The sequence below is a fragment of the Bubalus bubalis genome, chromosome 10 (genome assembly GCF_019923935.1).
Source record: "Bubalus bubalis isolate 160015118507 breed Murrah chromosome 10, NDDB_SH_1, whole genome shotgun sequence".
Taxonomy (NCBI): Eukaryota; Metazoa; Chordata; class Mammalia; order Artiodactyla; family Bovidae; genus Bubalus; species Bubalus bubalis.
The window spans coordinates 20850193-20986052 of NC_059166.1; the positions used below are offsets into that span (position 1 = coordinate 20850193).

The 135860-nt window shown below is 38.4% G+C and overlaps 1 protein-coding gene across 5 annotated transcripts; it reads left to right on the forward strand.

Moving 5' to 3' along the window:
* The first annotated feature begins 21819 nt into the window (after positions 1-21819).
* SHPRH (SNF2 histone linker PHD RING helicase) lies at positions 21820-110872 on the forward strand. 5 transcript variants are annotated; one of them, XM_025294432.3, is made up of 30 exons: positions 21821-22065; positions 29611-30277; positions 32751-32880; positions 34735-34953; positions 37684-37762; positions 38403-38553; positions 40978-41086; positions 41539-41795; positions 43666-44325; positions 45538-45789; positions 46570-46648; positions 50922-51085; positions 51199-51455; positions 53475-53596; positions 57721-57809; positions 59482-59574; positions 65191-65298; positions 67947-68089; positions 76005-76178; positions 76499-76561; positions 77553-77778; positions 80193-80336; positions 81729-81830; positions 84918-84989; positions 86935-87123; positions 99823-99915; positions 100829-100915; positions 101618-101796; positions 108776-108856; positions 110538-110872. In XM_025294432.3, exons 2-30 carry the CDS (start codon positions 29639-29641, stop codon positions 110632-110634), a joined length of 5058 nt encoding a protein of 1685 aa, XP_025150217.2. In that variant the 5' UTR covers positions 21821-22065; positions 29611-29638; the 3' UTR covers positions 110635-110872. The 5 variants fall into 5 exon arrangements, 4 of the variants coding, with proteins under 4 accessions (XP_025150217.2, XP_044780064.1, XP_044780066.1 ...); XM_044924129.2 differs by lacking the exon at positions 21821-22065 and adding an exon at positions 22097-22472; XR_006542294.2 differs by lacking the exon at positions 110538-110872 and having other exon boundaries at positions 21820-22065; positions 101682-101796; positions 108776-108809.
* Positions 110873-135860: the final 24988 nt, after the last annotated feature.

A 135860-nucleotide genomic window follows, 5' to 3' on the forward strand; every position in this document is an offset into this window, starting at 1 on the left:
GCTGAAATAGCATCAGAGTAGTACCAAAATAGATCACCATTAACCTCTAAAAACTATGCCTCACAAAACTATTCAGAATCTTTGGGCACTTGAGTCAACAAAACCACTTTACATGATAAGCATCTATACGAAGAGAGCAGAGAAAAGTAGCTAATGTCACAAGTAGTTTTACAAGTTCTCTTGGTTACTTGTGTCTATGCAACCAAATGATTTGAGAATTCACAGGCAGATGTGAGTGGATATTAGGAAACAAAATGCCAATTCCCTTCTTGCAGTCATCACAATCTTCTTGGGAGTTTAAGCTGAGGAGAGAGACAGAACAGCTTCTCTCTGTAAACAAAGCCCACTTACAATAACTTCCCTTATCATGACTACAAGTGACAGGATAGGTGGTGTCCGAGTCTCTTCTTGGAACTGGCAAATCTCAGCAGCTTCTAAAGGATGATGGTCAGCTCCAACTGCTGGTAGGTATAGACTGCAACTGGAGAAGGAAATGGAGACCCACTTCAGCATTTTGCCTGGAAAATTCCATGGACAGAGGAGCCTAGTGAGCTATAGTCCACAGAGTTGCAAAAGAGTCAGACACGACTTAGCAACTAAACAGTAACACAGGCTGTAACAAGTGTAATACTTTTTGCTTTTAATACTAGCTTTGGGTGTTAGCCGTAATTCCAGAACATCAGAAAAAATCCTATTTTATCTCTTGTCAAGACTTTCATAACAGAATCTTAGTTATATTCAGCTAGCTGGCTAAGATTCCTTGATCTCAGGGAAGGTAAGTCTTTTGCCTAGAAATGACTCATGGTTAATAAAAACTAGTGGTAGAAATCCCACTGTCCCACTTTCCTTCATTAAATATTTTCCCCAAATTTCTTGGAGATAGAGGTGCCCATATGACAAATTATACTCAATGAGACATAAGAGAAAGTCTGCTAGGAGGCTCTGGGGAAAATTTGTGTTCCTATATAAAAAGATAGACTTTGCAAGAAGAAACTTTTATGTCCCAGCCCTTCCTATTCAGGATACTGGTTGTGTGGTTTTGGTGGCCGCAAATGCTGCAACTATCTTGAGACAATGTCTAGAGGGCCACTGAGAGCATGGAGATGCTAACAAAGTGAAATGTTATCCTTGAGGTGCTATACGCAACCTGCAATCGCCCTCTTTCAGATTTCTTGCTTTTGTTATATAAGCCAAAATCCATAAGGAATTCTTCTAACTGCATATAGATTTCTTCTCAACCGATGATGTTTTAAAAATACACAGTTAAATTATCAACAATCACGCATTTTTCATTAAAAAATTATATTTACATCCAGATAATTTCCTCCCAGATATCAGGACATGCAAGCACACTCTATCTTGATGACAATCTCTGTATCGGTATGAAAGGCTAAATACTGCTTTCAGGAACAATTACTCATTGGTCTCATTATCTTCAATAACTGTGATTTTGAGGGATTGGAAATAAAGAACAATTTTTATTTAAAAATAACTAAACATTTCCTTGGACTTCCTTGGTAGCTCAGATGGTAAAGAATCTGCCTGCAATGCAGGAGACCCAGGTTCCATCCCTGGGTCCAGAAGATCCCCTGGAGAAGGGAATGGCAACCCACTCCAGTATTCTTGCCAGGAGAATCCCATGCACAGAGGAGCCTGACGGGCTACAGTGCATGGGGTCGCAAAGAGTTGTACATAACTGAGCGACTAACACTTTCTTTCACTTTAAACAGTCCTATCAAGTTAATGAGCCTCTAATTCCTGCAGTTGGAGCTAGAGAATCAATAAAAAATGAAATAAAGTTCTAAAGAGTGTCACCAATGGAAAAATTAGAGATAGATTAACTTTTAAAGTAAATACGACACAAAAGAATCCCTATAATTTAAACATCTGTCTTGGCAGAGATATAGATAGTTAAACTTGGGAGAAACCCCTATGTGAGTTTAATTTCTACTATTATCTGATGAACAGGTAATTTCAATAAAGTCTTTTAGAATAACTTACAAGAACCATTTTATATCATACATTTTTGCAAAGAAAGCTTTTTAAAAATTAAATTTAGTCTATCATGTATATGACCAGAACAATAGAGTTGGTAATTCATTATATTAATACTTCAGCTTATTTAAATACATAGTTAATATCTTTCTAGACAACTATACAACTTTTCATTCCAGATTTACTTTAGAAAGGGAGTTGCATATTCTTATATCCTGAAATCTATTTTTTATATATAAACTTCCTTTCACAACATATGTTCCAGTTACAAAATCACGCTTATTTAATTTTAATAACTGACTAAATGTGATAGATAACTGGAAGAAGATTTACAAACACAGGCCTCCCTCTCTTTCTGCCCAAGAGAGTGATACCATCGCTCTTTTAGCTGTTTTAGTGTCTAGTTACTGTAGCTAAAAGTAAGTGGCTATCTTCTGGTTAGAGATTTGATATTTCAGGGAGAAACAAAATATTCGCGTGCTTATGCCAGTTAAAGCAGCTTTGCTTCCCACAAGTTATGTAAGACAGATTATTTTTCATGCTACTATTCTCAAGCTAAATTTGCTTATATTTCAACAACAAAACTCATTTGGAATTTTCTTATGCTACCACTAAAGAATCATTAAGTTGTATATCACAAGCTAAATGTGCACATTTCAAAAAAAAAAAAGGGCCCTAGTCTTCCAGTATATCTATTCTCACTGCTCACATGGCATTAATCCCTATTGTACTCTCAATGCATAAACCACATACACACAAATCTGGGCATAATTTGAAAAGTAAATAATATTTTCTGTTTCTTAACTGGTGTGTTAACCAACCAAACACACTATTCTCTGATTACAATATTCTAAAAGAGACAGATACAGATGGAATTGTGACTTAGGCAGTGCTCATTCTCTAATGGCTTTTTAACCTCATGTCTGGAACAGTTCTTCCTATTTTCTGTAGCCCTAACCAACAAATCATTAATTCAGCTGGCCACTCTCACAAAAGCAGTTGAGCACGACAGACTCAGCTGGGTTACTGCTTATCTTAAGTGTTGTATACACCTTCTTTCCCAGTCCCTGAAGGCTCTACTTTTCCTAGCAAATGTAATACTAATCTAGTTGACTAGGTTTTATTAGGAGAGTCCCCATTCCATTTTCATATTTATTATAATCTGTGAAAATAAATATATTTTTAAAACTCTAACTTGCTATGTAAATATAAGTGGCCATTGTCTTATTCAGGCTGCTATAATAAAACACAAGAGAATGGGTGATTTATAAACGACAGGAATTTATTTCTCAAAGTTCTGGAGGCTGGAAGTCTGAAGTCAGGGAATCAGCACTGGCAGGTGAGGACCCTCTCCTAGCTTACAAGCTTGTTCTTGTATCCTTACATGCCATGAGCAGCAAGAGATCTAAGAGCAGTCTCTTTCATAAGAAAAATAATTCCATTCACAAAGTCTCTGCCCTTATGACACAATCATGTCCCAAAGACCCCGTCTCCCAATACCATCACCTTAGGGGGTAGGTTTCAACATATAAATTTGGGGGACACATGAACATTTGGACTTCGCGGTGGCTCAGTGGTAAAGAATCCACCTACCAATGCAAGAGACGTGGATTTGATCCCTGGGTCAGGAAGATCCACTGGAGAAGGCAATGGCAACCCACTCCAGTATTTTTGCTTGGGAAGTCACATGGACAGAGAAGCCTGGTGGGCTACAGTCCATGGGGTCGCAAACAGGTTGGACATGACTTTGCCACCAAAACACCATAAACATTTAGACCAAAACAGCAACCTACATCCAACATCCTGCAATTTCTTCAAATAATCCAGTCTGTATTATACCTCTTGGCTTTCATATTCAAGAGGCTCTATTTACTGAGGATACCTTATCTCTTTGTCTGCCTGGTTTGGTTCAGTTCAATCACTCAGTCGTGTCTGACTCTTTACGACCCCATGACAAGCAGCAAGCCAGGCCTCCCTGTTCATCACCAACTCCCGGAGTTCACCCAAACCCATGTCCATTGAGTCGGTGATGCATCCAACCATCTCATCCTCTATCGTATCCTTCTCCTCCTGCTCTCAATCTTTCCCAGCATCAGGGTCTTTTCAAATGAGTCAGCTCTTCACATCAGGTGGCCAAAATATTGGAGTTTCAGCTTCAAAATCAGCCCTACCAATGAACACCCGGGACTGATATCCTTTAGGATGGGCTGGTTGGATCTCCTTGCAGTCCAAGGGACTCTCAATAGTTTTCTCCAACACCACAGTTCAAAAGCATCAATTTTTCGGCACTCAGCTCTCTTTATAGTCCAACTCTCACATCCATATATGACCACAGGAAAAACCATAGCCTTGACTAGATGGACCTTAGTTGCAAAGTAATGTCTCTGCTTTTTAATATGCTGTCTAGGTTGGTCATAACTCTTGCTCCTTCCAAGGAGCAAGAGTCTTTTAATTTCATGGCTTCAATCACCATCTGCAGTGATTTTGGAGCCCCCCAAAATAAAATCTGACACTGTTTCCCCATCTATTTCTCATGAAGTGATGGGACCAGATGCCATGATCTTTGTTTTCTGAATGTTGAGCTTTAAGCCAACTTTTTCACTCTCCTCTTTCACTTTCATCAAAAGGTTCTTTAGTTCTTCTTCACTTTCTGCCATAAGGGTGGTGTCATCTGCATATCTGACGTTATTGATATTTCTCCGGGCAATCTTGATTCCAGCTTGTGCTTCTTCCAGCCCAGCATTTCTCATGATGTACTCTGCATATAAGTTAAATAAGCAGGGTGACAATGTACAGCCTTGACGTACTGCTTTTCCTATTTGGAATCAGTCTGTTGTTCCATGTCCAGTTCTAACTGTTGCTTCCTGACCTGCATACAGGTTTCTCAAGAGGCAGTTCAGGTGGTCTGGTATACCCATATCTTTCAGAATTTTCCACAGTTTATTGTGATCCACACAGTCAAAGGCTTTGGCATAGTCCGTAAAGCAGAAATAGATGTTTTTCTGGAACTTTCTTGCTTTTTCAATGATCCAGCGGATATTGGCAATTTGATCTCTGGTTCCTCTGCCTTTTCTAAAACCAGCTTGAACATCTGGAAGTTCACGGTTCACATATTGCTGAAGCCTGGCTTGGAGAATTTTGAACATTACTTTACTAGCGTGTGAGATGAGTGCAATTGTGTGGTAGTTTGAGCATTCTTTGGCATTGCCTTTCTTTGGGATTGGAATGAAAACTGACTTTTTCCAGTCCTGTGGCCACTGTCGAGTTTTCCAAATTTGCTGGCATATTGAGTGCAGCACTTTCACAGCATCATCTTTCAGGATTTAAAATAGCTCAACTGGAATTCCATCAGCTCCACTAGCTTTGTTCATAGTGATGCTTCCTAAGGCACACTTGACTACCTGGTACATACCTATTAATCCTTCAGCACTCAACTATCCTCAGAAAATTCTAACCATTCCAATAGTTTTTCATTTGTATATTTATGCCCTCACAATAATCAGCACTCTACCACAGCACATACTAAAGTTCATTACACTAATTTTAACACAGCTATCTTTTCTTAATAGGCAGGAATAAAAATTGACAAGGATTCTATCTCATTCAACTTTATATTCCCACAACTTGTAAAGAACTTGGCATCTAATTCTGCAAAATATTTACTGAACAGAATATATCATATGTAAAGTCAAAAAAAATTGCTGCATGTGATATCTTCATCCAAAGAAATAAATATCTCGTGGCTCAAAGGGTAAAGCATCTGCCTGCAATGCAGAAGACCTGGGTTTGATTCCTGGGTCAGGAAGATCCCCTGGAGAAGGAAATGGCAACCCACTCCAGTACTCTTGCTTGGAAAATCCCATGGATGGGGAAGCCTGGTAGGCTATGATCCATGGGGTTGCAAAGAGTCAGACACAGTTGAGTGACTCCACTTTCTTTCACTTATATATTATCAAGTACCAAAGCAGCTGTGAGGGGGATATTTTACTGATAGAGGAGTGGGAAGTTGGTTTTTATATCCTTTAGTGTTAGTCACTCACTCATGTCCGACTCTTTGCCCACCATGCTCCTCTGTCCGTGGGATTTTCCAGGCAAGAATACTGGAGTGGGTTGCCATTCCCTTCTCCAGGGGATCTTTCCAACCCAGGGATCGAAGCCAGGTCTTCTGTATTGCAGGCAGATTCTTTACCGCCTGAGCCAGGAAAGCTCTCCTTTAACTATATTCATATTGCTAGTGCTTCTATAATGTCTGCCTAGGGTATATCTGCCTCATGGACTTCATAAATTTTCCTTTGTATTATATAGTAATAATGTAGCAGAGAAGTCAGCTCTACAGAATTGAGCCTGTGTTTTTACCTTGTCTGTGCACTATTTGAAACTTTATTTAAACTAGTAGAGCTTCCTATAATTTTCAGGCAGTTTCTCTACCAAGTCATAGCATTTTCCTTCAAAAGGTGGGTGATGATCATTTTCCTAAAATTTGGTCCTACGTAGAAAAACTCTCATGTTTCCCCAAGAAATTAAAAGATATTAAATTATAAAGAGAAATTCAGACTAAGGAAATCTGCTTAAACTGATATTTTGATGCTTTCCACAAATGAGTTTAACATACCAGGTTAAAAAAAAAAACTTCCCTGAAATAGCAGAGACCCATATGACATAACATTAATGAAACAATTTTTGTGACTTCCACATAATCATCAGATCATATCAGATCAGATCAGTCGCTCAGTCATGTCCGACTCTTTGCGACCCCATGAATCGCAGCACACCAGGCCTCCCTGTCCATCACCAACTCCTGGAGTTCACTGAGACTCACATCCATCGAGTCAGTGATGCCATCCAGCCATCTCATCCTCTGTCATCCCCTTCTCCTCCTGCCCCCAATCCCTCCCAGCATTAGAGTCTTTTCCAATGAGTCAACTCTTCGCATGAGGTGGCCAAAGTACTGGAGTTTCAGCTTTAGCATCATTCCTTCCAAAGAAATCCCAGGGCTGATCTCCTTCAGAATGGACTGATTGGATCTCCTTGCAGTCCAAGGGACTCTCAAGAGTCTTCCCCAACACCACAGTTCAAAAGCATCAATTCTTCGGCGCTATTTATCTCTAATTAAAAAATAAAGCATATGATACAAGGAACCTAAATTTATTTATATCTACAAACACATTTTTCCATCATTCATTTCACTATTTCGAATTTTCTAATGACTATACAGTCAGCAGTCACTATAAAAATAGTATACCTCTTTTAAGCTCCACTGTAAAGTGGATAAGGATGATGAAAAACTTAACTAAAACTGCTTCTAATATAGGGCAGAGGAACTTTAATAAACCTGAAGAGTTTTCCAAATACATACCTGTATTCTAGATGACTGAAAATACACAATCATAAATATTCTATTTTACATAAGAAGATGCTTTTTTTGTAATCAGGGTAATAATCACTGATAATTTGGGGGTTTTTTAGTGTTTGATTAAATATTCCATTTCTGCCAGTATATCCACTATGAATTACCCTCCTTAATGACACAAATTTATGCATTTCAATTTGATTTTCATATACTACATTTGTCTGGAACAAAATTGAACAAATATTCTGCACAGGAGAAATAGTCATTAAAGCAACAAGACTCCTTTATTGGTTTTTGGTAGAATAGGTGAAATTCCTCCCACATCTTATCAAACAAAATATAGAAAACCCACATTTGTTAAAAATATTTGGTACAGGCAAAGCACTCTAGCTACTGTAATATCGTTTGGCTAAGAATTTCTTCTACATGGATAATTACCTTTCAAAGGATCAAAATACAATGAGATATATAATACCTATTTGATTACAAATGAATCATTTTATGATGAGGGCACTTCAAACTGTTGAAATTTCTCAGTTACCATTTTTTCAGCTTCATTGAGATATTGACAAATATAATGTATATATTTAAAGTGTACAACTTGATGGTTTAATATATATGTACACTGTGACACGATTACTACAATAAAGTTAATCAGCATATCCATAACCACACATTGCTATCACAGTTTTTGTAGTGAGAACACTCAAGATCAAGTCTTGCAGCAAATTGCAGGTATACCATACAATATTATTAAGTATAGTCACAGAGAACTGTTGTAGCTCAACCAGTAAAGAGTCTGCCTGTGGTGTAGGAGACCTAGATTCAATCCCTGGGTTGGGAAGATACCCTGGAGAAGGAAACAGCAACCCACTCCAGTATGCTTCCTGGAAAATTCCATGAACAGAGGCACCTGGTGGGCTACAGTCCATGAGGTCGCAAGAGTCAGACATGACTTAGTGACTAAACCACCATAGTCACACGCTGTTCATTAAATCTCCAGAAGTGATTCATCCTGCATAACTGAATGTGTATACTCTTTGAACAACATCTCCCCGTTTCTCCCATCCCCAAGTCCCTGGAAAACACCTTTTTATTTTCTGCTTTTATGAGTTCAAATGCTTTAGAATCCATATATAAATTACATCATGTAGTAATTTGTTTTTCTGTGTCTGGCTTATTTCACTTGTCCTCCAGGTTTGTCCATTGATGCTTTCAAATTGTGGTGCTGGCAAAGACTCTTGAGAGTCTCTTGGACAGCCAGGAGATCAAACCAGTCAATCCTAAACAAAATCAAGTCTTAACATTCATTGGAAGTATTGATGCTGAAGTTGAAGCTCCAATATTTTGGCCACCTGATGTGAAGAGCTGGCTCATTGGAAAAGATCTTGATACTGGAAAAGACTGAAGGCAAAAGGAGAAGGGGAAAACAGAGGATGGTTAAATAGCATCACCAACTAAATGGACCTGAGTTTGAGCAAACCCCAGGAGATAGTGAAAGACAGGGAAGCCTGGCAGGCTTCAGTCCATGGAGTCGCATAGTGTCAAACATGACTTAGTGACTGGACAACAATAACATATATGTACTCACATCATCTTTATCCATTAATCCATTGATGAACACTTTAGATTGTTTCTATATATTGAATATTGTGCATAGTGCTTCAGTGAACACAGGGGTACAGATTTCTTCAAGATATTGATTTTATTTCCTTTGGTTACCTACCTAGATATGAGATTGCTAAATCATACGGCAGCTGTTTTGAGGAAAACCTATGCCGTTTTCCATAATGGTTGTACTAGTTTACATTCCCATCAACAGTGTACTGGAGTTTATTTTTCCCTAGATCCTTGTCAGCATCTCTTTTGCCTTTTTGTAATAGCTGTTCTAACAAGTTTAAGGTAATAGCTCATTGTAGGTTTGATTTCCACTTCTCTGATGATTAGGGATGTTGTGCACCCTTACATTCATATACCTGTTGGCCATTTGAATGTGCTCTTTTGACAAGTGTGTATTCAGGCCCTTAGTCCATTTTTTAACCAGGTTTGTTTTGTTTTTATTGTTTGTCTTTGCTGTTTGACTGGCCCAATTATTTATATATTTCATATTAAACTACATACCAATTATATGGTTTGCAAATATTTTATCCCATTCTGTAGGTTGCTTTTCCTTGCAATCTCATTGAAAAATAGACAAAATTCATTGCCTGTTTTTGCTTTTGCTCCTGTGATTTTGGCATCATATCCAACAAATTATTGCCCAGATTAATGTCAAGAAGCTTTTCCCCTATATTTTAGTCTGGTAGTTTTACAGTTTCAGGAATTATGTTTATTCCTTTAATCTGCTTTGAGGTGATTTTTGTAGATGATGGAAGAGAAGGGTCAAATTTCATTCTTCTCCATGGGGATATCCAGTTTTCCCAATATTGAGAAGAGATTAACTTTTCCTTATTATGGGTAATTAGCATTCTTGTCAAAGATCAGTTGACTGCAGTTGTGTGGATTTATTTCTGGGCTCTCTATTCTGTTACACTGGCCTATATGTCTTTTTTTGCAAGGATACTGTTTTGATATAGCTTTGTAATATAATTTGAAATCAGGAAGTATGATACCTCCAACTTTGTTTCCCTTTCTCAAGATTCTTTTGGGGTTCCATATGAATACTAGAATTGTTATACTACTTCTGTAAAGAATGTCATTGGGACTTTGATAGGGCTTACATTGAACCTATGCACTGAATCTATGCAATCTTCCATTGAATCTTTGGATAATATGGATATTTTATGAATTCTTCCAATCCACAAACAAAAGATGTCTTTCCATTTATCTGTGTCTCTTGATCTCTTTTACCAATGTTTTGTAATTTTCAGTGTATGTCTTTTGTGTATTATGTCAAGTTACATCTAATATTTTATTCTTTTTGTTGCTACTGTGAATTAAATTGTTTCCTTAATTTCCTTTACAGCCAGTTTCTGTATTTTGTGTTGTTTGTGTATAGAAACATGACTGATTTTTGTATGTTGATTTTGTACCCTTCAACTTTACTGAATTCATTTATTAATTCTAACAGGTTTTGTTACTTGAGTCTTTAGAGATTTCTACATATATAATTATGTCATCTGCAAATAGAGAAAAATTTACTTCTCCCTTTCCAATTTGGATCCTTTTTATTTCTCTTTTCTTAACTCATTGCCTTGGCTAAGATTTCCAGTACTATACTGAATAGAAGTGGTAAGAGTGAGCATTACTGCCTTGCACCAGTTATTGAAGGGAATGTTTTCATTTTTTCCTCACTAAATATGTTAGCTGTGAGCTTTTCATAAATGGCCTTTGTTGTGAACTTTGGAAGAATGTATTCTGTTGCTTTTGGATGGAATGTTCTGTGTATATTTGTTACATAAAACATATGATCTGATGTTTCCTTAATGATATTCTGTCTAGACGATCTACCCATTGATATAAATTATTACATTTCTATTTCTCACTTTAGTTTGTTAATACATGCTTTATGTATTTAGGTTCCCCTATGTTGGGTGTATAAAAATTTACAAATGTTAGATCCCTGATGTTGGATTGACCCCTTTATGATTATAGAATGCCCTTTTTTGTCTCTTATTATAGTCTTTGTTTTAAAATCTATTTTGTCTGATATGAGTATAGCTACCCCTTCTTTCTTTTGGTTTCCATTTGCATAGAACAGCTTTTTCCATCCTTTCATTTTCAGTCTGTGCATTTCTGAAGTGAGTCTCTGGTAGAAGGGTAAAGATGAGTCTTATTTTTTACCCATTAAGCCACTCTATGTCTTTTGATTGAGGAATTTAGTACATTTACATTTAAAGTAATTATTGATAAGTATTTATTTACAGCTATGTTATTAATTATTTTCTAGTTGTTTCATAGCTCCTCTCTGTTTCTTTCTTCTCTTTCTCTCCTCCTTTGTAATTTGCTAACTTTGCTTATTGGTTTTTTAATTCCTTTCTCTTTAACTTTTGTACATCTGCTTTTTGCTTTGAGGTTACCATTAGGCTTACATATAACAACTTATAAGAACTTAAGTTTGATAACATTCTAAGGCTCTATATTTCTGCTCTCTACCTCCACCAGGTTTTATATTTTAGAAGCCGCATCGTATATCTTTTTATCTTGTATGAAAGTATTAGTCCTTCAGTAGTGTCCAACTCTCTGTGATCTCATGGACCATAGCCTCTGTCCATGGAATTCTCCAGGCAAGAATACTGGAGTGGGTAGCCATTCTGTTATCCACAGGATCTTCCCAGACCAGTGATTGAATGTGGGTCTCCCACATTGCAGGCAGATTCTTTACTATCTGAGCCACCAGGGAAGTCTTATGTATCCCTTAACTAATGATTGCAGTTATAGTCCTTTATCATATGATTCTTTTGCATTATTCTCTAGTACTCTGTATCTCATCTTCTAATTCTCGTGAGATTGTCTTTGTAGAGCAGATTATTTCAATTTTAAATAACTAAATCTAATAAATTTAATAAATAATTTATTGTTTTTTTGAAAAAATTTAATAAAATAATAACTGCCCAGCTTATCAGTTATTTTTTTCCACAGATTATGCTTTTGGTATACTATCTAAAAGTACCCCCATCATCACCATACCCAAAGTCTTCTAGGTTTTCTTCCATGCTATCTTTTAAGAGTTTTATACTTTTACATTTTATATTTATAGGGTTGACCAAAAAGTTTGTTCTGGTTTTTTCATAAGATGTTATTGAAAGACCCAAACAAACTTTTTGGCTAACCCAATATCTGTCATCTAATTTTAGTTAATTCTTGTGAAGGTGATTTTGGCATTTTTGAAGTCTGAAAAGATTTCCGGGATTGGTATCCCAGTTTATAACATTATAGCTATGGAAAATAAGGATTTGGTTTACATGAGCTTGTTTTTTAACCATCAAAGAATCAATTAGTTTTTAAGTTGGAAATCATTTGCTCAAGCGGTTTCTAAATATCTGTCTTTACGTTGGTTTCACTAGAGTTACCTGGATGGTTGGATGGATTTGGTTTATTTTTTTAAAGTTAATTCTTAGGATCTAATAATCAAGAAGGGACTTTAATGAACATGAACATAATTGACGATTATATGCTACTACTGTGTGTAAGTGCCCAATATGCTACTGGAGATCAGTGGAGAAATAACTCCAGAAAGAATGAAGGGATGGAGCCAACGCAAAAACAATACCCAGTTGTGGATGTGACTGGTGATAGAAGCAAGGTCCGATGCTGTAAAGAGCAATATTGCATAGGAACCTGGAATGTTAGGTCCATGAATCAAGGCAAATTGGAAGTGGTCAAACAGGAGATAGCAAGAGTGAATGTCAACATTCTAGGAATCAGTTAACTAAAATGGACTGGAATGGGTGAATTTAACTCAGATGACCATTATATCTACTACTGTGGGCATGAATCCCTTAGAAGAAATGGAGTAGCCATCGTGGTCAACAAAAGAGCCCAAAATGCAGTACTTGGATGCAATCTCAAAAACAACAGAATGATCTCTGTTCGTTTCCAAGGCAAACCATTCAACATCATGGTAATCCAAGCCTAGGCCTCAACCAGTAATGCTGAAGAAGCTGAAGTTGAACGGTTCTATGAAGACCTACAAGACCTTTTAGAACTAACACTGCCCCCCCCCAAAAAAAAAAAAAAGATGTCCTTTTCATTATAGGGGACTGGAAAGCAAAAGTAGCAAGTCAAGAAACACCTGGAGTAACACGCAAATTTGGCCTTGGAGTACGGAATGAAGCAGGGCAAAGGCTAATAGAGTTTTGCCAAGAGAATGCACTGGTCATAGCAAACACCCTCTTCCAACAACACTAGAGAGGACTCTACACATGGACATCACCAGATGGTGAACACTGAAATCAGACTGATTATATTCTTTGCAGCCAAAGATGGAGAAGCTCTATACAGTCAGCAAAAACAAGACTGGGAGCTGACTGTGGCTCAGATCATGAACTCCTTATTGCCAAATTCAGACTGAAATTGAAGAAAGTGGAGAAAACCACTAGACCATTCAGGTATGACCTAAATCAAATCCCTTATGATTATACAGTGGAAGTGAGAAATAGATTTAAGGGACTAGATCTTATAGAGTACCTGATGAACTATGGACGGAGGTTAGTGACATTGTACAGGAGACAGGGATCAAGACCATCCCCAAGGAAAAGAAATGCAAGAAAGCAAAATGGCTTCCTGAGGAGGCCTTACAAATAGCTGTGAAAAGCAAAGGAGAAAAGGAAAGATATAAGTATCTGAGTGTAGAGTTCCAAAGAATAGCAAGGAGAAAGTGCTGCACTCAATATGCCAGTAAATATGGAAGACAGCAGTGGCCACAGGACTGGAAAAGGTCAGTTTTCATTGCCATCCCAAAGAAAGGCAATGCCAAAGAATGCTCAAACTACCACACAATTGCACTCATCTCACATGCTAGTAAAGTAATGCTCAAAATTCTCCAAGCCAGGCTTCAGCAATATGTGAACCGTGAACTTCCAGATGTTCAAGCTGGTTTTAGAAAAGGCAGAGGAACCAGAGATCAAATTGCCAACATCCACTGAATCATCGAAAAAGCAAGAGAGTTCCAGAAAAACATCTATTTCTGCTTTATTGACTATGCCAAAGCCTTTGACTGTGTGGATCACAACAAACTGTGGAAAATTCTGAAAGAGATGGGAATACCAGACCACCTGATCTGCCTTTTGAGAAATTTGTATGCAGGTCAGGAAGCAACAGTTAGAACCGGACATGGAACAACAGACTGGTTCCAAATAGGAAAAGGAGTCCGTCAAGGCTGTATATTGTCACCCTGCTTATTTAACATATATTCAGAGTACACCATGAGAAATGCTGGGCTGGAAGAAGCACAAGCCGGAAGAAAGATTGCTGGGAGAAATAGCAATAACCTCAGATATGCAAATGACACCACCCTTATGGCAGAAAGTGGAGAGGAACTGAAAAGCTCTTGATGAAAGTGAAAGTGGAGAGTGAAAAAGTTGGCTTAAAGCTCAACATTCAGAATACTAAGATCATGGCATCTGGTCCCATCACTTCTTGGGAAATAGATGGGGAAACAGTGGAAACAGTGTCAGACTTTATTTTTCTGGGCTCCAAAATCACTGCAGATGGTGATTGCAGCCATGAAATTAAAAGACGTTTACTCCTTGGAAGGAAAGTTACAACCAACCTAGATAGCATATTAGAAAGCAGGGACATTACTTTGCCAACAAAGGTCCGTCTAGTGAAGGCTATGGTTTTTCCAGTGGTCATGTATGGATGTGAGAGTTGGACTTTGAAGAAAGCTGAGTGCTGAGGAATTGATGCTTTTGAACTGTGGTGTTGGAAAAGACTCTTGAGAGTCCCTTGGACTGCAAGGAGATCCAACCAGTCCATCCTAAAGAGATCAGTCCTGGGTATTCATTGGAAGGACTGGTGCTGAAGCTGAAACTCCAATACTTTGGCCATCTCATGCAAAGAGTTGACTCATTGGAGAAGACCCTGATGCTGGGAGGGTGCAGGAGGAAAAGGGGACGACAGAGGATGAGATGGCTGGATGGCATCATCGACTCGATGCACATGAGTTTGGGTGAACTCCGGGAGTTGGTAATGGACAGGGAGGACTGGCGTGCTGTGATTCATGGGGTCGCAAAGAGTCGGACACGACTGAGCAACTGAACTGAACTGAATGCTACTACTGTGCAGTAGGTAAGGTATTTAAGTTTATTTAAGGAGGATGGCTCAGCTGGTAGAGAATCCACCTGCAATGTGGGATATCTAGGTTTGATCCCTGGGTTGGGAAATCCCCTGGAGAAGGAAATTGCTTACCATTTCAGTATTCTGGCCTGGAGAATTCCTTGGACTATATAGTCCATGGGTCACAAACAGTCAGACACGGCTGACTGAATTTCACTTCACAAGGGCCCGAAGGGCCAAAGAATGTTCAAACAACTGTACAAGTGCACTCATTTCACATGCTGGCAAAGTAATGCTCAAAATCCTTCGAGCTAGGCTTTAGCAGTACCTGAACTAAGAACCTTTAGATTACAAGCTGGGTTTAGAAAAGGCAGAGGTCCCAGAGTACATTGTCACCCTGCTTATTTAATTTATATGCAGAATACCTCATGCAAAATACTGGGCTGGATGGATCACAAGCTAGAATCAAGATTGCTGGGAGAAATATCCACAACCTCAGATATGCAGATGATACCACCCTAATGGCAGAAAGTGAAGAGGAACTAAAGAGACTCTTGATGACCATGAAAGAGGAAAGTGAAAAAGCTGGCTTAAAACTCAATATTCAAAAAACTAAGGTCATAGCATCCAATCCCACCACTTCATGGAAAATAGAAAGGAAAATGTGCAGACAGTGAAAGATTTTTATTTTCTTGGTGATTTTTTCCAAAATCACTGCAGATGGTGACTACAGCCATGAAGTTAAAAGACATTTGCTCCTTGGAAAGGTTATGAAAAACCTAGACAGCATATTAAAAGGCAGAAACTTTGCTGACAAAGGTTCATATATTCAAAGCTATGGTTTTTCCAGTTGTCTTGTACACATATGAGCGTTGGACCATAAAGAAGACTGAGTGCCAACAAATTTATGCTTTTGAATTACAGTGCTGAATAAGACTCTTGAGAGTTTCTTGGACTGAAGAAAATCAAAACCAGTCAATCCTAAAGGAAATCAACCCTGAATATTCATTGGAAGGACTGATGCTGAAGCTCCAATCCTTTGGCCACCGGATGCGAAGAGCTGACCCATTGGAGAAGACCCTGAAGCTTGGAAAGATTGAGGGCAGGAGGAGAAGAGGACAACAGAGGATCAGATGATTGGATAGCATCACTGACTCAATGGAGATAAGTCTGAGGAAATTCCAGTTGATAGTGAAGGACAAAGAAGCCTGGCATGGTAGAAAAGAAGCCATAGCAGGCCATGGAGTCACAAAGGGTCGGACATGACTTAGTGACTAAACAACAACAAAAGCAAAAAAGGAATTTAATACGATTTAAAGAAAGTGGAAACTCAAACCTAATTTTACCATTGTCACCAATATTCACCTAAACAATACACCAGTGGTCAAACCTGAGCACAGTGCTGACCTTCTAGTGGATGGAAGCTTTAGAAAGGTGCTTTATCCTTTGACAAGCATCATTTTATGCTAACACTACTATGACTAAGTTTCCGTGAGACTGTAGACTCTTTCTGAAAGTGCCACATCATGTGTATATTTTAAAATGACACGATAGTGGCCCTTGAAATATTCAAAAATATTTCAGTTCTGTATTTCTCAAAATTGCATAGTAAATACTACTTAAGTCTAAGCATCAAGAGATTTATCTACAATGTCCCTATTCCTTAATGCTGAGAGGCCATATGGACAGAACCAGTTGGGGGAAACAATATGCCACTGGAAAAAGTAACAACAGGGAATGGAGGTGAGGAGTGACTGAGATGGGTATCAAGGATACAGATTATGTTATCTTCATTGATAAAAACTGTATATAATCTCACATCTTTCCTTACCCATCAGACCCAACTTCAGCTTTCTCCTTGAGTTTACCTAATTTACAAGCATTGCTTTATTAACATCCAAAATAAGTACTTACAAAGAAATGGTGAATTCCATTCTCCTTAAGTCATAAATCCATGTCCTGTGCAGCATTTGGGGTATAGATTACACGTTTTGCTTTATAAATTATGAGAGGTACAGTTTTCAGTTTACAGGTTGAGCTTGCAGCAGTGGAGACAGAACAAACCTTGGACTTTGAAATAAATTTGACCTGCAAATTATCAAGGAAAAATTAAATTGAAAGTTAACAGTTAAACCTATCCATGGTTAGCCAAACAAAATCTTTGAAGTTCTAAATAGGAAGATTTGTGTTCAAGTCACATACCTCCTGTCTCCTAATGTACCAGTCATGCTACAGCAAAGCATGCCCAATCTAATATTGTTTCTTATTTGTTTGACCTGGCACACACTCACTTCAACACAGCTGATCACCTCTACCAGCACCAGTTTCCCAAAACAATGCTTCTTCCCTCCACTGTCTGTTAATACTGCTGCTAAGTCACTTCAGTCGTGTCCAACTCTGTGCGACCCCATAGACGGCAGCCCCCCAGGCTCCCCTATCCCTGGGATTTTCCAGGCAAGAACACTGGAGTGGGTTGCCATTTCCTTCTCCAACGCATGAAAGGGAAAAGTGAAAGTGAAGTCGCTCAGTCGTGTCCAACTCTCAGCGACTCCATGGACTGCAGCCTACCAGGCTCCTCCATCCATGGGATTTTCCAGGCAAGAGTACTGGAGTGGGGTGCCATCGCCTTCTCCCTGTTAATACTAGACACATTTTAACAATAGTTTTGGACATTGAAATTCATTCTGAAATAGTGATTTTGACCCAGATATTTTCACTTTGTCAGAAAGAGGAAAACCAGTCCTAAGGCAGATAGGTAGCCAAGAAAATGGAAACAAAGAGTCCTCTTTGCCTAGCCTTAATAACACTGAGTGGCCATTGGGTTCACTTCCCCAGAGTAGGCAAATCTAAGTAGAATATGGAATAAACTTCTCAAAGAATTTTATTAATGGTCTTTCTATAAAGGAGAGCTGGGTCTGAATGATCCTTACTGTTGATACACTGTGTCATCACACCTCCTGTCTTTTTTTTTTTTTTTTTGACAATCTATAAAGTTTGGTGAAAAATTATTTCTTTTTATTTGATAGGCAACATGATTAGTAATAAAGAGGAAACAGCCTAGACAGAGGAGTCAAGAGTTCTAGATCTTCTTATTCCGTTAGAGCTAACCTGTGGCACGTCACTTTTCTAAGTCTCAGGTTCCTCTTCTCTAAAATGAAAAATTAAAATATCTCATATTATCATTACAAGAATCAAATGGGAAAATGTACATGAATGGGCTTTGCAAAAATAAGGTTCTACTCATAAAGCATCAGTTATGCTGTTTCTGCCTGCAAAGGGATTTAAATTTGCATTTACTCATTTACTCCCTCTCAATCAGTCCTCCTTGAGAAAAACTTGTAACAATCTTCCTAAAACAGAAGACCAGAGTTAGGGGCAAGATTAGAGTAAATCTAGTCCCCAAAAGGAATTGTAACTATAAATTTGGCCTAGTGAGACCACACAAGGAAGCAAGTAGTCTGACTTTGACCACATTTACAGTTTCAAGAAGAGGCAGTTGAACTCTATGAACACTGAGTGATAGCCTGATCGGCTGATGTCCAATCAATTGATTTCCACTTGAGAATGCTATTACATCTTTAGCATCTAGATGGGTGGATGAATTGAATTCTTCCAGGAGTGAACCACACAAATGCACTCATCTCACACGCTAGCAAAGTAATGCTCAAAATTCTCCAAGCCAGGCTTCAATAGTACGTGCACCATGAATTTCCAGATGTTCAAGCTGGATTTAGAAAATGCAGAGGAACCAGAGATCAAAATGCCAGTATCCACTGAATCATTGTAAAAGCAAGAGAGTTCTGGAATATCGTCTACTTCTGCTTTATTGACTACGCCAAAGCCTTTGACTGTGTGGATCACAATAAACTGTGGAAAATTCTTCAAGAGATGGGAATACCAGACTGCCTGACCTGCCTCTTGAGAAATCTGTATGCAGGTCAAGAAGCAACAGTTCGAACTGGACATGGAACAACAGACTGGTTCTAAATCAGGAAAGGAGTACGTCAAGGCTGTATATTGTCACCCTGCTTATTTAATTTATATGCAGAGTACATCATGCAAAATGCTGGGCTGGATGAAGCACAAGCTGGAATCAAAACTGTAGGGAAAAATATTAATAACCTCAGATATGCAAATGACACCACCCTTATGGCAAAAAGTGAAGAGGAACTAAAAAGCCTCTTGATGAAAGTGAAAGAGGAGAGTGAAAAAGTTGGCTTAAAGCTCAACATTCAGAAAACGAAGATCATGGCATCTGGTCCCATCACTTCATGGCAAATAGATGGGGGAACAGTAGAAACAGTGGCAGACTTTATTTTGGGGGGCTCCAAAATTACTGCAGATGGTGATTGCAGCCATTAAATTAAAAGACACTTGTTCCTTGGAAGAAAAGCTATGACCAACCTAGACAGCATATTAAAAACCAGAGACATTACTTTACCAACAAAGGTCCATCTAGCCAAGGCTATGGTCTTTCCACTAGTCAGCTATGGATGTAAGAGTTAGACTATAAAGAGGGCTGAGCACCAAAGAATTGATGTTTTTGAACTGTGGTGTTGGAGAAGACATTTGAGAGTCCCTTGGACTGCAAGGAGATCCAACCAGTCCATCCTCAAGGAGATGAGTCCTGAGTTTTCACTGGAAGAACTGTTGCTGAAGCTGAAACTCCAATACTTTGGCCACCTGATGTGAAGAACTGACTCATTTGAAAGAACCCCGATGCTGGGAAAGATTGAAGGCAGGAGAAGGGGATAGCAGAGGATGAAATGGTTGGATGGCATCACTGACTCAATGGACATGAGTTTGGGTAAACTCCTGGAGTTGGTAATGGACAGGAAGGCCTGGTGTGCTGCAGTCCATGAGGTCGCAAAGAGTTGGACATGACTGAGGGACTGAACTGATGTGAAGAACTGACTCACTGGGAAAGATCCTGATGCTGGGAAAGATTGAAGGCAGGAGGAGAAGGGGATGAGATAGGATGAGATGCTTGGATGACATCACTGACTTGATGGACATGAGTTCAAGTTGGTCCGGGAGTTGGTGATGATGGACAGGGAAGCCTGGCATGCTACAGTCCATGTGGTAGCAAAGAGCCGGACATGACTGAGCGACTGAACTGAACTGAACTGAGGCGTGAATAGCTGCTTCACAGCTGGGAGCTTCCAGAATGCTAAGGTGCAAAAATGAGTCACGTTTTCTGAAATTAGCTCTGGTGATTCTATATTGAAAAACACATTACTCCATAGAGAACTACTCAAAGGCTATACTTTGAAAATACAGGACTGAACATATATACCATTGTAAAAACTGTTAAAATCTTGATTGTAAGCATATGCTACTGTATTAGAATTCTCTGTATTACATGAGAGAGTTGAAATAACATCTCTAGATATATAACTGGATCCCTAGTTTACTATTTTGTACAGGTTAACAATAATGTCTGTAGAGACTAATTACTCGATAACATTGAACAAAAATGAAATGAGGCTGGGCTTATTTTAAAATATCTCTACCTGGCACCAGCAGGACTTGGTAAAATTATGAGCCTGATTTTCTGTTCCATTGGTGAAATGTGACATAAAACTATCAAAGACCACCTGTCGCAGCGCCATATACATCTAAGTACGGAGTTTCAAATTACACTTCCAAAAGAAAAACTCCATTATATCCTGCACTTAATAAAAGGCTTAGTTCTCCAATGAAGCGGGATTCTGCTTGCCTACTCTTCCAGCACTAGGACTACTTTTTTAGCTTGCCTCCGGAAACTCTGGATAAGGTCACTGATTTCCACTGTATTCTAAGTGGTTTTGTTTACGGAAATAGCTTCTCTTAGATTTAGAGGTTTGTCGTGAAGTTCTGTACTGAGAATATCGACCACTCTGGACTGTCTCCACAGCTAACGGATCCTCCTATAGGCAAGAACTTATTTTTGTGCTTCTGTGATCACACAGGCCAAGACGCCCTTCCCCAGCATAATTCAAAGTCCTCATTAGGTACTCAGTCATCGAGTGCCCCATGTCTGAAAGTGTTAGCCGCTTAGCCGAGTCCGACTCTTTGGGATTCCATGGACTGTAGCCCACCAGGCTCCTCCGTCCGTGGGATTCTCCAGGAAAGAATACTGGAGTGGGTTACCATTTCCTTCTCCTGGGGATCTTCCCGACCCAGGGATCGAACTGGGGTCTCCCGTATTGCAGGCAGATTCTTTACTCTCTGAGCCGTTATTTTCCATGCTCTTGGTTCTGAAGCTGCTCAGTGATTTCGGAGTTTACCTAGGCATAAGCCTACCTCCAAGAGAAATGGCTACCACTCAGTGAAAAAAAGGAAAAAAAAAAAAAAAAAAGCTTAAGATATTGGAAGTCCAGCTTCGTCACAATACGTGTAGTTTTTTCCTCATTTTAAAATATTTACTCACATCTCCCTGGAGAGTCTTTTAAAATAACTTCTGAGACAAACTTCAACCGTAACTAATTAGTGGCTGCTTTCTAGAAACAATTTACAAGGTGTACCTGCAGAATTCTCCTCTTTTTATTAAAGACACAGCTCTTGACATCTGTTTCTAGTATGACCCGTAACCTTCAGCCAGCAGCCCCGCCCACTTCTAAATCCTCTTAGAGTGCCACCTCCTCCTTTGACGTTCAGCCTATCACATATTCTCTAATGGCTCAGTGTAGCTATCGCGAGACTCTAACGGTATCCTTCGAGAGTCTCTAACCGTGTGGACTTGCGCAGAAGAGACTCATGAAGCTAGGGTTGGAGAAAAGGGGCGGGGCGTCCCGACGTACGCGTTCGCCTTGACCCCACGCTCCAGCGCGCGCCCGGCATCTAGGCGCAGTGGCTTCTGGGCCCCCCGGGAACCCCAACACAAACCAGCATAAAGCGCGCGTGCCCACCTCAGGCCGATGTTCAGTGGATAGCGAATGCGTGCCCGGGACCTGCAGGGGCAACAGAGGGCCCTGGGCCTTGGTGCAGAGAGGCTCTAGGGGCTTGGAGAAACAGTCTAGGTAGGCGCTTGGGTGATAGAGGGTCAGGGGTCAGAGGTCGGGGGCGGAAGGCGTTTCTGGACGCGTACAGAGGTCTGAGAGAGGGACGACTCCGTTGTTTTGAAGCCTGGGAAACTAAAAGGCTGAGAGGGAGCCGCAGCGCGAGTCTCCCCGACCCTTCCTCATCCCAGACGTGCGGGCCTGGGGACCGCCGCGGCTTGCCCGGGACGAAGAGGAACCGCGGAAGGGAGGCTTGCTTTCCCCCCGCGGACTGGGGCCTACGGTGTCTCGTTCGAGCGTCCTAGGGCCCTTGATCTAGCTCCTCCGCCTCCAGGCAACTTGTTTGCCCGGCCTGCTGGGAGCGATCGGCGCTGACAGCCTTGCTCAGACTCCTCAAACCGCTTTTGAGTCTTTCGGAAGAAAACTGAGTGGGTATCACCATTCTCCGCAGATATGCCCCTGGAGAGTGGAACTGGGCAGCTGCCTAGCTTATTGGTGTGCCGGATTGTAAATGTAGTAAAGGGGAGGCCGGGGCCTCTGAGTTAAAGTTCTCAGGTACCGCAGGAATCAGGTTAATTACATTCGCATTCAAAACCAGCCTGCATTTTGTGCCTTTTGACTCCGTGATAGTTTCTACTTTTCTGAACCAACATATGTTTTCTGATGGTTGACGGTCACTATCAGATAAACAGGATTAGTAAACAGTGATTTTGTGCCTTTTTTCTAAGGGATTTGACCTTAGCAATGAAGTAAAAACCCTAGATGTTTGGTGTTTTCCTTTTTCCGCCTGCAGTGTGGAAGACCTGGTTCGATCCCTGGGTTGGGAAGATCCTCTGGAGAAGGGAACGGCTACCCACTCCAGTATTCTGGCTTGGAGGATTCCATGGACTATGTATATAGTCCATGCTCGCAGAGTCGTACATGACTGAGCGAGTTTCACTACTTCTGTTTGAATTAACTTGTGACTTTAATAAACAAAAATACTTTTATTAGAGCTATTTTCAATTATTCTTTTGGGTGATAGCAAGAATGATGAAACTCCCATGAATCGGAATGATCCATGATACCTGTACTGTCACCAGAAAGGATAGTTGGTTTATGATGAGAAATCATGCTGGAAACAAGATAGAAGTGAGCAGTAGTGGGATAAAGGTTCTGTATTGCAAAACAGGGCACTTCCTAGAGTTTACAGAATCCACTTAGCTAATAAGCTGGCAGTTGAGAATAAAATAGTTTGAAGGATGCTAGTTATATATATCCTCTTCTTGTCTGGCCTAAAGAACTGTACTTACAGGATTATTAAATCTGTTATTAAGAGTTCAGGCTAGAAAGATTTGGGGGAATAGAATCTGCTGGTGAAAAATCAAGGCCTTTTATAAGTATCTGTGACTAACTATATTTTAGAGTTCTGCAGAGGAAAATACTGTCAACCCGCTGGGGTTATCACTAAGAAAAAAGTTGTGGTAATGCTAGGTCATTGAGAACTTCTCAGTCATCAGTAATGATTGAGTTTCACTTGCTTAAGGCTTACCTTGCAGTGCGATATCTCAAATGTATATACTCTCTGTTTTCCTGGATAGCCTAAATCAGGACCTACCATGGGTTTGTTTTATATCATTCAGTATTGGCAATTATCTTTTAATGAAGAGATAGTAATTTGGAGGGGGGGGAATCTGAATAAGTTTAATTGATATCCATTTGTTGTATTGTCTTAGTAACTTAACATTTTATGTTTGTTTTTCCAGCAGTCTACCTTTGTTTTCTGTTAAAGACACGGATCAGTCAGTTTTCTCTGTTTCACTCTGGGCCATAAATTGTAAGGAGTGGTTTCACACTACCTGTAGTCTGTTTGAATGTGGTTGAGTGAGATTCGTCCAAAAAGAAATTTGAGTAAAAGTACTTCTGAGTCCTTGAGAAGAGAGAGAATATTCACAGAGTTAGAGATCTTTGTTTCACATTACTTTGTATATCATTTCCATCCTGGCCCTGACCCGGCATTGGGAGTACAGTGCTGAATAGGGTTCCTGCCCAGCTTTCAAGTAGTTCAGAGTCAAACAGCTGAGAACACTGCAGCAGTTGGAATCAAGAAGGAGAGGCCCTTAACTCAGCATACCTGGTCGTGGAACGTTTTGTGGGAGATTAGGATATTGATAGGCCGAAAAGCATGAAAGGGCATTTCAAGCAAAAGGTATTTAAAGGAATGAGAGTGAAAGTGTGGTTCGTGTAGGAAACTGTGATATATAATCATGTTATACCCAAACACTGATATTTAAGGAGGGGAAGAAGAAGATTCATCTGGTATGAGGAAAATAAGGAGAAGTATTTAGAATTGGAATATGATTAGAGATACATGGAATTTTACTGGGACTTGACATTAGCTTCCAGTTAACATTATGGTTTTGAGTAGCTTTGATCAAATAATTTAATCTTCTTTGGTTCAGGAATTACCCCTAGATAAAAGTCTCCTAAAAAAAAAAAAGTTAACCAAAACAGGGTAGTGGGGCAGAGAGAAGGCAGATCATGAATGTTGGCTCAGTAGAGAACTGAATGAAAGGAGAGCCTGCTAGAAACCATGGTATTTATTTTTCTTGAACTTATCATTGTAATTGATAAATACTTTGATAATACTGTGACATTGGAAGAATCAAGTTGGAAGCAAACATCTGAGTGAATGTGCAGATTATAGTGGTATATATAATTTAGAAGATACTGCATGAGGATGAGTGTTACCAGAGAAAAGAACATAGAGTAAAAGGAAAGTGTTCTGGTTCAATAATATGTCTATTACAAGACTGTCGTAATAGAAAGGGCACATATTAACCTCTGTTTGCAATTGATGGCCTCAGACTGGTCATGGGACTACTGTTGATGCACCACCAGATGAGCAGACATTTCCCATCTATGCTGTACTTTGCCAGGAAAGAAATGGGTTTCCGTAGGCAGCTAGCTATCCATAACAAGGTTTCTCAAACTTAGCTGGATGCTAGAATCACCAAGTGAGAGTGAAAGTGTTAGTCGCTCAGCTGTGTCCAACTCTTTGTGACCCCTTGGACTATAACCTGCCAGTCTCTTCTGTCCATGGAATTCTCCAGGCAAGAATACTGGAGTGGGTGGCCATCCCCTTCTCCAGGGGTTCTTCCCAGCTCAGGTATTGAACCCAGGTCTCCTGCATTGCAGGCAGACTCTACTGTCTGAGCCACCAGGGAAGAATCACCAAGGGAACCTAAAAAAATAATGGAGGTAGTGCCTGGGCCCTGCCCCAGAGATGATAATTTAATTGGCTGGGCTAGCACCAGGGCATCAGGATTTTGAAAATTTCCCCCAGGTGGTTCTAGTGTTCAGTCAAGTTTGAAACACACTGATCTATAGTTCCCCATCCTGCCACTTTAAAGTTTGGTTATTGTAAAGTGTAGTTTATAGTGTTCTCGGGTGATAATAATAGCAACTACCACTTACTGAATATATGCTAAATTTCAGTTGCTATGCTCTTGTACATACACAGAGAAGCTAGATAATTTCTAAGTGCCAAAGCTAGAATTAGAATTTAGGACCCCCAAACTCACATTCTCTCATATAAGCCACATTGCTTTGCCAGATGTGAGATTCTGTAGCCAGTTGCTTTGGGGGCCATTAGAGTTAATGATTCCATCATCACCATGTTACTAATATGATGGTGGTTAGTGAGCTAGATTGTGTAGCTGGCCCAGTTCCCTCCCCATGTCCTCACCTCTTGACTGAGTCCATCTGTGTGAACTTGCTTTGGCCCATGGAACCTTAGTGTTTTTACCCTGACCAAATGCCAAAAAGTACTTGTGTGATTGGATTTGCACTCTTACTCCTCAGTCACTGTCATAATATCATTCTTGGGTTTTCTTGCTGGTACGAGGAGAAGGATGATTATACTTAGGAGAGCCAAGCGGCTTTTCCTGAGACCTAGCCTATATCAGCCAGTCCTAAGCTCATCTGCAGATCTGTGAAAATAAATGATTGCTGTCTCCAGGCAGAGCTTTGGGTGATATGTTATACACCATATTTATGATGGTGGCTGACTGATAACGGTGTAGACTGACTCGATTCCAGTATTCCAACCTGTGCTCTGAGGAGAACTGGACACAGGCAAGCACTTAGGTTATTAGGGACTTTCTATATCATTCTGATGTCTTATCCAAGGTAATAGGGGAGATAAGATGCTTGAAAAGTAGTTAACTATAGTCAGAGGTTGATTGTAGACCGCCACCTCCATATTCATAAACCAAGCACTGATTAAGGGGATGGAATTCTCGTGATTAACTTAGAATAGCAGTTTTTGATAGACATTTTGCAGTTATGAAAAGGTTCAATTATTGTCAGTCCATTACAGTAGCTTCTGGTCACATAGTGCTTTTGAGCACTTGCACTATGGCTAGGGAGAATGAAGAGCTGAGTTTAAATCTTTTTGTTTTTAACATAAATACTACCTCTTAAAGTTAGATGCAGCTGTCGGCATCCTTATGGGACTACACAAACAACTTCTTTGGGGCTGTTGAGGAAACCACTCTCCTTTTAAATCACAAAGCTAACATGTTCCTCAGTAAGAGAAAGGTTCTGTCAACAGGAAATGAGGTAGATCTTAGGTAGATAAATAATATTTGCTTGTTTCATGGTTATTGTCCTGTTCAGATTTTTCTATTTATTGGGCCAACTGTACTCATTACAATTTGTTAGTAAATTATGTATTGTATCAATACATTTCAAGTTTATTAAAGCTATTAAGAGTTTTTAATTCCTTTCTATACGTGCTTTTTGTTTTTACCTTTTAAATCAGTTTTATTAAGATAAATTACGTACAGTAAAATTCAACAACTTTATATAAACAATTTGATGAATTTTGACAAATGTATAAAAGCATGTGATCACCTGTGGAACATTTCTGTTACCCCAAAGGTTTCCCTTCTGCTTCTTTGCTGTCAGTCACACCTCTTACCACTTCCTGACCCCTGGAAACCATAATCTGCTTTCTAACGCTAGATTCTTACTTTCTTTAGAATTTCATATAAATGGAATCAGGCACTATATAGTCTTTGACATCTGGCTTCCTTCACTTAGTATAATGTGTTAAAAATTCATCCATGTTGTATGTATCAGTAGTTAGTTTATTACGAGTAACATTCTGTTTCTTTATCCATTCATCAGGTGATGAACATTTGGGTTGTTTCCAGGTTTAGGCATTTATTAACAAAATTGGTATTAACAAATTCAAGTTTAGGTTTTTTATGATTCTGCGTTTTTTATTTCTCTTAGGTAAACACCTGTGAGTGGGATTAATAGGCTGTACAGAAAGTATATATTTAATTTGTAAGAAGTTGACAAACTTTTCTATTGGAATGTTTGAGAATTCAGTTCTAGTTATTCTGTGTTCTCGGTCTTTAACATTTTAACTATTCTACTAGATATGTAGTTTCTCATTGTGGTTTATGAGTTGAATTTGCAATGCCTGAATGACTGACACGGGACTTCCCTGGTGGCTCAGACGGTAAGGCGTCTGCCTACAACGCAGGAGACCCGAGTTCGATCCCTGGGTCAGGAAGATCCCCTGGAGAAGGAAATGGCAACCCACTCCAGTACTCTTGCCTGAAAATCCCATGGATGGAGGAGCCTGGTGGGCTATAGTCCATGGGGTTGCAAAGAGTCAGACACGACTGAGCAACTTCACTAAATGACTGACAATGGTAAGGATATTTTCATGTGTTTATTTGGCACTTAGAGATCATCTTCTGTGAAATGACAATTCAGCAATTTTGTCCATTTTTTAAATAAGGTTTTTCTTAAATATTGGTTTGCAAGAGTTATTTATATATTTCACATATAAATCTTTCATCAGATCTCTGTGCTATTTTCTCTTTTTATGAAGACCTGACAGTTTTAAGAATAGGAAGTTTGCAACTTTGTTTCAAGTTAATTATCTTTAAAAGGAGTGTAAAAACAAGAGAAAAAGAATATTAATATTTATGCAGATATTTTTCATTCATAATGCTTTTTTTCTTTGTGTAGGTCCAAATTTCCATCTAATATCATTTTCCTCTGCCTTGAGTACTTCATTTAACATTTCTTGTGCTGTGGGTCTCCACTTCAGGTTCCACTACCGGGTCCCACCACTGCCAGCCCCACCACTAAACATGGCGGCCCCCTTGGTGATGCTCTCATGTCTTGCGCTAACACATTCACGCTGTCACTTAGCTTTCCATTCTGATCCCTTCTGTGTCATTCTTTACGAAGACCTAAAAGTTTCTGGACAGCTGAAATGTCCCATCATTTTATATTATCTTAGACAGGGCTAGATTCAGGGCAGAATAATTGAGAATGGGTTGTTAGCAGGAGTAGAGGAGTGTAGACTGCTCTGTGTGCTGATTTTGTCTTCACAAAACCAAACGCAGCTTGATGTTTGTACTGAATTAAATACCATGGTTTGATCTACATTACTTTTATATCCTCTCCTCAAATACAGGATGGTGTTGAATACTTACTGGGGACTCATCCAGTACCTGGCTGGATTTTATTTAAAAAGTGAGATTACTAAGAATATTTATTAAACTGCACTTGAAGCCAAATTTTATTTATACATTCCTTTCTCTTTTTTTTTCAGCTACATGCTTGGAATACATTGGATTAGGCACCAACCATCATTGTGACTTTATGATTTAACTTCTCTGAGTTCTGTGTTACATGTAGAAATTGGCTATTCTTTTGGGAAAAGGGAAAGGCTACCCACTCCAGTATTCTTGCCTGGAGAATTCCATGGACTGTATAGTCTATGGGGTCACAAAGAGTCGGACATGACTAAGTGACTTTAAAAAAAAAAAAAAATATATATATATATATATACACACACACATATAGTTTAGGGCCTGCCTTAAATAGGCTACTTTCAACTTAATTGAAAAAGCTTTCTTTTCTTTTTTTCCTGTATTTTTAAATTCTTTTCTTTTATTGTCTCTGCCTTATTTCCCCTTGTTACTATCTATCACCGTCTTATTTCTTGTCTAGCTATCCTCTTATTCTTTTTATCGGCTAATTCACAAAAAGAAATACATTTCCATATTTTCATCTTCCTCTTTTGAAAAAGAATATATTTTTAGAGATTTTTAAGCTGTGTCGGGGTCAAGTGAAGTTTTGTTAACCCTTTGGAATTATAAAACAAAATTAAATCCTGTAGTGATTATATGGGTTTAAGTGTTACTAAAAGTTTTCAAATAAGCATTTCCAGAATATTTGAGAGATTTACCTATCATGCATTTAAAACTCATTAAATGTATTTTTAGAATTTATTTTAAACAAAAATTTGTCTATATTAAATTTCTCTAAAAAGACCGTTAAAATCATTAGGATTTGTGTGATACAAGAGATTATAGTCAATGTGTTCCATAACTATATTTGATTTATTAAAAACAATTATCCATTGCTTTATGTATCTCTTTAAAGATTTCATGTTATGTGTGGGATTATTATTCTATGTTGAATTGCTCATCTGGGACTATTTTAATACTAAAATCCTCTCTTGGAATGTCTGCTGTTGTGTTTATCTTCTAGGGTTCACATTTACCAAGAGAACTTGAGAATGAGCAGCCGACGGAAACGTGCTCCCCCAGTGAGGGTAGATGAGGAAATGCAACAGCAGCTTTGCTGGAATATGCATGAGGACAGAAGGAATGAACCTCTCATCTTAACTGATGACGAGCAGTCCTGCCCAGGTCTGGACGCCTCTCCTGCTCACCGCATCATCCTAGATGACAGTCTAAAGGAAGAAGTGACTCATAGAGAAAAGAAGAGATGTTCCAAAGCCGTGAGCATCTCAAAATCAATTGATAAAGAAGAGACTGGTGGCATTTTTTCTCCTTTGTCTGTAAAGCTGAATATTGTAATTTCTCCCTATAACTTTGATAATTCCTGGAAAGCATTTCTAGGAGAATTCACTCTTCAGCTTCTTCCTGAACAGTGTTTAATTGAAAATTTTTCTGAAAAGAGTTTTACACTGATGAGTCCCGAGTTGAGCAATCAGTTCCTGATCTATGTTCATTCAGGATGTGAAAATGTAGAGAAAAAAGAAAGAGGACTCAATGAGCCAGTCCGTATCTGTGACAAGGGAATTCAAGTGGAGTCGTCCTTCAGCAGTGAAATGTTAGAAGATTTGGGATGGCTGCAAAAGAAGAAAAGAATAAAACTTTACCAAAAACCAGAAGAAAATAACATTATCAAGGTATCAATTTATGTGGTGTCCTTTAAGGTTCTTCTGCATTGGATACCCCATTTTGAAATTAACTTAGAAGGAAGCCCTATAAAGCCAGCGATAAGCATTTCATTATTAAGTGCCAAAGTATACTTCATTGGGGGCATTCAATAACTATAAAAATATATATACCATAGCCAGTCATTTCCAGGCTGTACTTTTTTGGGATCTTCCTGATTCACCCTTTCCAGCTCTACTCTCAGCGACTTGTTTGGATCTTGATTATCTCTTTCTCTTCCAGTAGCAATTCTTAAGTCACTGCCTTTTCAGTTCTTTCTCTCCTTTGTCTCTGGGCTGGTATGGTACTAATGCAAATGGAATTCTAGTTTGTTTATGCCTACAGAATTAACTATAATCTGGCATATAAGTCTCTCCTTTGATAGGCCTTTGTCTCCTCCAGCTTTGTCTCCTTCTCAACTCTTTATCACTCTGCTTTTTATTCTGTCCCAGAAGCTACAAATTGATTTGTTTCCTGCATACACCCTGATGTCTTTCTGCATCTGTGCTTTCGCTCTCACACTTCTCTCTACCTGGGTTGTTGCTTCCTCATCCCTCAAAATTCCTCGTCATTCCTCAATGTGCAGCTCAGGGTTTACTTCATCTGGGGAGATCTTTTCTTAAACTCCATGGATGGTTTTACATGCTCTTCCCCCATAATACCTGACTCACATGCTTATTTTTGCCTTGATCGCTTGTAGTGTACTTCCATTTTAGACCTTCCCCCCCTCACTCGACTATGAAGTTTTTTTAATCTTCACAGCCCAGTGGAATACCAAATACTAAACAGATTTTCAGCAAATGGATGAATAAATTTATGATTCATTTCAGGCTCTGCTATTCACTAGCCAAGTAACTTTTTGTGACTCGTTTAAAGACTCTAATAATTTCAGCTTCTTTCCATATGAAATGTAAATAATACTCATTCCTTTTACCTCATACAACAGTGCTGAAAATCAGGGGAGGTAATGTAAGTAAATGTACTTCGAAAACTATAAAGCAAGTTAATATGTCTTCATGCTAATACTTGAAATATACTTGAATATACTTGAATTCTAAAATGTTAAATTCACTTTTGTTCAGTTGAAAACATCATACATGTGTGTTATACATTTCTCACACTAAAAAGCAGTTATATCAATAGCCCTACTTATAGCTTCAGAATTGACTGAAGGAAAGGAGAAAATTTAGAAGCATTAGGTTGTAATTAATTCTTCCCTGTACGGTCAAACTCTGCAACCTAGCATCCCCTCTCTGGTGATTGTGAGTGCCACAAATTGTGGCTCAAGTTAAAAACAGATTTAAGAATTTGTGGTTTGTATGCCTGTGTTCTATCCACTTCTCACCCACATCAAGTCTTGATCTCTTCTGTCTTCCCTAATCCCTACTTTTATAAATATTTAAACACTTACTGCTGCAATAGCAAGGCATCTCTAAGCAAACACAGAGCAGAATATAAATAATAATGAAAAGTACTCTTTGCCACTTATTCCAGTGTAATGCTGATTGAATTTTGTTCTTTACTGAAAGAATATGAGACTCTCAGTGATCATGGATCAGGCCCAGCATAATACAGGGAAATGAAGGAAACTGTGTTTGTTGATTATCTACCATTAGGAACTTTTAAAATTATACTAAGTGGGCTATCTCATATAGTTGTCTCTCCATTTTGCAAATGACAACATTTGGGTTAAAATCAATCATTTTGTTTGTTCTTTTAGCTCTTAAATATCAATGCCAGTATTCAAATTCAAGTATTTTGACTGGAAAGCTTCATAGTACATTGTTTCACCAAAGTCAAGCTGTACAACCTTCATCAGGGCCTATTTTCCTGAACATTTTAGTGTTTGATCTAGTAGTGAAGTGAAGTCACTCAGTCGTGTCTGACTCTTTGTGACCCCATGGACTGTAGCCCACCAGGCTCCTCCGTCCCTGGGATTCTCCAGGCAGGAATACTAGAGTGGGTTGCCGTTTCCTTCTCCAGGGGATCTTCCCAACCCAGGGATCAAACCTGGGTCTCCCGTATTGCAGGCAGATGCTTTACCATCTAGTAAAACCTATCTGTGCTTAAGAATCTTCTTGGGGAATCTGTATTTTTAACCAGCGTCACTGATTATTCTGATGATCATCTAGCTGGGAAATCATTGACTTGGTAGGTAGAATTGGTGTTCTCATCACAGTCTTGCAGGTTTGGTTCCAGTAGGGAAAAATTTTTTTTTCTAGCTACTTAAATGGTGCATCATACATAGTAAACACTCCATTTGCAAAATAAATTTGTTATTGAAATCAGAAATATCTGAGATTTGGTAGGTATATATTTAGAGTTTGTGGGGTAAATACTCTGAATACCTTTAAAACTGATGGTGTTAAAAATGTGTTTCTTATATGGTCATAAAAAATGGTGTAGTACAGTCAAAACTTTTTAATGTTGATTAATTATTTGTAGGTTGGAATTTATCTTTTGGAAGCTGGCCTAGCAAAACCAGATTTTCTGAGTGATGCAAGTTCAAGAATGAAAAAGTTCAATCAACTAATGAAGAGAGTGATGGAAAAACTATACAATTTTATTGTTCCAGGTAATTTTTAAAGTAAACTTAAAAACTGCTGCTACTGAAGAGCTGTGGATATCTCCCAAATCCTGTATATAACAACCAGAAAAACAGCTAATAAAACCATAATAAAGTTGAACAACCAACATAAAATTGCTATATGACAAAATTATACTTACCTTAAATGCACCCACTACTATACTTTTTGTTTTTTTTTGTTTTTTTTTGCTTAATAATATGCTTAGCTTATAGTGTGTACTCAAGAAATGTTGATGGCATCAATAGGCAGAATATAAAGGGATCTGAGCTGATTGGAATTTTTGCATTATTGCTGTGTTTTTTTGTTTTTGTTTTTTTTTTATTTTGTCATGGCCAGAGATTCTTGGCCAGCCTTTACTCCACCTCTCCTTTGCAGTCTGACAAATAATCTCAAGAGCCTGCTTCCCATAAAGACCAGTTAACTTTGCTACTGTTTCTTGGCAAGAAGTTGCATCCTTGGTCAGGACTGCAGTTTCAGAGTTGTCTGCCATTGGTTCCCAAGGGAGAGTGTGGATGGCTTGCTGCAGCCCATCAGCACGACTGGAAAAACGGCTCAGATTCTCCAAGTCCTGCTCATGGTGGGTCAGCCTTATTTCTGGTGCAAATCAGAACAGTTTTATACTGGGATATCTGGGAAATCAGTTTCTAAGCTTGGTTATTGAGTTGTTTTTCTGCAGTACATTCTTTGCAAAGCTTCATAATACTAATAATAGTAAATCATTTGCATGCTAAAGACATAAAAAAAGGAAAATCACTGGTTTCAGAATTGGAAGGAATGCTTTGAAGTACATCTAGAACTTTTTCAGAGTTATGATAAGAGTCCATTGTTCTGCCTTTTAAAAATAATAAAATTGGAACTTTTCAAAGGAAAACTTCAAATTTAATTACTAATAATATGCACCTGCACTAACAGAAATAGCCAAGCATGTAAAGTTTATTGTAAACTTTTGAAAATCTTAAAAGGACATAATTTTTATTGAAAAAAGTTAATTGTGTGTTTTGTGGTACAGTCTCTATTTTAAGGCATGTGAGGTATGTCCTACAAATGTGTGTAGGCCTGTTTGAAACCATTCAGTAATAAATCATTGGCAATAGGGGCCTTGTAAATTTTTCAAGAGTTTGAGGGTTTTGTTTAGTTTTGTTTTTTTTCACATTGTAGGCATGAATCTTTTTCCACAGGGCAATTGTGCCCAACAAATGAATCTCAAATTCTTATGAATTTGTATTGGTGGCATAAGCTCTTAGTCTCCTAATTGGCTGCTGCTGCTGTTACCAAATACCTATCCTTTTTTAGCATAAGAAATAGAATGGGAAACTTTGTCTTATTAGATGTAGGAAAATTGTCTGCCTGTGGATTTTTTTAATGTTGTAAAAGTAAAATAAATTATTCTTTTACAAACTGCAATAGATATTCACATTCAGTTCCTCAGAGGTTTATTAAACATCTGCGATGTGCATAGCACATGCTGGCTGCTCTGAGGAGCTATAAAAACAAAAGACAGCCTTTGCTTTCAAAGAGCATTACAGTTCGGTGGGGAAGGGATGAATGAGCACAAACAATTATACTGCGAGAAAGATTGCAATGTATTGTTATATCCAATGTATAAGAGTGTTGCATAATACAGAGGAGAGTATTCTGATCAGGGAAAACAAAATGTCATGAAAAAAGTATCAATTATATTATCTTGAAGGGTGGAAGCATAGATTTTTGATCAGTCAAAAGGCACACTAAGCAAAGCCCCAAAGTCAGGAGAGTACATGGTATGTTCTGGGAATAAGAATTGCCTATAGTTGTAAATGTAGATCTTGTTGTTCTGAGTACACTTGTTCTTGGATATACAGATGTATTGGAAGAGGATGAGGAAGGTTCCGATAGTGAGCCAGAGGGACAGGACATTGATGAACTCTATCACTTTGTGAAGCAGACACATCAGCAAGAAACTCCGTCCATCCAAGTGGATGTCCAGCATCCTGCGCTGACCCCTGTGTTGAGACCATACCAAAGAGAGGCTGTCAACTGGATGCTACAACAGGAGCATTTCAAAAGCAGCCCTGCTAGTGGCAAGTATAAGATACTTAAAGAAAGGCAAATTGATAAGAGGGATTAGATGAGAGAGTTAGGGTGGAGGAAATCGGTCAGTAAACAAATCATATTGAAAGCATGGGATAGAATGGGTGTGTTACTGTGAACAAAATTATTTTCTAAGACATCCTTCAAAATTGACACCTAGAGAAATTCATTTATGAGTTCCCTCATCCATAAAAGTTTGAACTGATTTTTCCAACTAGAGTAAAGGCTGCCTTGATGGAATTTTTAAAAACCAAGAAATTTTTTTTACATGCCTTTCCAACTAAGAATTGCTTTTGTAACCTGATCAGATGGGAATTGTGCTAATATATGAAAGAAACTATACAATTTAATCATGAATGTTAGGGACAGAAAGCAAGTTTATAAAAGTGGGAGGCTAACGTGTGACTAATCTCAGCTTCCTAGTTATACTTATTTTCTTTACTCCACAAAATAAATAATAAAATGAAATGTCATCTAGTAAGTGTTTTTATAAAAGTAATCAATTTATGAGAATCATTTGTGTCACTGCTTTATCATTGTCTTTAAAGGGATGGGCGCTAGATGAGATTTTTACAGGACCCTAGGAAGTGAAGTGCTAACCATTTCTCCTTTTTCCTATATAGATTTATTTTAATTAGTGACGAATAGCTCTTCCTTATTTCTCCCACTTTTTTTCCAACAAACTTTTTTAAACTTTTTATTTTGGAAATATCAGTTCATAGCCAATATTATTTCTTACTCTTGCTTCTCCCATATTCTGAATTATTTTGAAGTAGTAACGCCTCATGAAGAAGGAAATGGCAACCTACTCCAGTATTCTTGCCTGGAAAACCCCATGGACATAGGAGCCTGGTGGGTACGGTCCATGGGGTCGCAAAGAGTCGGACACAACTGAGTGACTGAACAGCAATAATAACCCCACCTATTATATCATTTCATCTGTTAATATTTCAGTTTATTTCATTAAAAGATACAGGTTCTTTTAAACAAATATATATATATATATATATATATATATATAAAATGAATTTTGAAACCCAAAAATTAACCCCCTTTCTGTTTCTCTCTCTTTAGTTTGTTCAAATCTGAAACCAAATAACATCCATATAGTATTGGAATTACTTGGTGTCTCCTAAGTTTCTTTTAGTCCATAGGTTTTATTTCCTCTCCTATTTTTTTCTTATATTTGTTGAAGAAATCTTATAGCTCTATAGAATTTCCTACGGGTTATTTTTTTCTCTAAAATAAAATAATTTTTTTTAACTAAGGAATTTGATTAAGGTGTAACATATACAGTAAATGCATAGATCTTAAGGGCACAGTTTGATAAGTTTTGATAAATCTCTGCATCTATGTAACTAGCAATTCAGTTAAGACATAGAACCAGACTTTCCCAAAAGTAGACACTGGCCCATGCCTCTTGAGACTTGAAATGTGACTGTACAGATTATGTGGTATAAGTTTAAAATACACACTGATTTCCAATAGTACAAAAAGAAAAGAATGTGAAATATCTCACTACTACTTTTTATATTGATTGCATATTGAAATGATAATATTATATTTTATTAAATTAGACAAAAAGATTAAAATTAATTTTACCTGTTTAATACAAATATTAAATTTCTTCTAATATTTGTATCATACAGTGCTGACATAAAATATTTCCCAGCACTTTCCATCATTGCCTAGTCAGTTTTCCTACTTCAATCCCTTTAGGAGGCAACCACTATCATCATAAATTAGTTTTGCCTGTTTTTGAAACAGACAATGATAAAATATGTCCACTCAGGTGGAGGGAGTTGCCTTCTTTCAACATAATGTTTTTGAGGTTCATCCATGCTGAATGTATCAGTAATTCATTGTTTTTAGTCCCCAGGCTAGATTTTGTTGATTAAATCACATGCATCATTTAGTGGTTTTTCGGTTCTCTGTGGTTCCCGTAAATTAAAACTTTCTATCTTTTAATTTTTTTCATTTTATAAAACCTATATGTCTGTATTCCTACTTCATCTATTAATCACTGAAGAAGGTAAAAAATGACTAACCATTTCACTGGAAGTAGAGACATACTTACAACTTGTTGTTTACAACTAAGTTGTTTAAACAGCTTAAAATATTGAGAAGGGATAGTGGAAGATGCTGGTTGACACACACTCAGTACTTCATTGCTGTAGTTTTAGATATTTTTTTTTCCTCAGTTAATCCTTTCCTCTCCTCAGACCCATATGAAAAGTTAGATCTGATATAAGTTAATGTATTAGCCCAGTATCATTTATCTGTGAAGTTATTTAACGATATAAGGTAACTTCTTTAAGCGTGTATAAAAGACAGGCTGCTTTCATTTGTTCGGTAAGCCTTGATATGTATTGGTTTTCTTTTCCTGTTAATCCTCTATACTAGTATAATTTGTACATTTTGCTATACTTTGCTTAATTAAAATACAATTAATAAGTTAAATTATAAAGTATCCAATAAAATATAATTGCAAGTATAATTTGCTTTAGTTTTTCTGTCTTATCACTTGCTTCTATGGAAAATATTTGTGCGCTAAACAAAGGAAGCAAAAGAATAATAACTGAAGAATGAGAGTGGGGTCCTGGCCTTTTACCCACATGTATGTGTCTTCCCAGGGTATCCTGATTGTTGACTGACTTTTATTTTAATGTGATTATCTGGCAGAATGGAAAATAAACAGAAAATGGTTTATTTTTCTTTAGAAAATGCCTTACACTTTCTATGGCGAGAAATTGTTACACCTGAGGGTTTGAAACTCTACTACAATCCATACACAGGCTGGTAAGGCAAAACTTTGCTTATGTGCTTGATATTGAAAACAAATATTATGAAAACCTCTATGAGATTGATGGCATATATCTTCAGCCTCGGCAATACCTCAGAAGGCATACTAAATTAAAGTCTCATTAGACAGTTTTATAGATAGGATAGACATGGAACTAATAGCCTTGTAATCTTTTGGTAGATAAATGCAGTAGGATAGACTTAAGATGTATAGTTATTGATATTTAAAGAGATTATAATTTTAAGTAAAAATATCACCTTATGGGCCAGTTCATTAAATTTGTTTATTATAAAAGAGTTTTAGGAATGATTAAATATGATTAGTGAATCAGTAGTTACTGCCATTTTTATTCACAGATTCATAAAGGTCACAGAAGGTAGACATGCTTCCCTTTATTTATGGGAGAAAAAAAATGATGATAGTAGCAGTTCTGTTTCTGCACGCTTAAGTTGTCAGCTCAGGCAGCTTTTTATTCTCACAGTTCTTATATTCATGCTCTAGGGACTATAATTGTTGCAACTGAAAGTAGAGTTTTAAAAAGCGTAAGACTTTTCTGCATTTCTCCCAGTTCTCTTTAGGAACAGTGTGATTTATATTTGCATTCCTATGATGTGTTTTTCTTGTATTTTCCTTTAGCATCATTCGTGAGTACCCAAATGCTGGACCACAGTTGCTTGGTGGGATCTTAGCAGATGAGATGGGTCTTGGAAAGACAGTGGAGGTTTTGGCTCTGATTCTGACACATACTCGACAAGATGTCAAACAAGATGCTCTCACTCTTCCTGAGGTAGGAGGAGTACTACAGGGCTTGGGAAAGCAGAGCATATGTTCTCCAGAAAGCATCGTATGTTGAACATTTGGTTGGCACTTAAGTCAACACTTTCAGTTTATTCTGTGGCTTATGATTTGTATTAGTTGTTAACTTCACATAGGCACAGAAAATGGGATATTTGTGACCTGGCGAAGTTTTTTAAAGTGATATTGGCCAACCAGGAAGGGGATAGATACGCTGTTAATTTATCAAGCTTCCTTCTAGTTGACAGAGAAATTCTCTTAGGAAAGTTCGATTACTTCCTCAAATGTTTTGTCACTTCTTCAGATCTCCATATTACTGCTACATATTTTTGAGAGCTATTTTTCAAAAATTGAGCACATCTCAGATACGTAAATCTTGGGGTCAAATAATTAGAACTTTATTAAAGGGTAAATAGCTTAGTAAGTCGGAGAAGGCAATGGCACCCCACTCCAGTACTCTTGCCTGGGAAATCCCATGGACGGAGGAGCCTGGTAGGCTGCGGTCCATGGGATCACGAAGACTTGGACATGACTTCACTTTCACTTTTCACTTTCATGTATTGGAGAAGGAAATGGCAGCCCACTCCAGTGTTCTTGCCTGGAGAATCCCAGAGACGGCAGAGCCTGGTGGGCTGCCGTCTATGGGGTCACACAGAGTCGGACACGACTGAAGTAACTTAGCAGCAGCAGCAGCTTAGTAAGTAGATTTCTGAATGAAACGAACAAATGAAACAAACAAAATTTCTCAATAAACATAGTCTTTATTCTAAAATGTATGTGTGTTAGTCGCTAAGTCATGTCTAACTCTTTGCAGCCTCAGGGATTGTAGCCTCCCAGGCTTCTCTGTCCATGAGATTCTCCAGGCAAGAATAGTGGAGTGGGTAGCCATTCTCTTCTCCAGAGGATCTTCCCAACCCAGGGATTGAACCTGGGTGTCCTGCATTGCAGGTGGATTTCTTTACCATCTGAACCCCTGGGGAAACCCTCTAAAATGTAGAGTTGTGTTTAAAAATATAGAGTTTATAAGAAAAAAAAAACTTCACTGAGACTCATAGCTTATAGCTTATATTTTCAGATAATGAAATTGTCAAATAGCACATTAAATCCTGCCGAAATGAGGCCACTAGTTAAAGACATAACGCTAATTACCTGGAGGGTCCATCATGCTCACAACCTTAGTGGTTATATGATCTTTTGATAGGATAAAGTTTGCAAAATTATCCTTTCAGATTTCTTTTTTTTTACTGTTTCAGGAATAAATTTTAATTAACTGTGGTACAAAAATGGAGTTAAACAGATTTATGTTTATTTTATCAGAAAATGAATATAAAATATTGACCATATATTTATATCTAAAAAAGACTATTTTTCTGTGTGATTTGTGTACATGTGTATAAATACTCTTTTTGCATTTGTAAATATTTTAATATGTACACATTTTCAGCATAACATTATTTGAATTTGTCATTATTTTCCAGTGTGACTGAAAAGTCACTTTAAAAGAAAAATACTGTTGACCTTTGTTTTTCTACTTTAGATTTTTAATTTTTCCTTGCATGATATTCAGACTTCATAAGTGATAAAGTTAAAGAATTATTAGTTTCAAACTTCCTGTATTCAATGAATTTTAAATCTAAAATATCTATTATAAAAACTCAGTCTTTAACAATGCTATGTACAAACAAAATTGTAAGATTTATAAAAAGTAACTTTACCAACTCTCAGAGTTTTCTTGCTGCTGCTGCTGCTGCTGGTAAGTCGCTTCAGTCGTGTCCGACTCTGTGCAACCCCAGAGATGGCAGCCCACGAGGCTCCCCCGTCCCTGTGATTCTCCAGGCAAGAACACTGGAGTGGGTTGCCATTTCCTTCTCCAGTGCATGAAAGGGAAAAGTGAAAGTGAAGTCGCTCAGTCGTGTCTGACTCCTAGTGACCCCATGGACTGCAGCCTACCAGGCCTCTCTGTCCATGGGATTTGCCAGGCAAGAGTGCTGGAGTGGGTTGCCATTGCCTTCTCCCCTTTCAGATTTGAGTAAGGGATAGAGTAGGGAATGTCTGTTTCCTTTGTAGAAAAATGAGTTGGCATGTACAGTTTTAACTATCAGTAACTTCCTTTTGAGGGTTTTCTTCTCATTAGCTGTGTTAATTTTAACTTATTTTGATTGCTATTACAAATTCAGTGGGTTAATACAATTTTAAACAAGCCTTAACATGTTAATTTCAGAAGTTTCACACTTTAATATGCATAATTTTTTAAAATGATGGCTAGCTTTTAACTCTGAAATAAAAAATAAGGTTTCTTTCATAATTTGTTACAACTCTTTTGTATCTCCTTAATAGAAGGAGGGTTAATTTTGTGAAGCAACTCGGAATACTGAAAGCAAAACACTGTGTAACTGCTAAACGTTGTTTATATCAGGGAGAAGTGGTAAATTATTTCATTCCATCACATTATTCTGGTGGAAATGTAAAAAAGACAGAAACCCAGAATATGGAATTTGAACCAAAAGAAAAAGTCCAGTGCCCCCGTAAGTATGAAATCTCTTAAAGATAACACCTTTTACAGTGATATTTGTTCTAATTCTTATAATCCTTAATAACAATATCTTATAATTGTTATAAATAATTGTTTTTGCAGTTGTTTATACTTTGCATCAAAGTTTGGTTACAAGGCATATTATCTTAACAAAAATAAAGATTTATTCTTTGGTTTGACTTGATCCAGATAATTTGTTGCTTAATTCATAGATTAGCAAATTAATGTAATTCTTCTTAAATAATTTTCATTGCTGTAATTTATTTCTTAATTGAGATAAGCTTAGTACATATTCTTCAAAATGATGATATACAGACAGCATGTCTTTAATAAATCTTTATTTTTTACTTAACATGGTTCTTAATGCACATTAAGATTAACTGAGTTTTATTTTCTTTTCGCTTTAATTGTTTTGACTGAGTTAGCATATCCTTTTGCATTTAGCTACACGTGTGATGATCCTGACAGCTGTTAAAGAAATGAATGGAAAAAAAGGAGTTTCTATTCTTTCCATCTACAAATATGTCAGTTCTATATATAGATATGATGTTCAGCGGAACAGGAGTCTTCTGAAACGGATGCTCAAATGTTTAATTTTTGAAGGCCTTGTGAAACAGATCAAAGGCCATGGTTTTTCTGGTACTTTTACACTGGGAAAGAATTACAAAGAAGAGGACATATATGATAAAACGAGAAAGCAGGTAACAGCATTTATCGAGTAATTGTATGTGATGCTTTACAAAGTAAGTTGACAGATCCCACCTGTCTAAAGCTCTTAGAGCCAGATGATAAAAAAGAAGCATTAGGAAAAGCACTAATGGTTATGACTTCTGTTTTCTACTTTCTGAATAAAAGTTCCAGCAGAGTAGAAACTAAAAATAAGTATTAATTGAGTGGATTATACAGTTAGTTTGTAAAGCATAATATAGGTTAAAATAAGTTTTGTTCACCCTCATGCTATTGTCAGCACTCAAAAAGCATGTTCCATACTTTAAAAATGTTAATACATTACATCTGCATAACTCTTTACATACGATTTGAATCTTTTATAAAAGTTCTCATTTTCCCTTGTCATCACCTTTTAAAATATTTACATTTTGTTATAAAACTTCTTCTTCTGGGCCAATACTACAATTTGCTTTTAAGAAAATAGTAAAAAATTTGTGAATATAAATCAAGAAAAAACTGATGACAACAATTCAAAATGTGGAGTTACTAGCTTAGCTACTGTGAAAGAAATGACAAACCAAAAAGTTCTCTTCCAAGAGTAGTGAGTCTCCAGCATTTTCTCCCCAGCCAGGTTAGAAGACTGCAGTGAACTTCTGTGCTTTTAATAATCCTTCTGCTACCAAAAAAGGAAAATCTTCTTCAGTTAATGCCAATCATTCCACGTTAATGTCATTCATTCCTCTCTTTGCCCTTGACTGTGACATCACTTCTAGGAAGGTGCAGCTGGCATCTGCCTCCCCAACACAGCCCCTGTCTGTTATATAACCCCCTTATGCAGTCCTGTAGCATCATTTTAAAGGGTTGTGCTCAGTTGTGTCCTACTCTTTTGCAACACCATGAATTGTAGCCCACCAAGCTCCTCTGTCCATAGGATTCCCCAGGCAGGAATACTGGAGTGGGTTGCCTTTTACTGTTCTCTCTTTTCCAACAGACTCCTTTGAGACCAGGAGCTAAATATACCTCATACTTATATCCCCAGCATCTAACATGTTGCCTGGCACAGAATTGGCATTCAATAAATAATTGCAAGAGGGTACACCAGTAGAAGGCAATGGCACCCTACTACAGTACCCTTGCCTGGAAAATCCCATGGACGGAGGAGCCTGGTAGGCTGCAGTCCATGGGGTCACACAGAGTCGGACACAACTGAAGTGACTTAGCAGCAGCAGCACCACCAATAGAAAGGAGAAAGAAAGAAGGAATTTATCTGTTTATTGCAGTAACTAGTAGATTAATTTTTACTTTGGTTAAAAGCTATATTTTAGTACTTGATATTTTTATAATTGCCCCTGTTGTTGTTTAGTCAGTAAGTCATGTCCAACTCTTTTGTGACCCCGTGAACTGTAGCCCATGGACAAGGCCCCTGTGTCCATGGGATTTCCCAGGCAAGAATACTGGAGTGGGTTGCCATTTCCTTCTCCAGGGGACCTTTACAGCCCGGGGATTCAACCCACATCTCCTGCACTACCAGTGGATTCTTTACCCCTGAGCCACGAGGGAAGCCTGTAATTGCCCTACTTTGTATTATAAACTACCAGTCTTTTATTGATTTAGACAAACTGTAAATTATAAGAGGTTGATAGCAAAATTAGTAGCTCCCTTTATTTCTAAGTTTTATTCCTTCCAAATATTAATAAAACAACAGGAGAGTTTTCTTTTCCTTTTGGGCCTGTGGGGAGAGGAGTTCATAGAGCAATTTGAAAACCACTGATCAGGAGTGATTCTCCTCAGGGAAAGAGTGACAAAGACTGCCTATGAGATTTTTATGTAAAGCACATGAAGTTGGGTGTTTAACTTTAGCTATGTCACTCCACTGAAATAAATAAATAATGTTTTTCATAGGCAGTGGGGAGTCCAAGGAAAACTCAGAAAGAATCCAGAAAATCAGGAAACAAGGACACAGACTCTGAATATTTGCCATCAAACACCTCTGATGATGATGATGATCCTTACTATTATTACTGCAAGCCCAGGAGAAATCGTAGTAAATGGAGGAAGAAACCTATTCCGTCCACAAAAAGGGAAAAAAGCCAGCTGAACATCAGTCTCAACCCACAGGATCACTGTCCACCTACTGGTAACTCTGAAATTACTGATGTTACTACATCTGAAAGTACATGTGTCTTTGAAGTCAATCAAGAACATTCAGCAAAGGACCAAGCTGAATCTCTAAATCCTGTTGGTGATGACATGCCACATTCTAATATCATGGGTCCCTATAATTCTTCTAGTTATCGCTTTGAGTGCATATGTGGTGAACTTGACCAGGTAGACTGTAAGCCTCGTGTTCAGTGTCTGAAATGCCACTTGTGGCAACATGCAAAATGTGTGAATTACGAAGAGAAGAATCTGAAGATTAAACCTTTCTACTGCCCCCACTGCCTTGTGGCAATGGAGCCAGTATCCACAAGAGCAACTCTGATCATCTCCCCCAGTTCCATCTGTCATCAGTGGGTGGATGAAATCAACAGGCATGTGAGGTCATCATCTCTTCGAGTTTTGGTAAGACAGTTTGGACTCTTTAAAGGGATAGGAAAATGTAAGTGTTTGCTTATGATAATTTTTATAATCTTTGTCACCTTGTTTTTCCCAAAATTAACTTAATGAGATAATAATATTCAGAACTTGAAGAGGAAATTGAGAATAAGAAAAAGTACAGTAGGCTGTTGATTCTTTTCTGACATCAGAAGTTAAAGCACTTTGAGTGGAAAGTTGTGAAAGTTTTTGAAGAAGTCCTTAATCATATAAGGGAAAACATCTTCGTATTCAGAAAGAAATGCAGTTCAAAGGCAGCATTGTTTAATAGTTATCTGCTTGTATGATCCTACATCATTTAGCTCCAGAATCTTCCTCTGAAGCCTCAGTTACCCCTTCTGTAAAATAAGAATTTACTCATTCAACAAATATTTAGTGAACACCTATTGTGTGCCAGAAATTGTGCTAAGTTCTAAAAATTGTACCCCCACACACTTTTTGTGAAGATTAAATGATTTGATAAACTGCTGGCACATGGTCAGTGTTCATTTAATGTTATTGTTCACTACTGTTAGTACTGTTTACCCTTTGTGTTCTTCTTTTCTTCTTTCCACACAAATGTTACTGGAGATTTTCTATATTTCAGCCACTATGATAGGCATGTATAATACAGTAGTTTATAAAACACCAACTTTGCCACTGAGGAGCTCTGTTCTGTAGAGGAGGCAAACCTTGGTTTGTATCTTGACTCTACTAGTTTTGAATAAGTCACTTCATGTTTTCTATGTGTGACATAGGAATAATAACAACTAACAGAATTGTTAAAGGTGGGAGATAAAACTCTGCAGTGCTAAAACATAAAAGGCATTCAGTAAATAATAGCTCTTGTTCTACTTTCTCATACCATTGTGCTTTCACACAAACTATTGATTCCATCTACCCACCTACCTTTTCCCCTTTCTTCCACCCATGAAAACTCTTGAATGTACTTCAAGATCTACTGCAAATTTGAATTCCTCTCTGAATTTACCTTCTTAGCCATAAAATTGGTCTCCACTGTGATGCTTTAGCATTTACTTCTGTTCCAGTTCCTTTCACATTGCTTATGTTTTTAGTCTTCCACAGTAAAATGCATCTTTCTCTAAATAGGTCTGGGATGTATCTTATAGGATGTTTGGTTATAAGCAAATAGAAAGTGCTCGCTAAGGGTATAAATGAATGTCTGTGATTATATCCTAGGTATATCAAGGAGTGAAGAAAGATGGTTTTTTACAGCCTCATTTTTTGGCAGAACAGGATATAGTCATCATTACTTACGATGTCCTCCGTTCAGAACTAAACTATGTAGACATCCCACACAGCAACAGTGAGGATGGGCGTCGCTTAAGGAACCAGAAGCGCTACATGGCTATTCCCAGTCCTCTTGTAGCTGTGGAGTGGTGGAGGATCTGCCTTGATGAAGCTCAGATGGTCGAATGTCCTGCTGTAAAAGTAAGAATTTATGCAGAATTGCTTAAGGGCTGGGGAAGAGACTGGAGGAAACTGTTCATAGGAAATTTAATAGTTTACATGTAGTTTAACCCACAGTATTGACATTCGCCAAAAGTTTGCCTTTGGACACTTTGCATTTGCTTTCTCTTGTGCATGAGCTGTATAATCCTTAGAAATTATTTGGTACTCGGAATCATTGTTCTGTATGAAAAGTTCATGTATATTTGAACAAGATGGTAGTTTTTATGTGATGTATATCTAAGTAAACTCTACTTAGGTACTTTAATCAGCATTTCTGCCACATGGAGTGCTCACCATACAGGCTCTGGTAACTGACAGCTTTTTATCAGAGACCAAATGGTAATGGAAAAACACTAGAGGAAAAACTTTTATTCAGACTTCATTGTATGTCTTTATTCTGTCTTCTTTGCCCAGTCTGTGACCTGAACTGAATTAATAAATCATGCCTGTTAGCCCAGTGGTTATTCTCGTCTGAAGGATGGGATGGTCTAGGGAATGTATCAGTCAGCTGGGGCATTTTCATTCTACCCATACATGAATTTCTTTTCCTCTTTGAAAGGACACATTGCAGCTTCCTGCTAATAAGAGCCCCACACTAGAAGACAGCCCACTGAATATGATGTTCAGTATTTAGTGTGATAACTATTCTGTAAGGGCAAATGCATCTGACCTGAAGCCTGGGCTTAAGAGCTGTTTTCATAAGTAAACACAATCCTTGTGCATTTTTCTTGTGTCTCCCTTTTCATTCTCTCCCATCAGGCTGCAGAAATGGCTCAGCGCTTGAGTGGGATTAACCGCTGGTGCATCAGTGGCACTCCAGTACAGAGAGGACTGGAAGGTAATGGATGGTTTCCTCACATATTGCCTTTATTTGAAAAACTTAAATTTTTTGAGCAAAAAATATTGCTTAATTTTTGCTTAAATCCTTAGGTGATTCTGCATATATTAAAATATATTTATATTTGATCCTAATAGTTTCAGACATCTACCTTTTTAAAAGGAATCAAGTGCTTTTTGTTTATATCTATATGAAGACAGATATGTAGTTGAGTAGTCCTACTGTCCTGATTTGAGCAGTTATTGTGCCTGCCTGAACACTGTAGACACAGGCCTGAATTGGACTCAAAGATCCAAAATGGTGAGTAGAAAACAGGGAGAACCTGACAAGAAAGAAAGAGGGAAAGAGAGAAGAAAAAGGAATTAGTTTCACATGGCTATGTCTATAAAGATAAGGACTTCCCCTCACACATTTTAACTGATGCTTCTACATCAGTCTCATTCATATAACTAATTTTTTCCATAGAACATAGACAACATTTTAAAAACTTTTGTCAAAGTTGGAAATATTTGAGACTAAACGTTTAAATAAGTAAATGTTGGTTTACGTAATAAATTTCTGCAAAAACTGTCACTAAAATGCAGTTTAATTATAAAAATATAAATATCCTTAGTCCTATGGCAGATGTTTATCTTCAAAACCTATCATTCTTGAAAATTCAGGTTTTCATGTATCAATTGTTCTTAGCAGGATAACTTACTATTCTGCTAAAGTAAAAATATCAACATCTATTACAATGAACTGAGAAACACTATTTTTTTATGACTATTTTTAGGGGAAAAGAGTTTTTTAGGAAGATGTTTAAATATATATTTAAATACTTGTGTAATTTTAGTAAATTACATTAAGCTACATATTTGTAGAATGCTGCTGCTAAGTCACTTCAGTCGTGTCCAACCATGTGCAACCCCATAGATGGCAGCCCACCAGAATCCCCAGTCCCTGGGGTTCTCCAAGCAAGAACACTGGAGTGGGTTGCCATTTCCTTCTCCAGTCCATGAAAGTGAAACGTCAAAGTGAAGTCGATCAGTTGTCTCCGATGCTTAGCGACCTCATGGACTGCAGCCTACCAGGCTCCTCCATCCATGGGATTTTGCAGACAAGAGTACTGGAGTGGGGTGCCATTGCCTTCTCCAATTTGTAGAATAATATCAGGCTAATTAAAAGGCCAAATTTAGTGGTCTGCTGTTACATTGGAAACTGTCCAGTACGTTAATATTTAGGTGTTAATAACATAATCACCATGGTGTGATCATTCACCTTGAGCCAGACATCCTGGATTGTGAAGTCAAGTGGGCCTTAGAAAGCATCACTACGAACAAAGCTAGTGGAGGTGATGGAATCCCAGTTGAACTATTTCACATCCTAAAAGATGATGCTGTGAAAGTGCTGCACTCAATATGCCAGCAAATTTGGAAAACTCAGCATTGGCCACAGGACTGGAAAAGGTCCGTATTCATTTCAATCCCAAAGAAAGGCAGTGCCAAAGAATGCTCAAACTACCGCACAGTTGCACTCATCTCACATGCTAGTAAAGTAATGCTCAAAATTCTCCAGGCCAGGCTTCAGCAATACATGAACCATGAACTCCCAGATGTTCAAGCTGGTTTTAGAAAAGGCAGAGGAACCAGAGATCAAATTGCCAACATCTGCTGGATCATCGAAAAAGCAAGAGAGTTCCAGAAAAACATCTATTTCTGCTTTACTGAGTATGCCAAAGCCTTTGACTGTGTGGATCACAATAAACTGTGGAAAATTCTGAAAGAGATGGGAATACCAGACCACCTGACCTGCCTCTTGAGAAAACTATATGCAGGTCAGGAAGCAACAGTTAGAACTGGACATGGAACAACAGACTGGTTCCAAATAGGAAAAGGAGTACTGTCAAGGCTGTATATTGTCACCCTGCTTACTTAACTTACATGCAGAGTACATCATGAGAAACGCTGGGCTAGAGGAAGCACAGGCTGGAATCTAGATTGCTGGGAGAAATGTCAATAACCTCAGATATGCAGATGACACCACTCTTAATGGCAGAAAGTGAAGAGGAACTAAAAAGCCTCTTGTTGAAAGTGAAAGAGGAGAGTGAAAAAGTTGGCTTAAAGCTCAACACTCAGAAAACGAAGATCATGGCATCTGGTCCCATCACTTCATGGGAAATAGATGGGGAAACAGTGGAAACAGTGTCAGACTTTATTTTTCTGGGCTCCAAAATCACTGCAGATGGTGATTGCAGCCTGAAATTAAAAGACACTCCTTGGAAGGAAAGTTAAGACCAACCAAGATAGCATATTCAAAAGCAGAGACATTACTTTGCCAACAAAGGTCCATCTAGTCAAGGCTATGGTTTTTCCAGTGGTCACATATGGATGTGAGAGTTGGACTGTGAAGAAGGCTGAGCGCCGAAGAATTGATGCTTTTGAACTGTGGTGTTGGAGAAGACTCTTGAGAGTCCCTTGGACTGCAAGGAGATGCAACCAGTCCATTCTGGAGGAGATCAGTCCTAGGTGTTCACTGGAAGGACTGATGCTAAAGCTAAAACTCCAGTACTTTGGCCACGTCATGTGAAGGGTTGACTCATTGGAAAAGACTCTGTTGCGGGGAGGGATTGGGGGCAGGAGGAGAAGGGGACGACAGAGGATGAGACAGCTGGATGGCATCACTGACTCGATGGACATGAGTCTGAGTGAACTCCTGGGAGTTGGTGATGGACAGGGAGGCCTGGCGTGCTGTGATTCATGGGGTCACAAAGAGTCGAACGTGACTGAGCGACTGAACTGAACTGAACTGAACTGAAGATCTCATTGAACTCAAGAGTTAGCTAAGAAGGTGTAGAGAAAATGCCTATCACAGTTACTTTATTCTCCTTTTAATGTTAAAGGAATATGAGCAGTAATTCTGCAGTTCCCTGGGTACTTAATTTGGGATGAATAAGATGTTGGCAGGTGTTTTGAGCATCTGGCACCCTTTAACAAATTTTTGATTAATTTTTTAAACAGCTTTATTGAGGTATGAATGACATATAATGAAACTATAAATATTTAATATATAAAATTTGTAAAACTTTTGACATATATTTACCAGGGAGTTTATTTCCACAATCAACATAATGACACCAAAAGTTTTCTCATGTCCAAGTTACCTTAAAAAATAGCATTTCCTGAATGTCTGGAAATTTAGTTTATTTTTCATCTTTGCTTCCGTGATTCTCTGATATCTTTAATGCTATCACTCTTAAAATGTATCAGGTTTTTTGGGGGGGTTTTGCGTTAATAGTAATTGCGGTGGGAATGTTAGCCTGATGTGACTTCAGTTCAGTCAATGTCACGAATCTCGGTCCATACTTCTTCAGGCACTCTATCGGATCTAGTCCCTTCAACCTATTTCTCACTTCCACTGTATAATCATAAGGGATTTGATTTAGGTCATACCTGAATGGTCTAGTGGTTTTCCACACTTTCTTCAATTTAAGTCTGAATTTGGCAATAAGGAGTTCATGATCTGAGCCACAGTCAGCTCCCGGTCTTGTTTTTGCTGACCGTAAAGAGCTTCTTCATCTTTGGCTGCAAAGAATATAATCAATCTGATTTTGGTGTTGGCTCTCTGGCGTGTAGAGTCTTTTCTTGTGTTGTTGGAAGAGGGTGTTTGCTATGACCAGTGTGTTCCCTTCGCAAAACTCTGTTAGCCTTTGCCTTGCTTCATTCAGTACTCCAAGGCCAGATTTGCCTGTTACTCCAGGTGCTTTTTGACTTCCTACTTTTGCATTCAAGTCCTGTATAATGAAAAGGACATCTTTTTTAGATGTTAGTTCTAAAAGGTCTTACAGGTCTTCATAGACCTTTTCAACTTCTTCAACTGACTTACTATGTTGTATTTGGAAGTAGAAGTCTCATTTGTTTTCTTTTTGTGTTAGACCAGGGTTTCTCTGCCTTAACCCCATTAACATTTTGAGCCAGATAATTCATTTTTATTAGGGGCTGGTTCTGGTTATTTTGTATATTGAGCTTTTACACTCCGGATGCTGGTAGTGTTCTTGCAGTTGTGACGCCCGTAATGGTCTCCAGTCACTGCCACATGTCCCTAGTGGGCAAAATCATACCCTTCCACCCCAGTTAATAGCCACTCTGCTAGACTGATAGAGAGAAATCAGGTTTGATAATTTATTAGTTAGCAACATTTGTTTTTGCTCCATGGTAAAGTCAAAAATTTCAAGTCAAACCATCCTAAGTCAGACTATCTGTATTCTCAACATGCTTTTTTTCTTTCTTTTCAGATCTATTCGGGTTAGTGGTATTTCTTGGTGTTGAACCTTACTGTGTCAGACACTGGTGGGTTCGACTTCTCTATCGTCCTTATTGCAAGAAGAATCCTCATTTCCTCTACAGCTTTATTGCCAAGATAATGTGGAGGTCTGCAAAGAAAGATGTGATTGACCAAGTCAGTAGCATAAGTATTTTTTGATTAAGTGTATTAGGAAAAAAATTTAAGAAGCAGAGTTGGGGTGAAAAGTTAAATTTCCAGGTGACATTTTTTTTTTCTCCTCTGTTTAGATCCAGATACCCCCTCAGACAGAAGAAACCCACTGGCTTCACTTTTCTCCAGTGGAAAGGCATTTCTATCACCGTCAACATGAGGTGTGCTGCCAGGATGCAGTGGTAAAACTCAGGAAGATTTCCGACTGGGCTTTGAAGCTCAGCAGCCTGGACAGAAGGACCGTCACCTCCATCCTGTATCCATTGCTGAGGCTCCGGCAGGCCTGCTGCCACCCACAGGCCGTTCGTGGCGAGTTCTTGCCACTCCAAAAAAGGTTTATTATCAGTCTTCTTATACTGTAAGAAATAATAGAGCAGTGATCGACAGTATTGGGGGAAGGAAATGGCAACCCACTCCTGTGTTCTTGCCTAGAGAATCCCGTGGACAGAAGAGCCTGGTGGGCTGCTGTCCATAGGGTCGCACAGAGTCGGTCACGACTGAAGTGACTTAGCATGCATACATACATAGGCAGTATTAAAGCAATTAGCTTCCTAGCCCACAGTTTCATTCAGGATCTTAGAACTGAGTTGTCATCTGTTTTTAGCAGTGTGGTGATTTTTCTTCAATATGGAACCCCATTTGTGAAAGAGAACCACATCAAAATTATTTTCATGGTTTTGAACATTTTTTTAGGACTGTTGAAGGGTTTTGTTGTTTTTTTTGGTTTTTGTTTATTTGTCTTCTGCTGCACTCCAGATAAGAAACACTTTTGTTCATTTTGCGTTATATTTTTTGGTTCTGGCATCAGGGAATTAGGTGAATTAGATTCCTATTAAATATTTTCTTTATAATTATAAACAAAGAGGCTAGTTCCTATCACAGTTTGATGAACAAACAAATTTTTTGGGACAACAGAGTATTGAAAGGAATAATCAAAGAATATAGTTAGGAATAATCAAAGAATATAGTTAAAAAGAATATAAAGTTATAACTTTATAAAGTTATAAAGAATATAACTATATTCTTTGATTATTCCTTTCAATACTCTGTTGTCCCCAAAAATTTATTTGTTCATCAAACTGTGATAGGAACTAGCCTCTTTGTTGTTTTTTTTTTTTCAGCACTTGATATTAAAAAGATATCCTTTCAGGTGCTATAAGAAATATAAAGAGGAATTTGACTCTTATCCTTGACTATGAGCAGTTTGTAGATAACTAAAGGCAATGGCAAAGATTAGTCAAAGTGTGAAGTGAAAGTGTTAGTTGCAAAGTCGAGTCTCACTCTGCAACCCCATGGACTGTAGCCTGATAGGCTCCTCTGTCCACGGGATCCTCCAGGCAAGAATATTGGAGTGGGTTGCCATTCTCTTCTCCAAGGGATCTTCTTGTCACAGGGATCAAACCCAGGTCTCCTGCACCGTAGGCAGATTCTTTACCATCTGAGCCATCAGACAAAATTTATAGATCTTTATAATGTAAAGAAAATATTGTGTATTTCACAAGAGGTATATATGAATTGCTGTGGGGCTTCCCTGGTAGCTCAGACAGTAAAGAATTCGCCTGCAATGCAGGAGACCTGCCTTCAATCCCTGGGTTGGGAAGATACCCTGGAGAATGGAATGAATGCCCACTCCAGTATTCTTGCCTGGAGAAGTCCATGGACAGAGGAGCCTGGCAGGCTACAGTCCTTGGGGTTGCAAGAGTCAGATATGACTGAGCGACTTCACCACCACAACCACCACTTTGCACTTTAGGAAGATTTTTCTAGTTCTGCTCTTCACTGACTGAAATGATAAAGAGTTAAAGAATGAGAGGATCAAAAGAAAGCTTCAGTTCAGTTCAGTTCAGTTCAGTCGCTCAGTCGTGTCCGATTCTTTGCGACCCCATGAATCGCAGCACACCAGGCCTCCCTGTCCATCACCATCTCCCGGAGTTCACTCAAACTCATGTCCATCGAGTTGGTGATGCCATCCAGCCATCTCATCCTCTGTCATCCCCTTCTCCTCCTGCCCCCAATCCCTCCCAGCATCAGAGTGTTTTCCAATGAGTCAACTCTTCACATGAGGTGGCCAAAGTACTGGAGTTTCAGCTTTAGCATCATTGCTTCCAAAGAACACCCAGGGCTGATCTCCTTTAGAATGGACTGGTTGGATCTCCTTGCAGTCCAAGGGACTCTCAAGGGTCTTCAAAAGCTTGCTAGAATAGTAAACTAATAATGATAGTGATGAAAATGGAGGTAAACAGATATAAAGGATCACAGAGACTCTGTAAGAGACTGGTACTCTTGATCTTATGTAATATTCTCTCACTTGGAATCTTCTTTCTAGTTCTGAACAACCTGCCTTTTCTTTTAGCACCATGACAATGGAGGAACTGCTGACATCCCTGCAGAAGAAGTGTGGCACTGAATGTGAAGAGGCGCATCGGCAGCTAGTCTGTGCCCTCAATGGCTTAGCAGGCATCCACATCATTAAAGGTAGAAGGCGATGCTTTGTTATCTTTGATTCTTCTAAATACTTAATGAGGAAGATTAGTTATAATGTAAATCAAAGTCTCCCCAGAAAGACACTGTCACACAGTATTAATCATAATTTAAATAGGTCCAACTTAATGGAGAGCAGTTATACAGAACATTTCCAAAAAAAAAGTTTCAATATGCTTTCACCAAACATTTCCACTTTTAGAAGTTTTTTGTGTAAACAGTCGAAACAACCAAGATAGTGAACAACTGAAACAACCAAAATGCCTAGAAATAGAATGGTTAAATTGTGACACATTAAAGTGAATGTTGGTCATTGACTTACAAAGTAGTATCACTTGTAAGTTCAATCTCCCAACAAATATTGGAGTATTTGCTATGTGCTGGTTATGATTTAGGTACTAAAAATAATGTAGTAAAATAAGTGTCAATCTAGCCTCATATCTGAAAAATTCATTTTTCTATAAGCATTTTATAGTATATATAATGCTATTATATATACATATTCTGTTTATCCTCATGATTGCCCAATAGTTTAGTCATTACCATCCCTTTTTTATTTGAGAAAATGGGTTCAGAAGGCTTAGTTGCTTTCTCAAGATTACAGCTAGAAAGTGACAAAGAATTTGCCCTGGATCTCTTGATTTCACATCAGATATATAATTTTTTTATTATCCTATGTCCTCTTCTTTATCAAATGGGCATTTGTAAACCTCAGTATTATACTATATAGTAGGTTGCAACTCACCATCAAAAATTTCTGATGTTGAGTGATATGTCACTTGTAAATGATCACAATAATAAATTTCAGATTTCCCAACTTGATTATGAACTGCATTTCTCATTTTATTCTGTGTTGTTATGACTCAGAAGCTTAGACAGTAAATGAATTTCTTCACTTGGCCTTTTTTCTAGTCTCCTTGTCAGACTTGTCTCTTTTCCCCTGCTGTGAAATTATGCACAATATGGGAATTGGGAGGGTTATTCATCTGATCATTGTCCAAACACTGTAGCACTCTAACAGGATCAGTGTTTGACTGGCTCCTGTGTGGCAAAATACCATGCTATGATGTAGCAAGAGGTGCATCACTGCTCTTTTCAGGTAGTTCCCACTGCTTTCTCACCGTAGTTATTTGTCTGTGGCTGGAAACTATTGCTGATTGTTAAGAAGAATTCCTATTAGAAAGTCTGTTAATAAATGGTATGTCTATTCTCATTTAATGGTAATTATAAACTTAACTGTGGGGGATTAACTACTTTCAGTTTCTAGTTTAATTCATAGTAGTATATTAAATAATATACATTTTTGAAAGTAACATTACATATTTAACTTATATAATTTAAACTCTTCTAATATTAGAGACCAGATAGTACAGATATGACTTCTAAATGAAATCTAAAATTAATATTAAACTCTAAAGGGATTCACATATTACATGCAAATATACATATATATGATATACAGTGTATATTTTAAGGTCCTCACTGATTATGGTGTTAAAAACATGATGTTATTTTAATTTTGTGTACTATATACGTGAAATATATATGTGTGTGTGTATCTACACACACACACACACACACACACATATATATATATATATAGAAGTGTTTTAGGTTCAGTTTTCTGAGAAAGAAAGCTTTTTTTCCTGATCATCACATATATTTTTCATTTCTACATGTGTTTTTTTGGAAAAAATTAGTTTGGCAGTATCGAACCAGTAGTTTGTCTAGTTGTTAATATGTTTAGTGCCATCAAGTGGCAAAGAATGGATATTTCCATATTTGGCTTATATTTGCATAGCTCATTGAATATGGATATTTTTATGTCTTGGTCTGGGAAAGACATAAAAATATTTTTTTTTTCACTATAAAAAATCTTTTTTTTTTTTCATTAAGTAGTGAAAAGAAAGCAGATATTGTAATGAATAGCTCAGTTTCATCTGCTTTTATTATAGTCTAGTCATTGTACCTTCTTTAAAAGGTATAATAATTATGAAGAGAAAATTATGAATTATTCTTTATAAATGACAGTATAAATATTAATGGAATCCATATGTCTTTTGAAGAGCTAAAGAGAGCACATTTGTGTGAAGATAATTGTGTTACTCCTACATTATAATGCAACTTTATTATTATGAAAGTAATCTGCTTTATAAAAATGAATAGAGATTAGATGACTTGGAAGGTACTGTGAAAATGTGTGCTTTAGAAAGCTTTATATTAAATAACTGGTAGAACTAGATATGGGAGAAGGCAATGGCACCCCACTCCAGTACTGTTGCCTGGAAAATCCCATGGATTTTCTGGTAGGCTGCAGTCCATGGGGTCGCTAAGAGTCAGACACGACTGAGCGACTTCACTTTCACTTTCCACTTTCATGCACTGGAGAAGGAAATGGCAACCCACTCCAGTGTTCTTGCCTGGAGAATCCCATGGACAGAGAAACCTGGTAGGCTGCAGTCCATGGGGTTGCACAGAGTCAGACACGACTGAAGCGGCTTAGCAGCAGCAGCAGAACTAGATGTAAAACAGTGGTATAAAATCAAGTGTTTTGTGCAACAATTTGAATGTACTTAATGCTGTTGGACTACACTCTTAAAAATGGTTGAATCGTAAATTTTATTTTATGTATACTTTACCACAATAAAATATACATATATGGAATCAGCTTTAACAGAGAGAAAGTGTGTGTGTTAGTCACTCAGTCATGTCCGACTCTTTGCAACCCCGTGGACTGTTCTTCTGTCCATGGAATTCTCCAGGCAAGAATACTAGAGTGGGTTGCCATTCCCTTCTCCAGGGGATCTTCCTGACTCAGGGATTGAACCCAGGTATTCCGCATTGCGGGCAGATTCTTTACTGTCTGAACCACCAGGCACATATATATGTATATAGAATGTTCATTATGGCTATGAGCAAAATTCTAAATCCATGATATTAGTAAAACTGGTTTAAAGTTTAAAATAAGCAAGTGTATGCAACAATCAGGATAAAAGCTTTTTCCTCAGCAAACTGAAATTAGAACATCTCTATCTTTTTCTCCCTTGTGTTTCATGATTTTGCCACTGTTAGATTTTCATTTTAATTGTATGTATAAATTACTGGTTTCAAGTTTTTCCCCAGGCAGGAAAAAAGATAGGTTGCATTAGTCAGAGCCATTAAAAATGTTTCAGCTCTCCTTCACTGAAGTCTAATGAAACTTTCTGAAAGAATCAGGTAGTAAATATTTTAGGCTTTGTGAGCCATAAGATTTGTGACAACTGTTCAGCTGGTGTAATACAAAAGCTGCCCCAGGCAGTACGTGAAGTCCTCGTGACTGGGTTCCACTAAAACTTGATTCATGGACCCTGAGATTTAATATCATGTAATTTTCACATGTCACAAAATAGTATTATCTTAGTTTTTATTTCAACCATTAAAATGTAAAAATAAATTCTTAGTGTGTAGACCCTAGAAAAATACAGTCCGATAAGACCCATGGGCCATAGTTTGTCAGCTTGTGCTTTTGTACTTTTTTATGACTTTATTTGTATGAGCTATTTTTTAGGTATAACAAAAAAAAGCATAAATCTCTTAGACTAACTGTGAATTATATAACCAGAAATAGAAAGAATTGTAAATTTTTGAAATGTAGTTATAAACTAAATCATTCTGGCCTAATACCAACAGAAACAATACCTATCAAGAGGAGTGCATTGTTTTTCTGAGAAGTACATGTACATTGGTCATAGTGTTTTGAATATTTGTTTATAAACACATGTAAGTACCCTAAATTTGTCCTTAATTTCAAACATCCTAATGACTACTGCTTAGAAGTCATTAACTTGAAAAAGAAGAAAACATTAGTTTAAAAGTTAGAGTTTGTTTTTTAGCATAATTTTAAAACATTGTATTTGATTGGTATTCTATTTCTGTGAAATTTTAACCCCCAAGAAAGGGTGCTATCATCAACTTTTTTTACTGGGGCAGTCATATTAATACCAACTCAAATTCCTTTTCGTAAAAAATAAATTAGGGAGTTCTAATCAATGCTGTATTATTACAGTAGGTATTTTTAGATGACTTTGAGAGCTAAATATGTGATTTTCTTATTCTTTAAACATATTTTGATTATCCAGGCGAGTATGCTTTGGCAGCAGAACTATACAGAGAAGTGTTGCGTTCATCTGAGGAACACAAGGAAAAACTCAAAACAGATTCACTGCAAGTAAGTAAAACTAAACAGTTTCAAACTGTTTGATCTTTGTAAAATAAATTTTCTGAATATTTAAGAGGACGAAAGGTAACAAGTGGAGTGAGTCACAGTCACTGGGGATAAAACTTAAAATTCATGTTGTCTTAACAAGTACCCAGGATGTCTTTTTGTATAGACCCAAAAGTTTGAGAAACACTAATATTCTGTCTACTCAGGCCAGTATTGGCTATGAGGCTGACTAGATAAGCCTAACCTACATTAGAAAAGCAGCTCAAAACATTCGTATTTCAAAGAATGGCATCAGTTTTATCACTTTTGCGTATTTACATCAGCATATTTATTTACATGATATTCAGCAAAAAAAGAAATTGAGTTTCACTCAGCAGTGGAACTAAGTAATAACAATATTTATCCAATGGTCTTCTAATTTAGTTTTTGTAGGCCTTTTAGGGATATTTGGATATTTGAATTGTAACACTTAAGTGTGAAATTTCTTCTTCTTGATTCTATCAGTGGATCATATAGACAAGACTCTAGCTAAATGGTAAATAAGATCCCTTTTATGAATCCTGGTAAGTTTAGGCTTGAGTCCCAGGTGAGGCTTCTTTTTTACTGTTCAGAACCTAGACCTTGGAACCTCATGTTCACCTGTGTCTGAGCAGGTGTTAGGAGGAGTGTATGGGGGAGGGGGAAGAGGAGAGAAAATTAAATACTAGTATCCTTATATTATGTATGCATGGATGAGGATTACAGAAGACTTTGGACCTTAAGCAAATGTGTTTACCTTATGAGAGAAGGAGCAAATACAAAGATACTGTGCTCCTGAATAAAGGAAACAGAAGTGGACAGGTGAGTCCAGTGCGCCTGAGCTCAAGAGTGAAGAGTAAACCGTCAGGCAGTCTGGTTCTTGCTTTGAGTCACAGCAACTCAGCCTGCTAACCAGGCATAACCCAAGGAATGTCTAACTCTGTCCAATCAAATTAACCACTCTGCTCTGTTGGGATAAACATGTAAGGGAACAGAGAGAGAGGTGTTCCTCCCAGTCCATTCCACCAGCTTGTGCAGAATGCAGCAGAAGCCTCAGTACAGTCACAGACCCAATATCACAGTGAGATGTCTGGCTTATAGTAATATTTAATACAGAGATTTAAGGTGAAGTTTTCTCCTTTATTCTACACCATCTTCACCTCCAGCCCCTCCTCTTTTCAGCCCTTAAATTCAACAGATCCAGGTCACAGCCCTGTTTTCTTATGTATTTCATTATCTTTGGTTTTATAATATCATAAATTGCTAGGCTCATCCAGACTTATTTTCCAGAAGAGGAATCAAGTCTATCATCAACCTTTCTACTTTACTGGACTTACTGGACATATTCATATTTCCCCATATAGACAAGTGCATGTATAAGAGAAGAAGTTACCTATATTACATACTTTGTTAAAAACATAGACATGTTTCATAAGACCATATATTTTAACTGAAAATTTACATCATTATGAATTAAGATAATTACAGTAAAACTGACTGAAGAAAGTTGGTATCCAAGTTATATTTAAAGGAAAAGAATCCAATGATTTGGCCTTAAATGCATTATTAGTGTTCTCTATGCCTTAGTGATAGTAGATTCTCCCCTTAGAGTCCACTGCATTGGCTGTCATAATTGCTGCCTTTTATATGTTTGTAGAGACTTCATGCTACCCATAACTTGATGGAATTGTTGACAGCCAAGCACCCAGGGATACCTCCTACCCTGAGAGATGGCAGACTTGAGGAAGAGGTAATTTTTTTTTTTCATTCTGCCTATAAAAGAATTTTTTCTCAGACTTCATATTCCAGCTAACTGATACATCCTAGGAAATCAAAAGGTAATCATGTTTCCTTGCTGCTTTGATGTTCCAAACTTTGCTGTGGTGATTTTGGGTGGCATAGAATAGCAACTTTCCATATTATTTTGTTTCTCTGATAATCTTCTTGCAGCTGTGTGGCAACTGCTTGTTGTAGACATGGCTGCGGGTAGCCAACAGCACAGAATGTAAATAAGCAACAAATTAAATGAAATCATGTTGATTTCATTACAGACCTGCCAAAGGTGTAGTTTAGTAAAAATAAAGTTTTCTACTTTTTACACCTTTCAGTGTATTATTTAAAGAAATAAATAAACTCAAATTTTCACTATAACTTATGTCCTCAAAGAAATTCCTTCTGCAATGAATATTGCCTCTCATTAGAAACAGTGACATAAAATAGTTTTAATACACTTATTATGCCAATTTCCCAGTGAAATTTTGCCTCATTAAAGATCAGAAAGATGGCAAACCTAAAAGCAAAAGAGCAGTAGATGTGTTTGAAAACTACTGAACCTGTAAATGGAGCCTTTATGTAAATTAAGAGGATAAAAAAATGAGATTTTGTAAGTATGTACTTACTTGTAAGTAAATATGTAAATATTTTTAAGTATGTATCTAGTTAGATGCTAGATAGTAATCTAGCATCAAGTGTATGAAATTTTCAAGTGAAAAAGTGTATGAAAATTTGCAAGTGAAATTTTATTCCCAGTGCAGGCGTCTAATCTTTATATGTAATCAGTCACTTTATTAAATGCTTTCAGTGACAGGAAGCTCTCTGGGAGACAGTCCTATCTATTAATAGACAGCTCTAATGACCAGCTAATTACAACCAAGGAATTGTAATGGATATTAATTGGAAGGTTGTGACAGGAAGAGGAAAATTGCATCATGAGGTGGAGGGTTCATACTATGTAGATGTATTTCCAAGGAAATCACTTTATCACTTTGGCCTAACTCTTACATGATATGAAGCCTTGGTATTTCAAAGCTGGATGAAATTCTAGAAATCATCCATTTCCACCACCTCTTTTTGTAGATGAAGTAACTGAAGCCTAGGAAAATGAAATGGCTAGTCAAAAGAGATGTGTCTATTCACTTGACTTCTTGAAATTGCTGTTGTTGTAAGTCAGAAGTGGTCTACTATTGGCAATTTCTTATGGCTCATCCCACTACTAAGTGGAGTATTGGGATTTCCAGTTCAATAGTCTTTCCAGTTTTTCTCCCACTGTCCACATAGCCTCTGATCATCCCCTTTCTTCATTCATAAAATAGTTTCCAGAGTCAGTTAAGTATTTCAATTAAATGGACAAAAGTGAATTTCCCTAAGTTTCCTAGTGGAAACTTACACGAATAAAATTTTTCAGTGTTTCTGTTGCTTTGCAAATAACATGATCCTTTTTGTTTTGAGAAGTTGAAAGGGCCCCAATTTTTGAATCCTTTTTGTATTAACCTTCTAGGACTGCCATAACAAAATACAGACTAGGTGACTTAAACCATAGAAGTTTCATTTCTCACACTCATGGACTGGAAGAATTACTGTTGTTAAAATGTTTATGCAGCCCAAGCCAATATACACTTCCAGTTTAATTCCTATTAAAATTCCAATGGTATTTTTCACAGAAATAGAATAAACAATCCAAAAATCTGTGTGGAACTAGAAAAGATCCTGAATAACCAAAGTCATCTTGAAAAAGAAGAACAAAGCTGCAGGCATTATGCACCCTGATTTTAAGCTATATTATAAAACTATAGTATCTAAAAGAATATGGTGTTGATATAAAAGCAGACACATAGATCAGTGGGAAAGAACAGAGAGAGCCCAGAAAGAAACCCACCCACATATGGTCAGTTAATTTATAAAAAAGAACAAAGATTCAGTTCAGTTCAGTCTCTCAGTTGTGTCCAACACTTTGCAACCCCATGGACTGCAGCACACCAGGCCTCCCTGTCCATCACCAACTCCTGGAGTCCACCCAAACCATGTCCATTGTGTCAGTGATGCCATCCAACCATCTCATCCTCTGTCGTCCCCTTCTCCTCCTGCCCCCAATCTTTCCCAGCATCAGGGTCTTTTCCGTTGAGTCAGTTCTTCACATCAAGTGGCCAAAGCTGGAGTTTCAGCTTCAGCATCAGTCCTTCCAATGAATATTGGGGACTGATTTCCTTAAGGATGGACTGGTTGGATCTCCTTGCTATCCAAGGGACTCTCAAGGGTCCAACACCACAGTTCAAAAGGATCAATTCTTCGGCACTCAGCTTTCTTTATAGTCCAACTTTCACACCCATACATGACTACTGGAAAAACTGTAGCTTTGACTAGATGGACCTTTGTTGGCAAAGTAATGTCTCTGCTTTTTAATATGCTGTCTTGCTTGGTCTTAACTTTTCTTCCAAGGAGCAAACGTCTTTTAATTTCATGGCTGCAGTCACCATCTGCAGTGGTTTTGGAACCCAGAAAAATAAAGTCTGTCACTGTTTCCCCTATTTACCCATCTGTTTTTCATGAAGTGATGGTACTGGATGCCATGATCCTAGTTTTCTGAATGTTTAGTTTTAAACCAACTTTTTTACTCTCCTCTTTCACTTTCATCGAGAGGCTCTTTAGTTCTTCACTTTCTGCCATAAGGGTGGTGTCATCTGTGTATCTGAGGTTATTGAGATTTCTCCTGGTAATCTTGATTACAGCTTGTGCTTCATCCTTGTCCAGCATTTCTCATGATGTACTCTGCATATAAGTTAAATGAGCAGAGTGACAAAATACAGCCTTGACGTACTCCTTTCCCAATTTGGGACCAGTCTGTTGTTCCATGCCCGGTTCTAACTGTTGCTTCTTGACCTGCATACACATTTCTCAGGAGGCAGGTTAGGTCGTCGGGTATTTCCATCTCTCAGAATTTTTCACAGTTTGTTGTGATGCACACAGTCAAAGGCTTTGGTATAGTCAATAAAGCAGATATTTTTCTGGAACTCTCTTGCTTTTTCAGTGATCCAGTGGACGTTGGCAATTTGATCTCTGGTTCCTCTGCCTTTTCTAAAACCAGCTTGAACATCTGGAATCTCGCGGTTCACGTATTGCTGAAGCTTGGCTTAGAGAATTTTGAGCATTACTTTAATAGCATGTGAGATGAGTGCCATTGTGCAGTAGTTTGAGCATTCTTTGGCATTGCCTTTCTTTGGGATTGGAATGAAAACTGACCTTTTCCAGTCCTGTGGCCACTGCTGAGTTTTCCAAATTTGCTGGCTTATTGAGTATAGCAATCATCTTTTAGGATTTGAGATAGCTCAACTGGAATTCCATCACCTCCACTATCTTTGTACATAGTAATGCTTCCTAAGGCCCACTTGACTTCACATTCCAGGATGTCTGGCTTGAGGTGAGTGATCACACCATTGTGATTATCTGGGTCGTGAAGATCTTTTTTATATAGTTCTTATTCAATAGGGAAAGGACAGTCTCTCCTTTTTTTTTAATTGAAGTATGGTTGATTTGATATGGGGCTTCCTTGGTGGCTCAGATGGTAATGAGTATGCCTGCAGTGCAGAAGATCCAGATTCAGTTCCTGGGTCGGGAAGATCCCCCGGAGAAGGGAATGGCTACCCACTCCAGTATTCTTGCCTGAAGAATTCCATGGGCAGAGGAACCTAGGAGGCTACAGGCCATGGGGCTGTGAAGAGTTGGACACAACTGAACAACTAACACTACTACTACTATAGTTAGTGTATGAGACAGTATACAGCATAATGATTCAGTATTTTTATAGATTATACTTTGTTATAAGCTATTGCAAGATAATGGCTATAATTCCCTGTACTATACAATATATGCTTGTTGCTCTTCTGTTTCATATGTCGTGGTAGTTTGTATCTCATCCCCGGATTTGTCCTGTCCCCTTTCATCTCCCCAGTGGCAACCAGGAGTAGTTTGTTTTCTGTATCTATGAGTCTGTTTTTGTTTTGCATATATATTCATTTTATTTTTTAGATTCCAAGTGTAAGTAATATGATAAAATATTTGTGTTTCTCTTTCTGCCTTGTTCACTGAGCATGATATTCTCTGTGTCCATCCCTGTTTCTGCAAATGGCAGAATTTCTTTCTTTGATTATAGCTGAATAGTATTCCATTATAAATATTTACAATAGCCTCTTTATCCATTCATCTCTGTTGATGGGCACTTGGGTTTTATCATGTCTGTTAATTGTAAATAGTGCTGCTCTGAACATCAGAGTATATGTATCTTTTTGAACTAGTGTTTTCATTGTTTTTCCATCTGTATACTCAGGAGTGGAATTGCTGAATCATATGGTACAATATCTAGTTTTTTTTGAGGAATCTCCATACTGTTTTCCTTAGTAGCTATACCAGTTTACATTCCCACCAACAATATGCAAGGGTTCTTTTTTTCCATGTTATCCCCAACACTTGTTATTTGTAAACTTTTTGATATAGTCATTCTAACATGTGCGAGGTGATACCTCATTGCTGTTGTAATTCATATTTCTTTAATATTTAGTGGTTTTGAGCATCTTTTCATGTGCCTTATTAGCCATCTCTGTGTCTTCTTTGGGAAAATGTCTGTTCAGGTCTTCTGCCCATTTTTTAATTAGGTTGTCTTTTTGATATTGAGTTTTATGTGTTGTCTTTATACTTTAGATGCTGACCTCTTATCAGGGATTTAGATATTAACCCCTTATCAGGCAGTTAAAAAATAGGCACAGGATAGGAATAGACATTATTTCAAAGAAGACATACAGATGGCCAACAGGTACATGAAAAGATGCTCAATGTCGTTAATCATCAGGGAAGGCTAGAAGTCTAATACCAAGGTATCATCAGGGTTGGTTGCTCCTAAAGATTCTCTCCTTGGCTGGTAGACGGCTGCCTTCTCACTGTGTCCTCATATGGCCTTTTCTGTGTGCACTTGCATCCCTGGTATGCCTCCCTTTTCTTTTAAGGACACTAGTCATTTTGGATTAGGGCTCCACCCTTATCATCTCATGTATGTGCATTTCCTCAGTCACTTTCTTAAAGACCCTGTCTGTAAATATAGTCACATTGGGGGTTATAGCTTCATCATACAGATTTTGAGGGAACACAGTTCAGTTCACAAAACCTGTGTTAGTGTATATTCTCAAGTGTTAGTTCTAAACTGACATAATTCCAGGGAATTATAATAACTGAATGAGATAAGAAATTCTAAAATGTATTCCTGCTTTGCCTTATAGTTTAAAATGTTACTGCTCTTCCTCCTCCCATTTTTTTTTTTAATTAAAAAATTAGAAATTTGGAGAGCAAATCCTTGGAATTTTTTATATTATATGACTTACAGGTAAATGTAAGTCAAGGTGGCCTCCAGATAAATTCTCTTCAACATACATATTAGGAACTTCTAGCATGGGTTTTATATTCTCTACAGTATACTTGAGTTTAATGCTTAAGTTAAACAGATTTAAATAAATAAAATAAGCACACTGTTCTTGAAACATCATACTAGATTATTTTCTTGACCTGGAGCAAAAGTTTATACTTGTTTCATGTTTCAACACAGGCCAAACAGCTACGAGAGCATTATATGAGCAAGTGTAACACAGAGGTTGCGGAAGCCCAGCAGGCTTTGTTGCCTGTGCAGCAGACTATCCGTGATCTTCAGAGAAAGGTATGTATGTAATTTTCCTTACTTACATTTTTCTCCACATAACATTTTGGTGGTGTGAAGACCTTCGGGAGTGCGAAGTCAAGTGGGCCTTAAAAAGCACTACTGTTAATAAAGTTAGTGGATGCAATGAAATTCCAGCAGAACCAGTCAAATCCCTAAAGTATGATGCCATCAAGGATTTGCATTCATTATGCCAGAAAATCTGGAAGACCCAGCAGTGGCCACAGGACTGGAAAAGGTCAGTCCTCATCACAGTTCCCAAGAAGGGTACTACCAAAAATGTGCTAACCATCAAACAGTTGCACTCATCTCTCAAGCTAGTATGGTCTTACTTAAAATCTTGCATGCTAGGCTTCAGCATTATGCAAACCAAGAACTTCCAGATGTCCAGCTGGGTTTCAAAAAGGAAGAGGAACTTTAGAGATCACATTGCCAACGTTCGGTGAGTTATAGAGAAAGCAAGGGAATTTCAGAAAAACATCTCTCTCTGTTCATCAGCTACGCTAAAGCCTTTAACTGTGTGGATCATGACAAACTGTGGAAAGCTCTTGGATGGGAGTACAGACCACCTTACCTGTCTCCTGAGAAACCTGTGTGCAGCTCAAGAAGCAACAGCTAGAACCCTGTATGGAACAACTGATTAGTTCAAGATTGAGAAAGGAGTATGACAGGGCTATCTGCTGTCACCCTGTTTCTTTAATCTGTATGCTGAGCACATAATGAGAAATGCCAGACCGATGAGTTACAGGCTGGAATCAAGATAGGCAGGAAAAACATCAACAACCTCAGATATGCAGATGATACCACTCTAATGGCAGAAAGCAAAGAAGAACTAAAGAGCACCTTGATGAGGGTGAAGGAGAAGAGTGAAAGAGCCAGCTTAAGACTAAATATTAAAAAACTAAGGTCATAGCATCCGGCCCCATTACTTTATGGCAAATAGAGGGGGAGAAGGTGGAAATAGTGACAGATTTTCTCTTCTTGGGCTTCAAAATCACAGTGGATGGTGACTGCAGCCATGATATCAAAGACGAATGCCTCTTGGCAGGAAAGGGATGACAAACATAGACAGTGTGTTGAAAAGCAGAGACATTAGCCTGCCAACAAAGGCCCACATAGTGAAGGCTATGGTCTTCCTGGTGGCCACGTATGGTTATAAACACTGGACTGGAAAGAAGGCAGAACACCAAAGAATTGAGGCCTTCCAACTGTGGTCCTGGAGAAGACTCCTGAAAGTCCCTTGGACAGCAAGGAGATCAAACCAGTCAGCCTTAAGAGAGATCAACCCTGAATATTCACTGGAAGGAATGATGCTGAAGCTGAAGCTCCAGTATTTTGGTCATCTGATATGAACAGACAACTCATTGGAAAAGTCCCTGATGCTGGGAAAGATTGAGGGCAGAAGGAGAAGAGGGCGTTAGAGGATGAGATGGCTGGACAGCATCACCGATGCAATGAGTATGAACTTAGGCAAAGTCCAGGAGATGGTGAGGGACAGGGAGGCCTGGTCTGCTGCAGTCCATGTAGTCTCAAAGAGTCGGACACGACTGGGACACTGAACAACAACAACATTTTGGTTTATGTTCTGATCTGGGGAGAAACTTAAGCTTTCTTATTATCTTGGAATTCTTAGCACCTAGTATAGTGAAGTGAAAGTCACTCAGTCGTGTCTGACTCTTTGCGACCCCATGGACTATACAGTCCATGAAATTCTCCAGGCCAGAATACTGGAGTGGGTAGCCTTTCCCTTCTGCAGGGGATCTTCCCAACCCAGGGATCGAACTCAGGTCTCCCGCATTGCAGGCACTTCTTTACAGCTGAGCCACAAGGGAAGCCCGTATAGTACCTGGGCCACAATAAAAGTTTATTTGCTGTTAACAGTGTTTATTGATTGAATGAACAGATACAGAAATAAGTCACCTATTTTGAGGTTATTTGATTTCTTTTAAGGTATAGTGGGGTTTCCTCTACCCTTGGTATATAACAAGTTGTCTTTTGAAGAAAGTAGACTTCCACAACCTTCTTTGGATCTTAGATGTGCATGTTTCCAAAATCTTTCAAGGTTTGAAATATTAGAACTATAAGTATTTTTCTTATGAAATATGTGCCATTTGTCATTTCTAAAATTTCTCTTTCATGAAGTCAATAGCAAAGTTTAAAAAGGAGGCTACACAAAATACACTTTTAGTTTTTGATTTTAATCAGTTACACCACGTGTTATTCTTCCTAATTCATTAATTATTTAGTATTCAGGCATATAATTTTGTTAATACCATAGATTATTCATTGAGTAGAATCTTGTTCAGTTAGTTGAGGATAAGCACGAAGTCTTTATTATGCTGAAAAAGAAACCTGTTACCTTTTCAGATATATAGAGTGGATACTGAATTTTAAAGTATTTTTTTTAGCTCAGCTTTATTTTACATGTATGTACAATAAATTCTCACTCATTTAGAGTAATCATGAAATAGGTGTTCTATTTAATTATATATGCAGATATTGTATTCATTCATTGTATAGCCAACATGTCTATTTGTCTCCCTACCACTATTGTGATTTTCCTGAGAGTGGCATTTATTGTTTCTTTTAGAACCCTTTTCAGTGATAGAAATACAGTGAGTACTGAAAAGACATTATCTTGTTTACAGATTCATTCTAATTCTCCTTGGTGGCTGAATGTGATACACAGAGCAATAGAATTTGGTATTGAAGAGGAACTTGCTCAAAGAGTGAGAAATGAAATAACCAGCAACTACAAGCAACAAACTGGCAAGCTTTCTATGTCAGAGAAGTAAGAAAGTAGCACAAAACAGGATAATTATATTAGTAGTCATCCCAAATATTCAGATCATTTGGTATTAAGAGTTACAGTTAAAGATCATAACATACTGCGGTTATGAACATCTAAATTTCATATTTTGTTAAGTGTATATTTCAAACCAAAATATGAGGTATAAATCTAAAAGATAAACCTTTTTTCCTTTATATTAGTCATTTTTAAATGTTTTCTTTTTTAGTGCGCTTTTTTTTTCTATTTTTTTTAATCTGCTTGAAGTATATTTTTGTATCTTTGTTGGATAAAGTTGTTTAAAACCAAGTTGAACCAGAGTTTTGAAATAGGCTCTGTTTCGGAGATTTCTGCCCTTGGGGTAAGCCATTCCCATTTCCCTATGTCATTCATTCCCTGAGAGCTAAGCTCATAGTGCCACAGTGAGCAGTTTTATATTTTAGAGTCTTTGTCTTCCTGTCTTTCTTCTTATCAACACTTACAATTCTTTAAGATAGATATATTGGATTATTGCTCTTGATGTATGAATGGTGAATAATTCTTTCCAAAGAACAGATATACTCTGTCAAAAGTACCTTCAGTGGTTTAACCGAAAGGGATGTCAGCCTAGTGTGGGGACAGCCTAGGTGTTGTGGCAGAACTGGATTCTGGGTGGAAGGATGTCCGCCTCTCAGATCACATCCCAGTCAGAGGTCAGCCTTGGCATTAAAGCTGGTTTTCAGTGAAAAATTCAGTAAGAATGTCTGTTAAATATTAAAAGCATTTTCATTTGCTCTTCAAAAAACTTTTCCAAATGTCTACTACCACCCTAAAAAGATATGCTCCATTTTCCATTTGTCACTATTAACTTGGATATACCTTAGTATAATCATTTTTTTCATAATACAGAATCTGATATACTTCTCATTTCTAAAGTATATGCAGTATTCAGTTCAGTTCATTCACTCATTCGTGTCTAACTCTGCAATCCCATGGACTGTAGCACACCAGGCCTCCTTGTCAATCACCAACTCCCTGAGTTTACCCGAATTCATGACCCTTGAGTCAGTAGTGCCATCCAACCATCTCATCCTCTGTCACCCACTTCTTCTCCCACCTTCAATCTTTCCCAGCGTCAGGGTCTTTTCAAATGAGTCAGCTCTTTGTATCAGGTGGCCAAAGTATTGCAGTTTCACCTTCAACATCAGTCCTTCCAATGAACACCCAGGACTGATCTACTTTAGGATGGACTGGTTGGATCTCCTTGGAGCCAAGGGACTCTTAAGAGTCTTCTCCAACACCACAGTTCAAAAGCATCAATTCTTTACAGTCCAACTGTCACATCCATACATGACTACTGGAAAAACAATAGCCTTGACTAGACGGACCATTGTTGGCAAAGTAATGTCTCTGCTTTTGAATATGCTGTCTAGGTTGGTCATAGCTTTTCTTCCAAGGAGCAAGCATCTTTTAATTTCACGGCTGCAGTCATCATCTGCTGTGATTTTGGAGCCTCAAAAAATAGTCTGCCACTGTTGCCCCATCTATCTCCCATGAAGTTTGGAACCAGATGCCATGATCTTTGTCTTCTGAATGTTGAGTTTTAAGCCAACCTTTTCACTTTCCTCTTTCATTTTCATCAAAAGGCTCTTTAGTTCTTCACTTTTTGCCACAAGGGTGGTGTCCTCTGCATATCTGACATTATTAATATTTCTCCAAGCACCCTTGATTCCAGCCTGTGCTTCATCCAGTCCAGCATTTCTCATGATGTACTCTGCATATAAGTTAAATAAGCAGGGTGACAATATACAGCCTTGACATAATCCTTTTCCTATTTGGAACCAGTCTATTGTTCCACGTCCAGTTCTAACTGTTGCTTCCTGACCTGCATGCAGGTTTCTCAAGAGGCAAGTCAGATGGTCTGGTATTCCCATCTCTTTCAGAATTTTCCACAGTTTATTGTGATCCACACAGTCAAAGGCTTTGGCATAGTCAATAAAGCGGAAATAGATGTTTTTTTCTGGAAGTCTCTTGCTTTTTCAAGGGTGCAGCGGATGTTGGCAATTTGATCTCTGGTTCCTCTGCCTTTTCTAAATCCAACTTGAACATTGGGAAGTTCACAGTTCACATACTATTGAAGCCTGCTTGGAGAATTTTGAGCATTACTTGACTAGCATGTGCTGCTGCTGCTAAGGCGCTTCAGTCGTGTCCGACTCTGTGCGACCCCATAGACAGCAGCCCATCAGGCTCCACCGTCCCTGGGATTCTCCAGGCAAGAACACTGGAGCGGGTTGCCATTTTCTTCTCCAGTGCATGAAAGTGAAAAGTGAAAGTGAAGTCGCTCAGTAGTGTCCAACTCTTAGCGACTCCATGGACCACAGCCTACCAGGACATCCATCCATGGGATTTTCCAGGCAAGAGTACTGGAGGGGGGTGCCATTGCCTTCTCTGGACTAGCGTGTGAGATGAGTGCAATTGTGCGGTAGTTTGAACATTCTTTGACACTACCTTTCTTTGGGATTGGAATGAAAACTGACCTTTTCCAGTCCTGTGGCCACTGCTGAGTTTTCCAAATTTGCTGGCATATTGCATGCAGCACTTTCACAGCATCATCTTTTAGGATTTGAAATAGCTCAACTGGAATTCCATCACCTCCACTAGCTTTGTTTGTAGTAATGCTTCCTAACGCCCACTTGACTTCACATCCCAGGATGTCTGACTCGAGGTGAGTGATCACACCATCGTGATTATCTGGTTCATGAAGATTTTTTTTTGTACAGTTTTTCTGTGTATTCTTGCCACCTCTTCTTAATATCTTCTGCTTCTATTAGGTCCATACCATTTCTGTCCTTTATGGAGCCCATCTTTGCCTGAAATGTTCCCTTGGTATCTGTAATTTTCTTGAAGAGATCTCTAATCTTTACCATTCTGTTGTTTTCCTCTATTTCATTGCATTGATCACTGAGGAAAGCTTTCTTATTTTTCCTTGGAACTCTGCATTCAAATGGTATATCTCTCCTTTTCTCCTTTGCTTTTGGCTTCTCTTCTTTTCTCAGCTATTTGTAAGGCCTCCTCAGACAGCCATTTTGCTTTTTTGCATTTCTTTTCTTTGGGGATGGTCTTGATCCCTATCTCCTGTACAGTGTCATGAATCTCCATCCATAGTTCATCAGGCACTCTATCAGATCTAGTCCCTTAAATCTATTTCTCACTTCCACTGTTTAATCATAAGGGATTTGATTTAGGTTATACCTGAATGATCTAGTGGTTTTCCCTACTTTCTTGAATTTAAGTCTGAATTTGGCAATAAGGAGTTTATGATCTGAGCCACAGTCAGCTCCCCATCTTGTTTTTGCTGACTATGTAGAGTTTCTCCATCTTTGGCTACAAAGAATATAATCAGTCTGATTTTGGTGTTGACCATCTGGTGATGTTCATGTGTACAGTCTTCTCTTGTGCTGTTGGAAGAGGGTGTTTGCTATGACCAGTGCATTCTCTTGGCAAATATTAACTGCTTTTGAGGGCACTCCCTTTTTCCTGTTAAGCCCAAGAATCACCATCCCTGGATAAGTTACTTATGTCACAATGTTTGTCACAATGTTTTACCTCGTGTTAAAGCTATGTCCTAAAATGTTCTGCCAGCATTGTGGAATCAGCTGATAAAGAAAAGATATTTTTATATGTGTTGAATTTGTTTTTCTTAAATCACGCAGAAACTACTTTTAGAAGTTGTAAATCTCCATATTAGAATATATCCCCTATTAAATATTTTGAGGTCTCATGGCTGTAAAAGGACCAATCAGTTCAGTTCAGTTGCTCAGTTGTGTCCGACTCTTTGCGACCCCATGAATCGCAGCACGCCAGGCCCCCCTGTCCATCACCAACTCCCGGAGTTCACTCAGACTCACATCCATTGAGTCAGTGATGCCATCCAGCCATCTCATCCTCTGTCATCCCCTTTTCCTCCTGCCCCCAATCCCTCCCAGCATCAGAGTCTTTTCCAATGAGTCAACTCTTCGCATGAAGTGGCCAAAGTACTGGAGTTTCAGCTTCAGTATCATTCCCTCCAAAGAAATCTCAGGGCTGATCTCCTTCAGAATGGACTGGTTGGATCTCCTTGCAGTCCAAAGGACTCTCAAGAGTCTTCTCCAACAGCACAGTTCAAAAGCATCAATTCTTCGGTGCTCAGCTTTCTTCACAGTCCAACTCTCACATCCATACATGACCATTGGAAAAACCATAGCCTTGACTAGACGGACCTATGTTGGCAAAGTAATGTCTCTGCTTTTCAATATGCTATCTAGGTTGGTCATAACTTTCCTTCCAAGGAGTAAGCGTCTTTTAATTTCATGGCTGCAATCACCATCTGCAGTGATTTTGGAGCCCAGAAAAATAAAGTCTGACACTGTTTCCACTGTTTCCCCATCTATTTCCCATGAAGTGATGGGACCAGGTGCCATGATCTTCGTTTTCTGAATGTTGAGCTTTAAGCCAACGTTTTCACTCTCCACTTTCACTTTCATCAAGAGACTTTTAGTTCCTCTTCATCTTCTACCATAAGGGTGGTGTCATCTTCCTATCTGAGGTTATTGATATTTCTCCCGGCAATTCCGATTCCAGCTTGTGCTTCTTCCTGCCCAACGTTTTTCATGATGTACTCTGCATATAAGTTAAATAAGCAGGGTGACAATATACAACCTTGACGTACTCTTTTTCCTATTTGGAACCAGTCTGTTGTTCCATGTCCAGTTCTAACTGTTGCTTCCTGACCTGCATATAGGAAACATTAAATGTATAATTCACTACACAAACATGAATTTTAAAGGCACTAGATGTAAATAAAAAGTAAGAAAATACATTTTTGAAGTTAATATTGTTTTAGATTATATGTATTCAGACATGAAATTTTTATGTCAGAAACCAAAGTACTCCTGTTTACTTGTTAGTGATTCTTAAGGAACGCTGTTTAGCTTGGTAATTAAGAGTGCAAGTAGGTTCTTGAGTCAAACTGCCTATGTTCATACCTCAGTTCCACACCTTATTATCTCTGTGTTCTTCGGAGAGTTAGATAAGCTCTCTCTGCCTTGGTTTCTTCATCTATAAACCCACAAAGCATTGTTGTTAAGATTAGAAAAAGGTGCTTACTTACAATACTACCTACCATTAGTATGGTGTATAAGAGTTACCATCTATTATTATCTTTTTTTCTTCATTTAAGACCTGCAAGAGAGAGCATCACTAAGACTTGTAAATGCTAATTTGTAAGGATATTTTTCAGTCCTTACTTACGTGCTCAGATCTGAGTCAGTAAAGAGAATTTTTCCAAACCCACTTCTTCCTGTTGGTTCAAAAGTTAGTTTTTGAAGAGCAATTTAAATTTTTAATGTTACAAATAAAAACCTTTGTTTTCTTTTTGTGAATAGTATTGATAACCAACCTAATTTTAAGTATCTCTATATAATTTTTTTTAGAAATACTGAGAAGCTATTCTGTCTATTATACACGTTTTTTAAAAGGAGATATAACCTAATTCTTACCTTCTAACCGTTAGTTTAATGAGAAGACAAGAGTTATAAGTAATTTGAGAAATATGAGCATGCATAAACAAAGTACTGGGACTTCCCAGGTGGCTCAGACTGTAAAGAATCTGCCTGCAATGCAGGAGACCTGGGTTCGATCCCTGGGTTTGGAAGTTCCCCTGGAGGAGAACATGACAGCTCACTCCAGTATTCTTGCCTGGAGAATCCCCATGGACAGAGGAGTCTGTTGGGCTGTAGTTCATGGGGTCACAAAGAGTCAGACACAACTGAGCAACTAAGCACAGCATACCAGTGCAGGAGATCTGGATTTGATCCCTGGATCAGGAAGATCTGCTGAGGAGGAAATAGCAGCCCACTCCAGTATTCTTGACTGGGAAATCCCATGGACAGAGGAGCCTAGTGGCTACAGTCCATGGGGTCACAGAAGAGTCAGACATGACTTAGCATCTAACACAGCAACAAAGTACAAAAATGAATAATGTTGTAATAAACTCCATGAACAGAAAGAAACAGACTAATGTGAAATATTGGGAAAGCCTTTTAGGAAGAAGAGTAGTCTCTTATGAACAATTTGGAGAATGATACATGGATTTTAGGAAGAAGGATATCAGTCAGTTCAGTCACTCAGTCGTTTCTGACTCTTTGCGACCCCATGAACCACAGCACGCCAGGCTTCTCTGTCTATCACCAACTCCCAGAGTTCACCTAAACCGATGTCCATTGAGTCGGTGATGCCATCCAACCATCTCATCCTCTGTCGTCCCCTTCTCCTCCTGCTCTCAATCTTTCCCATCATCAGGGTCTTTTCAAATGAGTCAGTTCTTCACATAAGGTGGCCAAACTATTGGAGTTTCACCTTCAACATCGGTCCTTCCAATGAACACCCAGGACTGGTCTCCTTTAGGATGGACTGGTTGGATCTCCTTGCAGTCCAAGGGACTCTCAAGAGTCTTCTCCAACACCACAGTTCAAAAGCATCAATTCTTCAGCGCTCAGCTTTCTTCACAGTCCAACTCTCACATCCATACGTGACCACTGGAAAAACCATAGCCTTAACTAGATGGACCTTTGTGGGCAAAGTAATGTCTCTGCTTTTGAATATGCTGTCTAGGTTGGTCATAACTTTCCTTCCAAGGAGTAAGCGTCTTTTAATTTCATGGCTGCAGTCACCATCTGCTGTGATTTTGGAGGAGCCCAAAAAAATAAAGTCTGATGCTGTTTCCCCATCTATTTGCCATGAAGTGATGGGACCAGATGTCATGATCTTAGTTTTCTGAATGTTGAGCTTTAAGCCAACTTTTTCACTCTCCTCTTTCACTTTCATCAAGAGGCTCTTTAGTTCTTCACTTTCTGCCATTAGTGTGGTGTCATTTGCCTATCTGAGGTTATTGATATTTCTCCCAGCAATCTTGATTCCAGCTTGTGCTTCTTCCAGCCCAGCATTTCTCATGATGTTCTCTGCATATAAGTTAAACAAGCAGGAGTACAGCCTTGACGTACTCCTTTTCCTATTTGGAACCAGTCTGTTGTTCCATGTCCAGTTCTAACTGTTGCTTCCTGACCTGCATACAGGTTTCTCAAGAAGCAGGTCAGGTAGAGTCTTAACCTAAAAAGCAAACAAATCCCATTTATTTTTTTTTTACTTTTTAATTTCTTATTATTCTAGGCTTTGTTTTTCCTTTCAGAAATGCATACACACACAACCATAAATTTTTTGTCTTAACCTGGTTCATTTACAGTTTATCAGATTGGTTAACAGTTTTTAAATTTAACTCTTAGTTCTGCCACGTAGCTTTCTAACTTTAAATTGCTTTGATTCATTAAGCTTTATCTACATTGTGGGGACCATGATGTCTTTTGAGGTTAACAGGAGATGTGCTTGGCAAAGTGGCTGGCATTTAGTAAATGGTTAATTAATAAAATACATGTGGATATGTACAAGTTCCTGGTAATATGGAAAATAACTGTTGGCCATTTTTCTTCTTTCTTCTCACTTTTCTGTCTTTACTTTTCATCCTGCAGTCACCACCTCTGCACAAAGAGCATCGATGTCAGGGAGCATCAGTCAGAGTTAAAAAGAAAAAAATGTGACAATTCTGATCTTTCACAGACATCAGAGGCAGATGTCTGCCTCTGAGGTAGCACATAGGTTTTGCTTACTGTTTTGGGGTTCTGAGGCCAGCAACTATCAGATGTTTTTGTTATCTTTTATAGTGGACTACCCAATGTTATTATTCTTTGTTTACCAGCTGCATACATGCCTAAGTTAAATTCACCCATGTGTGACTTGGTAAAACGTTGCAATTTCTTTAACACGTTGCCAGCCACTTTTTAAATTTTCAAGAAATTGACCTACTATTCTTTTCTTTGTTGTGTGTGGTGCTGGTGATGGGAATCAGGTTCCATGACTGCCGAGGACTTCAGTTCTTACTGACAACACATATGGAAGAGCTCAGTAAGTTCCAGAAGCAAGTGAGAGAGGCTGTAAAAAACCTGGAGGGACCTCCATCTCGGCATGTTATTGAATCTGCAACAATCTGCCATCTCCGACCAGTCAGACTTCCTCTCAACTGGTGGGTAATAGCAGAAATTACCTGGTGGACAGCGTCATTCCTTTGAGCTAGATTTCTTCTGAGAGAAGAAACAGTGGCTCACATAAAACTTTTTTTCATTTGAATTCAGATAGAAATAGAGATGTGTTGTTAATCTAACTTAAAAAATAAAAACCTCTCTAAGACCACATACCAGAGGACTATGTACTTTTTTTTTTTTCTAAAATGGCATATTTTTTTGTAACGAAAATGTGAAGTATAAAATACTCAGCCTCTTTTAGAGATTACCTGATGGCTGGATATGTCTGTGACTCTTTCTCTCATAATTTCTTCTTTTCCAGCTGTGTCTTTTGTAAGGCTGATGAATTGTTCACAGAGTATGAGTCAAAACTATTTTCTTACACGTAAGTTCTCTGATAGATTAAAATGAACATTTTACAAGAGTTGGTATATTTTGTGTTTTTTTTTAATATTTATTTTTATTTATTTACTTACTTGGCTGCCCTGGGTCTTGGTTGTAACAGACAGGATCTTTTTAGTTGTGGCATGTGGGACCTAGTTCCTTGACAGGGATCGAGCCAGGGCCCTCTGCGCTAGGAGCTCAGTCTTAGCCACTGCACCACTAGGGATGCCCCAAGACTTGGTACTTTAATGTATAGGATTCATATTTTCCTCAAAGTAATATTTTTTTCTCTCTCTTTTTCGATCAATTTATAAACTCTAGCATTTGACCATGTAACATGCTCAGTTTCCCCTTTGCTGAAGTTTACCCTCTAAATGTTCATGTCTTGTATTAATAGTAGTATGTGTTAATTTGAAGGGAGGACACAGACTGTCCAGACAACAGATTTGAACTCAGATCCCTGCTCACTAATGTACATAGTGGACTTCTCTCAGCCTCAAGATCCTCGTTTGTAAACTGAAGATATGTATAACCATGACATTAGCAAAATTATCCTGATTTTACAAACATGGAAATTGAGAAAAGGCTAAGTTCTGATTGCCTCAAAAGAAAAAAAAAAGAAAGAAAGAAAGAAAATAGTGTACTTTCAGGTCATCTTGTGGCCTTTTCTGTTTGTATGGTTGATAAGTGGTAATTCGTGTTTTGTATTTTAATTCTCAGAGTAAGATTTTTGCCTGGAATTTATAGCCAGTTTTTACCGTGCCAGATTGCTCTTAAAAGAACACTGGTCAAGTGTGATGCCTCAAGGCCGCTGTGGTTTTCCAAAGGCTTGCTAGCGCGATCCTGTAGACATGACATTGAAAGTTGTCAATATTGTTGATGAAATAATTGTTTTTGACCTTGCTTTTCTGTTGATTCTGCCAATATCATTTTTACGGTACTTGTTACCCACTGACAGTAGTTATTGTGGTTTTCTTCTCAAACATCTTCAGAGTCAAAGGCCAGACTGCAATATTTGAGGAGATGATAGAAGATGAAGAGGGACTGGTGGATGATCGAATAACTACCACCAACCGTGGTCTGTGGGCAATAAGTGAGACAGAGCGATCTATGAAAGCGCTACTGTCATTTGCAAAATCTCACAGATTTGATGTTGAATTCATTGATGAGGGAAGTAATTCAATGGATCTCTTTGAAGCTTGGAAGAAGGAATATAAGGTAACAGTGATTTAAATCTTTCTTCCTGTATTAAAAATTCTCCACCTCTACATTAATTTTAATTGCTACTTTCCTTTTTCTCTCTTCAATTTTTAAAAATCTGCTTCAGAAAGTTGAGGTGTCATAATTTATCTTTCCATGAAATGTAATGATTGTACTAATTAATAATAAATATACTAAAGAAATAAGCAATTTCTGTTTATTAAATTGCTAAAAATAATAACTAAAATGAAATTTAAATGAAACCTTCTATTTAGCCTTGAAAGTATGTTATTCTTGTTTTAGCTTGACCTTACACTGCTATTCTTTGAAATCAGACTGTGACTTTGTTTCCTTTTTTGTTTTGTTCTGCTTTTGTTCTATAAATAAAAACCAAACATCAGCAACCTTGAAGACTGAACTTAGTAAACAGTTCTCAACATACAAGATAGAAACCATTGCAATTAATAATGCACAAAGGGACCCTTCGTATTCATACTTTAATAATTTCATGAAATTCTGTACTTGAGATTCCAGAATTTATTAATTTTCAATTTTCCTTTATATCAATTCAGTTCATGTCTGACTTTGTAACCCTATGGACTGCCCTACACCAGGTGTCCATCACCAACTCCCACAGCTTGCTCAAACTCATGTCAATTGAGTCAGTGACGCCATCCAACTCTCTCATCCTCTGTCATCCCCTTCTCCTGCCTTCAATCTTTCCCAGCATCAAGGTCTTTTTCTAATGAGTCAATTCTTTGCATCCGGTGGCCAAAGTATTGGACTTTCAGCTTCAGCATCAGTCCTTCCAGTGAATATTCAGGATTGATTTCCTTTAGGATTGACTGGTTGGATCTCCTTGCAGTCCAGTGGACTCTCAAGAGTATTCTCCAACACCATAGTTCAAAAGCATCGATGCTTCAGCGCTCAGCTTTCTTTATCTTGATGATCCAAGTCTCAAATCCATACATGACTACTGGAATTCTTTTTATGTAGATTTGTTAATCCCTTGTCCTATTTTGCAAGTGAGATGGGGGAGGAAATAAAAGAAATAGGTTTTTTTTGTTTAATTTATGCTGTTATAATTCCACTTGATATCTTTTATTTAATCTAAAGTTCTTCTTCTTAAAGCAGGATAAAAATTTTTCTCAAGAAAGAGAAGCTAAATTGTCTATCAGTTCGTGTGTTTAATAGTTTAGAGAATGATACTTCTGTAGAGTCCAAAGTGTTGGTTTGTAGTAATTTTTTCTCTTCACATTACTCTTCTAAAAGCAGAAGCATATTAACGCCGTTAATTACAGCAGGTCATGGAAGAAGACAGTACTGTATACAGTGTTCACTTGCCCCTGCAGTCTTCCTTTGAGCTCACTTTAGCCACATATTCTGTGTCAGAGGAATGCTTATCACGCGTTTCACCCAGATCTTCGTGCATTTTTTTCTCTGTGACATTGCAGACTAAACCCTTTTAGACCATGTAAATGAATGAGATACTGCTTCACACATCAGGATCTAACTTAAAGCATAATGTTATTGAAGACAGCATAACAAAAAATTTTATAATGACTGATACCATTTTTACAAATGTCAGAAACTTATATAACCAGATTGTTAGGTATGTGTAGATTAATATAACTCCAGTGAAAAGTACAGAATAATAAGTCCAGTTCAGAATAGTGGTTACCCCATCGGCACCCCACTCCAGTACTCTTGCCTGGAAAATCCCATGGACAGAGGAGCCTGGTAGGCTGCAGTCCATGGGGTCGCGAAACGTCAGACATGACTGAGCAAATTCACTTTCACTTTCCTGCCTTGGAGAAGGAAATGGCAACCCACTCCAGTGTTCTTGCCTGGAGAATCACAGGGATGGCAGAGCCTGGTGGGCTGCCGTCTATGGGGTCGCACCGAGTTGGACACGACTGAAGCGACTTAGTAGTAGTAGTAGTAGCATCATTAGGGGTTGAAGGAAGAATGTGTGAGGCAAGAGAGCAAGGCAGATGAGAAGGAACACAGAGGCTTTCTAAGGAGCTGACATTCTCTTTCCCAATTTAGATGATGTGGACTCAGTTGTGTATTTTAATATTTTCATTATCCTATATACATATTAATATTGAGAATGTGAAATATTTTGTAATAAAAAGTATTTCTTTAGAAAATTAAGCAGAGATTCCACCAGTCTAGTATTGAGCTCTAAAAATCTTTGATCTACCAAGAAATCTTGGGGTGTGCTGCTCCTCAGATTCTGAAGAAGTGATATACTCTAGTGTCCTGTGAAGATTATCCAGTCACACTTCATCCCCAAAATGGCCCAAGATTGCTTGCACCTTAGACCCTAGAGAAAAAACTATTTATGTCTTAAGACCTCACTGAAGATTCTAAGTGATATTAACCAATTTTGATGATGTGCTCTACCACTGTTTTTTCTGTCCCTTCAGTTGCTTCATGAATACTGGATGGCTCTGAGGAATCGTGTGTCTGCTGTTGATGAACTTGCAATGGCTACAGAACGACTGAGAGTCCGTGATCCTCGGGAGCCAAAGCCCAACCCACCAGTTCTTCATATCATTGAACCACATGAGGTAATCTACAAGTGAATCACAGAAAAGAGCACAGCAAATAGATAGTCACAAAAATCTGAGACACATAGAAGAGATCAGGACAGTGATGTTTTCAATAAATGTTTCCTGACTTCTCTTAGTTTGAGCCCTACGATGTTTTTGTTTTTGTAGGTCAAAGATGAGCAATTTCATGTCTATTATGTGCTTAGCATCACTGATTTGGTACATTTGCACGTTTATGTGTTTCTCTTTCATATTGCATATTCATCTATTCTTGAACATATTCTGTGTGCACACACCTAAAGATATTCTTGGTCAGTTTTTAGACATGTTTCCTGTTACCCCAGCATTTTCAGAACTGGAAATGTCTTCCCAAAGAGTGGCCAAGAACCTACCTTGCCCTATTTTCCTTTGCTAAATGATGAACAGATATTGACAGGTTCAGTACAGTTCAGTTCAGTCGCTCAGTCGTGTCTGACTCTTTGCGACCCCGTCAACCGCAGCATGCCAGCCCTCCCTATCCATTACCAACTCCCAGAGTTCACCCAAACCCATGTCCATCGAGTCGGTAATGCCATCCAACCATCTCATCCTCTGTCATCCCGTTCTCCTCCTGCCCTCAATCTTTCCCAGCATCAGGGTCTTTTCAAATGAGTCAGTTCTTCATATCAGGTGGCCAAACTATTGGAGTTTCACCTTCAACATCAGTCCTTCCAATGAACACCCAGGACTGATCTCCTTTAGGAAGGACTGGTTGGATCTCCTTGCAGTCCAAGGGACTCTCAAGAGTCTTCTCCAACACCACATCAATTCTTCGGTGCTCTGCTTTCTTTATAGTCCAACCCTCACATCCATACGTGACCACTGGAAAAACCATAGCCTTGACTAGATGGACCTTTGTTGGCAGAGTAATATCTCTGCTTTTCAATAGGCTATCTAGGTTGGTCATAACTTTCCTTCCAAGGAGTAAGCATCTTTTAATTTCATGGCTCCAATCACCATCTGCAGTGATTTTGGAGCCCAGAAAAATTGACAGGTTACTCTCTGTTAAATCCCTCTTTGTATCTCAAAATTTTAAAAATAACTCCACCAACCTTTCTTCTTCCTATTAAAAATATAATATTCTTTATTACTTGTTTTTGTTCCTTAAATCTTTTAAATCTTTTTTTCTGTAAAGCTTGGAGACTGTAACTTAGAAAAATTTGAGAAATGTTCATTATATACTATTTCTTCTATACAGCAAAATATATGTATTTTTTAAAATATATTATCTAGTATCCATTTTGCACATTTGAGTTTTCACACTTAAATATGTTTCTTAAATGTTGAAAGGATGAATTAAAATAGAAGAATTGTGTGTGTTTAATATAATGTTACCATCTTAGAATAAAGATGTTTTATTTTGCTTTTTAGGTAGAACAGAATCGTATAAAACTACTAAATGATAAAGCTGTTGCTACATCCCAGCTGCAGAAAAAGCTTGGGCAGCTTCTTTACCTAACTAACTTGGAAAAGGTATTGTTTTTAAAAGATGTTACTTTTTCCCATATTGCACTATCAATAAACCACTTTATTGACTCTCTTTATTTAATCTGTTAGTCCCATAATTAATGATATAGGTGTTTTTTTAATCATTTTTTTGTTTGTGTTAGTTACATGTCAGAACACTAGCTATGTCTGCAGTACCTGTGCAGATCAGAAAAGAAGATGATGTCTATAGAAAATACGTTATACAGATAAGGTAAAGGGTATGAGTATATAGCATAGCACAATGTAAACAGACTAGTTCAAAACCTTGAACAGTGATAGTATTACAGCATACCCCTGGGTGAAGACTGCACTGTATAATACATACACCTGCCTCCATTAATGCATGCACAGATTTTTTAAATTTGTTATCTGAAATTGTGCAGTGTGTTTCGAAACCTACTAAATAAGAGGACATGGCAATGAATTATTTAATGTAATTCACAGCGTATTTTCTGAGTAGTAAGCAAAGTACTATATCAGACATGGATGAATGTAATTCAACTTTCTGGCAAGCATAAATGTGACAGTTAACAAAGTTACTTATCAGAGTATAAGATTTTTGGATAGGAAAAATGAAGCAAAGAGTAGACTACAGTTGGTCCTGAAAAACTGGTGCAAAATAACACTTGAGTGAATGTCATTAATTCTCAGTGATGACAAAATGAAAAACATTCATTATCGGTAAAATATCATGGTCATTCAGAAGGTAGAGTTTTGACCTAGACAGTGTAAGCTGGATCATGAAGCCACTATTTTCTAAATATAGGACTTTTTTCAAGTTATTTTCTTCTCTTTGTCCCATCTATAAAATAAGAATAGTAATACTCTTGCAGGACTCCTTGTAATATTAAATGAGTTAATATATGTAAAGTATTAAGAGTGTTTCCTGGCTTATTAAACCATTTCTAGGTATTTGCTATTAATATTTTTATATTATTACAATATTTTAATATTATTACTATTACTATAATGATGACTGCTATTTTGGCAGGGGGGAAAAAAAAAAGAAAAATTTGAGGTCAATCTCTTACAAAAATGCCAGATATATAAAAATAACATGGGAAAAAATTTTAATATTTCTGGACATGAGTTTTTAAAATATAAGATTTCTGTACTTTAAATATGAGGGTCAAAATTAAGAGACAATTGATCATTTTTTTAGTTATAGAATAAGTTGATATCCTCTATATGTTGAATTTTTTTTTTTTAATTTTTTTTTAAATTGTATTTTATTTTTAAACTTTACAACATTGTATTGGTTCTGCCATATATTGAAACGAATCCGTCACAGGCATACCTGTGTTCCCCATCCCTTGAATTATTTTTTAAAAGGTTAAAATCCCAAAGATATAATCTATATGGGAAAACCCATTTGACTAAAAATAGAAAAAAATAGTTTATAAATGAAGGAAAATAAGGAATCCATAAACTACTACACATAGGACAAATCCAACCCTTCACCAGTTTTTGTAAATTTTAAAGATTTATTGAAACACAGCTATTGTCATTCATTAAGTATTGTCTGCAGCTGCTTTTGTGCTATGTAATAGCAGAGTTGAGTTGTGGCCCACAAAGCCTAAAATATTTACTACCAGGCCCTTTACGGGAAAAATGCTAATTCTTATGTTAAGCAAATTAGAAGAGAAAACATGTGGTAGATTGTTTATAAAATAATACAGTAATGCCTTCTCTTGTGTGCATGCTCTTAGTCACTCTGCGCCCACACTGACTCTGGGCTTAGCCAGATGATTTGCTTTTGGCCTTGTGTCATAGCAGAGATTTGAAAAGTCTGAGCGCTTTGGGGACTTCCCAGGTAGCTCAGTGGTAAAGGATCCACCTACCAATGCTGGCAACACAGGTTCATTCCCTGGGTCCGGAAGATCCCCTGGAGAAGGAAATGGCAACCCACTCCAAATTCCATGGACAGAGGAGCCTGGCAGGCTACAGCCCATGGTGTTACAAAAGAAACACAACTTAGAGACTAAACAACAGTAATGCACTTTGGCATTCTCCCAGTTGTGTTATTTTTTTGGACTCTCAGAGTAAGTGAAGAAGCCCAGGTTCCATTCTTGAGGAGCAAATACCTCAACTTAGCCCTCTCCCCAGACCAGCTCTTACCAACTGCTAGACATGAGTGTGGTGCTAGCCTGAGGCAAATCAGCTCATCCCAGAATTACCCAGGTGACCGGTTGAATCAGGAGAAATAAATGTTTTTTTTAGCCACTAAGGTTTTAGGTGGTTTGTTACATGTTACCTGAAATAAATCATTAATTAAAAAGGGAAAGGATAATTCAATTCAACTTTTATAAATGCTTGCATACTTAAATTATAGTTAATCGAGTTGTTTTAACCATTAGAACTGCTGAATCCATGCACAATTTACTTTTTTTTTTCCTGCTTATAAAAGTCAAAGGGTAATAACAGTTTAGTAATCTATGAGTCTAATTTGCTTTCCTTTATCTTGTTGTCCTCAGTTTTAAAACTTGTTCATTTTGATGACTTTGTTTGGAAATCTTCCAGTTTTTAAGGAGATTTTGAAAAGCTATTTTGACATGATTTCCAGGCATAGATAGCTCTCAAATCAATAGTATTTCTGCTTAGTGAAATTAGAGAAAGGGTCCTGAGAAGAAATCAGCATTAATAAGGAATTATGTGAATAAATGCTGCCTCTTCCCATGTCTGTGATCCCATGCCAACTGGATATGCAGAATACTTATTTATTAAAAAAAAAATCTAGCATGAAAGTAAAATTTGAGAATTTAGTTAAATTGTATCAATATTTTGCTTTTTATTTTGCCTTCTATAATAATCACAATCATAAATATAGTAATATGACAACTTTCACAAGTGGTGTTAAAAATTGTGTCCATTTTTTTGTTCACTCCTTAAATAAATGTCATTTGTACATCTCAGGATTGATAGCATTAGGTAATATATGAGTTATTAGGTCATCTCAATTATTAGATTATTTTAATTCAATTGCCAATATTTACTTTTATAAATGAGTTGTAAAACATGTATCAGCTTTTAAAATATAACTAATACATGTTTTATTTCTTCTTTTTTGGACAGTCTCAGGACAAAACATCAGGAGGTATTAATCCAGAACCTTGTCCAATCTGTGCTCGGCAACTGGGAAAACAGGTGAAATTATAATAAATACTGCATGCATTTATAAAATATTTTACAGTTTTCAAAGGCTTCTACATACAAATTCCCCTGCTCTACCCTCAAACTTTGCATGCAAGGCAATTATTATCTTTGTCTTAAAGATAGGGCCAGAGGTTAACTAACATGCTTAATATAAAATATGTTTGAGCAATGTTTTTTCCCTTAAGTGATAGATCAAACATGTTTCTAGAATAACCCCATCTTTTTCATTAAAGATGAATAATTTTAAACATTGTTTTCAGTCACTTGACTGTCAGTTTATCATGGATATTTTGGAATTGTACAGAAATACAATACAGCATACACAGATTTACTCACGGTACTACAAATGTAGAATAACATAGTTCTTAATATTATTAATATCTAATAGTTCGAGAATTTAAAGCACAAATAACAGTAATCCTAAAGGAATTTATATGTGTTTGAATATTAGTGTACAAATGTCTAAAATAAATGGTACTATATTCAGTTCAGTCGCTCAGTCATGTCCGACTCTTTGCGACCCCATGAATTGCAGCACACCAGGCCTCCCTGTCCATCACCAACTCCCGGAGTTCACTCAAACTCACGTCCATTGAGTCGGTGATGCCATCCAGCCATCTCATCCTCTGTAGTCCCCTTTTCCTCCTGCCCCCAACCCCTCCCAGCATCAGAATCTTTTCCAATGAGTCAACTCTTCGCATGAGGTGGCCAAAGTACTGGAGTTTTCAGCTTCAGCATCATTCCTTCCAAAGAACACCCAGGGCTGATCTCCTTTAGAATGGACTGGTTGGATCTCCTTGCAGTCCAAGGGACTCTCAAGAGTCTTCTCCAACACCACATTTCAAAAGCATCAATTCTTCGGTGCTCAGCTTTCTTCACAGTCCAACTCTCAGGTCCATACATGACCACTGGAAAAACCATAGCCTTGACTAGACAGACCTTTGTTGGCAAAGTAATGTCTCTGCTTTTCAATATGCTATCTAGGTTGGTCATAACTTTTCTTCCAAGGAGTAAATTTTAGTTCTCCTCAAAAAGATTATTTTTATTTTATGAAATGTGATTTATGATGCTGTAAGTTCCTACTTTGTATGATAAATAAATATGTAATAGCAGAATATTCTTTTTTTTTTTTAATTTGAAAAAGTCTTTTTTCTTTTTCTTACATGGGTAAAAGTGTCTCTGGTACTTTTTTCCTATGAAACTAAAAGTTTAAATATATGAATTCTGCACTCTGACCATCAGTAATCAGAAAGCACATACCTTTTAGTCTCCATGATTTATGGAGAAGATTTTAAAGGATATTTTATTGATAATAAATCTTAAAAGGATAGATTGGAAACTGACCAAAAGAATATTAATCTCAGTAATACTGGAGATTACTGATAAAAAATAAGTGATAAAAGCATTTTGACAAAAATTACTAAAATAAATGGAAAGGATCATAGTGTAAGTAGTTTCTTTACTTTTAGTTTTGATGAGATTCATGCAACCAGTTTGTCTCAGAAATTTTATTGTCTTTACCATTTGCATCTAATTTTCTGTATAGTAAATGCTTTAACATATAAAAATTAAATCTGTTTAATAAGTTGTATAGAATGTATTGAATATGATATCAGAATTAATATTGTAGTCAATCTGTTACTCTAGTAATTTGCATTTTTCCTAAATACTGAAATGAGAACACCAACATCTTACAAAATATTGATGACTATTAGTCTTCCTATTAGTGTGAGCAGAACTAAAAACTATGGTTCACTAAAAATAGTTTAAAAGTGTAATTTAGTTTTTATGACTTAAAGGTTTTTTATTATATATCATGAAATATTTAGGAAATGAAATGATGGCTCTCTTCCTCTCCTTTTAATAGATTTATAGATTGGAAGGCATCTTTTGATAGTATCTCACTGAGGCATATTCTGTGTGTTTTCTTCTTTAGTGGGCAGTACTGACCTGCGGGCACTGTTTCTGTAATGAGTGCATTTCAATTATTATCGAACAGTACAGCGTGGGGTCTCACAGGAGCTCCATCAAGTGTGCCATCTGCCGCCAGACCACGTCTCACAAAGAAATCTCCTATGTCTTCACCTCAGAGAAAGCCAGCCAGGAAGAGGACATCCCTGTGAAGGTAAAGTCGGTTAAGAACATGCATAGTCGGAGCAGTGTAATAGAAGTCAGTATCTGGCAGTGAGAGCATGAGAATCAGAGCAAGGCTGGCTCAGTGACTATGAAGCAACTACTGTTGACTGTAGATATACTGCCTGAAAGCCTCAGTACATCTACTTATTCCTCACGGTAGGAACACAGGAATGCTTTTTCAAACATAGTAATAATTATGCCCACTATAGCAAAAAAGTGACATCTTAGAATTCCAGTCCTTTTTTTTTTAATAGTGTTTCTGAGCACTACAGCTATTAGATAGAGCTCTGATTCAAGTCCAAGTTTCTTTTCTTCATTCTTCCATTCAGCCCAGTGTATCAGGAAAAAGAGGATATGCCCCACCAAATTGAGGGATAAAATAAATTGATTCCTGAAGTTACTAGTGAAGACTATCACAAGGAGATAGTGCAGTTTAGATGGCATGGATTGATATTTCAGACTATAGCCAAAACTTTGCTTTATTTTCCTAATTTTTTTTCCCATGCTTCATTCAGAACTTTAAGAAAGAAGACTATAATTTAAAACGCAAATAAAATAAAGTCCAGATTTGTTGTTTAGTTGCTAAGTTGTGTCCAACTCTTTTGTGACCCCCATGGATTGTGGCCCACCAGGCTCCTCTGTCCATAGAATTTCCCAGGCAAGAATACTGGAGTGAGTTGCCATTTTCTGCTCCAGAAGCTCTTCCCAACCCAGGGATCAAACCCACATCTCCTACATTTACCACTGAGCCACCAGGGAAGCCCAAAATCCAAGTAGGATATGTAACTGGACTTTCCGCCTAAGGGGGTATTTATTTAATGAAAAGCTTTACTAGGTTTTTTGTTCTTTGTTCTATGTAAACGTGCTTTTTCTGTTTGTTTTCCTAACCAAACTTAGAGGACAATTCAACAACTGAGTATGGTAGAGAATGCAGGCCAGAAGAAGCAGTTGGAAGACTGATGGAGCTGGCTCATAGCTAGAAGTAGTAGAATATTTTTCATTAATTCCTTCTCCTTCTGGGTCCCTGCTGCTCTCTGCTCACTTATTGTCCAAGGTTATATTTTGTGAGTAAGCTTAACCACAGGTCCTTATCAGAGAATAGGAGACCTTTTTATTATTATTACTATTACTGAAGTATAGTTGATTTACAGTATTAGTTTCAGGTGTACAACAAAATAAATCAGTTAAACATATACATGTGTCCACTTTTATGTTTTTAAGATTCTTTTCCCATGTGTGTCATTAAAAGTATTGAGTAGAGTTCCCTGTGCTATGCAGTAGATCCTTATTAGTTCTCTGTTTCATATAGAGTAGTGTATATATGTCAGTACCAGTCTCCCAATTGATCGCTCCCCCTGGCAACCATAAGTTTGTTTCCTACTATTGTGACTTGTTTCTGTTTTATAGATTCCACATATGAACAATATCATGTGATACTTGTATTAGTTCTTTTCAAAGAAGTTAGGTATTCAGTATTCCAGATGTGACTGTAGAAATGGGTAACTCAGGTAAGGTGGTAGAAGCTGAAGCAATGAAATTTGAATGTTGAGTAAGTGGTCCAAGTGGAAGGTATATAATATCTGGAGTTGATTATACTTTAGCCTGTTGACCACACAGAGAGCTGCTTTCTTTTTCAGTTCGCCCCCCTCCTCTCTTCCTACTCTTAACAGTTTTTTCCTTCCTTTCCTTTGCATAAAGTCTTTTTTCTTTCCCTGTCTCTTCTCCTGTGGCCTCAGGCATCCCAGGAGCCACAGATGGCATGCGTGGCTAAGAAGGGCTGCTGACCCTCCAGTGAACACATTCATGACAGTACAGGGAACAAGCATAAGAAGGAACTGCTGTGTCAGACTTCATGCAATAAGGTTTAGGAAGTTATTGCCCTGGCTACCAGTAAACAGCACCATCTCTCTGAAACTGAGGCCATCAAACCCAAACACCTGTTCATTTTATGGCAACTCTCCTAGACACCTAGGAGAAAGATCAGGACAGTTACATATGCTGTCCTGTTGGGACAGAATTATCAGTGTACAAATACTGTATGTTATGCTCTGACTTTCCTGTCTTTCGTGGATATTGATGAACACATGAATTAATTGAAGGATCTACCAAAAAAAAAATTTTATAGCACTGAAACATGTTTACATTACCATATATAAAATAGATAACCAGTGTAAGTTCTGGGGATAGGGTGGAGAGGGAAGCGGGTGAGGGGTTCAGAATGGGGGGGACACATGTATACCTGTGGCTAATTCATGTTGATGTATGACAAAAACCATCACAATATTGTAAAGTAAATATCCTCCAATTAAATAATTTTTTTCCAAAAAGAATACAGAATTTATCAAAGTTAAATTATCTTATATGTACATATACTTACATTTCCTTTTTATTAAATACATGACTGAATATTATACTTACTATGCAAGCAAGTTTTATCACTTTTCTGCATTCTCACATTGCTTCTCTCTGCATTTACTTTTTGTTTTCTGTCACCATTTCTGTCTGCCACTTCCGCCTTCTGCTGCCTGTGTTCTTTTCTGACTGTCACATTTCTGCCACCTTCTTGAAGCATCTGCTTGTTTTCTCAGACTCGCACTGCACTCTGACCGTCTGAGATTGTCCCACTTAATTGATCACGTCATCTGTCTTGGAGTTGAGGGATATAAAGATGGCTCTATGTAAATACCAAAGGCATTGTTTTGAAATTTATTTCATTAAAGTTTTTATCTGAAATATTCACTTCACTCTAAGCATTCATGTCCAGACACTCGGACACAGCAAACAATGTAATTTCATACGTGGCGCTTAATCATTTAGCTGATCTCTGGTAAAGGATATTTGGAGAACATAAAAATAGAATTAAATAATATAAGACTTTTTTTTCCTACTGGTATTTCCCAGTGTAAGGAATCCTATTGATTGACCACGGAAATAAAATGAATCAAGTATTCGTTAGTGAATTAGGGTATGCATTTAAGTTCAAGACTGCCACTACCCTAACAGCAGTGTCACAGTATTCCTAAATGACCCTTGGAACCTCCTGGGCATTTCACAAAGTAAACAAAATTCCCCCTGCGAGTTCTGACAACTGCCAGGCATTTTAGAGGGTGAAGTAGGCCTCCTGGCAGAACATAGGCCCCACGTGACCTGTTCCCTGTGTCCTCAGTTTGGCTCTCTTTCATACAAAGCATTTTTGTCATTGGAAACCCTGACCCTGTAATGAACAAGATTCTTATGTCATAAGAAGTTTCTATCCAAAAGAGAATACATGGATATAGCCACAGCACAACAGCACCCACTACACACACAGCGCTTCAGCTTCTCAAACTTTTGAGTGCCTAGTGATCAAGTGCTCTGTTTTTTAAATTAAAGTATATTTTCAGGCTGCATTCCCATAACTTTTAACTTCTAAGATCTTGGATCTGGTCCAGAAATCTGCATTTTTAACAAGCAAATCTACTGCTGGTGAAGATGTTTTATACAACCTTTTTGTAGAGGAAAAAAAAAATATTGTATTTCTACATTAAAACTCAGAGAAACCTAGAAATACCATTTGTAAAACTATACTATGTGTAGGATCATGTAGTTTCTTTTCCTTTTTTTTTTTTTTTTTTTTCAGTTTTTATTCACTTTACTTGAAGGTGACTTTTAAAGTCTGTCTTGTACTTTCTAACTGTAATTAAAATATCTAGGTGGAAGAAAACTGATTGTAAAATTCTGACTGAGTTTAAAGTTGACATAAAATAATTTGGTAAATATAATCCACAAGTTGCTATATTTAAATATACTCCTCTAAGTATTCTTATATAAGATATTTGATATTATCTTGTTGTTGGTCATTCGCTCAGTCATGTCTGGCTCTTTGTGACCCCATGGATTTCAGCACCCCAGGCTTCTCTTGAGCTTGCTCAAATTCATGTACATTGAGTCGGTGATGCCATTCACCCATCTCATCCTCTGTTGTCCCCTTCTGCTCCTGCCTTCAATCTTTCCCAGCATCAGGGTCTTTTCCAGTGAGTCAGCTGTTTGTTTTAGGTGGCCAAAATATTGGAGCTTCAGCTTCAGCATCAGTCCTTCCAGTGAATATTCAGGACTGATTTCCTTTACAATTGACTGGTTGGATCTCCTTGCAGTCCAAGGGACTCTCAAGAGTCTTCTCCATCACCACAGTTCAAAAGCATCAATTCTTCGGCGCTCAGCTTTCTTTATAGTCCAACTCTCACATCCTGCATGACTACTGGAAAAACCATAGCTTTGACTAGATGGATCTTTGTTGGCAAAGTAATGTCTCTTCATTTTAATATGCTGTGTAGGTTTGTCATAGCTTTTTTTCCAAGAAACAAGCATCTTTTAATTTCATGGCTGCAGTCACCACCTGCAGTGATTTTGGAAGCCAAGTATATAAAGTCTGTCTCTGTTTCCATTGTTTTTCCCATCTTTTCCCCATCTATTATATTTACATATAATATCCCCCATAACCTTTGGGTCCAAATAAAATTTTTAACTTTTTTGCAATTGCTACCTTTTGATCTCTTTGAAATAATTATTCAAAATACTTTAAAGAACAGGATGTTTTTGTGGCTAAGTGCACTTGTAAAATTTCCCACCTAGGCTGCCTGGGTGGAGTTTCCACTGGACTTTATTGAAGAAACATGTGAAAAGCCCAACCATTCTCCCAAGCAAGAACTTGAAAAATATTCCTGATTTGTGAAATCAATCATATATAAACTGTGTAACTGCACTAAATTGTATCTGTCACTATCAACTTGGGTTTTTAGCATAGTGAACAGGTGCAGACAGAAATAAAACAATGTTAACTGATCTTACTCAACTAGAACTACTATGGACAGCACAGGCAAATTGGAAGAGTCAGCTCTACTTGAAAAGAAGTCCAGCATAAAAGTAATGAAAGTCAGAAAGTCCCAAGACAGGAAATTACTTTCTCTGTACTGTTTTCCTAAAAATAGAAAACATTCAGGTTATTTGGAAGTTACAAACCAGTAAGAAAACCTAAAGAAAAATCTATGAACTATTACCAAATTATAGCCCTAATTATAACTGATGAAAGATTATAGTTCTTTTGGGGGCATGAGGGAGCTAAATTGTATAAATTTGTCTTTTTAAAAGTGATGCTCTTCAGTTAAATGAATTTTCAAAAAAAGGTCTAATCTCAGGATTTTTGACTCTTATAATAAGTTTAAAAGACTGCAAAATATCAATCCGAGTAATAGCTGGAAGATTTAAATACTAACTCTGCTCTGTTTCAGCTGTGATTTTCCATTTCTAACAAGGCTGACACTCCTCTCCTGTGGCAGCTAACAGAGGCAAGGCACCCATTTGACCCTAGAGCAGCGAGAGGTGCTGTAGGCACAGTGTTACACAGCACTAGAGTAATGATGTCACTCAGAAGACCAGTTCATTTATAATAAAATGTGTTAGTTGCTCAGTCATGTCTGACTCTTTGCAACCCCATTGACTGTAGGCTTCTCTGTCCATGGAATTTACCAGGCAAAAATACTGGAGTAAGTAGCCATTCCCTTCTCTAGGGGATCTTCCCAACCCAGGGATCCAACCTGGATGTCCTGCATTACAGGCAGATCCTTTACCATCTTAGCCACCAGGGACGTGTTTCTCACTTATGATAAGCACAGTCCCAGTTGTATCACTGATACAATAAGTTTTTAAAGTTCCCAGAATTACAGTTACGAGTCTCCCACACATTCCCTTAAAACCCTTATTCATCTGTCAAAAATCAGTATAATGTTATTTTTTAGTGGAAGTAGTTTACACAAAAGATTAAAATAAATTCAGAATGAAATGAATGGCACACAGTGAAAACTAACATTCTCCTTCATCCACCCTACTTTGCCTTGCCACTGTGAACAATTTCTATTTTTAGTTACAAAGATCACCTCTATGATTCTCAGTAATATACATCAATTTTGTTTCTTAAAGTACTAGCTTTAGACAGTGTCTGCTGACTCCTCACTATAAAATAGGAGAAAATTAATGCATCTATTCCTCCTTTCTATTTTTGTGATAGTATCATTTTTATATTATAATATTTATACATCCACATTTTGTGATATAAATACTTTTCATTACGGAACCAAGCAGAGTGATTGAAGTCATGCAAAAAGGAACAGAATCCTGATCCTGTATCATTTAAATTTCACTTTTCAGTGAAGAATCCTAGTCTAATAGAAGTTCTCATTTTTTTAGCTAACTTCCTGCACTTCTGTTTCAGCCTTATCTGATATCATTATTCATGTAGCCCTCATTCTTTCTTTTTTTCACTGTGCTATAACTGCATCAAGAAATTTTAACATGATGAGCATGTGAATGGCAAATCAGTTTTTGCACTTCTGAAAATGACTTCATTCAGCCTTCGCTTTAGAGTCATAAGTGATTGGCCTCGTTACTATGAGACATTATTTGACATGTCTTGTATATCTTAGTTTGTGTGTATTTCACATGTATAGAATATATATACTAATATGGTGGCTCAGACAGTAAAGAATCCACCTGCCATGCAGGAGACCTGGGTTCAGTCCCTGGGTTGGGAGGATCCTCTGGAGAAGGAAATGGCAATGCACTCCAGTATTCTTGCCTGGGAAATCTCATGGACAGAGGAGCCTGGTGGGCTACAGTCTGTGGGGTTGCAAAGAGTCTGACATGACTGAGCGACTAAGCACACGTAAGCACACAATGCAGTATGAAGATATGTTAAAGATAATATACTAATACACAGTATCTACAGAATCTCTAAGGATATGGTCTACCTGTAGAATCTATTGACATGAATATTTTCTCTGATGTTTGATGAAAACTGAATACATTGATCATCTCCATTGTGTTGAGTTTTTTCTGATGCTCTTCAGAACACAGCAGACACTGTAGCCTTTAATTCTGCCAGTGGAGCTGAGCCTGACCATGAGAATCCATAGATACTATGAAGGAAAAGGTGTGGGAGCTGAAGGAAGGAGGACTAAGACCAGTGAAGAAGTGTTATAACAGCCAACGAACTGTTGGTTCAGTCGTGGATTGCCAAGCTCTGCTTCAGAGTCCACAGTTTTCACTTTTATTGTATAAGTCACCGAAGAAAAAAATACAAAGCAGTACTAACTTTCTAGTCATAGAGCACTATTTTTCTTTTGTTTATATGAATCAAGTACAAATAGCATTTTGCTGCTCCAGTTGGAAGGTGCCATCTCTGTTCTCCCTTCTCCAAGTCAGGAGTCTCAACAGATAGGACATAGATGTGGAGGGAATAGTGTGAAGCCAACTGCAGTCTGTCTTCTCTGCCATACTCATGGATTTTTCTAAGGTGCACCCTCTTTCCCCAGTAGTAAGACCTCAGGGAATAAAAAGCAGTACGTCTCGCTAACTTGCATTGGTAAAATATTTAGACCCATTCTGGAGCAGAGGGGTTGATCAACGTCTAAATTAAATATTACTTGATTGCTTTATTGTTAGAATTCTTTTAGTCTCCTACATATATGATAGAAACAAAACTGAGTTTTCTATCCTTCTAACACATTTAACAGCTTTTAATGCAGAGTCTATGATTTCAGAATTTTACAAGAGCCTGAGAGTATAGAACTGCACACTCCAATCAAATTTAACTCTGATTTTAAAAAATATTAATTATACCTACTTACAATAGATAAGAAGCTACATGACCTTTCTGATTTTAGTTATGCCAGTAGACAGCCTCTAGGCCAGATTTCATGAGAAATGTTTTGTTAACCTTTATTGGTAATGGAGCCCTACTCTTTTTCATTGCCTTGACCCAATGATCTGGAGCTTTTAACTTTGTATTTAACTTTCCTAAAAGTGAAAGACCTGTGTATGTAGCTTCGAGATCTAGTCTGGTTTTGCTCATTAAATTATAAGCAGGTGAGCAAAAATCTTCATAAAGAATATTTTATAAGATCCTTCTGTTGTAAAGAAGGAAAATTCCAAATTCTTTTTCTTCAGTATTAACTCTTATAATGCTCTTGGCTGCTTACCGCATGAGAGGAAAACCAGGAGAGGCACTGGCTTGGTCTGCATGGTTGCGCTTCATATATCCCTTTTTATAGTTCCTAGTTGACCTTAGCAGAGAAGGCAATGGCACCCCACTCCAGTACTCTTGCCTGGAAAATCCCATGGATGGAGGAGCCTGGAAGGCTGCAGTCCATGGGGTCACTGAGGGTCAGACACAACTGAGCGACTTCACTTTTACTTTTCACTTTCATGCATTGGAGAAGAAAATGGCAACCCACTCCAGTGTTCTTGCCTGGAGAATCCCAGGGACGGGGGAGCCTGGTGGGCTGCCGTCTATGGGGTTGCACAGAGTAGGACATGACTGAAGCGACTTAGCAGCAGCAGCAGTTGACCTTAGAGAGAACTTGTGTCTCAGAGAGAATGGCCACAAAGATACAGTGAAGAGAGGCAGAGGACAAATGAAGGGTCTCTATTCCAGAGCTTGGGCTTGGTCATTGATGTTTCAGAATCAAAAACTGAGCATTAATCATAGATTCAGGGTTGGCAGATATATATCTGGAAAAACTGGAGACTATCAAGAAAGGATAGAAATGAGGAAAGGGACAAGAACAATAGAAAAGGACAGAGGTGCTATAATTAAATGCAACTTTATCAATCTCATATATTAAGGAATAACCTAGCAGTGTAGGGGGTGGGTGGGGCAGGTTCTATTCCCATGCACCCTCCTAATTCCAGCCTAACTTTTCATCTGTGTGTTGACTGACATGGCTAAAACATAAGCTGGGTTGGATTAAGGCTACCAATTTACATGTCTTGAGAATATTTATACTCTCTAAACACCTTGCACAGGGATAGACTGACATCCCTTTTTCCTCTCCCATATCTTTTTTGCCTTTTCTGTGATCGCCTCCTATACAGATATAACCTGTATATAGTCCATCACCTTCCTGTTTCAGTCTGTTCAACAAAGTGAATGTTTCTTTTCTGTAGCAGTGACCACATTGTGTAGTCTCTTCAGAAACTGGCAAATTTGAGCCAAAGTTCATTTATGTATATTAGATAAAAAGAAACATTAAGAAGAACAGTAGAATGTGGATAATGCTTACTAAGCTGGTATAATAAAACGTTCACTTAAGTGAACAGCAGTATAAGACTTTCCTTTGCTTTTCTCCATATTCTGTAACATACGTTAGACTGTATGCATTTGGGAATAAGGGAGTATCTTCATCTTTGTTCATCCAGTGCCTACTGTAGTTCTTGTCACTTATGTGCACAGAAAATTTTTGTTGAATGATTTAAATAATCAAACGTGAACTTACCTGAAATGTTGGAGGGACTGAATGATAGAAGGATGACACAGAAGAAAGTCTGCCCTATCTCTTTGATCACTTTTATTGACTCTGCTCTTAGACCAACCATGGTCTTTTCAGTATTATTTTGGGACTTTTGCTTTTCACTTGGAAGGGGTAAAAAAAAAACACAAGCAGAAAAGAGAAAAGAAAGTTAAGAATAAGGATCTCTGATCGTAAGGATTTAAACTAAAAGTCCACAGGGTTTGCTGACTTTATTAACCTCTCCTATCACTGCTGATAGGTAGGTGAAAAAAATGAGAGTTGGTAAACCTGAATGAAATGGTACCACCTCCAATCAGTGACTTCTTTTAAGACCAGTTCCCCAGATTTCATTACATATTACTAACCCAGAATCCTCCTCAAGCTTGCTTTGTGTTAGATTAAATCTGCTTGTCTTTCATGACTGTTCTTACCTGAGTCTGTCTGGGAAAGTGATAGAGATCAATCACAAGATTTGATTTGGCTATTGTTGATCATTCTGAATGAATAAAAAAATATGTTGAGAGTTTTAAATTATATTCTAACCTCTTTTATTTTCATTTTATCTGTATTGTTTTACTCAGGTTTGTTTGGGATTGAGAACTTTAAAAATACATATTAAATTTTCTTTTACATTAAGTAAATTGGTTGAGTGTATACTATTTATGGAAGACCATGCACGGCTCTAAGAGATATAAAAGTAAATGCCATTTAGTCCTTGTTTTCAAGCAGTATATCAACTGATAAATGACAGAAGTATTCTATACTCAGGTTTGATATCATATCAAATGATACCACATAGAACCATCGCAGGGCAATTAATTAAGGAAAAAGCTGTTCCTTTCCAAATAAAATCTCTCATCTTTCCCTTATGAAAGACAAATTTAAATGTCAAACACAGAAAAGCCTAAAAGTCAAAAAACATCTAGTTTATAAATTCACATACCATTCATCAAGCATTTGTGAGTTACTGAAACTAATATAATGTGTTAATACAGCACTTTTGCTAACATTATTGCATTTAATACAATTAAATGTGAACTACATATAGAAAGGTAGGAAAATATTTGCAACATGAATTTAACATGTGCAGTATTTGAGTGGTCCTACAAACCGGTTTATTTTTATTGGCAAGGAATATGAACAGACAGTTCACAGAAGAGAAATTCTGAATGGCCAGCAAGTGATATTCAAGCTTATTCTCAGGAAAATGCAGATAAATGAAAATTTGGTTCCTCATTTTACCTATGTTATTAGCAAAAAATTGAATTTTAACAAGTGTACTAAGAAGCAGGCACATCTAAACTGTTGATAGTTCTAGTTGAAGTTGAAGTTCTAGCATTTCTAGGGTCAATGTGATAGGGAATCTACAACAATCCAATAATCTAAGAACTTTTTTTTAACCTTTGACCAACAGTTCCACTTAGATGTGCCTATCCAACAAAAACTCGGTGCATACATACCCAATCCTCTAAGTATAGTCACTAAAGTATTGTTTGTAAGAACAAAAAAGAATGAAATTAATGTAAATGTATATTAATAAGCAAATGTGAGAGTTGGACTATAAAGAAAGCTGAGCACCAAAAAATTGATGCTTTTGAACTGTGGTGTTGGAGAAGACTCTTGAGAGTCCCTTGGACTGCAAGGAGATCCAGTTAGTCCATCCTAAAGGAAGTCAGTCCTGAATATTCATTGGAAGGACTGATGGTGAAGCTGAAATTCCAGTATTTTGGCCACCTGATACGAAGAACTGACTCATTTGAAAAGACCCTGATGCTGGGAAAGATTGACGGTGGGAGGAGAAGGGGACGACAGAGGATAAGATGGTTGGATGTCATCACCAACTCTATGGACGTGAGTTTGAGTAAGCTCCGGGAGTTGGTGATGGACAGGGAGGCCTGGTGTGCTGCAGTCCATGGGGTCGCAAAGAGTCGGACATGACTGAGCGACTGAACTGAACTGAACTCTAGTCTTTTCCTTCACAGAGTTACCACTCCAGGTTGGAATTTTGCTTATAAAAGGTTATTCTGTTTTCTTTTGAAATTTTTGTAAGAAGTGGCTTAATTTTAGAAGAGTTCAGTTATCCTGGTGTTTCACTTGAAAATATCTTTGAAAATAAGACCTTTCAAGGAACATGGAAGTTTCTTACTTTATGCTAATTTCCTGTTTTATTTGAGATGGTTTTGCTCTTATTTAAGATAATTTTTAGATTGAAATAGGCCCCTTATACTTTTTAACCTTTCAAGTATAATTGAAAGTCTACATATCCAGAGAAATAAATGTAGATATAGGACTTTAATATGAGCATTTAAAAATCTTGCTTAATTCTTTGTTGGTGACTTTAAACTTAATAAAGTTTTCTTCCTTATTTGTTTCTATTTTTACCTTTAAGTATCTCTGTGTAAAAGTAGTAAGGGGGCGTGATGTGAGGGCAATAGTAATATGGGAATATTTTTACTTTTTGGTAACATCTACCCCTCTTGTAGGATGATACTATGTCTCTGAAAGGTTACCAAGTGTCTACTATTTGGAGTATTGGGCTAAACGCTTTGTACACATTTTCTCCTTTAACCATCACAGCAACCTTTGGAAACAGATATAATGATCATCCCTGCTTGACAAACTAAGGCTTAGAAAGGTTAGAATCTTTATAACCAAGGAGCTGCAGAACTGGCAATTAAATTTCAATTTATCTCACTCAAAATCTCATGCCCTTAAGCTCCATGTCATACCATCCTCCCACAGCATTCTAGGAGGAAAACTTTCTCAATGAAGGCTTCAAAAACACTTGCGTTATTTCTTCATTTTCTTATTCCTTTATCTTAGAAATGGTTATGCAGAGTACAAAAAGCAGTTTTTAAGTGTTTATCTAGCTTTGTATAAATCTGCCTCTGTCCAAGTGGACATCATTTGTACCTCTGTCATTGTCCTTTGTAATGCCCTTAAAAGAAAGGATTTTTTGTGGGTTAGGTTCTTTACTATTTGCTTACATTAGAGTTTTGATTCATTATATTCGGAACAATTTCAGTGCTGTACTATCTAAAGTGACGAGTGTTTTTTAATGTGTATTCTAATTATCTAAAGTAACAAAGTTTTGTAATTGCAAAATATAGCCACTTAACTAAAAAAGCTTATCTTAGGGTCTTATGAATTTCTGGAGTGCTTTTTTATATTTTATTTTCTTGGGGTATAAATCTGTAACTTCTGCAGTTTGAGGCTAAAGAAAATTTCCAGCAAATACAAAATGAAAAAGAATAAACACATATGTACCTGTCATACAGCTTTGATGGTGTTTTACACTGACTTTCCATTCCCTTGTTAATTGGATTTTATTTGATAATGATGGGTTTTCTCCTTTGTGTTCAAAGGGCAGCCATTCTACAAAAGTGGAAGCTGTGGTCAGAACGCTGATGAGAATCCAGCTTAGAGACCCAGGGGCGAAGGCACTTGTCTTCTCAACGGTACAGTCAGCATCCTCGGTGTTAACTCGGACTGGCTTTCTGTTTCCAATCGGTTTATATCTGAGAACGAACTGTTAATGTTTGCCATGATGTAACTGAGATTTAGAATTACTGATCGACTTTTCCTTGTTAAATTATTTTTCCTATATCCATTGGATAGAATTGTTTTTAGAGAAATTTGATGATGCTTCACAAAGCAATTCCCATAGCTGTATTTTTATATTAATTTTACTTAGGGATTTTCTTATATTACTATTTTAAAATTGAAATCTATAAACTTGAAAGTCATTTCACAAATGTACTTGGTTAAGGAAAAGAAAATTAACCTATTGAATAAAAGGTATTGAGTAGAACATGGACAGAGGAGCCTGGTAGGCTGCAGTCCATGGGGTCGCTAAGAGTCGGACACGACTGAGCGACTTCACTTTCACTTTTCACTTTCATGCGTTGGAGAAGGAAATGGCAACCCACTCCAGTGTTCTTGCCTGGAGAATCCCAGGGACGGGGGAGCCTGTTGGGCTGCCATCTATGGGGTTGCACAGAGTCGGACACGACTGAAACGACTTAGCAGCAGCAGCAGCAGCAGAACTTCTAGTTTTCATTTTTGAAAGATAAATAGCCACATCTATTTATATATTCCATAATTTATTTTCTATTATTTATGTTTATTTTAATTCATTTATTAAAGATGCTCATTTTTTTACCCTATCTTTAACCAGCATTTGATTTAATATATCTTTCAAGATAGAAAATAATATTAATGGTATTACGCTTGAAGTTTTGTTTTTGTTTACTTAATTCTGAGGTATAAAGCTTGTTTTGGTTAAGCTTATTTTGGTTTAGTCCCTTTTCAAATCCTTTTTACATGAAAGCTATGTGTAAATATTTGGTTTTCTGTTTTCTGTGTTCTTAGTGGCAAGATGTATTAGACATTATTTCAAAAGCTCTCACTGACAACAACATGGAATTTGCACAGATCAGTCGTGTTAAGACATTTCAGGTATGTCAAGAAAACTGTACTCATGTTTTTTGGAGTGAATTCAGTTACAAACTGAAACTGCTCTTAACTAGCTTACTTGCATTTATTGTCGTGTGTCATATAAACCACAAAAACCGTTTGAGTTCTTGATTGACTATAAGATTAACATTTAAAGGCAAAGTAAACAAACTGCATTTACCTTCCATCTATTCAGTTATACCCATGGCAAACCATATTTAAAGATCTTATGACTTGAGGTCCGTTTCTTTAACATAGGAAAAGATGGCCTATAGTATACCTTTTGAATGGACAGAGGCCTCATGCCCCTAAAATTAAGTTCTAAAAACACTGCATTAGGCAAAACTGCATATGGTCAAATTGTGCTTACCTCACACTCAGCACAATGACAGATACAAACCTAAGAGAAAAACACCAAAAAAAGAACCAAGTGAAAATTTAGCAGATTCATGTCTCTTATACTCACTCTAGCACTTTCTCTCACTCCTTCTTTCCTCTAAGCTCATATAGTTTCATTTGCATACATCACATACATGTATCTTGTGATTCTTCTATGTATTTTAAAGAACATCTTACATTTAATTTTCTTAATTATTGCCTTTCACAGTGACCTGGATATTGTTAGGCATTTTAGCATGAGCTATAGTATCCTGCTTTTATTTTTAACTATCCAGCTAAAATTTAAATGTACCTTTCTTTTTTTAGGAGAACCTGTCAGCATTTAAATATGATCCCCAAATCAATATTTTGCTGCTGCCCCTGCACACAGGTTCTAATGGATTAACTATCATTGAAGCAACTCATGTTCTCTTGGTGGAGCCCATATTGAACCCTGCCCATGAGCTTCAGGCCATCGGAAGGGTGCACCGGATCGGACAAACAAAGTAAGGACTAAAGTTAACCTCAGGCACATTTGCTCTTGTTTCTAAGATACAGATCAGCATTTAAACTCTTCATTTATGTTCATCTTAACCCATTCATTTTTAGTGACTTACTTATATATTAAATTTTCAATTCTTATTATATGACCAGAAGATACTTTGAGATTTCCAGTGACTCTCCTCCAAACAGCAAATCCCCAAATTCTCCCAGATTTTTGTCTTTCCTTCTTCAGAAGCTACCCTGGTCACTTCATCAAGATAGTTTCTTAAAATACCTAAGACAGCTATTAAGCTGAAGGCATCTGTCATTAACTTTGAGAAGAACTGATTGTTGATTGGCTGAAGTAGCCAGTATTTAAAAGAAGCCATATCTCATGCATAACTGAAAACAAATAGCTCTTTTATAAATGCTTCCCTTTAGGAAAGTATAACCTTCCCGATCTAATATAAGAGATAATTATTTAAAGTAAACCTAATAGTAAATATTATGTAGTAGGTACTACTTTTATTCAAATCTCAGAATGGATAATTATCCTTTATGCAGCCTCTCAGATACACTACCTCCTGGATGTTAGATGCTTTCAATTTGTTCTAATGCGTCCATACTCACAAATCAGTCCTTTAGTCGTGTCCAACTCTTTGCAGCCTCATGGACTGCAGCATGCCAGGCTTCCCTGTCCATCACCAACTCCTAGAGCTTGCTCAGACTCATGTCCATCAAGTTGGTGATGCCATCCAACCATCTCATCCTCTGTGGTCCCCTTCTCCTCCTGCCCTCAATCTTTCCCAGCATCAGAGTCTTTTCCAATGTTCACATCAGGTGGCCAAAGTATCAGAGCTTCAGTATCAGTCCTTCCAGTGAATATTCAGGACTGATTTCCTTTGCAATTGACTGGTTGGAGCTCCTTGAAGTCCAAGGGACTCTCAAGTGTGTTCTCCAGCACCATGGTTTAGAAGTATCAGTTCTTCAGGACTCAGCTTTCTTTATGGTCCAACTCTCACTTGCATACATGACCACTGGAAAAACCATAGCTTTGACTGGACGGACCTTTGTTGGCAAAGTAATGTCTCTGCTTTTTAATATGCTCTCTAGGTTTGTCATAGCTTTTCTTCCAAGGAGCAGGCGTCTTTTAATTTCATGGCTGCGATCACCATCTGCAGTGATTTTGGAACCCAAGAAAATAAAATCTGTCACTGTTTCCATTCTTTCCTCATCTATTTGAAGTGATGGGACCAGATGCCATGATCTTCATTTTTTGAATGTTGAATTTTAAGCCAGCTTTTTAACTCTCCTCTTTCACTTTCATCAAGAGGCTCTTTAGTTCCTCTTTACTTCCTGCCAAAACAGTGGTGACAACCATACTAAGCACTTGTTAAATAAATATTGATTGAACACTTGCTGTATGTCAGGTATTATTCTAGACACTGGAGGCTACCCTGGTGGGCTCACCAGTAAAGAATCTGCCTGAAATACAGGAGATGTGTGTTCAGTCCCTGGGTCCAGAAGATCCCCTGGAGGAGGAAATGGCAACCCACTCCAGTATTCTTGCCTGGAAAATCCAATGGACAGAAGAGCCTGGCAGACTAGAGTCTATGGAGTCACAAGAGTCCACCATGACTCAGTGACTAAACAATGATGACAAATATGCTGTACCCTGAAGATTCAAATTGAATAAGATATAATCTTGTTTCCCCAAGGAGATCACTATGTAATACAGGAAACAGATGATTTAACATATTACAGTAGAATGTGCAAAAACAGGAATACTGTGGTAACAAAGAAGAGGGTGCACTCTTGTGCCCTAGAGAGTCAGGAGAGGCTTCATTAGATTGAGTCTTGAAGGAATAATTACTCCAGAGTTGGCCTAGAGAAGGGTGCTCACACAGCAGAAAGTTGCTTGTGCAGAAACACAGAGGAGAAAATCAACATGATGTTTCTCAGGGCCTTCAGGAGTTTGAAGTTGCTGTGGTATAAAGTATGTGCAGAGGAGTGGCAGGAGGTAAGGTCTTCTATGCCACACTCAGAAACAGCCTGCTCTGTAAACAGTGGCTGAGAGAGCAAATGATGACTTTAATTTTAAGCAGGAAAGAGACATTCATCAAGCAAATACGACTAAGTAATATAATTGTAATAAATACAAGATTGTTCTAAAGTACTACCAAGTAACATTTAAAATGTCAGTTCAGTTCAGTTCAGTCGCTCAGTCTTGTCCGACTCTTTGCGACCCCATGAATCGCAGCATGCCAGGCCTCTCTGTCCATCACCAACTCCCGGAGTTCACCCAGACTCACGTCCATTGAGTCAGTGATGCCATCCAGCCATCTCATCCTCTGTCGTCCCCTTCTCCTCCTGCCCCCAGTCCCTCCCAGCATCAGAGTCTTTTCCAATGACTCAGCTCTTCCCATGAGGTAGCCAAAGTACTGGAGTTTCAGCTTTAGCATCATTCCTTCCAAAGAAATCCCAGGGCTGATCTCCTTCAGAATGGACTGGTTGGATCTCCTTGCAGTCCAAGGGACTCTCAAGAGTCTTCTCCAACACCACAGTTCAAAAGCCTCAATTCTTAGGCACTCAGCCTTCTTCACAGTCCAACTCTCACATCCATACATGACCACAGGAAAAACCATAGCCTTGACTAGACGAACCTTCGTTGGCAAATAATGTCTCTGCTTTTGAATATGCTATCTAGGTTGGTCATAACTTTCCTTCCAAGGAGTAAGCGTCTTTTAATTTCATGGCTGCAGTCACCATCTGCAGTGATTTTGGAGCCCAAAACAATAAAGTCTGACAGTTTGCACTGTTTCCCCATCTATTTCCCATGAAGTGATGGGACCAGATGCCATGATCTTAGTTTTCTGAATGTTGAGCTTTAAGCCAACTTTTTCACTCTCCACTTTCATTTTCATCAAGAGGCTTTTTAGTTCCTCTTCACTTTCTGCCATAAGGGTGGTGTCATCTGCCTATCTGAGGTTATTGATATTTCTCCTGGCAATCTTGATTCCAGCGTGTGTTTCTTCCAGTCCAGCATTTCTCATGATGTACTCTGCATATAAGTTAAATAAGCAGGGTGACAATATACAGCCTTGACGTACTGCTTTTCCTATTTGGAACCAGTCTGTTGTTCCATGTCCAGTTCTAACTGTTGCTTCCTGACCTGCATACAGACTTCTCAAGAGGCAGGTCAGGTGGTCTTGTATTCCCATCTCTTTCAGAATTTTCCACAGTTTGTTGTGATCTATACAGTCAAAGGCTTTGTCATAGTCAATAAAGCAGAAATAGATGTTTTTCTGGAACTCTCTTGCTTTTTCCGTGATCCAGCAGATGTTGGCAATTTGATCTCTGGTTCCTCTGCCTTTTCTAAAACCAGCTTGAACATCAGGAAGTTCACGGTTCACATATTGCTGAAGCTTGGCTTGGAGAATTTTGAGCATTACTTTCCTAGCGTGTGAGATGAGTGCAATTGTGCGGTAGTTTGAGCATTCTTTGCATTGCCTTTCTTTGGGATTGGAATGAAAACTGACCTTTTCCAGTCCTGTGGCCACTGCTGAGTTTTCCAAATTTGCTGGCATATTGAGTGCAGCACTTTCACAGCATCATCTTTTAGGATTTGAAATAGCTCCACTGGAATTCCATCACCTCCACTAGCTTTGTTCGTAGTGATGCTTTCTAAGGCCCACTTGACTTCACATTCCAGGATGTCTGGCTCTAGGTCAATGATCACACCATTGTGATTATCTGGGTCGTGAAGATCTTTTTTGTACAGTTCTTCTGTGTATTCTTGCCACCTCTTCTTAATATCTTCTGCTTCTGTTAGGTCCATACCATTTCTGTCCTTTATCGAGCCCATCTTTGCATGAAATGTTCCCTTGATATCTCTAATTTTCTTAAGAGATCTCTAGTCTTTCCCATTGTGTTGTTTTCCTCTATTTCTTTGCATTGATCGCTGAGGAAGGCTTTCTTATCTCTTCTTGCTATTCTTTGGAACTCTGCATTCAGATGCTTATATCTTTCCTTTTCTCCTTTGCTTTTTGCTTCTCTTCTTTTCACAGCTATTTGTAAGGCCTCCCCAGACAGCCATTTTGCTTTTTTTGCATTTCTTTTCCATGGGGATGGTCTTGATCCCTGTCTCCTGTACAATGTCACAAACCTCATTCCATAGTTCATCAGGCACTCTATCTATCAGAGCTAGGCCCTTAAATCTATTTCTCACTTCCACTGTATAATCATAAGGGATTTGATTTAGGTCATACCTGAATGGTCAAGTGGTTTTCCCGCCTTTCTTCAATTTAAGTCTGAATTTGGCAATAAGGAGTTCATGATCTGAGCCACAGTCAGCTCCCAGTCTTGTTTTTGCTGACTGTATAGAGCTTCTCCATCTTTGGCTGCAAAGAATATAGTCAATCTGATTTCCGTTTGACCATCTGGTGATGTCCATGTGTAGAGTCTTCTCCTGTGTTGTTGGAAGAGGGTGTTTGTTATGACCAGTGCATTTTCTCGGCAAAACTCTTATTAGTCTTTGCCCTGCTTCATTCCGTATTCCAAGGCCAAATTTGCCTGTTACTCCAGGTGTTTCTTGACTTCCTACTTTTGCATTCCAGTCCCCTATAATGAAACGGACATCTTTTTGGGGTGTTAGTTCTAGAAGGTCTTGTAGGTCTTCATAGAACCGTTCAACTTCAGCTTCTTCAGCGTTACTGGTTGGGGCATAGACTTGGATTACTGTGATATTGAATGGTTTGCCTTGGAAATGAACAGAGATCATTCTGTCATTTTTGAGATTGCATCCAAGTACTGCATTTCAGACTCTTTTGTTGACCATGATGGCTACTCCATTTCTTCTAAGGGATTCCTGCCCACAGTAGTAGATATAATGGTCATCTGAGTTAAATTCACCCATTCCAGTCCATTTTAGTTCGCTGATTCCTAGAATGTCGACATTCATTCTCGCCATCTCTTGTTTGACCACTTCCAATTTGCCTTGATTCATGGACCTGACATTCCAGGTTCCTATGCAATATTGCTCTTCACAGCATTGGACCTTGCTTCTATCACCAGTCACATCCACAGCTGGGTATTCTTTTTGCTTTGGCTCCATCCCTTCATTCTTTCTGGAGTTATTTCTCCACTGATCTCCAGTAGCATATTGGGCACCTACTGACCTGGGGAGTTCCTCTTTCAGTATCCTAGCATTTTGCCTTTTCATACTGTTCATGGGGTTCTCAAGGCAAGAATACTGAAGTCGTTTGCCATTCCCTTCTCCAGTGGACCACATTCTGTCAAATCTCTCCACCATGACCCGCCCATCTTGGGTTGCCCCATGGGCATGGCTTAGTTTCATTGAGTTAGACAAGGCTGTGGTCCTAGTGTGATTAGACTGACTAGTTTTCTGTGAGTATGGTTTCAGTGTGTCTGCTCTCTGATGCCCTCTTGCAACACCTACCATCTTACTTAGGCTTCTCTTACCTTGGGCGTGGGGTATCTCTTCACGGCTGCTCCAGCAAAGTGCACCATTGCTCCTTACCTTGGACGAGGGGTATCTCCCCACTGCCGCCCTTCCTGACCTTCAACGTGGGATAGTTCCTCTAGGCCCTCCTGTGCCCGCGAAGCCACAGCTCCTTGGACATGGGGTTGGTCCTTCCAGCCGCCGCCCTGGCCTCGGGCTTGGGGGCGTGGGGTAGCTCCTCCCCACCTTGGCCCCTGACCTCGGATGCGGAGTAACTCCTCTCGTTGGGCCCCGACCTCGGTCGCGGGATAGCTCCTCTCGGTCGCGGGATAGCTCCTCTCCGCCGCGCTTAGTGCGCAGGTCACAGCCGCCTTCGCTTAGTGCGCTTAGTGCGCCGGTGTAGTTATGTCTTACTGGGTTTTTTTCTTTGTTTGATTTGGGTTTTTGTGGGGAACTGGGGTGGTGGTGTTTGGTTTGGGGCCATAACACACTGCATGTTATCTTAGTACCCTGACCAGGGAGCAAACCCATGCCCCCTGATATGGAAGTGCAGAGTCTTAATCACTGGACCACCAGAGTGGTCCTTGTTTGTTTTTGCCTTGTCTTATATTTTTAAACACTGACTTCTTATCTAATTGTTTTCTAAAGCATACAGTGGGCTTATCTCAGATGTAAGATCACAAGTCTATAAAGGCCACTCAACACTGTTTAACAATCCTACTTTGCTTCCCTAGTATATAGATTTTTCTGCTTTCTAACCAGAGGATCTGCAGTCTCTCTCTGTTCCTCCTTGTTGAGGGAGAAAAAGGAAAACAACTACAGAGGAAAAGTAACTCATCTTTCCATCACCAACTTGAACTGTCTACCTCCAACAGTATCCACATTGTTCATTCAGTAAATTTTTATTGAACTCCTTCTGTATGCCAAGCACTGTTCTTAGTACTTGAGATGCCCTTACCTAGCTTAAATACTAGTTGTAGGGGATCAGTAGAGACAAATGGTAAACAATAAACATAATAAATACGTATGCTATGTTAGGGGCAGGGTAAGGAGGATTAAGCCACCCTGCAGGTGGCTGGGCAGGAAGGGAATCCAACCTCCGTCCCCCTCGCTGTATGCTTCGTCCCTGCTAGCCTTCTTTCTGCCCCTCAAACTTTTGAAGCTTGTGCTCGGACTTCGCATTGATTTACTGCTGCTTCTGTCAGCTTGCTCCTCCCTCTCCTCCTCTGCTTATAGCCACCTATTCTCAACAGTCATGTTTCAGGTCATATGTCAGCCTCCTCATGACCTTGTCTATACCTGAAAATGTCTTACATAGTGTGTTTTTATTACGTCTTCCCTCAGTAGATACTGTAGATATCGGTTCATTGAGATTAGTTTGTTGTATTCACTGTTGACCAAACCCCCTCACCCCAGCACCTGGCTTAGTACCTGCCACAGCAGATACTGACTGATAAATGTAGCATGTAATATATGAAGTTTATTCATTCTAAACTGTTCTACAGGTGTTTTTAAACTTATCACTGTTATGTACCTTCTAGACCCACTATTGTACACAGATTCTTAATAAAAGCGACAATAGAAGAAAGAATGCAAGCAATGCTGAAAACTGCTGAAAGGAGGTAGGTAACAGTTCACTTCAAGTGGATGGCAGAAGTTTTCCTGTTCATATAAGGTTGTAAGCGTGTAGAACTTCTTCACCTAGATGATCACTTAGTCAACCAAAAGATGTAAGTGCAAATACTTTTCGGAGAAGGCAGTGGCACCCCACTCCAGTACACTTGCCTGGAAAATCCCATGGATGGAGGAGCCTGGTGGGCTGCAGTCCATGGGGTCGCTAAGAGTCAGGCACGACTGAGAGAGTTCACTTTCACTTTTCACTTTCATGCATTGGGGAAGGAAATGGCAACCCACTCCAGTGTTCTTGCCTGGAGAATCCCAGGGACGGGGGAGGCTGGTGGGCTGCCGTCTATGGGGTCACACAGAGTCAGACACGACTGAAGCGACTTAGCAGCAGCAGCAGCAGCAAATACTTTTATAGAGCAAGGTATGACATTTTACCTATCTAAAATTTCCCAGCTAATACTCCAGGCATTCTATATTTGACTTAATTTATTAATAGGGATTATAAGTTCGAGCAAACTCGGGGAGATAGTGAAGGACAGGGAAGCCTGGAGTGCTGCAGTCCATGGAGTCCCAAAGAGCTGGACATGACTTAGAGACTGAAGAACAACAGCCAATACATAAAAAAATATTTAAGTGATTCTACTGTTAAAGAAACTTTATTTCAGAGCTGTTATACTTTCAACCACCCATATATATTTTGCCAGCGGAGGGCTTTGGGAGAACTCTCCTACATTTCCTTGCCACGCTGGATTACTTTTTAAATGAAATCTCTCTTTATGCCCAACCTAAAAGCCTTGGTCTGAAATCTGTAACATGAAACTTACCGCACACTTGTTGGTTACATGCAAGTTAAAAGGTGTGGACTTAAAACTAGGCTGGTAATTGTATTATTACTCTTACAGGCAGAGCAGAAGCAGGAAGACTAAAACAGCCTTAATTTTAAAAACTTAATTTTGGAATCATACAACTTCCTAACATTTACTTCCTAATATATTTTCTTTCAATATATGTTTTCTTGAAACATAAACTAATGCCTAACTAAATTCTGGTGAGATAGGTGTGATTGGAAGATAAACTCAGAAGAGATGATTGCCTTGGAAGGGATGGTTTCTGCAGAGGTATTAGTACTTTGCACAGTAAAGCAGCCATTGGAAACCAGAAATTCTCTTTCATTGGTGGTCTGTGGAAAAGAGGCTGCCACAAAAGCTTTTTGCCTCAAACATGAAGGCTTTTTCTTGGTGGTATTTCCAAATATAACAGAATTCAGTGATTATATTTAAGCTGCCTCAATAAAAATAGCAGCTTGAATTTTTCTTGAAATAAATTAACTTTGGATACTAAGAAGTCAAGTTGTAAGGTGAAAGCCTTAGCAGTAGTTGGCAAGGAGTTTTGTTTATTAAGTGTACAGAGGAAAACATTTTATGGCAAAGTTTGAGAATGCTATATAGAAATCTTTCCTAATTTTAACAAGTTATAATAATAATCCCATCATCTTCTAGGAGTTTCTTATAACTCAATTACAAAAACTTAGGAACATACTCTTATATTAAAAATATAATATTAATATTTTCTTATGTCTTACATTATTATGAGACCAAAACAGTATATAAAGACAAACATAATAATTTATTTCTTGGGGTTTCTTTCTGATTTTGCTCACTTGGAAAAATCCTGCAGTCACACGAACCCTTCCGCAAAGCATTCCGAGGCCTCCGTCTTGACCGTGGCTGACCTGGCAGACCTGTTTACCAAAGACACCGAAGACCTTGAATGAAGTACACTTGATTCAGTCCAGACTTTAGTGTATTTTAAGTTTTTCATAGTTTATAGAATAAAGTTATAAGTAAAACAATCCAGTAGATGTCAGTAAACACTGTTCTTAGTTGAATGAATTCATCGCTTTTTTGGTTGTACAGTCCAGTAGTTTTTGAGTCCTTTTCAATATACTATTTCCATAATAGCTATCAAGATCCTTAATTTTACACTCCTAATAAAATGTTTGGGCTCCCCAGGTGACACAGTGATGAAGAATCCACCTGCCAATGCAGGAAACATGGGTTTGATCCCTGGGTGAGGAAGATCCCCTGGAGGAGGAAATGGCAACCCACTCCAGTATTCTTGCCTGGAGAATCCCATGGACAGAGGAGCCTGGCTGGCTATAGTCCACAGTGGTCACAAAAGAGTTGAATACCACTGAGCAAATGCACACGTGCACACACACAAAAATACTTATTTTTATTCCAAAGAATATCTCTATCTGAGGGAATTAAGAGAGGTATTGTGTACTTTTCTTTTGATAAGATCAGTCTTAAAAAGAAGTTAGAATAAGAGAGTAACTCAACTATTCTAGTTTTATATGACTCGGTATAGTCAACCAACATAGATCTCATTTTTGGAAGAGCCTTCAGTATCTTTAGCACAGGATTCACCAATATCTTATTAGTAATATTTTTAAAAGATGGTGAATTATATTAGCTCCCAGTTCTTTGAGTAGTTATAGACTGTAACTGCATAAATAGTAACTTCAGAGTAATGTAGCTCCAACAGTAAGTTAATATTAGACAATTACTTCTTTTCTCTGTATCTTGCTACTAAAAATTGAAACACTGAACACTTTAAGTATTTCTATTATATGTTAAATATTATCAGTGTAAATGTAGTTTTATTAAGTGTATTAATGTTTAATTAAAATTATCTGTTTTCTCTACTTTTAATTTGTGTTACTAAATGTTTACATTTTAAGATTGATCTGTAAATATTGCAGTGTGTATAATTTCAGTTCTTATGATTATAGCAATATGGCAGGGTTTTGTTTTGTTTTTTTTTTTACCATTATTACATACTAATGTCTTAGATTCTTTTTCTTTCCTATGTTCTTGTGTAACTAGACTTTTTAGCCACTAATATCTAAATTTATGATAGGGTTTGTTATTTCATTCCACTAGTACTTCCCTCAAGGATTAGCATTTGATCTTTGTAACAAGAGAATGTCATATTCACAGAAGCAAATAATTGCAAGTGATAATAACCCAGTGTTTCTTCTGTGAAGAATTAATGGACTTTGAAATTGTTAAATAAGGAATAGCTTGTTGTATCCTTGCCATTTGATGTAATACAAATGTTCTTGATTTATTTTCTTTGAGCCTTCAGAGTTTCAAATGACCCTCAGGACTCATTAACTCCTACTTAGTTGTCCAGAAAACTAACAGGAATTTACCCTGGATCTCATTTGTCCAAGAGGCTTTGGTGCTTAGTTAAGGTGCATTTTCTTATTCTGGTTTATAGAGTGACATAATCCAACTGAAGAAAACACACACACACTTTTGGTGCTTATTCTTCAGTTGAAGGAAGATATGCATTGATTCTTTTATATGAAATTAGACAAAACTATTATTTTTGTAGCTCTTTACGTGTTATAAAGAGCTTTCCTATACATTTATGTGTTTAATTTGCCCACCAGTCCTGTGAAGTTGATGAAATTTATAACATTCCTGTTTTAAAAGTGGAGAAGTGAGATTCAGAAATACTGAGAAATATGCCTATGACACATAGCAAGTAAACAGTGGAGCCCAGGTCCCTTGGCTCCAAATCTCATGTTCTTTCTCTAAATCATAACTTGCTGCAATTCAGAAGGCCCTTGGTTCTAATTTAATGATGAACATGTTTCAGTATTTCTTTCTGTTTCCTAGTATTCTTTTTTGCGCTACAGTTTTAGGGAAAGTAATTTGATAATGCTTCAATTTTGTATAAAGAGAAATATAAAAATATAAATAGATAAATATACCTATCTGTATTAGAGAAAAACGGCTCTTATTTATTTCTGTAAAATGTCATCAATTAAATAAATATTTTAGTGTAAATTGAAATTCGGGCATTTATTAAATTTCTGATCCATAGAACATACTGCCGGGTTTTCATTTTTTGTTTGTTTTGGTCTTTCAACAAAAGGTGTCAAAATTGTTTAAACCACAGAACCCTATATTTTATAGACATTCTTTCTTCAAAATAGTTCTGACAGTTCAGTCACTCACTCATGTCTGACTCTTTGCAACCCCATGGACTGCAGCACTCCAGGCCTCCCTGTCCATCACCAACTCCCAGAGTTTACTCAAACTCATGTCCATTGAGTCGGTGATGCCATCCAACCATCTCATCCTCTGTTGTCCCCTTTTCCTCCTGCCTTCAGTCTTTCCCAGCATCAGGGTCTTTTCAAATGAGTCAGTTCTTCGCATCAGGTAGCCAAAGTATTGGAATTTCAGCTTCAGCACCAGTCCTTCCAATGAATTCAGGACTGATTTCCTTTAGGATGGACTGGTTGGATCTCCTTGCAGTCCAAGGGACTCTCAAGAGTCTTCTCCAACACCACAGTTCAAAAGCATCAGTTGTTAAGCACTCAGCTTTCTTTATAGTCCAACTCTCACATCCATATGTGACTACTGGAAATACCATAGCTTTGACTAGACGGACCTTTTTTGGCAAAGTAATGTCTCTACTTTTTAATAAGCTGTCTAGATTGGTCATAGCTTTCTTCCAAGGAGCAAGCATCTTTTAATTTCATGGCTGCAGTCACCATCTGCAGTGATTTTGGAGCCCAGGAAAAAAGTCTCTCACTGTTTCCCCATCTATTTGCCATGAAGTGATGGGACCGAATGCCATGATCTTAGTTTTCTGAATGTTGAGTTTTAAGCCAACTTTTTCACTCTCCTCAAGAGACTCTTCACTTTCTGCCATAAGGGTGGTGTCATCTGCATATCTGAGGTTATTGATATTTCTCCCGGCAATCTTGATTCCAGCTTGTGCTTCCTCCAGCCCAGCGTTTCTTATAGTTGTGACAGTTCTCCCAAATAATTGTTCAAAACAAATTCCAATCTAGTCTCCACATCTTGGCTGCAAACAAAGGGCTTCTTTTTTTCCCTCCTGTCTTTTTATATTTTCTGAAATATCACCATACTTAAAAATACTTGTTCTTAAATGAGTACTTTATTAATGAACCATAAAGGGAAAATAATAAGGTAATTCAAGTCCTTGGTGAGCTGAAGTGTTACTGGGACTGTATGTCTCTCTTTTTTTTTTTTTTTTTATTTTTGGTTGTGCTGGATCTTTGTTGCTACATGGGCTTTTTCTCTAGTTGCGGTGAGCTGGGGGCTACTCTTTGGTTGCAGTGTACAAGCTTCTTGCAGTGGCTTCTCTTGTGGAGCATGGGCTCGAGGGCATACCAGCTTCAGTAGCTGCAGCACACGGGCTCACCCTGTGCTGTAGAGCACAGGCTCAATACTTGTGGTTCACAGGCTTAGTTGCTTCACAGCATGTGGAATCTTCCCAGGTCAGGGATCAAACCCGAGTCTCCTGCATCGCCAGGTGGATTCTTTACCCAATGAGCCACCAGGAAAGCCCTGCATCTCTCTTAAATGAATCCAAGTAACCTTACTAGGACTGAAAAGGCATATATATAAAATGAAGCCCTGTAATGTGAAATACACCTAATTCCTTAGTCTCTTGCTTCAAACTCGGGTAGCTTTACCATATTTATTGCAGCTTCAGCTTTTCTCTTTGTGATCTCAGCAGAATGGCCCGTGTTTTAGAGATAGCTTGTTAGGGATTGGTGCCTTTTATACTGTATTAATAAACTTAAAACTCTCTACATGATAATTCAACATACAACCACAAATTCTTTACAAATAGTTATCAAACTTGACAGAATTTGTCAAAATATTTAGGATTTGAATTTAACAATGCAAGATTAATCATCAACCCAAGTTACCCTGTTAAGTAGACAAACAAATGATGTCTTTTAAATCTTGTGCTCTCCTTTATAAGTTCTCCCAATATTTAGTTGTGCTTGAGTTTTTTTATGTTTATTAAACTATAGGATAATCTTTGAGAAATGCAAAAATCACCTGTGCTAAAAGAGCTCAGGCCTTGTTAAGCTGAATAAAAAGTATCTTTCAATTTTTCTAGAATTTAAACAAAATCCCACAATTATATGCTATTTCTTAATTTCTTACTGGCATAGCAATATAAAAATGACATGCTACTAAAATGAAACAGTACAAGCAATATGTTTTAAACCTGTCTACTCTGGTAAAGAAAATCTAATCTTCCATAATGCTTCTTCAAAGTGGAATCAGTCAGCTCTACATTTTATATAATGTACAAGAATTTCTGTGTACCTTCCTTGCGTTGTGAATTTCACATAAATGCTGTCACACAGAAGGGTTGAATATGAACCACTTGTGAGGCTTCCTTTAAAGGAAGGAGTAATGGATAAACCACAAAGGGAACTCAGTTCTCACAGTGGGTATGTGGTGTTGCCTCTGAGTTAACAGACTACCATATACAGAAAATAGCAGAAGTTGGCCAGGACCAAAGTTGACATCTCCAACTTTCCTTTGCCTTCAGTCAGCCTTTCAGAGCCCTGCATACTTTATCTTTGAAGGTCCTGTACCATCCGTTGAACCCTATTCCATTATTTAATATCAGTGACTCTCAAGACTGATTTTGTTCATGAAAACTGTTACATTGGAACCAAATCTTTCGTACTACAGCTTATGGTTTTTCCTTGCAAAACAGAAATAAAATTTAAGCTCCATTACCTGTGTAACAATTCTTTGTACGGATGACTAAATTATTCAGTAACTCTTTCTTTCTGCCATTCAGATATTCCATCCCTTCAGCCTTAAAGAGCTTAATCTCCAAACCCCTGTGGTATCTTTGTCTCCTAGTAAACCTGCTCTTATGTTTCAAACCCTCAATAGAGCCTATTCAAAACACAATTTTGAGCAAGAACCTATTTTCAGCACATGGGATCTTTTCACATCTGTGATTTCTCTGCTTCACAGTTCTGATGACTGATCCTTCCAGTGCCTTGGGGAGCAGACATTTGTCCCCAGATTTCCTTAGAAAGAGGAAGAGTTTCCCCACATGAGCTTCAGAGGGGAAGTCCCTCTGTGTACAGTCTTCAGGTCCCTGGAGGGAGTTTTGTAGCAGACCAAACCAGCTTCCCAGGTGGCTTAGGTGGTAAAGAATCCGCCTGCCAATGCAGGAGCCATAGGAGACTAGGATTCTATGCCTGGGTTAGGAAGATCCCCTGGAGGAAGAACCCACTCCAGTATTCTTCCCAGGATAATCCCATGAACAGAGAAGCCTGGTGGGCTACAGTCCATGGAGTTGCAGAGTCAGACATGACTGAGCAGGCAAGCAAAGCAAAGCAAAGCAACCTGACAAGTATAACCCATATAAACAAAAGCTCTTCAGAGTCCTCAATAATTTTGATGCACCTAAAGATCCTGAGACCAAAAATTTTGAAAACTATCATAGCCTGTTTTTAAATTAACTCCAGTGTCTTCTCAGCAGGAGCAAGGCAGGAAATGGGCAAATTTTTCTGGCCACATTGTAAGTTGCTGTATACACAATTTTGTTGATCATGGGCAAAGGCCTATTGTAGGAAGAAGTCTGTCCACGCAGAGGCAGCAGTGTTTGCAAGTCTAGTAGACTATAAAACAAAGAGTTCCATTTAATTTTATATCTTATACTTTGTTTAAAAAAAAAGAACTGAAATGATTGAGGTTGCATGTAACAGCTTTTGAAAGTTGTGTCCACATGAATGTAAACAAGTGATATTCTGTGACTGCCCCATGACCACAGAAATTACTGTCACCTGTGATGGTCATATTTACGAGTCATTTTGTCCAGGCTGCAGTCTCAACTGATCAGATACTGTGTGGCTGTGAAATGTTTTCGTAGATAGGTAGTGTCCATAATCGGCTGGCTTTAAAGGAACTTATTCTAGATGAGCTGGGAAGGCTTGATTTAATCAGTTGAGAGTCTTTCCAAGCAGACATGAGACTTCCCAGGAGAAATTCTACCCATGGACAGCAACTTCAGCTCATGCCTTAGAGTTCCAGCCTGTCCTTCCTGATGGCCTTCCCTCTGGACTTCAGACTTACCTAGCCAGCCTCCACAATCACATCAGCCAGTGCCTTCTAATAAATCCTTGAATATGTATCTCCAACAGGTTTTGTTTCTCTGGTTGAACTCTTGATCCAGACTATCCTTGGAGAAACAAATGGGTGATACGGTTTATGCTACCACTTTTGAATACCATTGTAATGTTTCTAAAAATATATATACTCAAAACTGTTTAACTGTGACTTAAACATTTAAAGAATAAAGATTGCACCCCAAAGAAAGGATAGTTCATGAGTATCATTGGCTCAGTAAGTGGACTCCCATGAACACATTCCAGGGATCGGCAAGGAGGTCCATTAAGGTGTGGAAAGAAGATATTGGAACTCATTCAGAGTGGAGGGTTTTTTATAAAAGATGAATTAAGCTTCCTCTTATTTAATATGCAGACCAACACCTTTATTCCCATCCATTTATATGGCAGTCACATGTCACCTATGTAAGTGAACATGGGAGCTACTCATGTTATAAGGTAAAATAGTTGTGGTGAAGAATTTCATCCTTATAAGATACCGGCAGGGAGGAGCTGGTTTACTGAAGTCAGAGAACAGGCCTGAAGCATCCATTACGACATTGATTCTCCGTGGAGAAAGGAAATTTTGAACACAACATGAGTTCTCAAAAGGAGTTAGTGAAATAATTTCTGAAAGTTTTTAAGTACAAGTGAACTTTAAGGCTCTTTTAAATCCGGTAGTTAAATCACCATGGCATTTTCCATTTTAGATTTTCTTTCTGCCAAAATATTCAGTGCTAAGTTCCAGAATCTCTTTAGCCAAATGAATAATAAATACCAAAAAAGGGAGGCTGCTATTTCCTTTTCTAAAAAGTGAGTAAACATAGAATGCATCTATTTCTTATTAAAAACATCAAGCAACTCAATGAATTCAGTAGAAAAGGCATTAAATGTTTGTTGTTGGGTGTGCAGTAAACTTTTGCTGTTGTTTTTTAGTTGCTCAGCCATGTCTAACTCTTTGTAGCCCCATGGACTGTAGCACGACTGGCCTCCCTGTCCATCCCTATCTCCCAGAATTTGCCCCAACTCATGTCCATTGAGTTGATGATGCCATCCAACCATCTCATCTTCTGTTGCCCCCTTCTCCTCCTACCCTCAATCTTTCCCAACATCAGGGTTTTTTCCAATGGTACAGTTAATAGTTGCTGAATTTAATTGGTTGGAATAACTGATAAACACTGTTCACCCTAGAGGAGAGTTTTGTGGGTTACCAAAGTCGGCAAACATCCTGTCTGATAAAGAGAACAAGCTGATGAACATTAAAATCATTTAACACTTTTCCTCTAGCTGTGCTTTTCCTGTGTGTTTCATATTTAATAGTAAGATGTGCTGTTTGATTCTATTCTCTGATTGTGATATCAGAAACTGTTACACTATTACATACGATTTATTGAAAATTGCCTAAAGCTATTTGTTTCTTCTGGACTCCTATGAGTCCAGCTGCCAAGAAAAGTGGTGCCTTAGCCCTGAAATCACAAGTCAACTACTTTGACAGTCAGTGGATCCCAGACATGAAGGAACAGTGAAACCTGCTCAGAAGACCACCGTTCAGGATAACACACTATAGTGTTTCTCTCATACTAGACGAAATAGTGGATCATTTTCCTTTTCAGTTAGAGGCAAACTGGACCTTTAAAAAGCACTGATATTAAAAAAATTAAAAAGCACTGATATTCAGTAATAAGACAATCTAATTTTTAAATAGGCAAAGGAATTTTTAATAGACATGTTTTGTTTCAAAACGAAGATACCAAAACCTTAATAAATCTAAAAGTTCTATAAAATTACTTTTAAAAATACTATGTATATTTCATATTGGCACAACATTATATCACTAACGGGGCTGCCCAGCTGACGCTAGGGGTAAGGAACGCACCTGTGAACACAGGCAGATGTAGAGACACGGAACTACAGCCATCATACTGTACATGCTTATAACTGACAGTTTGTACAACTTGACCTGTATCTCCCCTCTGAGAAAGAAAAGCCATAAGCACATGGAAAGATGATGAACGACATTAGTCACTAGGAAAATATAAAAACCATCAAAACCCTAGTGAAGAGGTTGGGGGAGGGGAGAGGAATGAGTAAGCAGAGCACAGAGGACTTTGAGAGCGGTGAAACAATTCCATAGGACAACTGCAAAGGTGGATGCATGTTATTTTACATTGCCTACACCACCAAGAGTGAAACGAATATAAACTGCGGACCCTGGGTGATAATGATGTGACAAAATAGGTTTCATCAATTGTAATAAATTGCAAGTTTACCACTCTGACATGTGATATTGATAAGTGGGAGAGTTGAGGTGGGGTAGACATGGATGGGAGTTTCCTGGGAACACTGTACTTTCTGCTCAATGTTGCTATGAACCTAAAAGGGCTCAAAAAATAAATAAATCCTATGGGGAAAAAAAGACTCACACAAATAAGTAAACCCTGTGGGGAAAAAAAAGAAACACATAATGAAGTACCATTTCACACCCACTGGGATGACTATAATCAAAACAGACAATGACAAGTTTGGGCACGGAAATGGAAAGTTGGAACTTGCACACACTGCTGGTGGGAATGTAAAATGGCACAGTCTCTTTGGAAAACCGTTTGTCCATTTCTTAAAAAGTTAAACATAATACTTTCAGCTCTGCCACTCCTGTGTGTTTACTAAAAACAAAACACATTCATATGAAGACCTGCTTGTGGATAATTTGGCAGTTCTGCGCATTGCTAAACATAGAGTTACCACACACAGACACACACACAGAAGTCGCTCAGTCGTGTCTGACTCTTTGCGACCCCATGGATTGTAGTCCACCAGGCTCCTCGGTCCATGGGATTTTCCAGGCATGAATACTGGAGTGGGTTGCCGTTTCCTTCTCCAGACATGACCCAGAAATTCCACTCCTAGGCATATTAGCCATCTAGGGCTTCCATAACAAAATACCACAGACTGGTTGCCTTAAAACACATACATTTATTTCTCACCGTTCTGGAGGCTAGAAGTTGGAAGATCAGGGTATCCTCCCACGGTCTCTCCTCTGTGTACATACACCCTGTGTGCCTGCACGTCATTCAGTCATGTCCGCCTCTTTGCAACCCCAAAGACTGTAGCCCACCAGGCTCCTCTGTCCATGGGATTCTCCAGGCAAAAATACTGGAGTGGGTTTTTGTTTCCTTCTCCAGGGGATCTTCCCCACCCAGGGATTGAACCCACATCTCCCACAGCTCCTGAATTTGTAGGCAGATTCTTTACCACTGAGCCAACTGGGAAACCCACTCATATACCCTTGGTGTCTCTCTTTATAAGGACACAAGTCATGTCGAATCGTGGTCCCACCCTAAAACTTGTTCGTGTCAGCATTATTTACAACACAAAAGTAGAAACAATACAAATACCTATCGAATGACAAATGGATAAACAAAATATTGTAAATATACAATGGAACATTATTTAGACTCAAGAAAAAAATCCCTGATACATACTATTAAAGGATGAATCTTGAAAACATTCTGAGTGAAAGAAACCAGTAGTAAAATACTATGTGCTTCTATTTATATGAAATGTCTGCTGCTGCTAAGTCGCTTCAATCGTGTCCGACTCTGTGTGACCCCATAGATGGCAGCCTACCAGGCTCCCCCATCCCTGGGATTCTCCAGGCAAGAACACTGGAGTGGGTTGCCATTTCCATCTCCAATGAATCAAAGTGAAAAGTGACAGTGAAGTCGCTCAGTCGTGTCTGACTCTCAGCGACCCCAAGGACTGCAGCCTTCCAGGCTCCTCCTTCCATGGGATTTTCCAGGCAAGGGTACTGGAGTGGGGTGCCATTGTCTAGAATAGCCCAAATATAGAGTTAAAAAATTTATTACTGGTTGCCTAGGTCTGAGGGTGCTGGGGTATGTGGAGAGATTGCTAATAGTTACGAGGTTTCTCTATGGGAGGATGAAGATTCTAAGTTTTAAACTTAGATTGTAGTGATAGCTGCACGATTCTGTGAGTGTACTTTAAAAATTGAATAGTACACTTTAAATGGCTGGGTTTTATGGTGTGTGAATTTTACCTCAATAAAAATATTTTAAAACATTTTTTAACACAGCACAAGATTTTTTAAAAAGTCATTTGGCATGCAAAACCTTTGGCAGAGTGTATTCTCGATTAAAATGAGACAGATGGTCTTCAAAATATCAGGCACACATCGTCAAGAATATCGTACCAGGGGCCTGTGAATCTCATTGATATCTGGCAGCCACAGTTAAAATCGTGTGTGTGTGTGTGTGTGTGTAGCCATCTCAAATTGTTAGCTGTACTTGACACTCAAGTGAAGAGATAGCCTTGGGACTAGAATGGCTAACAAAGGCATAGATAAAGTTCTTAGAAGTGAAATAAAGGTGGCTATTATCTTTCAAAATCTCTTTAACCCTCATGATATTCTTCTGTCATTGTTTTAGTCCCTACATCATGTCCTACTCTTTTTGTGACCCCATGGAATATAGTCCGCCAGGCTCCTCTGTCCATGGGATTTCCCAGGCAAGAATACTGGAGTGGGTTGCCATTTCCTTCTCCAGGGGATCCTCCCAACCCAAGAATCAAACTCACATCTTGTCTCCTGTATTGCAGGCAGATTCTTTACCACTGAACCTGGGAAGCCCCATGATTTTCTTGGTAAAGCCCTAATCTGGTACACTTGCCAGTTTCTAATGAAAAATCAAATGGTCTTTCAACTCAGCTAATGACTGTAAACCATGTAACCTCAAAGTAGTGTGTTCTTGCCATCCGAGAAATGCGACATAGTGCCAATGGCACTTGGCAGACATAGTGCCAGATATTGAGCTGAACAATAGAAACGTAAGGCTCAGCTAAAGGACTGCAATTGTGTTGTGAGCTATGGAATGAGCTATGAGCAATGGCATAAGCCAGGGATTCTCAACCTCAGCATTACTGACATTTTGGACTCAATGATTCTTTCCTGGGCTGACTCTCCTGTGCACAATAAGCTGTTTAGTCATATCCCTAGTCTCTACTCACTAGATGCTATTAGCCCACCCCACCCCCAAAATGATGACAACCAAAAATGTTTCCAGACATAACCAAGTATCTCCTGGGGGTGCAAAATTTAGAACCACTGGCAAGTCTAGAAAGACTTATCATTTTCTATGGTAATAACATAGACCATATATTAAAAGGGAAGTTCCATATATTGGACTTTTACTTCACCAGTATAAGCTCAGGTGGTTTGAAATATTCAGAATATTGTGTATGTAAGTGACCATATTCTTTGCCAAGTTTATTTGGAAGATTGTCATAGTTTGCTCTAAAATCTGAATCTGATGCTGAAATGCCAACAGAGAGCCACAGGAAAAAAAAAATTTATATTTGTATTATAGTAAAAGACTGCCCTTGGACACCTTTGGACACTTATAAATGGAAACATTTGAAAGCAATTGAAATGTAATTGTATAATCTACTTTGCTGTGTAGTAAAAGATTTGCTGTCCACTGGCAGAGAATTTGAAAATACACTCGATGTCTTTATCATTATGGGCACCAACTTGGCATAGCAGAAATCACCTTCATTGTCCTTCTAGCCTGTCAATAAATCATCTAAGAAAGAAGGATATAATCATGTAAGTTCTGATACATTGTACTTCAAGAGTTTTAAATGTGAATTTACTACGTTCTGAAACTATAGTATGGATGACATCTGCTCACATATTTAAATATGTCATATCAATGTACTATCACTATGATGTTAGTTTTCCCACTAAAAAGTCTTCACCAACCTCAAGAGGATCATACATATACCTGATGTCTCTAGGGTTAAATGCTTCCTTTCTTTCCTTCCTCCTTTCCTTCTCCCTTCCTTCCCTCCTTCCTTCCTTCCTGCTTTCCTTCTTTCCTCCCTCTCTCCTTCCTTTTATGAGCATCACTGAGCCACTAAAGCTAACATCCTCACCCACTCTTGCAATTATTCTATAGGAAACCATGGACAAACTAGCCTCTCTTATAAGTAGAATGCAAGGCTTTACCAGGAACCTTCCGCAGAGTTCAAGTCCAAATTATTGGCTACAAATGTTCTCAGGTGGCTCAGTGATAAAAACTCTGCCTGCCAATGTAAGAGATGCAGGAGACCAGGGTTTGACCCCCGGGTCAGGAAGGTCCACTAGAGCAGGAAATGACAACCCACTCCAGTATTCTTGCCTGGAAAATCCCATGGACAAAGGAGCCTGGCAGTCTACAGCCCCAGCATCACAAAAAAGTCAGACCCAACTGAGTGACTGAGCATACAAAGGAATACAAACTTACAGAAGGAAAGTGTTTTCCCCAAACTTTCAAAAAAACTACATGAAGTTGTTAATGGGAAGTTTTGTGAGCTAATGATAGAAAATAAAGCTACTGGCTATTTTCTGTATCTCAGTAAATGGCACTCCATCTTTCCCTTACTCAAGCCAAAAATCTCAGAGTCATTCTAATCCCTTTCTCTGCTCTCATCCTTCACATCTAATCCATCAGTCCACCTTCATCCTACATCTGGACTCCAACCACTTTTCAACACCTCCAAAGCTGCCACCAGCCCCACCATACTTGCTCTTAACTAAGTTATTGACAGGTTCTTAGAACCTTTTCCCAACATTGCCACCAATGTGATCCTTTGAAGATAAATGACAGATAATGTCCCAGCTCCGTGCAAAATTCTCTTGGTTATTCAAGTCACTCAGAAGGAAGCCTAATCGTCATGAAGGCTGGCAGGCCCCGTCCGATCTGTCCCGCCGCCTCCCTGTTCTCGTCTCCCACACACCCTGTGAGTCTGTTTCATCCTCAGAGTGCTTTCTGTACCTGGAACATGCCAAGTGTGCTTTCTCAGGGCCTTTGAAATGGCTGTTCCCTCTGTCTGTGATGCTTCTCCTCCAGGTACTCTCATGGCCCTAGCTTCCCTGGTAGCTCAGACGGTAAAGAATCCACCTACAGTGTGGGAGAACTGGGTTTGATCTCTGGGTTGGGAAGATCCACCTGAAGGAGGGCATGGCAACCCACTCCAGTATTCTTGCCTGGAGAATCCCATGGACAGAGGAGCCTGGTGGGCTACCGTCCATGGAGTAGCAAAAGAGTTGGACACAACTGAAGCAACTTAGCACAGCACTCACAAGGCCAACGGTCTCACTCTTTGAGAACTGCTGCTCAGTGTGTTCAATGCCTACAGAAACCCCTCAATGGTGTGTCTCCTTTTTAATTATAAAGACCTTAGGTTGGTCAGAATTATGATGTGGCAACTTTTCAGTGTTCTCTGATGTTATATGATAAATTGAAATAGAAGAAAAGCTGCATTTGTCTGCCATCCACTTAAAAGGATCAATACATCACCATTGAATGAAACAAGTACCACTTCAAAGTGTTTGCGGAACCAACTTTAAATACAGTGTAGGAAGTAAAATAAGGATCTGTCACGGGCCTCAGGGCAAATACATTTACCATTTAAATGCGGGTTTCCCTGGAGAAACCCTGAGTGAATGTTAGTCTAGTTGTGTCAAAAAGCCATAATACAAGTGCCTTCAAAGCCCAGTAAAAAGAAAAAGGATGGCATTGAATCTTCAAACATACTTGCAAATTAGCTGTGCTGTAGTAATTTGTATAAAGATTTCTCTTAAGATCAGCAGCTAAATAACACACACTACAGTAGATTATGTTTTGACATGCAACACTGTTTTATGCAGAAATCAATGAAATCATCACCTCTTCCAAAGATTTGATTCAGGTGGCAACTCCAAGATGTTTTTGTTGTTGTTGTTGTTACAAAGGATTTCCAGCTTTATTAATATGGATTTATTTGAAATACATAAAAGTGGGGAGGAGGGTTCCTCCTTGTATAGATATCCTGGACTGAAAGGGCAATATGACCCATTCTCTCCTCAGTGGTAGAGGCTACCACTTTAACAGGTGGAACCACGGCCCTCTGCAGAAGTCCAATCATTTTATGGTCAACCCAAGTACACATACTATGCATTGTTAAACTTCCTTCAGGTCAGTTAATGACTTGGAAAACAGGGAACGGATACATTTATTGTCTACATAAAAATATACTAAAGTCAATGTTAGTTTCATTGATTGAAAGTTAGAATTAACCTGTAAAAAATAAAGTGAGGGGAACAAATAAATATTCTTTTTTAATATCTGTTGGGACATTTCAAGCACCTTTCAGGTGTTATTATTACCGAGAAGACCTCTTTTCAACAAGCAGCATAGAAAATTCGGTTCTCTGGGTAGGAATTCACATTCTTTTGAAAAAGCCTGATCATTTAGTGATCTCAGTAGCATCTCAGAAATATCAGATGACGACTAATATTAACAAACTGCTTTCCAAACACTGCCTGGAGGAAAATATATATTTCTAGCTGCTCCATAATGCTTAGCATAAAATAATCATGCAAATTTAAAGCACAAAGCTATTACCTGATGGTTCAGCAATAAAAGTATCTGTCTGCAATGCAGGAGACATAGGTGATGAGGGTTCAATCCCTGGGTCGGGAAGACCCCCTGGAGAAGGGAATGGCAATCCACTCCAGTATTCTTGCCTGGAGAATTCCATGGGCAGAGGAGCCTGGCAGGCTACAGGCCATGAGGTCACCGAGTCAGACACGAACGAGCACAGCACATACTGCAAAGTAGGTACTAAGCAGATACTTGAACTGAATTAGTGTTGCAAGCAACTTGTTAGTTGTCTAATGGTGAATAACAAATCACTTCAAGATTTAATGACTTTAAAAATTATAATTAACTTATAGCTCTCATGATTTCTGTGGATCATGAGTTTGGAAACCGCTCTCATGAGGTTGTGTTCTACGGGCTGCGGATACAGTCACTTTAAGGCACAGCTGATATGAACCCTGGACTTAATCTCTGGGATGGAATTGTTTGCTTTATTCCACTAAACTGTAGGTTTCATTCAGGATTTTTCTGTGGGGTATTTTTTGTACTTTATTCCCAATATTTATAAAAATATTTGGCAGAACATCTTCAAACAATATTTGTTCGATGAATGATGTTATGTTTGGAAATTCTTCCCCGTTAACAAACAACATTTTTAGAACTTGATCAAATTTTTTGTTAAGAAAAAGGATGGTGTCTCATGAAACACACAGCAGAGGCATTATTATTGAAGAAGAATGAAAACAAACTATTACGATGCAAGATTTCTAACTTTCTCCTAAAGATAACTTTGATAATTCTTTGTAGATCCCTGTTTGTTTCCAAAGTGATATTTCAAGAAATCAGCTGTAAGGGTAATTGTTTTATAGTAGACTTAAATATATATAATTATATATATTATATATAATTATTATATATAATTATATATATTATATATAATTATATATATTTATAGTAATATTTTTTATATATATATTATATATATATCCCACTCCGGTACTCTTGCCTGGAAAATCCCATGGAAGGAGGAGCCTGGTAGACTGCAGTCCATGGGATCGCTAGGAGTCAGACACGACTGATCGACTTCCCTTTCACTTTTCACTTTCACGCACTGGAGAAGGAAATGTCAACCCACTCCAGTGTTCTTGCCTGGAGAATCCCAGGGACAGCAGAGCCTGGTGGGCTGCCGTCGATGGGGTCGCACAGAGTCGGATATGACTGAAGCGACTTAGCAGCAGCAGCAGCAGCAGGCTATACGTTCTTCTTCAGCTTCAGACTGAACTTACTGAACCAGACACTAGAGAGGTGAGATGTAAAAACAAGACTCTTCTAAGACAACTACATTATCTCCCTTTGAATCTTTACTTTTGTTGTTGTTGTTTTTAAGAACTGAGTAATGGAGAGCAAGAAATCCAAGCTCCTGGATTCCTCAGCTGTGTGATATTAAACAAACTTCTGGACTTTAACATTTCCTGAAAAATAGAAATAAAGATAATGATGTTACTTGATTTTATGCTCAGAATTGTGTCCGCATCAAAATTCATATGTTGAGAGTCCTAAGCCCCAGTATCTCAGAATGTGACTCTATTTAAAGACAGGATCCTTAGAGAGGTAATTTCGGTATAATGTCGCAAATAGTCAGACACGACTGAGCGATTGAACTGAAACTGAACTAAACTGAGGTCATATGCATTGGTCATAATTCGATATGCTCAGCATCCTTAAAAGAAGAGGGATTGGGACACAGACACAAGCTTGGCACAGAAGGAAGGCGAGGAGAAGACATGGGGGAGACGTATCTGTAAGCTAAGGAGAAAGGCCTCAGAAGAAGTCAGCCTTGCTGACATGTTTATCTTGAACTTCTAGTCTCCAAAACAGTGAGAAATAAAATCACATTGTTTAATTTACCAGTCTGACCACAAATTCGGAGGCTTAAAATGATAGAAACAGGTTCTTTCCAGGCCTGGAAGCCAGAAGTTTGAAATCTGTCTCACTGGAGTAGAATCAAGACGGTGGTGGGGCTGCAACCCCTCGGGAAGCTCTTTGGGGATGTCCCTTCCTTGTCTCTTCCAGCTTCTGGGGCTCTGACATTCCTTGGCTTATGGCTGCGTCTCTCCAAGCTCTGCCTCCATGATCATGTCCTTTTACCTCCCTCTTCTGTCTGTATCTTTCCTCTGCCTCTCATTTAAATTGACACTTGTGATTGCATTCAGGGCCCACCAGGTTAATCCAGATAATCTTCCTCGTTGAGACCCTTCAGTTCAGTTCAGTTCAGTCGCTCAGTCGTGTCCGACTCTGCAACCCCATGAATCACAGCATGCCAGGCCTCCCTGTCCATCACCATCTCCAGGAGTTCACTCAAACTCAAGTCTGTCGAGTCGGTAATGCTATCCAGCCATCTCATCCTCTGTCGTCCCCTTCTCCTCCTGCCCCCAGTCCCTCCCAGCATCAGAGTCTTTTCCAATGAGTCAACTCTTCACACGAGGTGCCCAAAGTACTGGAGTTTCAGCTTCAGCATCAGTCCTTCCAGTGAATATTCAGAACTGATTTCCTTTAGGATGGACTGGTTGGATCTCCTTGCAGTCCAAGGGACTCTCAAGAGTCTTCTCCAACACCACAGTTCAAAAGCATCAAAAACTAATACAATTATGTAAAGTTTAAAAATAAAATAAAATTAAAAAAAAAAAAAGCATCAATTCTTCGGCGCTCAGCCTTCTTCACAGTCCAAACCTCACATCCATACATGACCACAGGAAAAACCATAGCCTTGACTAGACAGACCTTTGTTGGCAAAGTATTGTCTATGCTTTTGAATATGCTATCTAGGTTGGTCATAACTTTCCTTCCAAGGAGTAAGTGTCTTTTAATTTCATGGCTGCAGTCACCATCTGCAGTGATTTTGGAGCCCAAAACAAAAAGTCTGACCCTGTTTCCACTGTTTCCCCATCTATTTCCCATGAAGTGATGGGGCCAGATGCCATGATCTTTGTTTTCTGAATGTTGAGCTTTAAGCCAACTTTTTCACTCTCCTCTTTCACTTTCATCAAGAGGCTTTTGAGTTCCTCTTCACTTTCTGCCATAAGGGTGATGTCATCTGCATACCTGAGGTTATTGATATTTGTCCCGGCAATCTTGATTCCAGCTTGTGCTTCTTCCAGCCCACTTAGTCAATTTTATAAAGACCCTTTCCATATAAGCTACCAGTTACGGGTTCCAGGGATTAGCACCAGACATTGTCGGAAGCTGTGATTCAGCATGATTGGGGGATGCATTCAGATCCACACTGAGAGAACACAAGCTACCTTCCTGTGATGCTGGTGTTAGCAATGCTGAATGAACAAGACGTTCAGTGTACCTGCTCATGTTGAGATCAGGGAGAGAAGAGGAGTGAAAAAGACAAGACTGAGACTGAAAATCCATCACAGAATATTTCTATAGGGACTTCCATTTTGAGCTTTAGCATCCTATTTTAAAGTTTTAGGGTTTATATTCTGGAGCGGAAATAAGTAATTTGGATGTAAAAGAAGGATATGGATCCAGCCAGTAAGTCTTGGCAATCTTTAAGTGTTGTGCCCAATTTTGCCATTCAGTATAGAACTTCACGTGCCAGAATCCTGCTTTCTGCCCTCTGTGCATCCTTCCACCTGACAGAAATGACAGATGACTGTGTGGTATAGTAGCTGATGTTTGTGTGGGAAAAGCACTTTTGATGTCTGAATCCCTGGTGGCCAAGGGCTAAGATAAGAAATGGCAACTCAGAGTCTCCTTTAACCCTTTTATGCCACTGGCGGCCTCTTCCTTTCATGGAAAATAAAAGGTGCATCTGTGTCCCCATTTTCCCAGCACATGAGCACTGCAACTTTGGCTCCTCGAATGCTACCTAAGATGAACCCTCTGCCACTTTCAAAATGAGGTCAGAAGTTGCTAACTCCTGGGGATGCTGCCAATAACGTCTGATAATAACAATGCCTCCTGGCTTCCCTGGTTGGCTCAGTGGTAAAGAATCGCCTACTAATGCAGAAGACACAGGAGATAAGGGTTCAATCCCTAGGTCAGGAAGATCCCTGGAGAAGGGAATGGTAATCGCCTCCAGTATGCTTGTCTGGAGAACCCCATGGACAGAGGAGTCTGGTGGGCTACAGTCCATGGGGCCGCAAAGAGTCGGACATGACTGAGGGACAGCACACATGTAGACAGTACACAGGGTTTCCCAAATGGGGCCTGCAGGTGAGTCTTAAACTCCCTGGAACCAAATTTAGAGAGCCCCCTGCTCTATACAGACCTCCCTGGTGGCTCACATGGTAAAGCGTCTGTCTACAATGTGGGAGACCCAGGTTCAATCCCTGGGTCAGGAAGATCCCCCGGAGAAGGAAATAGCAATCCACTCCAGGACTATTGCCTGGAAAATCCCATGGACAGAGGAGCCTGGTAGGCTACAGTCCATGGGGTCGCAAAGAGTCGGACACAACTGAGCGACTTCACTTTCACTTTCTGCTCTATACAATCGCTCCTACTTTGTGTTGAAAAGCTCGCTGAAGCAGATGAAGCAAGATGCAGCTGAACCCAACTCTTGGAGAGACTGCCCAGACTCTCCTCCTTCAGGACGCAGCTCCCTGAGAGAAGCCGGTTCTGGAATTTACTCTGACACCCATCGCTTCTCAATGTGATTGGGATGGCAGGTTGAACTGGAATGAAAAGTAACCACTTATTTCCTTCCAAATGCATATGGGGAGAGCATTAGAGGGTCAAAGGTGCTAAAATGTGAACTCCAAAAGGGGCTGAAGTCAGGGATGATCACAACTATAGGGAAGAAAATAGTCCAGAATAATGAAACTATAGCAGTTTATGAAAATGTGCAGTTTATGGTTCTGAACATCCCATGCTAGAAATAAACAGAAAAGCACCACGTCTCAAGTTATCTGTTTCTGTTTTGTATTTGATTTATTTCATGCTTTAGATTTACTGGACTTAAAAAGAAAAAAAGGACATTAACAGAAAAAGATAGTGCCAGTAACAACTTTGCCTACTGCTAAAGACCTAGATATGTGGCAACTGAAAAAGAAACAAATAATCATTTCAGCGTAAACTGTCTCAGAAATCTGGGACATCATCAAGCCTTGGTCCCTTTGGGCTTTTCACTTGGAAAGAATGATGTGCCTTTTCTTAAAGTTGTCTTTATCCTCCAAGCCTTTTAAAATCTCATTCATAAGCTAAATGACTTTTAAAATGACTTTATCTTTGAACCAGATACCAAAGTGTTGCCTTGTTACAAGAGGCTTTATTATTTGTTCTGTTTTTTGTTTTGTTTTTACTGTAATTGCTATTTTTACTTTTCATAAAATGTTCCATTTCTTTTTCAAGCTCTTTCTCAAATAAATATATTTGGGGTAAATAAAAATAGTGAGGGTTATTCAGTACTAAATGTCTTTAAGGAATAAATGTGAAAATCCCCGAATTAAAGGTCCAAAGCAAGAAAAGGTAAAAAGAAGAAGAATAATGAAGCAAGAAGATGATGCTACAGGCTACAGCCCTGAGGGTTTTGCCTTAAATTAGAGTCACAGACAAGAGGAGAAGAGGTGAACTAATTTGTCAACAAGATATGAGAATAAACCACTCATACTGAGAAATGCTTTGTGGCTTCATGAAACCACTGCCACCCTTATGATTCAAATTACTCATGTGGATAAATAATAAGTACAAAAGATTATCGTGTAAGATTTTAACACAATCTACTTAGCAACAATATCCCAATAATCCCCTGGAGGAGGAAATGGCAACCCACTCCAGTATTCTTGCCTGGAAAATTCCATGGACAGAGGAGCCTGGCAGGCTACAATCCATGGGGTCAGAAAGTCAGACATGACTGAGCAGCTGAGCACAACAAAACAACAACCTCAACAATACATCACGAGAAAGTCTTCAACCCCCTGTATCCTACGGAGCATAGGTCCTGCTGCCTGACAACTAGCCAAGTAATGAGTCACTAAAAGCAGCAGCCAGAAGATGCTGCTTGTCAAAGTTACCTTTCTAAAAATACTTAGAGCACGTCATTTCCCTACTTAATACCTATTCCAGCTCCTTGTTGACAATGAAAATGTCCCAAACTCCTGAGTAGGGCACAACTGTCCTTTATTAGCTGGCTCAGCACTACATGTTTGTTCCCATCTCAGCCACTGCTATGAACTGTATTGTTCCCCACTCCCCAGATTCATATGATGAACCCCCTTTGTTCATATGATGAACTCCATGTGATGGAGTATTCCCTGTTGGCTCAGTTGTTAAAGAACCTACCTGCAATGCAGGAGACCACCAGCAATGCAGGACACACAGGTTCAATCCCTGGGTAGGGAAGGTCCCCTGGAAGAGGTCATGGCAATCCCCTCCAGTATTCTTGCCTGGAAAATGCCATGGACAAAGGAGCCTGGCAGGCTACGGTCCACAGGGTTGCAAAGAATCAGACGCAACTGAAGCAGCTTCCCGTACATGCATGTTGCAAAATGGCAGCTCATCAATGTAATTTTCATCCAGATGACTTAAAATATTTGTTGCTTATTGAAGGGGCTATACCACTTAAACTTGGGCAATATATTACAACATATGAGCATTTATCCATGCATTTCTTTGGAAACCTGATCTTATATATGTCCACTTTTTATGGCTAGTCTCAGTTATAGTAAGCGTGTTGTTCTGAAAATTTCTCCTTTGGTTAACCTTTAACCAAAACCTTTAACCATTCATTTTTCTTATTTTCAAGCCCCAACATAAGTCGTGCTTCATCTAAAAAGCCTTCACCCCTTCACCTGTGCTTCCTTGGGTTTTCTTTTGCGCATTGATGATGGCACAGGGTATTAGTGAGCACTGTGGTATTTGATCGGCTTACACAGCCGCCTCCTTCAGGCTGGGTGGCTGTTCCAGGTATACCTTTATATCCTATTCATTATTACAGAGTCCGACTCAGTTGTTGTTCAACGCCTGATATCCTTAGAGCCAAGCTCCAGTCTAGTGAGATTTAACACTAGGCAGAGTTTGATCTTCCTCACTCATTCATGCATCCAACCAAAATTAACTGAGCACTTACCACAGGCCAGTTACCTATTTGTGCCAGAAGCTGAAAATACTGAGACTAAGACTTCGTCCCTTCTAGCTCTAGAATCCGGGAAACTTTGGTGGCATGTGAGAGAGGGTTTTCTAAGACACTCATGGAAATAGTTTGATGGAAAACAAAGACAAAATTTTCTGTACTTCTTCAGTACTCGTATACAGGTATAAAATCTCTGTTTCAGGGAGAAATGCCACATCTCATACATTCGGAACATAGAGTTTGACACTCAAAACATGAAAGTAGTTATTTAACACTGTCTATGCGACTGGTAAACTGTACTTTAGATATTGTGAGTACAAACATCAGACACAAGACCTGTCTTTAAGTACACATTGCACTCATCGATGATAAATACCTGTGTTGAAAATAATTTTAGCAGTGTAGAGGTTTCTATTAGCATATGATTTAAATTTAAGTTGCAAAAGGCTAAATGGTGTTTAGAGATTAACAATGGTTCAACAAAAATCTACTTTCAATAATACTAATGAGACTGCAAAATATGTTTTATCATTCAGAAGGAACAGAGGTTTCAACTTAAGGTTCAAAAGCAGTTTATACTCTTCCTGGCATTCCAACACATGCTGCTTGTCTTTCTTTTTTTCTGTTCTTCTAATTATGGTGTTCACAGCCTGCAAAGCTGACTGGCCATTGTCAGCAAAACTTCCACAGTTTTTCATATTAGTTTGAAATCAGAAACATCAATTAGAAAGCAATTCTCTAATGTCCACGAACATGTCCTCGTTCTAACTGGCATCTTATTACTGCTTAGTTGGTGACCCAGACTATACTGACTTTTCATTTCTTTGTTTTTGTACTTGTATTACAAATGTCTTTCATTTGTCATTTGAAAAGGCGCTCCCATATTGCTTTTTGGAACACAGACAATTTTGTACCCAAATTGGTATTATTATCTCCAGGCATTGATTTGACCAGATGGGTATTATTCTGAATAATAATGATGTATACTTTATAGTACAAGTAAATACTATGTTCATAGAAAGAACAGCACTGAAAAGAGTACATTAAGTTGACATGTTAAATATTTATTTTGATTTTCCCATAGAAACAATGTTACAATAGAGTTCCTAACCAGAAGCCCCATGCCCAAATTCTATAAATTATGTCAAATGTCATACTAAATAAAAATAAGTAGTATATCATTTGAACAGTGTAATTTTTCTAAAGTTAATATGGATCAATTAGAAAAATGCAAAAACTAACCATCAAGAGAAAATTGCATTTCATATGACAGGCTAATTAGGTGAGATGAATTTGTTGGTCTTTTGCTGAATTCCAAGTCAGGATTCACTTCTTCAAAAGCAATTGGACCTATATTTCGCTTACGTCTGCTCTTATCTAAAAGTACATGCATGCATGCTAAGTGTCTTCAATCGTGTCCGATTCTTTGCCTCCCCATGGACTGTAGCCTGCCAGGCTCCTCTTTCCATGAAATTCTCCAGGTAAGAATACTGCACTGGGTAGTCACTCCCTTCTCCAGGGGATCTTCCTGACCCAGGGATCAAACCCGCATCTCTTACATCTGCTACATTGGCAGATGGGTTCTTTACCACTAGCACCACCTGGGAAGCCCATCTATAAGTACATGCACATACAAAAGCCGCCTGAGCAGAAATTTTGGCTTGCATTTCATGTTTCTGAAGATGCCCATGCTGTATATTTTATACCACCAAAATATAAGATCCATAACAATCACAAACACAATGGTTGATATTAGATTTGCTTGCTATTCTGCTATGAATTATATAATTGGTTAGTGAGCCACCAAGTGATGTCCGACTCTTTATGACCCCATAGACTATAGCCTCCCAGGCTTCTCTGTCCATGGGATTTCCCAGGCAAGAATACTGGAGTAGGTTGCCAATTCCTTCTCCCCAGGAATTTCCTGGATCAGGGACTGAACTCGTGTCTCCTACATTGGCAGGCAGATTCTTTACCACTGAGCCACCAGAATCATAGCTGTGAATTATATAGACCTACAGGCAAATGACTCATTTGAAAAGACCCTGATGCTGGGAATGATTGAAGGCGGGAGAAGGGGACGACAGAGGATGAGATGGTTGGATGGTATCACCGACTCGATGGACGTGAGTTTGGGTAAACTGCAGTCCATGGTCGCAAAGAGTCAGACACGACTGAGCGACTGAACTGAACTGACAGGCAAATGAGAAGAGCAAAGTCAGCGTAGACCACAAGTAAATTCATGTTTGTCAGCCCTGTCATGAGGAGCCGTGAAATCCAAACCACAGAACGCTGCAGGTCTCAGTGCCAGTAGTAGATGGGCAGGATGCTCTGTCTTCTAGCCTTAGTGTTTCAAGCCTTTAGATTTTCTGTATTTCTGTGATGCATTTGTTGAATATTGTAGAGGGAGGAAAGAACAGAAGAGAATTGCTCTGTTCTTTAACAGTTTTTTTATTGAGGTGTACATTCACATAATAAACAGCGCACAACTAAATTTTCAGCTTTATAAATTTTAACATCAAAATATCCTCATGAAACCATCACTACAGTCAAAACCATGAGCATCTCCGTCATCACAAAAAGTTTTTCATTTATTTTTGTCATCGATCCCACCCCCACCAAATCCCCTCAGTAGATCTGCTTTCTGTCACTAGAGATTCATCACATTTTCTAGACTTCTGAATGAATGAAATCAAACAGAGTACACATTTTTTTGCCAGGCTTCTTCCCCTAAGCATAATTTTTTGAAGATTTATCCATATTGTTACATGTATCAGTGACAGAGACAATCATAGTTCTCACCCTATCCATTTTTGTCTCAAAAGGATCTCTCTCCTGCATTGCCTGAGGTCTAGAAAACCATTGTTTTATATATTTAATTTTATCAAGGGCAGGATTTACGCTCCTGTTATGAAACAAACAAACGATAAAATTGAATCTGCAACAGCCAATGGACTAGCTACCTGCCACATGTGGCTATTGAATGCTTGAAATGTGGCTAATGTGACTTGGGAACAATATTTTTCATTTATTTTAGTATGGGTTAATTTAAATTTCAAATAAACCTCCACATGTGGCTAGAAGTTGCTGTATTGAGCAGCGCAGATCTGTCTCAAAGAAGTTTCCATTTCTCACCCATGAAAGTGAAGTCGTTCAGTCGTGTCTGACTCTTTGCAATCCCATGGACTGTAGTCTACCAGGCTTCTCTGTCCATGGGATTTTCCAGGCAAGAGTACTGGAGTGCCATTAGCATTTGTAAGATATTAATTCAAATCTATGAGAACCAAATAAAGGCTCCAGCTTCTCTCTAGGATTTCATTTTAGTTACTCTTTTTCCCCTTCCCCTCCAGAGAGTACAACACACACTGTCTCTCTCTCTCTCTCTCTCTCTCTCTCTCTCTCGCTATTGCACTAGATGAATAGCTATTTCCTGAGTATATCTTGGACTTCCGTGTTGCCCAGACTTTAGAGCTGTGGTTTTACCTGCCTGGCATGCCCCTCCCCCTTTGCCTTGCAAATGTCTC

What these genes read in the sequence shown, in the direction of transcription:
- SHPRH (XM_025294432.3), top strand. Translation starts at nt 29,639, where the DNA reads ATGAGCAGCCGACGGAAACGTGCTCCCCCAGTGAGGGTAGATGAGGAA. An exon ending in AAGCTTTCTATGTCAGAGAA is followed by an intron (nt 68,090 to 76,004) that starts GTAAGAAAGTAG and finishes GATGGGAATCAG; the next exon opens with GTTCCATGACTGCCGAGGAC. An exon ending in CACCGGATCGGACAAACAAA is followed by an intron (nt 101,797 to 108,775) that starts GTAAGGACTAAA and finishes TGTACCTTCTAG; the next exon opens with ACCCACTATTGTACACAGAT.